This window comes from Vipera ursinii (assembly GCF_947247035.1).
Source record: "Vipera ursinii genome assembly, chromosome: Z".
Classification (NCBI taxonomy): domain Eukaryota; kingdom Metazoa; phylum Chordata; class Lepidosauria; order Squamata; family Viperidae; genus Vipera; species Vipera ursinii.
Genome location: NC_139517.1, coordinates 24,549,136 through 24,693,314, shown reverse-complemented (window position 1 = coordinate 24,693,314; position 144,179 = coordinate 24,549,136). Strand labels below are relative to the sequence as shown.

General features: G+C 37.4%; 12 protein-coding genes and 1 pseudogene across 13 annotated transcripts; 6 read left to right on the top strand and 7 right to left on the bottom strand.

Moving 5' to 3' along the window:
• Positions 1–1,484: 1,484 nt before the first annotated feature.
• LOC310650089 (olfactory receptor 5V1-like) lies at positions 1,485–9,498 on the top strand (the record flags this gene model as incomplete). Its single annotated transcript, XM_083378923.1, has 3 exons — positions 1,485–2,372; positions 6,424–6,496; positions 8,915–9,498. 3 exons carry the CDS (start codon positions 1,485–1,487, stop codon positions 9,496–9,498), a joined length of 1,545 nt encoding a protein of 514 aa, XP_083235049.1.
• A 10,816-nt stretch (positions 9,499–20,314) lies between these two features.
• On the top strand, positions 20,315–21,238 carry LOC310650088 (olfactory receptor 5V1-like; the record flags this gene model as incomplete). The annotated part of the gene is made up of 1 exon (XM_083378922.1): positions 20,315–21,238. One exon carries the CDS (start codon positions 20,315–20,317, stop codon positions 21,236–21,238), a length of 924 nt encoding a protein of 307 aa, XP_083235048.1.
• Positions 21,239–30,823: 9,585 nt separating this feature from the next.
• LOC310650087 (olfactory receptor 5V1-like) lies at positions 30,824–31,780 on the bottom strand (the record flags this gene model as incomplete). The annotated part of the gene is made up of 1 exon (XM_083378921.1): positions 30,824–31,780. The coding sequence occupies one exon, from the start codon at positions 31,778–31,780 to the stop codon at positions 30,824–30,826; it is 957 nt and encodes a 318-aa protein (XP_083235047.1).
• Positions 31,781–39,444: 7,664 nt separating this feature from the next.
• On the bottom strand, positions 39,445–40,398 carry LOC310650086 (olfactory receptor 5V1-like; the record flags this gene model as incomplete). Its single annotated transcript, XM_083378920.1, has 1 exon — positions 39,445–40,398. One exon carries the CDS (start codon positions 40,396–40,398, stop codon positions 39,445–39,447), a length of 954 nt encoding a protein of 317 aa, XP_083235046.1.
• Positions 40,399–46,016: 5,618 nt separating this feature from the next.
• Positions 46,017–46,955, bottom strand: LOC310650085 (olfactory receptor 5AS1-like; the record flags this gene model as incomplete). Its single annotated transcript, XM_083378919.1, has 1 exon — positions 46,017–46,955. The coding sequence occupies one exon, from the start codon at positions 46,953–46,955 to the stop codon at positions 46,017–46,019; it is 939 nt and encodes a 312-aa protein (XP_083235045.1).
• Positions 46,956–52,887: 5,932 nt separating this feature from the next.
• Positions 52,888–78,750, bottom strand: LOC310650084 (olfactory receptor 5BS1-like; the record flags this gene model as incomplete). The annotated part of the gene is made up of 4 exons (XM_083378918.1): positions 52,888–53,336; positions 60,640–61,147; positions 76,317–76,333; positions 78,729–78,750. The coding sequence occupies 4 exons, from the start codon at positions 78,748–78,750 to the stop codon at positions 52,888–52,890; spliced, it is 996 nt and encodes a 331-aa protein (XP_083235044.1).
• Positions 78,751–87,567: 8,817 nt separating this feature from the next.
• On the bottom strand, positions 87,568–88,482 carry LOC310650083 (olfactory receptor 5BS1-like; the record flags this gene model as incomplete). The annotated part of the gene is made up of 1 exon (XM_083378917.1): positions 87,568–88,482. One exon carries the CDS (start codon positions 88,480–88,482, stop codon positions 87,568–87,570), a length of 915 nt encoding a protein of 304 aa, XP_083235043.1.
• A 6,911-nt stretch (positions 88,483–95,393) lies between these two features.
• On the top strand, positions 95,394–96,377 carry LOC310650082 (olfactory receptor 6B2-like; annotated as a pseudogene). The gene has a single exon. The product of its transcript is annotated as an olfactory receptor 6B2-like (transcript).
• Positions 96,378–101,052: 4,675 nt separating this feature from the next.
• Positions 101,053–101,973, top strand: LOC310650081 (olfactory receptor 5A2-like; the record flags this gene model as incomplete). The annotated part of the gene is made up of 1 exon (XM_083378916.1): positions 101,053–101,973. One exon carries the CDS (start codon positions 101,053–101,055, stop codon positions 101,971–101,973), a length of 921 nt encoding a protein of 306 aa, XP_083235042.1.
• Positions 101,974–111,053: 9,080 nt separating this feature from the next.
• LOC310650340 (olfactory receptor 5AR1-like) lies at positions 111,054–111,974 on the bottom strand (the record flags this gene model as incomplete). The annotated part of the gene is made up of 1 exon (XM_083379246.1): positions 111,054–111,974. The coding sequence occupies one exon, from the start codon at positions 111,972–111,974 to the stop codon at positions 111,054–111,056; it is 921 nt and encodes a 306-aa protein (XP_083235372.1).
• A 7,539-nt stretch (positions 111,975–119,513) lies between these two features.
• Positions 119,514–120,434, bottom strand: LOC310650338 (olfactory receptor 5G9-like; the record flags this gene model as incomplete). The annotated part of the gene is made up of 1 exon (XM_083379244.1): positions 119,514–120,434. One exon carries the CDS (start codon positions 120,432–120,434, stop codon positions 119,514–119,516), a length of 921 nt encoding a protein of 306 aa, XP_083235370.1.
• Positions 120,435–125,293: 4,859 nt separating this feature from the next.
• LOC310650080 (olfactory receptor 8S1-like) lies at positions 125,294–126,232 on the top strand (the record flags this gene model as incomplete). Its single annotated transcript, XM_083378915.1, has 1 exon — positions 125,294–126,232. One exon carries the CDS (start codon positions 125,294–125,296, stop codon positions 126,230–126,232), a length of 939 nt encoding a protein of 312 aa, XP_083235041.1.
• Positions 126,233–141,607: 15,375 nt separating this feature from the next.
• LOC310650079 (olfactory receptor 5J3-like) lies at positions 141,608–143,659 on the top strand (the record flags this gene model as incomplete). Its single annotated transcript, XM_083378914.1, has 1 exon — positions 141,608–143,659. The coding sequence occupies exon 1, from the start codon at positions 142,706–142,708 to the stop codon at positions 143,657–143,659; it is 954 nt and encodes a 317-aa protein (XP_083235040.1). The 5' UTR covers positions 141,608–142,705.
• Between the last annotated feature and the right edge of the window lie 520 nt (positions 143,660–144,179).

Below are 144,179 nucleotides of genomic sequence, written 5' to 3'. Positions count from 1 at the left end.
TTTCTATGCAATTTATTATGATGGTTTTGATTCGCTAAAAACTTTACAATACATCTGGGAGTAACTCAATTCTTCCTGTTTAGGAACTCTTAGAATAGAAATTCAGAAGTACATTCTGTTAGGTTTGGAAAAACTAAATGCAGAAGAGCATGCAGCAGTTGGGAGGAAAAGAATGAAACTTTTTTTTTTGCAGGTAACAAAGAGATCATTTTAGGAAGCTCATATTGAAGAAATAGTTTAGATCACATAGCAAAACTCTCTTTGATTCAATGTAAGTAAACCAGGAATTATTTAAAACTTATATGAATTTGTAACATAATATAATATGAGCTTATTGTACATATAAGGTGATTGAGATTTCTGAAGAACTCAGGATTATTGGTTATCTTATTAACAGGTATTAAGTCAATCTTTAGTGATTCCATGTAAACTCCATAAAATCTGCATTCTATAATTACAAATCTGGGAATATTTCCCATTACACTATGTTTGCAGTCCCAAGTATTTTGAATAACAATGCATTTTTATATCATGAATATTTAATTGTTTATAAAACATATTTGTATTATAATCAAGTGGTTAAAAGATTAATATCTAGTAATATGTTGTTTCTGATAATGTTAGTGTTAACATTAGATAGGCATTAATCTAAGAGAATACTAAAAAAAATCCAAATTCATAAGGAAGTGCAAAGGGCCCACTCTAAAAAAAACCTATTTTTTCACTTCTGATATTTGATTCATCTGTATGACAAATATCATTTGCACTATGACACAAATTATTCTTTGTCCTGAAATATATTCCATATGTATGTCATTATTTAATTATGAAAGAATCCAAGTCATAGGTTTAAAAGAAATGTGAATTATTTACCAATGTTGTTATATTTAATTCCCCAAAATGAAGCCTAGTTAATGTTTCAAAAGGAGGCTTAGAGGTGATCCACTCTCCATATAATAAACGGCTTGAGCCACCATATAGTGCTTTTGTTAGGAGAAAAAAGAAGGAAGGAAGGAAGGAAGGAAGGAAGGAAGGAAGGAAGGAAGGAAGGAAGGAAGGAAGGAAGGAAGGAAGGAAAACACTCCATATCACTTTCAAGGAAATTTCATGGCTATGATTGAGAAGTTAAAAAGTTCAAGCTCATCTTGAAATTAAATGCATAGATTCAGGATTCAGCATGTAAAACATAGGTAATATGTCACTCTCTTTAAACAATGGTAGACATGAATTCCATAACAACAAAATTCCAAACCATCCAAATCAATATACTAGTCTGAGAAGTTACATAAATTTTTAAAATATGTTTTTGTTTTGTTTGAAATCTACATAAATATATTTGGACATTAATAGCTGGATCTGATACAGGATGGATTTTTTACCTTATGTTCAAATGTTTACAATTTGTATAGAATTTACTTTGATTTTTTCCCCTTTAAGCTATCCCACAACCACAAAAACAAGGAGTACCTTATTTGGAAGGAGAAATGAAAATACAAAACCAAACTACGCTTTCAGAGTTCATCATCCTTGGCTTTCAAAACCTGCAGGAACTACAGTACTTGCTCTTCAGTGTATTCCTGACTATCTATTTATTCACAATGCTGTGGAATACCTCTATTATCACTATAGCAATTTTTGATCAGAAGCTCAGAACCCCCATGTATTTTTTTTTGGGAAACCTGTCTTTCCTTGACATCTGCTACACTAGCACCACAATTCCACAGATGCTGGACCTTATTCTCAAAGACAGAAGCAGCATTTCTTACATGGCCTGTGTTCTTCAACTGTACTTTTTTTTCTCCTTTGTAGGGACAGAATGCCTTCTTCTGGCAGTAATGGCTTTGGATCGCTATGTTGCTATTTGCAATCCTTTGCACTACTCATTATTTATGAGAAGATGGGTTTGCCTCCAACTAGCTATAACTTGCTGGGTTGGAGGTTTTCTTAACTCTGCAATTCATACTTATTTTGCCCTTCGGTTACCTTTTTGTGGAGACAATCGCTTAGATGCATTCTACTGTGATATTCCTCCACTGCTAAAGTTGTCATGTGGAGATGTCTCCCTCAACCAAAAGCTCTTGCTATCTATTGGATTACTCATAGCATGGACACCTCTTGTTTGCATCCTTCTCTCATATGCATCAATCATTTTCACAGTCCTTAAGATGCAGTCTGCAGAAAGAAGACAAAAAGCTTTTTCCACCTGCTCCTCTCATCTTACAGTGGTTCTACTTTATTATGGCAGTTGTATTTTCACCTACTTGAGACCTGTCCCTTCCCAGTCTTCTGTTAATACCAAGCTAACCCCACTAATGTACAGCATCTTGACTCCATTACTAAATCCTGTTATATATACTTTGCGTAACAAAGATGTAAGGAATGCTTGGAGAAGTATAATGAGAAAGATTTAAATATTGTAACATTCAGATATAAGCATATAGGAATAAAGAGTTCACTCCTTTTTTTAGATAATGTGTTGTAAGCTAGGAAGGGCTTTAGAGATATCATATGATTCAAATTGAATGGAATTTCTTATGTATGTACATATTTTTAATGAATAAATGGTACAGAGTACTCTGATATTACTACTCTAAAAATAAATAGATAAATCATAGATCCTTGAATACATTGCCCTAGTTGCTGTTGTGTTGCTTTGAAATTTTACCTGATAAATATTAATCTGTTTTAATCTGATAAGGCAGAGTTTCCACCAATTCGAACTATTTCTTCCATCCGTTTAATGAATACATGAAACCACTGGAGAGATCATCCATCATAATGGAGTAAGGTATCATCAATATGCTGATGATACTCAGCTATAAATCTCAGTCCATGGTGAGCTAAATGATGTTGTGACCACCCTCTCTTGGTGTCTGAAGGCTTTTGAGGTTTGGATGGGGATGAATAGGCTAAAACAGAGAGGCTCTGTTTGCCAAGACAGAGAGGCTCTGGTCCTTGGTTCTTGGAAAATTACCATCTTTGATCATGGATGGAGTTGCACTGCCCCAGACTTTACTGTGGCATAACAAGGGGTTCTCCTGGGCTTGAGAAACAAGTAGCAGTTGCACAACTTGATATTGTATGATATTGATATTGTACACCAGTTTTCTGGTCTGTGACCATAATAAAGATTGATTGACTGACTGACTGATTGATTGATAGTTACATGCATTCCTAGGCCAACGTGCCCTTCTCACACCCTGTTCTCCTCCTACTTAGACTATTATAGTGTGCTCTGGTAATTAAGGTGAAAATGTTTCATAAGAAATTTCTTCATAGTAGTCTTCTTTTTCTAGAGAAATGAAAAATGCTAGAAATATTTTCAGGAAAAGAAAGAGGAATAAGGTAACATAGAATTTAGTATATTACTGAGATAAAGATTTCATAAATGCTCTACAGATCTTCCCCATAGAGTAAATTTGTAATGACGGGGCGAGAGAGGAAAAATGCTTTCTTCCCATCACTGCACATCTTCCTAATTCCACATCTGATCTTTGCAATTAAAGTTGAAAGTCTGCGGTAAACACAAATTGCATTTGATAACTGCAGTCCTTATAAAAGCTTTAAAATAGTACAATGAAACAGATACGACTATGGTATATTTCTGTGAGAGAATCAGTTTAAAGTAATATGAAGATAGAAACCAGGAGGGCCATGAGTTCTAGTTCCACCTTAAGTACAAAGTCAGCTTAGCGACTTCTGGTCAATCATTCTCTTTCAGCCCTTAGAAGGAACAAAGGACAAACAACTTCTGAAATCTTGCCAAGAAAACTGTATGGACTTTTCCAGGCAACCACTAAGAGTCATCTCTGACTCAAAGGCACAATGTATATAGTTCAGATGTATATGAATCTTATACTTTCCTAAATACCATTTTAAACAAAATCTCTCTACGTAGAGTAGCTTTATTTCAGCACAGGGTTACTTTTTCAGACTAACTTTATATTTCTTTTATGCTGGTAGTTAGGATTCAGGTTTTTATTATAAATCTCTGAAGCCAGCTTCCTTTGTTGCATCCTACTGGACTTGTGGTGGGACATAATGAAAAATAAAATGAAATAACCATTTAAAAATATACTTTATTTTTCACCAATCAATGGAGTATAGTATATGTTGATCTTTGGGAAACAAGGTGTATTATAGGTAGAAAATCCCTAGAGATCTTGTTAATATGAATGTCTGTATAAATAATATATATTACTTTGTAAACCATACCCCAAAAGAACACAGTCAGTGTGAGATTTTATACTTTGTAATAGACATAACTTACTTAGATAATACTAATTATTATATTTGCTATAGAAAGTTTGGTTTTAATGATCTTATTATTAAGTGAATTAATGAATTATGTACTGTTGAAAATGTAAAGAGGGTTATTTTATGTGCAGCGCATGTCATTATACCTCATGTTTTCAGGAAAAAAAGGGGAAACCATCAGCTCCAATTATTCTATGTCTGAAATCTTTATTATTAATGCTTCTTCTGCTCTGGATCACTATGCTGAATGAACTTGTTGAAGAATTTTGTTAGTTTGTGGCTATGATTACCCCTTCATTCAACCACATGTAGTTCCAAGTCCCACTTATCTTTTGTTCTAATCATTTATAATGATAACTGCAGCTGCACATCTTTTCTATCTTTCTATCTATCTATCTATCTATCTATCTATCTATCTATCTATCTATCTATCTATCTATGAACAACAGAACTGAAATAATTTGACAACTCTGCATCTTAATCAGCTTCTGGAAGTGAAATATGTTTCAGAGAAATTATTAGATTAAAATGAAAAAAACTAATAAGGAGAAACTCTTACTTTCTCTGAAGTATTTAAACAATTTCCCTTGAGATTTTCCAAGCCTATTAACTTTTTCATTCCTGAGGGTTACCTAAAGAACAATTAATTTGAATCTCTAGGTTAAACAAACTAGAAGATTTTGTGCAACTACGCCAAAAAAGGAATTTATTTCTAAACCTTTGAGTGTTGACAATAGTAGTGGTCAGTGAGAAAGCTACTTATAGTGAGGAATATCTGCTTTAGCAACCATTTAGACATCACAGCATTGATTATTAGCAAAGAAATTTGTCTCCAACTGGCTACAGCCTTCTGGGCTGATATACTGCTTCTTATAATGAAGATAGAATAGAAATGGTATCTTGCAAGATTGCCTGCAGTCCATTCCCTCCATCTCATATCAGGAGGAATAAGGGAGAGAGATAGTTCGACTCTGTTTTATATACTCTTCTGTCCAGCTGAAGTTAATTCATGCTTCTTCTTCAACAGCTTCTGTCTTCTTTCTTCAAGGTCATCTCCATGGCTCCCTATTCTTTAAGTAACTAGAAATCTTGTGTTGAATCTCAGAATGAACTCTGGGAAAAATGGAAATATGGACTTTCCTTGAACACCTTCAGGTTTAAATGGTTATCAAAGCATCATCAGGTGATACCCAGTGTTTGTAGTCAAGAATTCACATTCAGCCTTCCCTCACCAAATTAAAAATACACAAACCACATCTAAAGCTGGAGGTACTCTTTGGTTATCATGAGTTGCCTTCATATCTTCCATGAATTTCTTAAATGACTTTAAGAATCAACTAAATATAGTGTTAAGCTGCTTTGTATTTTATAGGCTACTTTTTTCAAATATAAATTCCACTATACTGTATATGCTGATAATGATTAATTCAACAAGATCACAAGGAATGATATGTGATCATATAACCAAGAATAAAACTTTAAAATGTCAATCTTTGAAAATGTGTCTTGCTTCATTATTAATTTTGCAAGGAAGTCCTCAATTTATGCTGATGGAGAGCCTATTCTATGCTAGGATTAATAGATTATTTATTTCAAATTTATTAATAATTGATGGCACATTGTGATCAATTTACAGTGTATGATTTACAGTATATTTAAAATGCAGTAAAGGAGATACTGAAAATATTTTCAATGAATGAATTTTTATAGATACAGTCAGTGGTGGGATTCAAATATGTGAACAACCAGTTCTCTGTGTGGATGCTGCTTCCAGAAGTCCATTCTGGTCTTGGGCAATAAAAAATTAGCTACTGGTTCTGCTGAAATTGTGTGAACTGGCTGAATCCCACCACTGGATACAGTACTTTACAAAAAACAAAATAAAAAAGATAAAACCAACCCCACCTTTAAGACTTATGGTAAAATTCTGAACCTATAATTTTCTCCCATAAAACAATCTGAAGCAAATACTTATTTGGGCTACAGCAAGTCTCAGGAGAAACTGCTGTGATGTCTAAAGCAGATGTTCCTCACTATAAGTAGCTTTCTCACTGACCACTACTATTGTCACAACTCAAAGGTTTAGAAATAAATTCCTTTTTTGGCATAGTTACACAAAATCTTCTAGTTTGTTTAACCTAGAGATTCAAATTAATTGTTCTTTAGGTAACCCTCAGGAATGAAAAAGTTAATAGGCTTGGAAAATCTCAAGGGAAATTGTTTGAATACTTCAGAGAAAGTAAGAGTTTCTCCTTATTAGTTTTTTTTCATTTTAATCTAGTTATTTCTCTGAAACATATTTCATTTCCAGAAGCTGATTAAGATGCAGAGTTGTCAAATTATTTCAGTTCTGTTGTTAATAGATAGATAGATAGATAGATAGATAGATAGATAGATAGATAGATAGATAGATAGAGATAGATAGATAGATAGATAGATAGATAGATAGATAGATAGATAGATAGATAGATAGATAGATAGAAAAGATGTAGAGCTGCAGTTATCACTATAAATGATTAGAACAAAAGGTAAGTGGGACTTGGAACTACATGTGGTTGAATGAAGGGGCAATCATAGCCACAAATTAACAAAGAAATATAAATAAACTAATGTAATAAGTAAGAACAACAAAAATAGATAAATCATAAATGTTGATTGATTTATGCCATGCAATTTTACTTTGCTAAAGAACGTTGAGAGCTTTGAATGATGAATTTTTACCAAATCCTTAAATATGGGAAAACATTTTCAAAGAAATCTTATAGTTTACATTACTAAGCCGAAATGGATATTAAGTCATTGTAAAGCATTGTGCCATATTAAAATGTTAGCCAAAAAAGTTTTATTTTTTAAGACAGTTCACAAATATTGCATTAAAGAATTCCTTTAAAAATGTACAGAGTTTTGTTTTTTCCATGAAGCATCATGTTGCAAGAGCGGCTGAGTTTTGAGTAGAGTAAAGTGTATGGAACAATAGGCTACAAGTCTAAAATCCGCTGATACTTCCAAGAGTTTTCTTCAGCTTTATGATGATTCAGCTTAAAGATCAGAAGGATTTTTTTTAATTAATCATTTTATTTTCATTTATAAGCACTAAAAATAGTCTTTGAAAAGTATATATATATATCTGTTTTTCATCAAACATATTTATTTGCCTCAGAGAAGTAATGCCTAAGGAATTTCCTAAAAGAATGCTGAACTAATACAATTACTTTAAATATTTTTATTATTTTTTCTTTGGAAGTCTAAGGGGAAAAATATTAGTAAACATTCATACTTTCAAGATTCTGGAGAAAAGAAATGAAGTTAACAGAATAAGTTAGTAGAAGGCATGTTTATTGCCATATTTCTCTTGAAATTGTAACTAATGTAATGACTAGAAACAGCAATAACCCTATGACCCACACTGCAACTAGCTTTTCCTTAACTTGAGAAATTAAATTAATAATCTAAAGCATCATATATCATCATCAAGAAAAGGTCTTATTGCAAAGTTTTAAATTAATTCAGCTGAGAATCCAAATTGAATATGTGGAACTTCTTTACATGTATTGTATAATACCCAGGGCTTTTTTTCTCATAGAACGCTCAGAATGGAGTTCCGGCACCTTTTTTGGATGGAACCTTGTGGGGTAGGCAAGGCGGGTTGTATGACATGTGTCAGTTCCGGCACCTTTTTCTTTTACAAAAAAAGCACTGATAATACCCATCACTAGCTATAAACTGAATGGGAAGGAAGCATACATATTAAACATCTTTCACAGATCACCCATCAGGTAGCTGATCTATAAAAACTTTAAATTGCTTAGCCATATTTTGTTTTTTTTATTGATTGCCAATGGGAAGATGCTACCTATTGTATAATGCTTAAAATTCCTTTAATAATATAAAATCATAGAAAATGCATGCATTTATACAGAAAATAATCCATAAAAGGTATAAAACTTTCATTTTTGTACAAAAGAGAGAAACCCTTCTGTGAAGAATTTAGATTCTAAATTTAGAATTTAGATTCTGTCAGGCATGATTGGTAAATAGTATTCTTGTTGACATAGTGAAATTTTCATTAAAAATGTACAAAATCTATATGAGATAATGTATTCTGCAATAAGATTCATAAATATTGAGCTCAGTTTTCGTATTAAAGATGCTGATTAGTTTTAGGTCTCTGTTTACATACCAGAACAAAACTACAGAATCCACAGTACAATGAAAAATAAGAATGGAAAATAATATTTCTTTATCAGCTCAAGTATTGAACAAACCTCATTTTTCTTATAATTATCATATAGGTAAAGTTTGGTGAGTGAAATGTGGACTCAGAATGAGACTGCAGTGAATGGATTCATTCTTCTAGGCTTTACCAATTATCCCATATTGCGGCCATTCCTTTTAGTGATATTTTTCACTATGTCTCTTATTACTGTTCTTGGAAACAGCCTGATCATCTTTTTGGTCTGGATCAACTCCCGTCTCCATACAGCAATGTATTTTTTCATTGGTAACCTATCTTTGTTGGATATATTCTTCACACTCACCACTACCCCTCAAATGCTAGTCCACATGGCTTCTGAAACTAAGGTGATCTCTTACAACAGATGCATGGCCCAAATGAACTTAACCCTATCCTGTGGGATAACGGAATGTTTTATCTTAGCTCTTATGGCATATGATCGTTATGTAGCCATATGCTGGCCACTGCGATATCCCGTCATCATGAGAATGCCAGTGTGCATACAGATGGCTGGGATTTTCTGGTTTGGAGGTTTCTTTAATGCTGCAGCACTAACAGTGTGCACAGTAAATTTTCCCTTCTGTGGACCTAATAAAATCAACCACTTCTTTTGTGAAGCACCAGCTGTGCTTCAACTAGCATGCATGGACACCTATTTGATGAAGGTGTTCATCTTTGCTCTGAGTGTAATTGTCCTCATACTGCCTCTTGGCTTTATAGTGGTCTCCTACCTCCACATTGCGAGGGTGATCTTCAATATGCATTCACCTGAAGGGCAACAACGGGCTTTCTCTACTTGTGCCACACATCTCATCATTGTTGTGTTGTTCTACAGCACTATCAGCTTCACATACTTGCAGCCCCAGTCTGAGCTCTCTGCAGATCAAGAGAAGAAAGCTGCAGTCTTCTATTCTGTGGTCTCTCCTATGTTGAACCCTGTCATCTACAGCCTGAGGAACAAAGATGTTAAAGAGGCCTTAGCTAAAGTAATGGGGAAAGTGAATTAAACCTTCTCTTTGGGAATATGAAAATGCATGCTTGGTGTATAAATGCACTTAATTATATATTTGTGAAACTTATCCTTTTCTGACTCTGTGCTCTTGCTAATAAATTGCTAATAAATTGTTACCTTCCGAGGTAGGTAAAATGAGGACCCAGATTGTTGGGGGCAATTAAGCTGACTTTGTAATAATGCCGCTTGGGGTGTGTGTGAAAGCCCTAATAAGCAGGCATATACATAGAATGAAGGCTACTGCTAAGCTGGTAAGCCGCCCTGAGTCTTCGGAGAAGGGCGGGATATAAATGTAATTAAAATAAATAAAATAAAATAAATAAAAATAAATTTAAAAAGGTTGTTCTATACATTGTTCTAGAATTATGTAAGTAATGTACAAAATCTGTTGAGGCATATATTGTTCACTTTTTAAAGCTCTATATGACTAAGTAACTGACTTATTTGGTACACAAGTGGCTGCCTTCTAAATTACTATAGTACTTCTATGTATTAAAACAATGTAAATATTGAAGAAATTTTTACTTTTTAGTATTTTTGATATCAATTTAACATTATTTTTAAAATGGGAATATTTTTAAAAATATTGCCAGTTTTTAAGGAACACTATAAAGAGTGGATTAATTTTCTTTTGTGCTTGTCACTGCAAGTGAACTCTTACAGTAGATTCAGAATTGGGCATCAGAAATGGATTTATTCTTCTAGGCTTCATCGGTCATTCTACAGTATATTTCATCATCTGCTAGTATTGTGAATAGTTTTGCTTCTATAGTAAAAACCTATCACTAGATGATATTGATTGACCTCAAAAAAACAGAACAGCTCCAGATTCAGTTAGTATTATGCTGGGACATCATCAAAACTTTTGAAAGTTTTAGGCTAGAAATGAATCAACAATCCACCACTTCCTTGAAACTAAGTTTGATTCAAGGGAATTCTTGTTTTTACCTTACTTTTAACTACAGCACGGGTAGGCAACCTTGGCTCTTTTATGACTCATAGACTTCAACTCTCAGAATTCTGGGGTGGGATGGGATGGGATGGGATGGGATAGGAGAGGAGAGGAGAGGAGAGGAGAGGAGAAGAGGAGAGGAGAGGAGAGGAGAGGAGAGGAGAGGAGAGGAGAGGAGAGGAGAGGAGAGGAGAGGAGAAGAGAAGAGAAGAGAAGAGAAGAGAAGAGAAGAGAAGAGAAGAGAAGAGAAGAGAAGAGAAGAGAAGAGAAGAGAAGAGAAGAGAAGAGAAGAGAAGAGAAGAGAAGAGAAGAGAAGAGAAGAGAGTTAGAAGGGGCTTGGAGTTTTCTAGTCCAATCCCCTGCTTAGCCGGGAAACCCTATACGATTTCAGACAAATCATTGTCCAGTCTCTTCTTAAAAATGTCCAGTGTTGGAGCATTCACAACTTCTGGAGGCAGGTTATTCCACTGATTAATTGTTCTAACTGTCAGGAAATTTCTTCTTAGTTCTAGATTGCTTCTCTTATTGATTAGTTTCCATCCATTGCTTTTTGTCCTGCTCTCAGGTGCTTTGAAGAACAATTTGACTCTCTCATCTTTGTGGCAATCCCTGAGATATTGAAACACTATTATCATGTAACCCCTCATCCTTCTTTTCATTAAACTAGACATATCCAATTTCAGCAACCATTCTTTGTATGTTTTAACCTCCAGTCTCATGATCATTATTCTTGATCTTCTCTGCACTCTTTCTAGAGTCTCAACATACTTTTTTTTTTACATCATAGTGACCAAAACTGGATGTAGTATTCCAAACGTGGTCCTATCAAGGCATTATAAAGTGGTATTAACACATCAAATGATCTTGATTCTGTCCCTCCATTAATGCAGCCTAGCACTGTGTTGGCTTTTTTTTTGGCACTTGCAGCACCTCTCTCATTTACTACTATTGAGCAAGGTACCATCTATACTGTATCTGTTCATTTTTTTCTTGTTTGTTTCTTTTTTCTTGTTTCACCACCCCGAGTCCTTGGAGAGGGGCAGTATATAAATCTAATAAAAATAAAAATAAAATAAATAAAACCTTACTTTTTTCACCATTGTCTTTCATTTTGTTAGATAGTGCCCAATGTTCAAGTCTGTCAAGATCGTTCTTTAACTTAAGCCTATCTTTTGGAGTCTTCGCTATTCCTGCCAGCTTGGTGTCATCTGCAAATCTGATGAGTTCCCCATCTATCCCCTCTTTCAAACCATTGATGAAGATGTTGAAGAGTACTGGGCCTAAAACACAACCTTAGGGTACTCTACTATACATTTCCCTCCATGTAGATGCAGTTCCATCAAGCATCACATGCTGAGTACCACCGGTCAGCCAGCTAAGAATCCATCTGGTGGTGATGCTGTCTAACCCACATTTTTTTTTTATCTTATCAAGTAGTAAGTTGTTGTCTACTTTACCAAATGCCTTACTAAAGTCCAAGTAAATTATATCCACAGCATTCCTCTGGTCCACTAATTTTGTCACCTTGTCAAAGAATGTAATAAGATTTGTTAAGATTTAGAGTATATTATAGTAACCATAGGCAGATAATCAATCCAATAATATCAATGAAAATAGTATAAAAAGGTTCCGGTGGCGGCGCGGCGCCGAAGACAGCCTCCCCTGGCTGCCCGCGGCTCAGCTGTTTGTTTTTTCACCCGAAACAGCGCCGATCAGCTGTTCGGGCGAAATTGAAGCCCCCTCCTCGGGAGAAGAGGAGGGGGTGAGGCCCCAGGTAGGGGTAGAGTTCTCCGAGGCCGCCTGAGCTTGGAGCTTGGGCGGCTGAAGGATCGAACTCCCCCGAAGCCTGGGTTGCTCCCAGCTGGCCGTCGTCTCTGCTCCGAACTTCCTGGAGCAGAGCCAGGCGTCTGCGAACCATCCCTGCCTGAAGAAAGGACTATGATTTAAAGGAGCAGGCAGAGCGGTACAAGAGGAAAAGGTGAAGAGGACTATTTTACTATACTCTCGAACTTGTTGGACTTTTTAAACTTTAATTGAAAGTGCGTCATAATTGAGGATTAAAAGATGGCGGCTAAACCTCCCTCTAAAACTCTTCGGAGTGGAGGATCCTCGCCGGTGCAACAATCATCACTACAGGCATTGCACCCTCCTGAAGTGCTGACATCGAAGGATTTGCGAGATGCCCTGGATAAACATGCCCAGGTACTTTTGGAATCAATTAATCAATCAATTGCTGATAAATTTGCACAGATGGAGGAGAAATTGGAGAAATTTGAGGAAAGAATGGAAGAGAGGATGGAACAGAAGTACAGCATGATGAAGGTAGACATTTTGACTTCAGTGCATAAAGTGGCGGAATGTGTGGAAGATTTAGATGAAAAAGTGGATGATTTGGCTCAAAGGAATGCTATACTAGAAGTAAAAGCACGGGAGAATGAAATTGTAAGAGGCAAGTTGGAAAGGGAGTTAAGCCTTGCCCAATATTACCAGATGCAGTTTGCTGTCAGAATTAGAGGCTTAAAAGAGAATGTTAAAGAAGATTTGAAGCAGCTGATCTCTGAGGCTCTCGAAGGGGTATTGAACCAGCCAGCATCTGAAATAAGAGCAGCTATGGACAAAGTGTTTCGGGTGAATTCATGGATTGCCAGACAGAGAAAGTTGCCTAGAGATGTGGTGGTTTATTTTGCAAAAAGAGAAATTAGAGATCAAGTTATACAAGCTGCCTATGATGCTAAGGTTGTGATTGCTGAACAAGAAGTCTTGGTTTTAAAAGAAATTCCTCCAAGGATTTTAAGGGGAAGAAAGGACTATACATTTCTTGTGCAAGAGCTCAAGCAAAGAGATATAAGGTTCAGATGGGAGATTCCAGATGGGCTGATGGTGATGTATGAAGGTAAAAGGTATAGGCTGATTACTGTGAAACAAGCACGTGATTTCTACAATAATGTCTTAAAAGCAACCCCATTAACGCTCTTGGAAGCTGGAAAGGGATCTGGAGAAGAAGAACAACAAGAGGAGGAAACAGAGGAAAATGGTGCTGGAGGAGATCAAGCTACAATCTCTTTGGATGATCCTAGAGAGCAAAGAGTGACGCGTGCTGCTTTAAAACGAGCAAAGAAAATAAAAGAACAAGATCAGCAAAAGTCTTCAGATTCTTCACAACGCATTCATAGCCAAGCTGTGGGAGGAGCACGGCCTAAAGTAACCAGTCCTATCAAAGCTGTGGTCCAAGAGCTTTTCGGGGAATATACATGGCAACTAAATTTTTAACCTGGAATGTTAATGGACTAAACTCACCGCAGAAGAGGAAGAAAGTTTTTCAATATTTAAAACAATTTAAGATAGATGTTATATGCCTGCAAGAAACGCATATTAGAGTTTTGGATCAAAAGTACTTATTGAACTCGAGGCTGGGTACGCAATTTGTTGCTTCTGCAGAGAATAAGAAAAATGGAGTGGTTGTTTATGTTAAAAGTGCCTTAACAGCGGACCTAATTGAAGCAGATAAGCATGGAAGATATGTTATGATCGAGCTGTTGTTTGAAGGTAAAAAGACGCTTTTAGTTGGATTATATGCACCAAATCAACAACAAGCTGACTTTTTTAGTTTACTTCATACAAAGCTTACCCAGTTGGATTATAAATCCTTTATTTTTATGGGGGACTGGAATGGAGTTATGGATGTACAGTTGGATAAGGCTGGAGCCTTTAAGCGCATTCCAAGTCACGCTAGACTGCCTAAATCTTTTTTTGAAATGAAGGATGACCTGGAATTGCGAGATATTTGGCGTGAGAGACATTTGCAGGAGAAGGATTATACATTTTATTCTGATAGACACCAATCTTTTTCGAGGATTGATTTTATTTTGTTGACTAATGATTTTCTTTTGAGAACTAAAAAGGTGAAAATCTGCGCAAGAACTATCTCTGATCACAGTCCAGTGTGGTTGGAGATTGATAAGGAAAGAGGAGATAGACGCTCATGGCGCGTAAATGAGAATTTGTTTAGAAATCAGAGAAATGTGGAAGAATGCAAACAGCGGATGAAGGATTTTTTTGAGATGAATATGAATAAGGGTACCTCTATGGATATGGTTTGGGATGCTAGCAAGGCCTATATGAGAGGGGTGTTGATATATATGAATAATAGACATAGACGTGCAGTGGAAACTAGAAGGAAAGAACTGGAGAATGAAATAAAGGAAAAAGAAAAGGCTTTGATTTTGAACCCAGAGGAGGTGAAGATCAAGGAGGCTATTAGACTGTTAAGAGGACAATTTGATAAATTAATGGCTGATCAAGTGGCGACCAATCTGCGGTTTGCTAGGCATAATACTTTTTGCAATGCTAATAAACCAGGCAGATGGTTAGCTTATAGACTGAGGAAAAAACAAAGGGCATCTAATATAGATAAGATTGAGTATAAAGGAAGGGTTGTGTATCAACAGAATCTTATTAAGGATGCCTTTGTGGATTTTTACTCGAAATTATATACTAAAGAGGACATTAATGCAAAAGATATTGATACGTATTTGGAGAAGGCTAGCATCCCGGTTCTTACGCAAGTACAAAAAGAGGGGATTAACCAACTGATTACAGAAGAAGAAATTTTTACAGCTATTAAGGAACTGAAGGTGGATAAAGCACCAGGCACTGATGGCTTGACTGCGGCCTATTATAAAAACTTACAATTAGAGATGATAAAACCGTTAAAGGAACTGTTCCAGACAATCCAGAGGGGGGGAAAGGTGCCCCCGTCTTGGAGAACAGCTTTTATCTCTTTGATTCCAAAGGAAGACCAGGATGCTACTTTAGTTAAAAATTACAGACCGATATCGCTTTTAAATACAGATTATAAGATATTTGCTAAGGTTTTGGCTAATAGACTGATGAGGGTTCTGCAACAGGTGATTCATGGGGACCAAACGGGGTTTATTAGTGGAAGACAAATGAAAACTAATGTGAGACATATAGTTGATGTGTTAGAGTTTTTGGAAAGGCACAACCAGATCTCTGCTGTGCTAATCTTTTTAGATGCTGAAAAGGCTTTTGATCAATTGAACTGGCAATTTTTGTTGAAAGTTCTAGACAAAATGGATTTTGGGGAAAATTTTTTACAACCGATTAGGGCATTATACCAAAAACAAACTGCCCGAATTATAGTTAACAGTAGTTTGACAACAGTATGTAATATTGAGAAGGGCACAAGGCAAGGGTGTCCGCTATCGCCCTTGTTATTTGTGTTAACATTAGAGATATTATTGGTTAAGATTCGGAATTCGGAAAAAATTAAGGGGATACAAGTTGGAGATCAGGATTACAGATTGAGAGCATTTGCAGATGATCTGGTTGTTACAGTGACCCAGCCAGAGAACTCTGTTGTGGACCTGATGGAGATAATAACACAATATGGGAAGGTTTCTGGATTTAAAGTAAATATACAGAAAACTAAAATTTTGGCTAGAAATATGACAGTTTCGCAGAAGGCTCTCCTAGAAGGATTAACTGGATTTGAGATTGTTAAAAGGGTTAAATATTTGGGGGTGATTTTGTCGCCCTCTAATACAAAGCTATATAAAAATAATTATGAAAAGTTATGGGGGAAAATTCAAAAAGAACTGGAGAGTTGGGAAAAATTGCAATTGTCTTTGTTGGGACGGATTGCAGCAGTGAAAATGAATGTCCTGCCCAAATTTTTATTCTTATTTCAAATGATACCGATTCTTAAGAAAGACTCTAACTTGGAGGAATGGCAGCGTGGTATCAATAAATTTGTGTGGGCAGGGAAAAAGCCACGAGTTAAACTTAAGATTATGCAGGATATTCGTGAGAGAGGTGGCCTTAAAATGCCTAATTTTAAATTATATTATGAAGCTGCTGCACTAGTAGGAATAAGTGATTGGATTAATTTGACACAATCGAGGTTATTAAATCTTGAGGGCCATGATTTGTTGTTTGGCTGGCATGCATATTTGTTGTATGATAAGAAGGTAGATACTGTGTTTAGGATGCATATTTTAAGACAGGCACTGCTGAGAGTCTGGAAGAAGTATAGACATAAGTTAAGCAGCAAGATACCATTGTGGGCAATCCCAAAACACGCAATAGAAAATATACATGCTGGTTTCAAACATGATGAGACTACTTACAAGGAAATTTTAAGTTTGGAAAGGAATATTTGGTGCTTGAAATCATATAGCTTCTTGCGAGAAGAGAAGGTTGTTCAGACTTGGTTTCAATATATTCAGTTACAGGCCAGGTGGAAAGAAGACCAAAAAAATGGATTTGCAACGACTGATGAAAATTTGATAAAGCAAATTAGAAATCAAGGACCAGCACATATTAAACGGATATATCTTGCATTGATAGAGATCGATTCAGAAACAGAGCTTGTTAAGGATTGTATGATAAAATGGGCCCAAAACATTCAGGAAGTTATTACAATGGACACGTGGGAAAAGATCTGGGTGAGGAATGTAAAATTCACTCAAGCTCAAAGTCTAAGAGAGAACTTTTATAAAATGTTTTATAGATGGCATCTAGATCCTAAAAAGCTTGCAAGTATGTATCCGAATTATCAGCCTAAATGTTGGAGGTGTGGTGATGAAGAGGCAACATATTTTCACATATGGTGGACATGTAAAAAGGTCAAGGCTTTTTGGATAAAAGTCTGGTGGAATATGCAGAAGATTTTTAAACGGAGGATAAAGTTTTGTCCGCAATTTTTTTTGTTGGGAATAATTGTTGACGCTACAGTTGTGGACTCTAAGTTGATGTTGAATTTAGTTACGGCAGCAAGACTTTTGATAGGTCAATATTGGAAGAAAGAGGAACTGCCGACTATACAAGAGTGGATTTTAAAGGTTTCCGACTTGGCAGAGATGGCGAAGATTTCGGCCTATTTGAAAGATTACTCGCAAGAACATTATATTATGGAATGGAGAAAATGGATTGAGTTTATCCAGAACAAGTATAGGGTTAAGAAGTTTTATCTAGCATTTGAATAAGTCTTCTTTCGTTTTCTTTTTTCTTTTTCTATTTTGTCTTCTATATATATTTAATAATGCTAAGTTTTGTTTGATCCTATATAAGTTAGAGAGTGATGGATTTTAGAATTTATAGTTGTTAGTATATGGTTGTTTATGATTGCTTTTTTATATATATATACCTTGTATTTAGCTCTGGGAAGTCCGGGGGGGAGGGGGGTTGGGGGGAGGTGGGGGGGGAGGAGGGAGGGAGGGAGGGGGGGGGAAGGGGGGAGGTAGGGAGGGGAGGAGGGAGGGGGAAGGGGTTTTTTTAAAGGAAAACTGTATTTTTAAAACTTTTCAATAAAAAAATAGTATAAAAAGGATACAGTTACATTTTAATATCTATATTAATTCCCTTACTATAATGGTATGTGAGAATGACCTTGGATGACAGACCAAAGAGATGCTGAGTAGGGAATGACCGATAAGACAAACATACCCCATATCTGTGTAGTAGGTAGAAAAGAGGCTCAGAAAGGATTCTACCTAAGTTATTGGGCTATAAAAAGTGATGGTGGGAGATTTGTACAGGTAGTCGTCAATTTATGATTACAGTTGTGACCAGAATGTCTGGAGACTATTAAATGAGTAGCCCACAATTTTATGACCTTTTTTGCCATATTTGTTAAGCAAATCTCTTTAGTTAAGTAAATCATGTAATCCATAAATGAATTCGGCTTCCCACATTGACTTAGTATCATGGAAACATAGAATAATAGAGTTGGAAGGGACTTAAGAGGTCTGTTTCATACTCTTTCAACCTTTTCCTCCCATCTCACTGTGGTCCTTTTATATTATGGAAGTGGTATTTTCACCTTATTTGAGTTCAAATAACAGGCATTCCTCAAATCAAGCTAAGCTTATTGTAGTAATATACTGTATAGTATTTTAATCCCACTTTTAAACCCTACTACATATACCTTACACAATGAAGATATAATGGATGCCTGGAGAAGCACAATTTAAAAAGGTGAAACATTTATTTCTTAATGCTAATTGTTTTCTAGATTATTTTCATAATTGGAATTAATATTCTAGTAATTAAAACTATGGTGAATATACAGATTCTAATGTAATATAAATTGCAGGACACTAGTCTTTGCAGTATTTACTGCAGTGTAAAAAATCATTTTTATAATTATCCCAATTTGTAACTTGCTGGTTCTTCATTGCAAAGAATTAAACTTCATGTGATAAAAATGCATACAGCCAATTCCTCCACAGCTAGTTTATTCAAAAAGTTTCTAATATGTATTTAAATAGATTGTTTATGCCATGATTTGGCTATATCTTGAGAATAAAAGAGCAGTCTTGCAAAATAAGACTAATTTTAACTAATTGATAGTTCTGTCTTTCAAATGTCTGTGGAAGTACCTAAAGAGTGCAGGAGAATTCTGACTTCTTCAGTGACTGGTTCTTAGAAATACTGTATGTAGAGTTTGATTCTGAGAGTAGTATATACAGTAGAGCATCATGATAAGCATCCTTTCAAAGTCTTAATTTCCAAAGTTATATTGCTTGAATGTAATTGTGATCCCTCCCAAACATCATGTGTCCTATCTATCTCTTTGCTGCTATTTTTTGGGAATAAAAACAAATCTCAGGGGAAAAAAATTCTCTGATCTCTAAGTAGTTTTTAAAACTGTCAGATTGTAATGGAAAGTAGTCTGGATTCCCAGGAGGGAGAGGCAGAATTACAGAGGTGGAAGAGAAGGTGAATATTAAATAATTTCTTTGAGAGGAAAATGGTCAAAGGGTTCTCAGAGTGTATCTTTAGAGGTACAAATAGTTGCTTTAATTTGGCAAGATTGCGCTCTATAGGTGAAGAGCAATAAAGGAAACTACTTTGAAGTAATGTTGCATTCTTTCTTGACATTTGAAACCTGACCCAAATGTTCTCTACTGAATGTGTCTCCTTCATTGATATCATTGCTATAAGACCCAAGAATTAACAGAAATTCTGTTTGGCATAATTTGTTTAACCTAGTAGTTCCTCTTAATTGTTCTTTAATGGTAGGTATCTCTAAGGAATGAGAAAAGCTAATATATTGGAAAAACCTCAAGGGATTTAGTTTGTTTCAGCACTTTAGAGAAAATAAGTGTTTATCCTTATTAAAAGAGATTTGCATTTTAATAAAAGTTGTTTCCATATATAATACTACAAAAGGCTGCAATTGTCTACTTTTATTTAGAGATAGGTGGTGATAAGTAGATGATAAATAGTTAGGTAACAGGTACTTTTGAAATATTTAAAACAAATGTAAGTACACTAGCTTCTTTTCCAATATGAAACATACTTTTTCCTGTATAAAGATTTATTTCTGTTCACAAAGGAACAAAACAATTATGGAAAACACCATGCTTATACAGGAGAATGCAATACAACATCTATGGACTTTTGTAGTTGATTTTAGAGGATTTGGAATAGTTGAATATTTTATTTGTTTTATTTTTAGTGTTTTAAAGATCCTGTACTCTATTTCTTATTGCCATATTGTTGAAAATGCCTCACAGACTTAGGATAGAGAGGTAGATAATCAATATAAGAAATGAAAACTGCTTCAAATTTTATGCAGGGGATAATCCAGTTTTAGAAACTTACTTGATTGAATTAATGACGTAAGGAATACAAATTAAAAATACATAACTCAAATTCTTTGTGTGTTTTATGCAAAATAATGCTCATTTCTCTTGAAAAGATTACACTGAAAGCACATCTATGTCATATTTCATCATTTATACTGCTTTTAATTTCATGTATATAATATTTAGCCTTACCAAAAATGGATGTTCTTATTCTCTATAGGAATAGGTCTTATTTTCATTGAGACATGGTGGTACAAAATGAAACTGAACTGACTGAGTTTATCATACTTGGCTTTAGAAACCTGCAGAAGATCCATCTTTTGCTTTTCACTGGGTTCTTCATCATTTATCTCTTCACGGTGGTGTGGAATACCTTCATTATCCTAATGACATTAATTGACCAGAAACTACAAACTCCTATGTATTTCTTCCTTGGGAACCTCTCCTTTCTGGATATTTGCTATACAAGCACCACTATCCCTCAGATGCTGGCCCATTTACTCTCAGAGAAAAATAGCATTTCCTATATAGGTTGTGCACTTCAGGCATATTTCTTTTTTTCTTTTGTGGGCATTGAATGCCTGCTGCTTGCAGTAATGGCTTTTGATCGCTATGTTGCCATTTGCAATCCTCTACGCTACTCATTGATTATTAGCAAAGAAATTTGTCTCCAACTGGCTACATCCTGCTGGGCTGGGGGTTTACTCAACTCAATAGTACATACCACCTTTGCCTTCCAGTTACCATTTTGTGGCAATAACCACCTGGATGCTTTTTATTGTGATATTGCTCCACTACTGAGATTATCATGTGGAGACACTTCTCTTAACCAAGTTCTTTTGCTCTCCATTGGCTTTTTCATAGCTTGGACTCCTTTGGTATGCATCCTTCTATCATATAGTTATATCATTTCAACTATCTTAAGTATACACTCTTCAGAAGGCAGGGAAAAAGCCTTTTCCACCTGTTCCTCCCATCTCACAGTGGTCCTTTTATATTATGGAAGTGCCCTTTTCACTTACTCAAGGTCAAATAACAATCATTCTTCAAATCAAGCTAAACTTATTCCAGTAATATATAGTATTTTAACCCCACTTTTAAATCCCATCATATATACCTTGCGCAATAAAGATGTAATGAATGCCTGGAGAAATGCAATTAAAAAATGATGAAACATTTTTTCTTAAAACCTAATTATTTTCAAGATTGTCTTTCCAATTGAAATGAATATTTAATTAATATTATTGTAAAATATGCAGATTCTGTTGTACATATGTGTTTCAATGTACACTGGTTTTCCCAACATTTACAGCAATGTGTTTATTTATTGTGTAACTTGATGGCTCATCTTAAATAATGACACTTTAGTTCATAAAAACTTTTGCACAGCTAGCCTTCTCTGTGGGTGCTCCGGCGTTATGGAATCAACTGCCGGTCGAGCTCCGGATGGCATCAGACCTCCGATCCTTCCGTCGCGGGTTGAAGACCCATTTATTTGAACTAGCGGGTCTGGCCTGATGGGGGTACTTGGGTTTTTTATTGGTTTGTTTTAGTATTCTGGTTTTAACTTGGGCATTAATTTAATTATTTTTTAATGTTTGTATTGGTGTTTATATTTATGCCCTGTGAACCGCCCTGAGTCCCTTTGGGAGAAGGGCGGTATAAAAATCTCAATAAATTAAATTAAATTAATTCAAACTTTTTTGCTTTTCCTCACACATATGACTCACACCCTGGACGGTATCTCTTTACTCTCCTACCATCCGGTAGGAGATATAGGAATATAGCCAGCCGTACCAACAGGCTGAAAAATAGCTTTTATCCGTGGGCTGTTAGGCTTTTAAATGGGACATAATCTTATGCAGAATTGACTTGGGAGGCCGGTGTGTGGTGTAGTTGGTTCACATGGTGTGGTGGGATGGAGGGTTTGTTGTCACTGTGTGTTGGGGGGAGAGAGCATGGGGGAGGCTCAGCTAATCTCAATGTACACATGTTGTACTTTGACAATAAAGGTTTATTATTATTATTTATTATTATTATATTTGTAATAGATTGTTTATGCCATGACTTGACTAGGCCTATGAGAAGAGCACATACAGAATATACAGAGAAATAAAAGTTATCAATAAGGGGAAATATTTGTAGCTCAGGATTGAAATGATGGATTCTTGGTGCTCTCTGAGCTTGTTTGTTTTCTTGCAGATGTTTCATTACCAAACTAGATAAGATGATCAGTAGCGTTAGCACTACCAGTGTACATAATTTGGATAATGAAACATCTGCAAGAAAACAACCAAGCTCAGAGAACACCAAGGACCTTTAATAAAAGTTATTTCTATATTTCAATTCTACATTTTTATATACTATAATACTACAAAAGGCTGCAATCACCTACTTTTATTCAAAGATAGATAGGAGATAAATAGAGAATTAATACATTCTAAATATTTAGTCAAATGTAAGTATACTAAGTCAGTATACTTATACAATATGAAACATACATTTTTATATGAAGATGGAGTTCTGTTCGCAAATGAATAAAAAAAAATAGTTGAAATCACTATGCATATAATATAGGCATGCTGCTACAGCAATGTTCTTATGTGTTTGATTTTAGAGATTCTGAACTATTGAAAATTTTATTTGTTTTATTTTCAGTATTTTAAAAGTTTTGTATTCCATCTTGTATGGCTATATTTTAGAGAATGCCTTTAGCATTCAAAGTGTAGTAGAGTAGATAACCAATGTAATAAATGAAAGGTGCTTCAAAATCAATACAGAGGATAATCTTGCCTTTAAAAATTTGATTGAACTGATGGAAGAAACAGTAAGAATAAAAATAGATAACTTCAAATTGTATTTATGTGTTTTATGGCATATAATCTTAATTTTAATGAAGGGTTCCTAACTTTAACTATTTAGTAGATTCTTACTAACCCTTAACTATAGGAAAACATTTCAAAAAAAGTATCAGAAACAAAATTAGTTTCATCTCAGTGAACCAAAGAGAGTATTCATTAATTTCATAGCATTATAGAATATTAAACATGTAACCAAAAATTCTTACTGGTGCTGTTATGTTTTGATTCAGTGACAGTTCACAAACAATTGAATTCAATGATTTATGGACTAATAGATTATTTCATTTTTAGCAAGTCTGGCTGATCTTTCTTCAAGAAACACATTATGAAATATATTTCTTTATGGTACATTGTCATCTGAGTAACCTTAGTCCAATCATTTTCTCTCAGTTCTAGGAAGGAGCCAATGGCAAACCATTTCTGAAATACTTTGCAAAGAAAACTGCAAGGACTTAGCCAGGCATCTCCGAAAATTGAAAAGGGAAAAAAATGACATCAATTTACGTCCTCAATTTACAGTCCTCAATTTACAGTCACAAGGGATTATGGAATTTTGGACATAAATCATTGCATAAGTCACATCCATATGACTGCCGCACCGACTGACCACAAACCTGGCTCCCTCAGTTGCAGGGATTAAGCAATCATGCAGGTTATAAAGTGGAGCATTGGAATGTCTCAGAGGATATGAGAGACTATGAACAAGCTCTATTCCTTGGAAGCTGTGATGGAATATAGTGAGGAGGTAGATCGCAGCCCTGCAGTGTGGCACTTGGCAGTAGAGCCAGATGTGATATGTGAGAGAAAGAGGGTAAAGACAGCTGCTCCTTAATAGTTAAAAGTATATTCTAGATGCAGATAGTAGTCCTCAAGATTTTGTCCGTAGGTGTAAAAGAATAAAGAACTCAGCTTGGAAGAATTACTAAATGTCATTCTTGGTTTTGGGCCTGAAAGAAAACTTCAGAAAGCCATGTAGCTTCAGAAGTCTCCAGAGCTCTGAACCACTTTGGAATAATAATAATAATAATAATGATGATGATGATGATGATAATAATAATAATAATAATAATAATAATAATAATAATAATAATAATAATAATAATAATATCATCATCATCATCATCATCATCATCATCATCATCACAAACTAATGCCATGAAAGCGAAGATACAAAAATCTACTGACAATCTAAATTGCTGACTTTGTAACGACAAAGTTGAAACTGTTTCACATTTAATATGTGAGTGCAGCAAAATCACAGAAACTGATTACAAAGCTAGACATGACCATATTGCTAAACTAATCCACTGGCCTTTGTGTAAAAAATACGACTTGCCTGTGTCCAAAAACTTGTGGGAACATAGAGTGGAAAAAGTTGTTGAGAATGAGAGGGTGAAGATCTTGTGGGACTTCTGAATACAGACAGATTGCCATTTGGAAGACAACACGCCAGATATCGCTGTCATAGAGAACCGAAGCGTGCAGTTGATTGATATCACTGTACCAGGAGATGCCATAGTTGAAGAAAAAGAACTGGAAAAAATTATGAAATACCGCAACCTGGCCATAGAAACTGCACGTTTATGGATGAAACATGTAACAGTGATACCCATTGTCATTGGGGCACTGGGAACTATGTCCAAAACTCTGCAAAATACATCAAGAAATTGCAGCTTCCTGCAATAACTCCAGCAAAGCTACAAAAAACTGTGCTACTCGGAACATCTTACAATTTAAGGAGATAACTGGTTGATACCTAGGATGCTGGCAGCAACCCGTGTCAACCATTAGTGCCAGTCAATTTGAGTGTTCAGTTGACTGAGTTTCATGTTTTATGAATAAAAGTTTTATATAATAATAATAATAATAATAATAATAATAATAATAATAATAATAATAATAATGATGATGATGATAATAATAATAATAATAATAATAATAATAATAATAATAATAATAATAATAATAATAATAATACAGCAGCAACAACAATAATTGCCTAATTTCAAGATGGCGGACGTGCAGGCGGATCTGTTAGGGTGAGCTCTGCTAGTCTCAGAAAACAGGCGTCCTAGGAGCCCCCCAGGGGTGTTTATACCCTCTGGGTTGGGGGGATAGTGAGGGCAACGATTTGGCAGTTGAATGGTGTTGGACTGCTGGTCTGCTGCCGGTTCTGCTTCTTTCCCGGACTGGATGTTTGCGGCGCCTCCCCGCGCCTCCCCGCTGCCTCGGGCGTTCTCCGGGCCGTTTTTGCTGTACCTGGCGGTTTCGGCGGCCGGCGGTTTCGGCGGCGGCGTTTTCGGCGGTGGCGGAGCCGCCGTCCTCGTATGGTCCCTGGCTGCTAGCGGTCTCGGCGGAGGCGCTTCGGGCCATTTCGGGCCGCTTCTGTGGTCGGCTTGGTCTGTCTTGGCTGTGGCGGCAGCGGCGTTCTCGGCTCGTTCCGATGGCGACGGCGACGGTGGCGGCGTTGCTCCCGGGCTGCTCTAGGCCTTCCTTATCATTGATTGCTTGCTTGGTCGTCTGCCTGACCGTTTGCCCGCTCCCGCCTGAGACTTTTTGGCCCGTTTTCCATCGGCGGCGGGAAGGGCTGGATCATTCTTGGTTCCATCGGCATCCTGGCGGCGGTAGCAATGGCGGCGGCGTCTGCAGCAGCGCTCCGGTGGTGGCAGCGGCCCTGGCGGCTCAGCGGCGACGCTGCACTCAACTTGTCTCTTCCTCTGTTTGCTTTGCTCTTTCCAGATGGCCTGGTACCCTCACTGCTGTTGGTGGCCTCGAAGGTTCTTGGGCTAGCCGGTTAACCCCGGTGGATCCCAGTGGAGCCCAGCGGTCCCTTGAAAGATCTATGCTTTCCGTGGCACCAGTTGTGACTTTGGTTGGTGCAATTGGATTTTTGGACCTAAAAGAATTAGATTTGGCTGATTATAATCTGGAAGGCCCCAATGACTGCAGAACTGGCCATGATCAATCTTCTGGAAAGGCAGAGCAACGGAGGACTCGGCTATTTAGTAGTGCAGACTTTGATGGTGTAATACGATGGATTATGATATTATCACATCTCTGCCTTCGGACTGTTGCTTATTGTCATCCACATATCGTCCCCAAAGGTTTCAGAGTTCCCTGGGTACTAGCCACCGTGAGAGGGTGGCTTGAACTTACATCTGCTGCCCCTAGAGGTGAGAGCTCTAGGGGACATGCTGTACCCAGGATGGATGTTTCGGACCATTCACCCAGGAATAGGCTTTCCGACTGTCGTGAGAGGACGGTGGTTGGCCTGTCCTGGGGTGGCACCAAGCTGAGTGGCAATGGCTGGGTGGAAGCCCGGGACACCTATTTGTTCTCTGTTTGGACCCTCCTTAATTAATTGACTATGGACTGCCTGTATCTGGACTGCTCTTATGCCTTGTTTTAGGTACTCCTCTACGGACTTGCTCGCCCTCAGGGGTGCTCCCCCTTCCTGGAGGCGGCCCGCCTTTCCAGCCGAGTACAATCTCGAGGAAGGGCCCATTTATTGGGATCCTGAGAGATGGCTGGGCACGGGTATGGGCCTCCGACGTAAACCTAACAAGAGGTCCCTGGTTTGTTTTTTGCCGAAATTTTTTTGGGGGCTAGGGAGAAGGGAGGGTTCTTCTTTTGGTTGTTTGGACGAGGGGGGCAGTCCAACAACCTCTGTTCAGGCCAGTGCCGAGGCGGATCGTGGGGGGGAGGAGCGGGGGTCGGTCGCTTCTGGGGCTCCAGGGCCAGTCGTGGGACTACCCATTCCCACGACGATAGGGAATGGCAGCAGGTGTAGGAACAGAGGGCTGTATCGATCTCAGGGAAGGCCTCTCCGCTGCTTACAAGCGGTGAGGCACTCCGACCCTCTGGTTCCGCCCCGAGGTCCCGGGAGTGAGGATGTGCAGCCTCCTGATCTCCGGCTGGTGTACTTGAATGCCAGGTCGGTCGTTAACAAGGCTCCTCTCGTCCGTGACTTGGTCGAGGGTGAGCAGGCGGACCTGGCTTGCATCACGGAAACTTGGTTGGGCCCAGAGGGTGGCATTCCTCTGGTTGATCTTTGCCCACCAGGTTTCCAGGTGCTGCACCGGCCTCGGGCTCAGGGTAGGGGTGGGGGAGTGGCTGTTGTTATAAGGGAGACCTTGTGTCCACGGGAGGCCACCGTTCCCCAGATAGTCGGGTGTGAGTCTCTCTTTTTGAGATGCGGCCCTGGTGCGCAGTTGGGCTTGCTGCTGGTGTACCTTTTGCCTAGTCACGCAGCAGCAGCTCTGCCTGAGCTTCTCGATGTCCTCTCTGGGTTGGTGATTAAGTTCCCGAAACTTATAGTTTTGGGGGACTTCAATCTACCATCTCTGGGAGGATCATCCGAGTTGGCTCGGGAGTTCATGGCTTCCATGACGGCCATGGACCTGACGCAAGTAATTTTGGGACCGACTCATGAGGGAGGCCACACCCTTGACTTAGTTTTTTTTATCTGGACGATGGTTAGATGATCTTGGTGTGGACTCCCCAATTGTTATGCCCCTGTCATGGACCGATCATCATCTCCTGCGGCTGGTCTTCCGTTTTGCCACCCCCCGCCGTGGGTGTGTGGAACCTATCAAATGGTACCGCCCCAGACGCTTAATGGATCCCCAGAGGTTCCAGGCGGCGCTGGGGTCCCCACCTGCCTCCCTTGCTCACAGCTCGGCAGATACCTTAGTGGAAGCCTGGGAAAGGGCAGCCACTGAGGCTCTTGACCGAGTTGTACCCCTGCGGCCCCTGACCCGGTGCAGATCCCGTCGAGCCCCATGGTTTTCCGTGGAGCTCCAGGAGATGAAGCGTCGGAGACGGGGCCTAGAGAGCGGTTGGAGGTCCAGCCGATCCGAACCCGATCGATTGCGACTAAGAACCTATATTAGGTCTTATCTCGCTGCGATAAGGGAGGCGAGGTCTAACCACTTCGCCGCCCTTATCGCGTCCGCAGATAATCGCCCGGCCGCCCTGTTTAGGGTGACTCGCTCCCTCCTGAATCAGGAGGTGAGGGAGGATCCCTTACAGGGTCATGCCGAGGAGTTTAACCAGCATCTGTCGGACAAAATCGCTCGGATTCGGACCGGTCTGGACTCTGACTGGGCAGAGTCTGTCGAGCAGGACACGGGTGGTCTTGTCGATATCACCTGGGAGGAGTTTGATTCTGTGACTCCGGAGGAAGTGGACAGGATCATGGGGAGGCTGAGCACCACCACATGTTTATTGGACCCGTGCCCTTCCTGGCTGGTTTATGCAGCCCGGGAGAGGACACGTAGCTGGTTCCAGGCAGTTATATCGGCCTCTTTGAGTGAGGGTTGCTTCCCCGCCATCTTGAAAGAGGCGGTGGTGAGGCCTCTCCTCAAGAAGCCTGCCTTGGACCCAGCTATATTGAACAACTTTCGTCCTGTCTCCAACCTTCGCTTTCTTGCGAAGGTTGTTGAGAGTGTGGTGGCACATCAGCTCCCTCTGGTCCTGGATGAAGCGGATTATCTAGACCCGTGCCAATCGGGTTTCAGGCCTGGGTACAGCACGGAGACGGCATTGGTCGCGCTGGTGAATGATCTATGGAGGGCTCGGGACAGGGGGCATTCCTCTGTTCTGGTCCTATTAGACCTCTCAGCGGCTTTCGATACCATCGACCATGGTATCTTGCTGCGGCGTCTCCGGGGGTTGGGAGTGGGAGGCACGGTTTTGCAGTGGTTCTCCTCCTATCTCCGGGGACGCTCGCAGTCGGTGTTGGCAGGAGGGCAGAGGTCGACCGTGAGGTCTCTCATTTGTGGAGTTCCTCAGGGGTCGGTCCTCTCGCCTCTCCTGTTCAACATCTATATGAAACCACTGGGTGAGATCATTCGTGGCTTTGGAGTTGGTTATCATCAGTATGCTGATGATACCCAGCTTTTCTTTTCGACCCCAAACCACCCCAGTGATGCCCTCGCCGTGATGTCCCGTTGCCTGGAGGCGGTTCGGGTTTGGATGGGGAGGAACAGACTTCAACTCAACCCCGACAAGACCGAGTGGCTTTGCATACCTTCATCCCGGGTTTATTCGGACATTCCACCTCTCGTTATGGGGGGCGAATTATTACCCCCCATAGATAGGGCTCGCAACTTGGGAGTCCTCCTAGATTCACGGCTCACTCTGGAAGACCATATAGGAGCTGTGACTAGGGGGGCTTTCGCCCAGGTTCGCCTGGTGCGCCAGTTGCGGCCCTATCTAAGCCAGGATGATCTATGCATGGTCACTCACGCGCTCGTGACCTCACGACTAGACTACTGCAATGCTCTCTACATGGTGCTGCCCTTGAGGACCACCCGGAAGCTCCAACTGGCACAGAATGCAGCCGCGAGAGTTGTGTTGGGAGTTTCCCGATACTCCCATGTCACACCTCTGCTCCGTGAGCTGCATTGGCTGCCAGTTGTCTTCCGGGTGAGATTCAAGGTACTAGTTATGGTATTTAAAGCCCTACATGGCGGGGGGCCGGAATACCTTAGGGAACACCTGCTGCCGGCGTCAACTTCCCTTCGCCCTGTGCATTCCCACAGAGAGGGACTCCTCAGGGTGCCACCGGTCAGAGAATGTAGACTGGTGGCCCCCAGGGGGAGATCTTTCTCTGTGGGCGCTCCGGAGCTTTGGAACCAGCTACCGGTTGAGCTCCGGACGGCGCCGGATCTTCGCTCCTTTCGCCGCGATCTGAAAACATACCTGTTCGAACAAGCCGGCCTGGCCTGAGGGTGGGATTGCAGGGGTTTTTATTATCATTTTATTGGGGGGTTTATTAATGTATTTATTGTTTTTTATGGGCATGTATTTAATAACTTTTTAATTTTTGTAACTTTATGTTTTATTCTTGCCCTGTACACCGCCCTGAGTCCTTCGGGAGAAGGGCGGTGTAGAAATATTAATAAACTATTAATAAATAATAATACAACAACAACAACAACAACAATAATAATAATAATAAGTTGGAAGGGACCTTCATATCCTTGAGAATGCTGGGTAGCAGGGGCAACTGAGCTATGCCCCAAGACTTGCATGCATGGAGACTGGTACAAGGTAGTATTTCTGAGGGGCAATAGAAGCAGGTTCTTAATATAAAATTGAACCAAATATTAAGCCCAAGTCACTCATCTAAAAATCATTGTATGCTAAAAATGTTAAAGTAATGTGTAGTATAGCTTCAAAACTAAAACATGTTTAGCAAATGTCTTACCACATTTTCATCATATCTGTTTTACTGCATTTTAAAATATTTTAAAAAGATATCTGTTCTAATCATTCCTCTTTTTCAAAAGTAGTTTTGGATACAGCAGATGCAAGGCATATTGCTAATATTAATATTACAAGAAGGCAATACTTTGTTATAATCAAAATCTGCTGTAATGTCAACACTAATAGATATTACAATAAAAGCTTACTACAGTGTGTGAGTGTGTTACTTTATTATTAATGCAACTTTCTTGTTAAGCAATCACACAAGTCATTAAGTGGGCTTCATGGTGCCTTAGGTGTGGGGAAGGCCTTCGGAGGCCTAGAGCAGGCCCTGGCCTTCAGTCCAACATATATATGGAAATGAAGTCAAGATAAATAATAGAATTCACATAAAAAAAGAAAAGAAAAGAAAAGAAAAAGCAAGCTAAGGAGAAAGAAATAAAGATTTTAAAACATAACAGAGATATGGGGAAATTGTGAATTATTAGATAACAGCTATAAGTAAACTCTCATTAGCAAATTATTTACAATAAAGCAAAATACTAAAGGTATTTTCAGTATTGTTCTTACTACATTTTTATTGTTACGCAATGATCAGCAATTTATTTCTGCAGAAATTTTGTAACAATATGCTATATGAAACTGGCCACAGGATTTCACCTGTTACCTAAACATGACACTTCATTTAAAGATAGTACAACACATTTTCTCACCTATCAGTTTCCTCACTGACATTTTCACTTCCTTGTTCCGTAGGCTGTAGATGATTGGGTTGAGAGTTGGTGTTAAGATACTGTATAAAATTCCCACAAGCTGGTCTTTTTCCATTGAATAGCTGGAAACAGGACGAACATATGTAAAGATGCTAGAACCATAGAAGAGAATCACGATGGTGAGGTGTGATGCACAAGTAGAAATGGTTTTGTGAAGGTGTCTTTTCTGTTGGTTGCTCAAAATGGCATGAAGGATGAAAGCATAAGAAACTAATGTAAAGAAGAAAGGACTTAGGCCTATGAAAACACCCAAAGTATATAGTGCAAGTTCATTGACTGATGTGTCAGAACATGAGATACTTAGCAACGGAGGAATGTCACAGAAAAAGTGACTAATTCCATTTGACCCGTGGAAGGACAGTCGGAATGTGAGTACAGTATGAAGACAAGCATTAAAAAAACCACAAGCCCAGGAAATCCCAGCTAGCTGCAGACAGATATGTTTATTCATGAATCTAGTATATCCTAATGGACAACATATAGCAAAATAACGATCCAGAGCCATGGAGGCTAAGAGGAATCCCTCAGTGCCTACCAACGCTATGAGAAAATATAATTGTACAGCACAGCCCATCAAGGAAATGCGTGGAGATTCCACCCAGAGATCTGCTAACATTTTGGGCACGGTCACAGAGATATAGCAGACATCTAACAATGAGAGATTGCCAAGAAAGAAATACATGGGACTGTGGAGGGATTGATTTAGCACAACTACAATGATCATGAGTGAGTTTCCCACAAAACAAATAATATACATAATAAGAAAAAGGAAGAAGAGGAAACTCTTCCCTTGTTTAATATTCATACATCCCAACAGTATAAACTCCATAACAAATGTTTGATTTTCAGCACATGTTGAAATCATGATCTATAAACAGACTACCATGAATAAAAGTGATATTAAAAACTACATGCTGTGCAGTTTTTATGCTTGATCCAATAATTGTCTTTTGTCCCAATTGTTCCCACACACATAAAGTAAGTGTTTTTGTTTTAATTTCAGGAGGATTCCAGCATCTAATATTCAATTAGCAAAATTTCATTGCCTTGATTACCATTATATTTTTTCCTTCGTGCCTTTCAATCCTGTTTTGATCTCCTAATTTAGATAAAAGAAAAAAAAAGTCATACAGAGCTGTTTCGTGAAGGTTCCAATTTATGATTTGTGATCACACCTTAAAAACTACTTATTTTTATCATGATTTGGAGAATATAGCTTAATGGCCAAGCTGCATTTTAATTAAATGAAAGAGTGCAAATAACATCTGTCTAGAGTCGTATTATGGCAATATATAGATCAGGTGTGCAAGGTGCATATGCAGTAGGTTAATATGTATAGTAGCAGCTTTTCCCCTGCAGGTAATAGTAAATTGAGAAAGTCCTCTCAACTCTGGTATAAAAGAAAGGAATAATCTTGTTTCTGTATGTTGCAGTCCTGATAACTTTTCCCAGAGTTTCTATCTCTAAAAAAGCAAAGCAAAACAAACAAACAAACAAGTCAGTATTTCATGCATATTAAATAAGAATAAGCATTTAATATAATACATACTATGACACATGTATCACTCAGTCCCCAAATTTTCAAATATTCTGTGAAAGTTATCCACACTTGATTCATCAGAGGGGAGTGATTCAAGTTCCATAATAATTTATGTCACTGAATAGGAAATATAGCTCATTCCTAAAATAAATTAAGAATAGTATTTTTATATCTGCTAGTTATTTAAATCATCCAAATCTGTTTACAGATTTGTATCAATTGCAGTGATAGCATTTAGAGAGAAATGCATTTTTTATCAAGGAAGCTGTTCTGCCTATTAAAATTTTGAAACAGAAAAAAATAACGTATTTCATATCAGTTTTATATATCTCTCTTCCTACTCTGAAACCAACATTTCATCTGCTTACCTTCTGCAAGGCATAACCTTGGATTTGTTTTCCACACTATATCTAATCATGGTGACTCTAAAGCTATTGAATCATGGGAATATTATTGATGGACTGGATTGTTTAATCAGATTGAGGATTCATTCTAGATGATCAAGGCAGATAAATTCATAAAAAATGAACATGGACAAAAGCCTTGAAAAATATCAAATTGACTGAGACCTATCCAATCTTGTTAGATAATTTGTTTATAGAACATCAGAAGCTTCATCTGATATTTATAGATATAGAGCTAAAATTGTCTTGAATTCATTCAATTCTCAGAATCTGGTGATCAGCACTTTACGATATCTTAAAATAAATGTCTCATAGATACCAAATGCCTAGTAACAAATTCTTATTTCTACAGATGGCTAACCATTATTGGATGTTACAGTCATAGTTTCCACTCAAATCTGGAATGGCATTGAATTATTTAATGAGTCATGTTTTACATTTATACTTAAGAGTTATTCACTACAAGAGTAATAACTTTTTTCCTTAGGAATTGTTTCATTCCCAGATGATTGTTAATTTAGGAATGCATTTCTCCCCAGAGACAATCTTGTGAATATGGAAAATAATAACAGTTAAACAAAAAAATTACCTATAAAGGGCCATATGACCACAATTACTTTTTCCCAATAGAAAATGATGTAATCTTATTTTAAATACAGCTTGAATAAAATTTGCAAGAATTATTAAATCAGAATTGTCCTTTAAAATATCCATCAAAAACAAAAATAAACCAGAATACTTGCAATACCAGAGATTCTCATCAAACTATTTATGGTTTCTGTGCTATACCTAGACCTGAAAACACTGGTCATAATCTTCTGCTTCTAGCCTATTTTAAGTAGTATCTTATCTACCTTTTCAATAAGATTTTCTTAAATGAGAAAATTGGAGGAGGAATGGAGCATCACGTAATCTGTTAGCAGAAAATTTCATAAGCTCCTGGAATCCAGTTTTTATTTATTTTTAAATTGCAATATGTACTGTTATATTTTAATAGCTGTAAATTGCTGAGAAAAAGAAAAAGAAGAAAACAATCAAGGAAGAGTGGAGGAAGGATTATAACCTCTTTGAGTAATCTGTCTGAGTAGGGTGGGCAAAAGGAAACACGATCAATGGAGGCATCCTTGGACAACAACCCTCTTCCAAGTCCACCGAAATGGAGGGATTTCTGTTATCCAGGGAAGCTGCAAGTAAACCAGTTCTTATTTTAAGCTGTATTTCTGCCTCCAATAGATTTGAGATCTTGAATGCAGTCGTCAAATAGAAATAATGCAACAGCTGTTGGAAATGCAGAGAGGCCAGGGCAAATCTTAGAAAAGGCATTAGGATGGTGAAACAGCAATATAAACATAAGGTGGAGAACCACTTAGCAGACAACAATCCGAGGCAAGTGTGGCAGGGACTGCAGCAATTAACCAACTAGAAGGGCAGTACAAGGGTTTCCTGCCTTAGCAGGGGGTTGGACTAGATGACCTCCAAGGTCCCTTCCAAATTATTATTATTGTTATTGTTATTGTTAACCCTACCTATACTCTTTGTACACATATGACTGTGTATCATCCAACCCATCTACTGCGATAATTAAGTTCATAGATGATACAACCGTGGTGGGTCTTATTACAGATGGGGATGAGACAGCATACAGGGTGGAGCTACAAAAACTATCCATATGGTGTTGTAACAACAACTTGCACCTGAACGTCGGCAAGACGAAAGAGATGGTGCTAGACTTCTGGAGGAAAAAGGAGGAACCTGCCCCACTTTACATTGGGGAGGACTGTGTGGAGAGAGTTTCCTCCTTTAAATTTCTGGGAGTCTACCTCTGCGAAGATCTGACCTGTAAAGTTAATACAACCCAGGTGGCCAGAAAGGCCCAACAGAGGCTTCACTTTCTCAGGATCTTGTGGAAGAACAGGGTAGAACAACAGCTTATGACCCTCTTTTACTGGTCTACTATAGAAAGTGTCCTCTCGTACGGTATTGTGGTTTGGTATGCTGGTCTGACAGCCGCGGATAGGGCACCACTGACACCACTGGATGACATCACCAGGGTTTGCTGCCTTGGAAGAGTGAGGAAAAGTCTCAGGGATGACTCACACCCTGGACGGTATCTCTTTACTCTCCTATCATCGGGTAGGAGATATAGGAGTATAGCCAGCCGCACCAACAGGCTGAAAAACAGCTTTTATCCTTGGGCTGGTAGGCTTTTGAATGGGAAATAATTTTTATAAACTTTATGCATAATTGACTTGCGAGGCCGGTGCGTTGTGCAATTAGTTCACATCGTGTAATAAGATGGAGGGTTTGTGTCACTGTAAGCTGGGGAGGTGGGGGCATGAAAGGAGACTGAGGCAATCTCAATGTATATACATGGTTGTACTTTGCCAATAAAGGTTCATTCATTAACATAAAGTATGACCTTTTTGAGTGGCCTAATCACCCCCATTCCTAGCTTCTTTATCTTCTCTCCAACCTCTCTTCCTTAATTCAACTTTACGAAAAAGAAAACAAGGCTATGCAGAAACAGGAAATGAAGAGGCTGTTTTCACAGAGTTGTTCAAATAATACTATGGACTAGAGATACCTTTTTTGCAATTGGCTTATATGAATAAATATTAGACTTGGACTGATTATTTAAATTTAATTACCTATTCTTTAATTTGGTTCATAATGACTGTGTGCTGTAATGGATGACATATAGCTATATATTGACCATATGACATGGCTGCCAGGAGATACTATTCTGTAAATCTCAGGATGGTGAAAACATACATTTCAACACCCAGTTTTGGAAATACTGTTGTTCTTAATAGACAAATGCATCAGCTTCCTGGTGGCATAACAAATTTCCAATAATAACAAGATCACCAGAAAGAAATGCATCAGAGTATTTCTGGAGGGAGAGGGAGAGTTTCACAACCAAATAATGAGCATATTCCTTATTAAAGTGACAGTGTATGCTATGAGAAAGAAAACAAACAATATTTGAAGCTCATCTAAGTGTAAAAAATCTACCAGGATGAACTTATTAAAATTGGTCTGAGTCCCACCTACTTTTTTTTCCTATTGCATGGGTAACCTTTATTAATGAAGGAAGAAAGTGATACTTAGAATTACTCAGATTTTGGTATTTTCATTCTCTGGCTGTACAGAATGAAATCTATAAGAAAACATATAAAAAAATTCTCCATATTGTATTTTGGATTTTCTATAAAACTCTTTCTCTTAAAATAAAATTTAAGGCACTTAATAAAATTGCTCTGAAATAGAGGAAAGACTTACTGTATGGGAATTTTATTGGAAAGAATGTTTCACATCCCTCTCTCCTTTTAATCTTGCCACAAATAATCAGATTGCCAGAAATAAGTTTCTGCCCACATCCTTAATTTGTAATGTGGAGAACTATTATTAATTTGAAAAGATTGATTCCCCAAAACCTCAGAATCTCTGCCAAAGATCTCTCTCTCCCTCTTTCCTTCTCCTCACCTCTCTTTCAATAAATTGATTTTTTTTCTATAATAAAACTAAGCAAGTCAATTAATAATGCTTCCAAAAATATCATTATAATTTTTATTTTAAGAAAAACATTACATATATTTTATTTACATATATGCATTTTTTATTTTTTATAATACACAGCACATAATTTGTGTTGATTGATATTTGAATGATTATAAATAAGTGTAGATATGAACCCAAATATATCTCAACATTATTAATATATGAGCCAAATAACATTTCCAGAAAACATCAATAACAACATCTAACTCCCCCTCTCTGTATCCTGAATTTCCTACCATCTCTTTTATTTACCATTTGTGGAGTCAATCAACACAATATTTGGAAATAAGGGAATTAGAGAGACAAATGGGAATGAGGGAAAAATCAAACATGAGAATCAGAACAAAAACACTTTTATTTTATTTCATTCTGCATTATTTTCACTATAAGAATAGAATCCTGTCTCTAAACCATGTATGGCTCTGGACCTCAATTCAGCAATGAGATTTGAACCAAAACAAACCATCAGCATCATTGCCATCTGCATCACCATTAATATCATGATCATCAACACATGGGAATGAATAACATCATAGATAAGAAGGGATGAACAAAGTCTGCTAATGTCTTTTATTCATCTCCCCATTCCATGAATTTCAGAAAGAACCATATATTTTGGCATATATGTCTAAAGGAAAATGAATATTTGATACAAGTATATAATAAAATTGTACATTTATTTTTGAAAGCATATGATTATGTATAGTATAATAACATTTTATCACATCAAATTTTAGATAAATAAACTTTACTATAGTCACAGAACAGTGACACAGATTCCCTCCTTGAAATAGTAATATAGTTAGTCTTCCACTTGCATCCATAATTAGGCCCAGAATGTTGGTTGTTGTGTAAAGTGGTCAAGTGAGATGACCCAGTTGTGGTCATTAAATGAAGAATTTATTAGAAAGAGTAAATTGGTTTAACTTCACTACAGCAATTTCAATATATTAAGACAAAATTCTCAGATCATTCAAAAGGAAAATGAGAAAATGTTAGTATCAAGTCCCATTGGCCAAATAAAGAATTTAGAGAACTGAATAACTCTAGAAATTAAGAACATGTGATAGTGTTTTTTTCTGAGTTTACTTGCTTTTAATAATGAAACTTATTAATATATCTTACTTCTGTTTTAAATAAAACTATGTTTACTTTCTCTTTTCATAGTTTGCCATAAGCAGAACTCTCTCCTTTAAGAATTCCAATGAAAGTTGTTAATTAACTTAAGGACTCAAATCATCTTCCTTTTTAAAAAGAGATCCTGTCATTAGCCATTTAGGTGGCAATAATACTTATTATGTTTGTGAAAGATACATTTAACTCTTTTCTTATTTTAATAATTATCTACTAACTACTGACTTCAGCTGTGTAAAATGCATGATACAAAACTATATTCTGCAATCTGAGTCCAGCAAAATGTTTTGGTTACAAAAATCCAAATGATGGGATTTGATGGGAATTTTAATATATGTAATAAAAATATTTGATTCCCATTTGCCCTTGTACAATATCTGTGGTTGTTATTTATAGAGGATTCCAACATGATAAAAACATCATTCTGATCTGCTAGATTTTAGAAATGTTTAGAGAACTTGCCAAAAAGGATATGTTGATCAGCATGTAACACAACTTGAACATCTTTAATATTGTCTTGCTAAAATTAATTGTACATTTATCAAAATAAATTGCTGGTAGATTTGAAAGCTTAGAATCACCCTACTTGTCTGTTGATCATCTTTTTAGAATGGTAGGAATAATACAGATGGATAAGCAATATTGATTATTTCTCAAATTTGATGTTTGGATTGGGAATTTCAATTTGTATTTATAAAGGTATAAATTTATAATGTGCAGCAGTTCCTTCTGCACATTTAAGATAAAAGTTGTTATAACTTACATTGTTGCAATATAAAATTGTAGATACCTAGGATATTGCTCCTTTTTTTACCTTTTCCTTCTTTCTCAAAGTGTTTGTTTCTTAAAACCTGAACTGTCTTAAATTTTTATATAGAGATCTTTACTTCTATTAACTGTTCAATCTATATAATTCCCATCTTTATATTTTCAGAAACCAAATTCAACAATTTTGTTTAAATTCTTCAAAATTAAGTATAATAATGCCCAAATGACATATGATGAGACTCAGTAACATTAATACCTTTTATTTAGGAATTTGTCTAGGAATGAACAATGGGAAATGATGTAACAAAGTAAAATGGCTTGGAACAAATACAATAAGAGCTTTCTATATTTTCAAAGCTTTTATCCTCAATTCATTGTGTTCTGTGTAACAACTCTTCATAAATTTTATTTGAGCTGATTTTATTATATAGTTGCAAGAGAGGAGTATCACAAACAATATTAAAATAGCAAGTATTCAATATCTATGGTTATTAAATTTTACAATGCATTTTCTTCAAATAGAACAAAAAAAATGAAATAGCTGATACATTAAAATTAATTAATGACAGTAATATCAAACAATATAATATGAACATTTAAGAATATGTATGCAATCAACTTGTTCCCTAAATTACAATTTTGGATAATCAGGTAATGAACAAATAGGACAAACGTCAAAATAATTGGAAAGATTCACCATGCTTCTCAAACACAACCATTCTTCCTAGCATTTATACAACAACTTTATTGATTAGCCCTTGGGCCATATCAAAGTACAAAGTTCCAGCAACAAACTGTCACCGAAACTAGATAAAAACAATCCAAAATGGAATTTGACCTAGCATTTATACAATTTAGGAGCTATTGAATGAATTGAATCATATATAACTTTCTTTTGGCAACTATCAGAGTATGTTATAAAACAGAAGATTGTATCTGAAAATCAATTAAAGGCTTTGGATGAATACAGAACTGAAAGAAAGAAAGAGGACTTGCATCATGACTCATCTCATGTGCCACGTGTTAGTTGATCACATATTTTGTACAAAACTTCTTTTGTTCATCTTCTTCCCTATACTGTACCAGTTGAATAAACCTGATTTAAATCACCTGAATTGGATCCTAACTGCCATGGACCAGTTTCCTCAGATGCATCAATTTCTTCAGAGCCAGTTTCACTTCCTTATTCCGTAAACTGTAGATTATGGGATTGAGTGTGGGGGTTAAAATATTATATAAAACTCCTACAATCTGATATTTTTCAAATGAATTGGTAGATGTGGGTTTGAAATATGTGAAGATAGCAGAACCATAAAACAGAATCACAACTAGAATGTGAGATGCACAAGTAGAAATAGCTTTGTGATGCCGCCCTTTGTGATCATTGCTCATAATAGCATGAAGGATGAATGCATAAGAGACCAATGTGAAAAAGAAAGGGCTAAGACCTATAAATATGCCTATTGTGAAAATGGCAATTTTATTAAATAATACATCAGAGCATGAGATGCTCAATAAAGGAGGGATGTCACAGAAAAAGTGACTAATCCTATTAGACTGGCAGAAAGACAAATGGAATGTAAGTGTTGTATGGAGAGAAGAATTTAGAAAACCACAAACCCAAGATATGGTAGCTAGCTGGAGACATGTGTATTTATTCATGAGCTTGGTATAGACCAAAGGGCGGCATATAGCAAAGTAGCGGTCAAGAGCCATGAAGGCAAGTAGGAATCCTTCAGTGCCCATTAAGGCAATAAGGAAATAAAGCTGTGCTACACAATCTGCCAAAGAAATGATGGGACACTGCAGCCAAAGACTTGCTAACATTTTTGGTACAGTCACAGAGATATAACAAATATCCAAGAAAGAAAGATTGCCAAGGAAAAAGTACATTGGTGTGTGGAGAGATCGATTTAACATAGTGACAGTAATTATGAATGAATTCCCTGAAATGCAGATAATATACATAGTAAGAAAAAGGATGGCGAAGAAGTTCCTTCCATGTGTAATATTTAAAATTCCCAGCAGTATGAATTCTGTAACAGACGTTTGATTCCCAGTTTTGGATAAGAACATGATGTTTACACTGGATATGGAGGGAGAAAAAAACAGTTATTATCTTATCACATATGTGTTTAATCATGGCTTCGACTCCATGCTCACTGTGAAAACTCTTCTCTCTATGTATTACCATTATACCCAATTATTTTGGATCCTCAGTTTGTCAGACTAAATACTACATTTTTTTAGTATTTCAACACTCTCTTTAAGTTTCATTCATTCAACCCTACTACTTTCATGCCCAGAGTTTTTAAGCTGCATTTCCCATTTCCCATTAATAACAGGAGAGTTTTGCCTAACTTTGAATCAGAATATTTCAGATTTAATTAAATTATTTCAAATTAAAATCTTACCTTTTCATTATCATTTTCAGATTCAGTCATTATCAGAATCAAGTCATTATTGGATTCAGCTTCACAATATTCTTTAATATTATTTGCACAATGTATATAATTTGGCCTAGAAACTCACTTTTTTTAGTTAAGAAATGCAGAAGAGACTATTGCTTTATATAAATATAGAGTTATGCTACACTCTAGGCAGCATTTTACCTATATAATTAAAAAGAAATCTGTTAAGGGAACTTTTGGATCATTCCTATGAGAAGATTAACTTTTTTTATCATTAATAACTTTGCTCCTAATGTAAGTCCACTTTCTTTTATCAACAAATACATTGTGACATGTGTTTTTCATCAGCTTTTTTTAAAACTTAATTTACCATAAGACATTTCTGAGAGAATTTATAAATCTCTGTTTAGAATATTCTTGTAGAAGAAATTTTCAGTGGACCACAATTTGTTTATCCTCACATACAAAATGTGTATAAAAATTGTGTATGTGAGGATAAACAAATTATGGTCTACTGAAGATGTTACAGAAACTTAAAGTTGCAAATGACCTTAGAAGTCATTCAGTTCCTTGCTCAATGCAGGATCCATTATACATCTCCGATATATGACATCTCATTGACAAATCTTTGTACAGTCAGGAAGCTTTTCCTGAAGTTCACTCTGAACTTCCTATTTAAGATATTTCAGCAAGTGGAAGGTTTTGCTTAATAAACTTCACATTACTAAAATGTGAAGAAATGCTGGTGGGGATAATGGAGTATAAAAGAGAAAAGACCAGAAGACTATTTAGTGAGGTGGCTACAATAAAATAAAATCTCTGACAAAAAAAAAAACAAACTTAAAACAAACTTGCCTCAACATTCATTTGATTTGGATATTGCTTATAATAGTATTCATCTGATTTCTCTAAGTTTTTTTTTCTTCTCTAATTCTCAGAACTATGCACTGTATTTCTTTCATTTTATTGTGAAATAAGTTAGACATCTAATATTATTCTGTTTAAAATATCAAACGTAGACATAATAAACATGTTTCACTTCTAGTAAGTGCTTACATTGCAGAAGAAACATTACTCTTTCTTCTTTTGAAGCAATATGCTATGATAAAGCAAAGCAAAAAAAAAAATATTTATGCCAATGGATGCTCGAGGAGATCTAATTGATAAGGGGTAAAATTAATCAGGGATAAAACAATAATGCATTACTGAAACAATATAATGAAAGAAAAATACATCTATAGATGACAAGTAGAACTAATTTGTAGCAAAAAAAGCTTTTACCATTTACACTCAAACCTGTCAGTAGATGAGATGCTTGCTTGCCTCACAAAATCTTGAGAAGGAAGTATAACAGAATAACAGTGTGAGAAAGTTGTGTTTGGTCTAATAGAACATAGTACTGGTAAAGTAATATATTAGCTATTGAAATGACTCTATGGCATTTAAAATACAGGTTTCTCCCACAGGTTTGAATTCCACAGACCTACTGCTCCCCAGTGGGCTTTGTGTTTTTCTTCTCTCAGGAATCCAGATCTCCATGAGACACATTCTGGATTTTGGTTGTGGTTTGTTCTCCAAGCTTTTTAAATGTAATTTCGTTACTAAACTAGGTAACATCAGCAGCAGGATTTTATTGCCCTATTCTCCTTATCTCATAAGCGTCTTGTGTGCTGGTGTGGTTAGTTGGTTGTGCAGTTGTTTGTTCGTTAGGAGCTATATTTGAATTCTGAGCAGCTTATTGGTTCCCTTGTTGATTGGCACTTTGAATGGTCTGGTTTCTTACATATTGATATGTTGGGTCTAGATCAATATGCTTGTTAATTGCTCCTTTGCTGGAATATTTCTAGATATATCTAGATCCAACATATGAATATGTAAGAAACCAGACCATTCAAAGTGCCAATAAACAAAAGAACCAATCAGCTGCTCAGAATTCAAATATAGCTCCTAACAAACAACTCCATAACCACATCGGCACACAAGACATTTATGAGCTAAGGAGAATAGGACAAGAAAATCCTGCTACTGATGTTACCTAATTTGGTAATGAAACATTCAGAAATTATATTAAAACAACCTTGGAGAACAAACCACAGACAAAATCTAACACCCAAGCTATGAGTATCTTCTATTATTTCAAACACATTCTGAATACTTTGTCACTTGAAGATTCTGCATTATTTTTCTTTTGTAAAAGCTCGTCTTCTTGCTCAACATCAAATGAGTATTCTCATAAGCCATAATTTCTAGGTTTGAACTCTTACTTAGCAATTTTATCACAGGAAACTATGGATGAAGATCTTCCCATAATACTATGCTAGTGTTTAATAACCATGCAAAATATCATATTAGGTTACATTTTTCATTAGAAAAGAATCAGGATTTTTTCATCTAGTTCAGGGGTGTCAAACTGCCAGCCCACTGGCCAGATGTATCATAACAAAACTGCACCCACCCCATTGCCACCAATGGCAAAAAAGGTGTGATACATTGCAACACGTCCCGTGACATTGCAACCCCTGATCTAGTTGAATTTTTTTATTAGTGAAGATATTTTCTTGGATGAACTTGTTGTATAGCATCAAGACTATATTTGAATATATGGCTCACAATTTAGCACACACACACACACACACACACATACACACACACACACACACACACACACATACATATAATGTTTTAACATTTCATGTGCATGCTTAAAAATGACACATGTTGAGACAAATTTCATTTACACCCTATTTTTAACAACTGCTGTTATATTTACACCCTTTTTTTCTATCACTGTTACATTTCAGGTGAAAATTGAATGCATATATGACTTGCCTCTAGGTAAAAAAATGTAAAATACATGCTATAAAGGGTTTAATTCATTGAAATATTGCATATTGATGTTTCCTAGATTTTGGGAACAAAGGTTATTGTTGTTGTTGTTAATTGCATTTTTCTTGTTTTGGTACTTTTGAGCTGCCCAGGATCATTAGAAGTTGAAAATTACATAAATTTGATAAATGAATAATTCTTTCACATTCCTATTCTAAGGATATGAAGATAAATACAAATGTTCAGGTCCAGAATTAACCATTTGAATTATTGAGATGTACTGTAACCCTGTTAGCTTCCTTCCATTGGAGAGTACTGTGATAGAAGTAACAAAGGAATGTTAGTTTATCTCCTTGCGGCGTGCTTTAACAGAAGTAGACTCAATGGTAATTATGTTGCTTCCTCTTATGGAGAGATATTAGAGTTATGAAGCACAATGAGGTACTATTCCTTGTGTAACTTGAAATCATATTGGTTATAAAAATATTTGATAGAGCTGGATAAATTGGCTAGTTTAATTTTTATTTTTCTTTCTGTAAAGCCAAAGCATACCGACCTCAAGCTATTGTTTTGCTCAAAGCTACATTTTAAGTATTTTTTTTAGTAAAAAATCTTAAACATGACCTAGACAAAATTGTTATTAATTATTAGGCTATTGACAATGTAAACGTTCACTTTTTCTAAAAAAAGAAAGAAATTATCACTGTCTGTCTTTCATACCCCACTCTTCCAACCACCCATTCTGGATAGTAATTTATGTAAGTGACAAACTCCACATCACATAATCAATCAATATGCAGCAGATATAGTGAAACAACACTGTGTGATGAGCCAGCATGTTCATAAGATAATTGATGTTATACTGAAAATGTAAATGAAGAGACTTGGCAAAGAAACAATATCATTGTTTTTTTCTTCTTCCTATGCCATCATCCATCCTGTATATATATTTGCTTTGTGCTTTGTCTTTCACCAAGCTAATTATACTCTTCTAAGTTACCCTTCACTAAGGAAAATGATATTGTTAGGGGCCATGTTATCTATGGATACATTTGCATCCCATTACATTAGACCAGGGGTGTCAAACTCAATTTCATGGAGGGCCGCATCAGCATTGTGGTTACCCTCAGGGGGCCGGGGTGGGTGTGGCCTACTGGGTGGGCGTGGCTAGAGCGCGTATGGCCTACTGGGTGGGCATTGCCAGCTCTACATCGTTGGCATCAAGGGTGCCTATGGGGGCCTGGGCAGGAGTGGGACAGATCTGAGGGTCTCTGGCAGAAGGAGGGTCTCTGGGCCAGGGCCAAGGCAGTGGGGGCCGTTCCCTCACTGTTTCCAGGATGGCTTCGCGGGCCACATGAAACCACTTTGCGGGCCGGATCCGGCCCCCGGGCCTTGTGTTTGACATGTCTGCATTAGACCATGTCAGCTGTGAGGCAGGGATGGTGTATTGTGGACCCTATGAGAATTCTGACTAGAAAGCTTCCTCTGCCGTTGCCTCCACCCTGTGGAACATTCGCTCACCAGAGGTGAGGCAGGCAGCAATTTTGGAAAGATGTAAAAATATGCTTGGAACCCACAGAAGAGCCAGCAGCTATTGATTAGCACCCAGAAACCTCTTCCTCCCGTGTTTTTACTACTATTGAATATTACTTCATAATCTATCCTTGCTTTTTAAAATTGTAAATTTTAAAACATATTTCATGTTTTAATATATATTTTTGTTCACCTCCCAGAGTCCCCTGGTAAGGGAGATGGACAGTTTCAAAAAAATTGATAAATAAATAAAATAAAAAGAAATTTAAAGATGGCTGTCAGCATTTATTATTCACTGCAAAACAGAACGCTAATGTATCATTTTATTTGTATACAAGATAAATATGCAGAGTAGCATGAAAACATATTTCTTCTTACATTTGGCAAATTGAAATTGAAACCTGCTTTTTCACTTAGAAAATGATTTCTGATATTTAAAACTGGATTCAGAAAACTACATACAGTATTTTCCTCCTCCTCCCTCCTCTTCCCTTTTTTTAATGAGAAAACTTACCCTAAATATGACTCATTAATTTTAACTTCAGTAGTCAATATGCTATGAAGTATTCACTATATTTGCTACTAAGAATACAACTGTATGTTGGTCTACTCAGAAAGAGGGCCTACAGAGTAACAACAGTTATTTCTAGATTGAGTACAAAATTGCAAATAGAACCTAGTATATATAACACCACTTTTGTTCCTTTTGTATAACTGAGAGATAGGCAACCTTGACTCTTTTATGACTCGTGGACTTTAACTCCCAGAATTCCTGAGCCAGCCATGCTGAAGCGAAATGGAGTGGTTTCCATAATGAGCCATGCTGGTTCAGGAATTCTGGGAGTTGAAGTCCATGAGTCATAAAAGAGCCAAAGTTGCCTACCCCTGGTATAACTTAATGTTTATCAGAATACTTGTTCAGGACTATAAGTCTTCCAATCTTTTACATACAACTTTTTTAAGGGCTTGTTTAACTTCCTTATTCCTTAGGCTATATATCATGGGATTCAAAAGTGGAGTGATAACACAGTAGAACATAGCTACCAACTGGTCCATGTTGAAGGAGAAATTTCGGGTGGGCCTGACATAGATGAACATCATGGTTCCATAAAAGATACCAACCACTGTTAAATGAGAGGCAAAGGTGGAAAATGCCTTTTTACGTCCATCTGAAGAACGAATATTCAGAACAGCAATCAAGATGGCAGCATAAGAAATTGCAGTTAATGTGAATGATCCAACAAGAATGAAAGAACAGATGAAAAAACTCAACATTTCATTGAGTTGAGTCTGATTACAAACTAGCCTGAGCAATGGCAATATGTCACAGAAAAAATGATCTACAATATTGCTTCCACAATAGCTGAGCTGTGATATTAGAAAAACTGGTACTAATGGTAGGACCAAACCAGTAATCCAAGACCAAATGGAGAGTTGAGTACAAACAATATTATTTATAATTCTATTATATCTCAGAGGAAAACGTATAGCTACATATCTATCATAAGCCATTGCAGCCAGAAGGAGGCACTCAATACCACCAAAAGCATGGAAAAAATATATCTGAGTAAGACAACAGTTGAAAGATACAACGTTCTTTTCTCTAATGAGGTCAGCCAATATGGTTGGGACTGTAACTGTAGTAAAACAGATCTCTAGAAAGGAAAAGTTTCTCAAGAAGAAGTACATTGGGGTGCTGAGAGAAGGCTCACAACTGGTGATGAAGACTATGACTGTGTTTCCTATTATTGTTAATGTATACATGATTAGAATGAGTACAAATAATGGAATTCTGGTCTTTTGCAGGCTGGAGAATCCTGCGATAACAAACTCAGTCACTGTAGTATAATTGGAAAGTTCCATCTTAGGAGTGCTGCTGCTTCTGTGGAAATAAGTTTTTTTTTAAAGTGTGAATTATTTTTCTTTTTTCTAATACTATGATAGTTCATAAGATATTTATACCAGAAAAAATATTATCAGAAAGCTATATAACAGTTCAGGGTTAAAATGAAACAAAAGAAATAGGCATAAATAAGCATTACATTTCCTCCTCCTCCTCCTCCTCCTCCTCCTCCTCCTCCTCCTCCTCCTCCTCCTCCTCCTCCTCCATTATGGGTATCCATTTCTGGTAGTAGCTAATATACCAGCAGATGGACCAGGCTCTGTGTCTCTCCACATTCACATAGCATGTTGTTATCTGTTAAGAGCCTTCACTAGAGCATATTGGTTTTGGTCTTAACCTATTTATATAACCTATACATCATTGCTTATATATCTCATTTAAAATATTTAAAGAAAAAAATCAAGGAGCAAGCATAAAACATTGCTATATTTTATTCTATGAATTCATAGCAGACATCAAATCAGACCAAAGCTATGCAAACAGAAAATGGTGGATAATAATTGGGATCTGATCTAATAAAAAAGTAAAACAAAAATCAGATGCTGAACATCAGTTTAGATTACCATTTTAAATTATAGGGAGAAAAACTCATATAGTTATGAATTACTATAAGTGTTAGAACATTCATGTATGAATGAGAAAAAGCATAATGTCTTTCAGAAAGTTACTCTTTTTCTTAGTATTTACTCTTTCACTTACAATAGTTATTTATTTTACATTATTTTATATAGAACAACAATCAAACAATCAAAGGGTCTAAGTTACAAATAGTTTGGCAAATCTACCTTTTAACTTTAAATTAAACCTAAATTTTATTCAAAAAAGAAAATATGTAATCTTGCTGACTTCAGTGAAAAAATACTCATCATGACTAATGTGTCAACAGTGTGATTACAGTTCTAGGGAACAGTTTAGAAATATGAGAACCGTTTACAGAAGTCCAAGAATACAAAGTAACAAATGAACCTGCTCAGTAGAACTTTTGTCTGAAAAGAAGGAAAGAAAAATCGGGTGAAAAGCCCATAATCAGGATACAACAGATTTATTTTGACAAATATATGTATATTAAAATAATTCTCAGTATTATGCATTCACTTTAAAGCAGTAAATCGGAAAGAAGATGGTAACGGAGAAGAGAATCTGAATGCAAGCATCCTGGTTTTTGTCTGTCTGTCTGTCTGTCATCTATCATCTATCATCATTTATCATCTATCAATCTATATCACTCAGTTGTATGGACTGCAATTCTGCAATCTATTTCTCTTCTTCCTCTATTGATTTCAGTGAGCATTGATTAGGATGTTAGCACTTAATATACTTGGGCTTGCAGAAGGACGAATAAATATACATGGTGGGTGTTTTTAAGCTCCTCTTTCAACCTCGTTTTTATTTCAGTATGGCAAAAATGGGACATATCTTACTTGCATATTACTTCGTCTAGATTTTTAGATTAAATTATATTATGTTTTAAAATTGTACTTCACACTATATTTTTGTTTAGAAAATTTCTGAACAGAAAAAAAGATGTTCAGCTCTGTTAGATGTAATTGTTCTAATTCTATTTTAGTGGCAATATTTGGCTAACCATTTTAATATTATATATAACATACAGGGTCTTGGGGAGCCAAGAAACAAGCAAATAAATCATAGAATTAATCAATCTCGTATTCCCCACCAAACTAAAATATAATATTTTTGACACATGATAAGACTGAGCTTCATTGAAAAATTCAAATTGTTGGGGAAAATGGAAATATAAGACAACTAGCAGCAAGGTAGATGGACTCAACTTCAGCAATGAAGGCTGGACCATTGGAAGATCTGAAGGACCAAGTTAGGGACAGATAATTTTAGAAAGGTAATATTACTGCATGGCAATAATAATAACTTTTCTCAAGTCATAGCAATGAATACTTTCAACTTAAGTTTTGCTATTTAAAGAAAAAGAAAAAGGCATGTATTACTTTATTTCATTAAAAAAGAAAGACTTCATAAAATAGCCTCTGTATAAAAATATTATGTACATATCTTGATACTTTAAAAAAGGGGAATCACTGGAATAAATTCAACCAACTTTACAATTTGTACTAAAATGAAATTACTCCGTGCAGTAATTCAGATGTATGATTATACTTGCCTTGATGAAGTCCATGCATCTGAAACTAACTTACTCTTCAAGAGGCAATCGGAAGTACAGTATGAGTGGAAAAGCATAGGAAACAGGGCATATAAAAATGGAAATACATCAGAAGTAGTATGCTTATTGAAATAATAGCCAAACTGCATATAAGTTATCAATTTTATGCATAACCACTGTATTTTATACCCCATAAATAGGGCATAAAAATAAATTCATTTCATCAACATATAATATACAAACCCAGGGGAACTAGATCTCTAAAGGACCAAACTCCAAAGCTTAAAATTAACAAATAAGGATCCCCTTTTATCAAGTCTTATTATAAATAGCATCTTGCTTTCTAACAGTAAGTGGAAAAATCAGTATCAATAAGGTCAATTTAGGATCACAACCGAACCCAAAATTTCTTCTTCTAAGCAAGGAAAATGTTAAGCAATTACAGCCCCATTTTATGACCTTTTCTTGCTGTTGTTGTTAAGAAAATCACTACAATTGTTAAGTAAATTATGCATTTGTTAAGTGGATCTGGCTTCTCTGACTTTGCTTGTCAGAAGCTCCCTAGAAAGCTTGCAAATGACAATCCCAGGACTTTGGGGCAATACAATCATTATAAATGCATGGAGGCTGACAAACACCTGAAGTCTGATCATATGACTGCAGAGATTCTGCAATGGTCACAAGTGAGACAACTGACCATATGTCATTTTTTCCAATGCCACTGTAACTTTGAATGGTCATTAAATGAATGGTTATAAGTCAAGGACTACCTAAAGGCAGAGAGACTATTAGAAAATGAAGAAGGTAAATTGCTGTTTAACCTAATAACAATAACAATGATAATAGAGTTGGAAGGGATCTTGGAGGTCTTCTAGTCTAACCCCATGCTTAGGCAGGAAACCCTATACCATTTCAGACAAATCTCTTCTTAAAAACTTCCAGTGTTGGAACATTTACAAGTTCTGGAGCCAGGTTGTTCCATGATTAATTGTTCTAACTGTCAGGACATTTCTTCTTAGATTGCTTCTCTCAATTAGTTTCCATCCATTGCTTCTTGTCCTGCTCTCAGGTGCTTTGAAGAATACTTTAACTCCCTCTTCTTTGTGGCAACCCCTGACATATTGGAACACTGCTATCATGTCCTAGTCCTTCTCTTCATTAAACTAGACATACCCAATTCCAGCAACCATTCTTTATATGTTTTAGCCTCCAATCCCCTAATCATTTTTGTTGACCCCTAATCATTTTTGTGTACTCTTTCTAGAGTCTCAACATCTTTTTTACATCGTGGCGACCAAAACAGGATGCAGTATTCAAACTGTGGCCTTATCAAGGAATTGTAAAGTGATATTAACACTTCACATGATCTTGATTTTATCCCTCTGTTAACACAGCCTAGCACTGTGTTGACTTTTGGCAGTTGCAGCACACTGCTGGTTCATATTTAAGTGATTGTCCACAAGGAGATTCATTCAACTTAATTTTATAATGTGATTACTAACTTTAGGAAGGCTAAGGAGTTTCTTGATTCAAGGAATTATTTGGTGAACAACATAGACTCCTAGGGGTAAGGTAGCTGTTGAAATGGAATGCAGTTAAGTACATCAATCTACAAACGAATTGTTTATGTCTCCATTTATATTAAGATACTACTAAAACTCTTGTGTCTATAATTTTCAATTGGGTGAAACATAGGGCTACAATTTTTGAACTAGATAGCTCAAATGGGTAAGCTTGCAGAATATATCCATAGTCCAGGATCCATGAGTTCTGTGGGATTGAAATTTGGCAAAATTGTAACTTCAGTACAGCCTGGAGATCGGGGAACCCTGACATAAACTGATCCCACTTTAGCCATGCAGAGGCCTGGTAGATCAATTCCCCCCCCCTCCATCAGCCCTTGGAGGGCAGGCAGAGATGGTCAAGTGAACAAGAAGGCACAGGTTTCTCCTACTTCCACTGCTTTGTTTTGCCCCTGATCATTTAGTTTTTATGTTTAGATAAGGAAATATCTCTGAAATGGTGACCTATTATAGGGTTGCACAGATAATAGTAAAATGGCAGCCTGCAAATTAATCAAAAATGGAAAAAAGTTCAAAAGATAGCAGTTATCCAGATACTCTACAAAGACAGTTTGATTTGTGTATCCCAAATACAGAATATATAAATTAATGATAAAACATACTTGTTTATATGTATATGCAGTGCTTTTTTTTGTAAAAGAAAAAGGTGCCGGAACTCACACATGTCATACAACCTGCCTTGCCTACCCTACAAGGTTCCATCCAAAAAGGTGCCGGAACTCCGTTCTGAGCTTTCTATGAGAAAAAAAAAGCCCTGTGCATATGTATGTGTATCATTCATTCATTCATTCATTCATTCATTCATTCGTTCAATCAGTCAATTTCTATAGACACCCACTCAACCAAATGAGTCTGGGGGGCTTACAATTCTATATTTCTAAAATAGTTAAAATAACTTAAGAGACATTAAAACAATAAAAACATACACAAAATAAATAAGTATAAACAGTACCCAGGATGATTAATCAACTAATAGTGAACCCAAGTAACAGGCCATTTATACATTCTGAGGCCTAGGCCCAGGTAGATAGCCAGGTTTTTAAAGGTTTGTGAAAAGTAAACAGGGTTAGAACCATTCTGAGGAGAGAATATTCCATAAGGCAGGGACTGCCACAGAAGAAGACCTTTTTCTAGTTCCTGGCAGCTGGCACTCTTTGGCTGATGGGAACTGCAGCATGCTCAATCTGTTGAATCTGATCAGATGGGTATCAACTGTTGATAAAAGACAGTCCAAGCCATGTAGATGCCCCCTCTGCATGTGACCTCCTATGGACCAAGAGATCTGCCAGGATCTGCCCAAATAGAGGCATGTCCTCAGAGTCAGGAAGAAAATGCAGCACCAATTTCATCACATTACTTATTTGCTGCTAAAAATAATGTCCACATTTTTATCAGCCATTGCGCGACAGATGCTATTACTCAGGAGAAGTAGACACCTTCTGGACCCACACAAAATGTTGGAAAACCCAGCTTTCCATCTACATGCCCCTTAAAAGCAGTTGAACTTAGCAGGGTATAAACAGGTGATGCCTGCCACAGTAAAAAAAAGCAAAATAATCCTTGTTCTGTCATCAAAGTTCAGTAGGCTTCCCTAGGTTTTACTGTATGCTTTAGCAGCATGTTTCATAACAGCAGTGTTGGATTAATGGAATGAAGAAGAGATGAAGAAACACAATATGAGTGCAGGTAACTTTTATTTAAAGTTTCATTGCAATATATGTTCACTATTTATTAGGTTCCATAGAAACTTCCCACACAAAAGTCTGCACACAAATACAAAAGGTTTTGTTCTCCTACCAGTTATCATGATTATCCTCATCAATATCACTATTCTTATGAATGGACACACAAATTCATTTGTTACTTTAGGATGTCATGCAATCACAGATTCTGAGAATCCTGTTGTATACTACTTATGAATATGCTTCATAAGTAGATATAGGAACAAGGTTTTAGGGGGGAAAATATATTTCAATACATATTGTCTGACTTAATATTTTTCACTAAGTGTAAGCCTACTAAACTTTACAAATTAATTTCCCTTGATTTGAATTCAACCAATGTATTCCACATATGCCAAAATAGATGTCTTTAAATATATTTCCAAAATAATACATTTGTTTCTCAATTAAATTCTCATGGAATGGTCAATTAATCCAACATTAAACCAGTTTACAAAGAAGAAGGAATCAAGGGTTTGTAGCCCATTAGTTTTTTTATTATTTCCTTCACTTCTCTATTTTTCAGGCTGTAGATAAAGGGGTTCAGCATGGGTGTTGAAATCTTGTATTGAATAGAAAATAATTCATCCACAATAATGGAGGAGGCTGAGCTGGGCCTCATGTTTCTAAAGCAGGCAGTGCCATAATACAAAACCACAACAATAAGGTGAGAACTACAGGTAGAGAAAGTTTTCCTTTTTGCTTCTGCTGAATTCAACTTGAGAATAGTTGAGATGATATGGATGTAGGAGACTAGGATGATAATCAATGAAAAACTTGCAACAAGACTAGCAGATATCAGAAATGCCATCCAACTGGAGGATGTTTCTGTGCAGGATAATGCAAGTACAGATGGAAATTCACAGCTGAAATCCTTGATAAAATTTGGTCCACAGAAATCTAGCTTCAAAATAGGTAATATATTTACAAAAGCACATAAGAAACCAACTGCCCATGCTCCACCCACCAACCACTTACAAAAAGATTTATTCATAATTTGTATATAATGGAGGGGCTTGCAAATGGCAGCATATCGGTCATAAGCCATTGCAGCAAGGACACAATCTTCAGTGCCTCCTGTAAGAAAGACAATGAATATCTGAATAAGGCAGTCAGAATATGAAATATTCTTTTTTGCCCAGAAAATTACCAGCAGCTTGGGTACAGTAACAGAAGATAAACACATGTCAAGAAAAGCCAGATGAGCTAGAAAAAAATACATGGGGCTGGAGAGATAACTTGTTACTACCATAATCATAACATTTCCCAATAAAGTCAAAGCATACATCAGGAAAAATGCCAAGAAAAGGAAAATATTGACTGGATAAATGTATGAAAATCCCAAAAGGACAAAAAATGTGACTGTGGTGTTCTGATTTTCCATTTCCTTTTCAGACACTGTAGAAACTTCAAAACAAGAAGAGAAAATAATATTTCCATTACATAATACAATGCATTGTACAATTAGATGGTGGGGAGAAAATATCAGGGGAAAAATATGAGAGAAACTTTAACACAGTATATGAAGACCAACACATTCTCTATTTTCAAACTTATACAAAAGGGAGAGAGAAAAATACTCATTTATCCTTTAGATTTTTTTTGAAGTTGTATTACTTTCAAAATATGTATTATTTGTGATCTGCAAGACAAAAAGTAGAGAAGTATTCATCAATAATAATTGGGGAGGCTGATATATGGAGACTAGGGAGTGCCATAACACAAATCTACAATTATAAGGTGAGAACTGCAGATAGGGAAAATTTTCCTCTTTGTATCTGCTGAGTTCAACTTCAGGATAGCTGAACTGAAATGGAAGTAGCAGACTAGGATAATAATCAATGTAGAACTTGCATCAAAACTACCAGATATTAGGAATATAATCCAATGAGGAATGTTTATGTGCAGGATAAGGCAAGTGGAGATTGGAATTCAGAGCTGAAAATATTTGATAAAAGTTTGCCAAAGCTGATGAATCATTTGAACATGATTTCAGAATTTAAGCAGCAAAATGGCACATGAAATCGCAACATATACAGATTTTTGGATATGTTTTCAGCAATGCAGTTTCAAAATTTATTTATTTTGACCACAATACCACAACAATACAATGTTATTGGAGGAAAGATTTTAGGGTTGTCGGTCACTTTTTCCATGTATGGTCAGGAAATTGTTCCTTGTAATGATAATATGGATATTAAACATGAGAGAGAGAGAGAGAGAGAGAGAGAGAGAGAGAGAGAGAGAGAGAGAGAGAGAGAGAGAGAGAGAGAGAGAGAGAGAGAGAGAAAGAGAGAGAGAGAGAGAAACTGAAATACATCAGTAATTTTAATAAACTTAGCTCTACAACCAGAACATATTTGTGTATTTTTGCTCTCCACCATTAATGCAACATATAAGCCATAGGTAATAATGAAAATACATTCTACCATTAACTTTATTTGGCACAAAAATTCTGTATTTCATTCCCAAGGAATTTATGACAGAATAAACACTAACAAAATCTTAGTCAGCTAATTTCAATGTGTAGCAAAATAAACTACAAAAGAAGTCAAATAAAATAATAATAATAATAATAATAATAATAATAATAATAATAATAATAATAATAATAATAATAATAATAAATCCTATTTCAAAATTCCCTATACTATATCCCCAACAGGCTTCCTTCACAAAAGCTCCCACAATTTGATGAAGAATTAAGAGAATTTTCAATAAAACCTATTTAGAAGGCATTGTATTGTGAAAAACTGTTATATAATTATAACTCTGTAGAGTATTTAACAAAGTCTTTATCCTTTGCTATCTGAACAACGCTCTGAAAATTACACAGAATAAATTAGAAGGGATTCTGTTTTGACCAATTTCAGAGGAGTAAAGACGAACAGCAATCAATTTATTTTAATACAACACTTTGTTGGGTTTTCTTTCTTTTTAGGAAAGAAACTTGCTTCCTTTTCTTAGAAAACTTACCTATTCATGCCTTTCTTCTAGAAGCTCCCGGCAAGCAATCTACACTGAAGTCAAATTGATTATTAATCTGTAAAGATTTTGTAATTTTAAACTGTTGCATCTCTTCTTGACTGCTGAAGATCTGTGACTGCTCATTTGATATGCATATATATCTTTGGTGTCTTTAACATCAAGTTTCCTCTGGGACAAATGGTGCCATATGCCATAAAGATCACAGAATTAAAATACGTACGGGAGTAACATACAAATGTATTTCCTTTCCTTGTTATGTTTCCATGTAGAGCATCCAGGCTGATAAATTCCTAATAGTTTCCAGAGCTTTTGACTTTCCTATGCACATTAAGGGTGCATACACTGTTGAGATCACAACTCCAGTTCTTTTTGTGGGATTACTGGAAAGTCTGGTTTTGCCAAGTCTTTATTTATTTATTTATTTATAACATTTCCTATTTTAGTTCTCAAATAAATGAGGCCAGGATGTCTCTCCATTAGTTTTATCAGCAATCATACGGATTTTGATTGATTGATTGATGATTGATCAATCGATCAATTGATTCATTCATTCATTTTATATAGCTGCCCAATTCAACCAAGGGACTTTGAGTTGCTTACTATTCTAAAACTGTAAGTCGATTGACAGACCTTCCCTTTCAGATAAATACATGTCAGTGGAATACAGTTTTGATGACAATACATTTAAGGAGGCTGTCAGTCAAAGGGATTCCATTGGATTCTCCAGAAAGTGTATTAAGATATAGCAGGACATTTTGTTCTCACACAAATGGAAGAGTAAATTAGACACTTTTCAAAATGAATTCCAAACAGAAGATATCAGCAAAAAGATTGTTATTGCATTTCTTAATCTCTATTGTTTAAGCAAAGTGCTGGAACCTCTCAGGTGTTATTTGTTGTAAACTTGTGGATGGTCCAGGAATCTCTCTGCTATTTAAAAGAACTGTAAACATTTTTTTGGGATAATAATTGATATTTTTGAAGAAGTGAGTTTGACTATAAAACAGGAGCTCGGGAAAGGGTGGTATATAAATCTAATAAAATAAAAAAATAAAAAAATAAATGATTCTCTTCAAATCCATTCCTCAACATCCCCCCAAAGAACCTCAACATGATTAAAATTTAACATGACCTTTATATATGTCAATGTTCTTGACTCTGCCTACTATTTTTTAAATCAAACACAGATTTACTTATAGATTGTCCATCTTGTTGCTTTTTGCTTGTCTCATTTTTATTTTTATTTTTAAAATCATTTTTAGAATTGTCAGGAGCTAGTGTTTCTAGGAGTGTAAGGTTAGGGAGTTCTTATGCATGACAATTACAATAATATGACAATTACAGTGATAAGATTACTCTATCTCAGGGGTGTCAAACTCAATTTCATTGAGGGCCGCATCAGCATTGCGGTTGCCCTCAGGGGGCCGGGTGGGTATGGCCAGGGTGGGCGTGGCCTACTGGGTGGGCGTGGCTAGAGTGCATATGGCCTACTGGGTGGGTGTGGCCAGCTCTACATGTTCGCATCAAGGGTGCCTATGGGGGCCTGGGCAGGAGTGGGACAGATCTGAGGGTCTCTGGCAGAAGGAGGGTCTCTGGGCCAGGGCCAAGGCAGTGGGGGCCGTTCCCTCACTGTTTCCAGGATGGCTTCACGGGCCGCATGAAACCACTTCGCGGGCCGGATCTGGCCCCCGGGCCTTGTGTTTGACATGTCTGCTCTATCTCTATCTCTATCTCTATCTCTATCTCTATCTCTATCTCTATCTCTATCTCTACCTCTACCTATACCTATACCTATCTATATCTATATCTATATCTATATCTATATCTATATCTATATCTATATCTATATCTATATCTATATCTATCTATATCTATATCTATATCTATATCTATATCTATATCTATATCTATATCTATATCTATATCTATCTATATCTATCTATCTATCTATCTATCTATCTATCTATCTATCTATTATCTATCTATCTATCTATCTATCTATCTATCTATCTATCTATCTATCTATCTATCTATCCAGGAAGTAAATGCTAGTGGTGTTTGTAATCTTATCACTGTAATTGTCATATTATGTAATTGTCATGCATAAGAACATGTGTATAATGGCTAAGCAATTAGTTCATACTTGTGCAGTCTCATATACTCAGTGGTGGGATTCAAATATGCGAACAACTGGTTCTCTGTGTGGATGTTGTTTCCAGAAGTCCATTCTGGACCTGGGCAACAAAAAATTAGCTACCGGTTCTGCCCACGTGGTACGAACTGGCTGAATCCCATCACTGGTTGAAGCCATCTGTTGGGTGAATTTCCTTACTCTGGGGTTGCTCACATACATGTGCTGTTCACATACAGAGCAGCATTAGCCTCTCCCAATTCACTCCTATTTCTTCTTTCCCACAGTCTGCCCAATTTTTTATAATTCAGCTCTTGCTCCTTGGAAGTGACTCCCCCATGTCTCTCCTACATTTAGAATCTGAATAGTGAACAGTTGAAAAGGACTTTTTCCTCCCAAGACTTTTAAAGAAATTGGAAGAACCTTTCTTTTGAAGGGAAAAATTCCAAACCAATTTAAATTTTGGTAGTTCTTGTATTCAGTGCTTTTTTTGTAAAAGAAAAAGGTGCCAGAACTCACACATGTCATACAACCCACTTTGCCTACCCTACAAGGTTCCATCCAAAAAAGGTGCTGGAACTCCGTTCTGGGCGTTCTATGAGAAAAAAAGCCCTGCTTGTATTAGATAATTGATTTAAATGGATCACACATGTCTCTCTCTCTCTCTCTCTCTCTCTCTCTCTCTCTCTCTCTCTCTCTCTCTTCTCTCTCTCTCTCTCTCTCTCTCTCTCTCTCTCTCTCTCTCTCTCTCTCTCTCTCTCTCTCTCTCTCTCTCTCTCTCTCTCTCCCTATCCCTATCCCTATCTCATTTCTATATCTATCTGCATCTATATCCCTCCCTTTCTCTCTTCTATATCTATATTTTACTGTTAGTTTCTTGATGGTGGTTTGCACTGAATTTTGGCTAGGTTTAAGTTGTTTATTGCATAAAACATTATTACTAAAAGGACAGTAAGTTGCATTCATGCTCATAAGCTATGTTAAGCGAACAAATAAATTGAAAAAAAATGTTGGCATGTCATACAATGGTATCAACTTTTCACTTCAGCCTCTGAATAAGGTAGGAATGAAAGACAGGCAGGCAGGGAATTCAAATTCTGCACAGTTTGGGGAAGGCAAGTGGGAAGAAGCTCATTCTTTATATGGCCTATGCTGATGAGGAAGAAAAACACACATCCTAGGTAAGCCAGGTCATCTCCTGAGAGCCAGTCTGAAAGTTAGCAAGCCCAATCTTCCAGCTTCTTAAAATAATTTTGGTTCAGTAGGTTATCAGCAAGTAAAGCTCCTCAGAAAGAAATGTTCCCCATCTGTAATGATATATGGTAAAGATCTCAGGAGATGGGGAAAGAATAGCTATGAAAAGGACAGTCAGAGAATAGCCAGCAGCTGGGTAGTGAATAGAATAAGAGGCTCAGAATTGCTCTCTCTAGCTTCTTGGGAGTAGGGAGCATTACATTTTCAGACTTAGTATGGTGGTTTGAGAGTCTGAATACAACAGAATAGGATAAATAACCATTAGATCATGTGACCTTAACCTGGTGTTAATGGACTGCTTGGTGCTCTATGAATATATTCCAGTGATCTATGAATTTAGATATGAAAAGCAGCAACAATTTTCTTTTTGCATATAGTACATCTTACAGTTTTTAAATTTTATTTCATTTTTTTAAAACTATTTTTATAGTTGTAGTTAATCATAATTGGGGTCCTTAGATTTCATCATGCTCTCAAAGGGGCTCAAGCACAAAAAGGTTAAGAACTCCTGCTTTATAGGGAAAACAATGTTACCTTATTTTAATGTGAGATTGATCAACTTCATGATAGATCATGACAAACCAAACAAATGTATGGATAAATAAATGTTTCATCAAAATAAATATTCACTGTTCATCATTTTGTGTGTGTGTGCATGTGCACATATATTTTTGCAGAAAGAATTATATACAGTATCTCTATCTCTATCATCTGTCATCTATCTATCTATCTATCTATCTATCTATCTATCTATCTATCTATCTATCATCTATCATCTATTTATCGAAATTCTTCATGCAAAAATACTTATGCTAATAGAGAAAATTTCATTCCATTAGCAATTCTCATCATTGTCACAATCAATATCATAAATCAATATGACCAATATCTTGAGCTTGTTTGGAGGTTCTAGCAGGGGAGCGCAGCTATCGTATACCCTTGACCGAAGATCGGTACACTCCTTCTATCTGGGATGGTCGTCCTCTTCCACCGAGTGCGCAGCTTCAGGAGGGACGCACATGGAGCGGTGAGGGAGGAAGGGGACACCCGCCTAGCCAGCCAGATCAGCCGAATCAACCCTGGCGATCAATGGGGTGACAGATGTCGCAGCCAGATCGCCCTCACATCCGCCCAATATCATAAATGATGGTAACACACATTCACTTATTATTTTAGGTTGTCATATAATCACAAATTTTGAGAATCTCTGAATGAGACATCAGTAGAATCTCTTTGGACAATACTTCCAAAAATATCAGGCTTTAAAAGACATTATCCAAATGATGATTGATCACAAAAAGAAGTCTACTAAACTAATCCACTAATTTTAATATATGTTAATATATATATATATAAAACCAGCAACAAGCTTTGTAGCCATAATAGACAGTACAAAAAATCAAGGTTTGTAGCCTATTAGCTTTTTGATGGCTTCCATCACTTCCTTGTTTTTTAGGCTATAGATAAGTGGGTTCAGCAGGGGTGTGGAAATACTATACTGAATGGACAAGAGTTCATCCACAATAATTGAAGAGGCTGAGCTGGGCCTCATATACCTAAAGCATCCAGTGCAATAATACAAAGTCACAACAATAAGATGAGCAGCACAAGTAGAGAAAGTTTTCCTTTTTGCTTCTGGAGAGTTCAACTTCAGGATAGTGGAGATGATATGAATGTAGGAAAACAGAATTACAGTGAATGAAGATATGGCAACTGCACTACCAGTGATGAGGAACAGTGTCAAATTGGAGAATGTGTCTGTACAAGATAAGGCAAGTAGAGATGGAAATTCACAACTGAAATGCTGGATAAGATTTGATCTGCAGAAACCCAGCTTCAAAGCAGGTAATATATTTGTCATGGCAAAGAAGAAACCAACTGCCCAGGCACTACCCACCAACCACCAACAAAATGCTTTGTTCATGATTTGTACATAATGGAGGGGTTTGCAAATGGCAGCATATCGGTCATAGGCCATTGCTGCAAGAATGCATGTTTCATTAGTTGCTGTTAAAAGAATAAAGAACATTTGAGCAAAGCAAGCAACATATGAAATAGTCTTCTTTTCAATACAAATTTCTAACAGCTTAGGCATGGTGACAGAAGAAAAACAAATATCAAGGAAAGCCAGATGAGCTAAGAAAAAGTACATGGGACTTGAGAGATATCTTGTAACAACCATAATCACTATATTTCCCAGAAATGTTAAGGCGTAAATGAAGAGAAATATAAAAAAGAGGAAGAGATTCACTGGCAAATTATTCAAGAATCCTGAAAGGACAAAGAAGGTTTTTGTTGTACTTCGATTTTCTGTTTCCATTTTCATATGTTGTAGAAACTTGAAGAAAAGGAGAGAAAATAAACAATTTAGGGAATATGGTGCACAACTAAGGGTGGGGATTGATTAGCAGAGAAAAAAATGGAATTGAGAAAACTGTCATTCTCATTTATGATGGAACAGTGTGTTCTATACTTCCAAAACAATAAATGGAGGAAGGGGGGTTTCTTCTTTTTTTGAGTCTGCAATTGCTTTCAAAATGTCCAGGGCTTTAGATCAATATAGTTGGACTGATGGGCAGATCATCATGTTGACTCTTAGCAATCACATTTTCTCAATGATTATCTTATCACACATTCTTCATTATGATTTGACCACATTTTCTCCATGATGAATTTAACAACCACATTTTGTCCAAAATGATCTGTCTCCAACTTGATCCTTCAGCTGTAAACATTCAATACAAATAAATAAAATCAGGAAACAATTCCACTATCCCAGGAAACAAATAGCTATTTAAAACCAAGCAGAGGCTATCTGTGTTTGTTCTGAGGCACCTTTTTGCACTAGAATCTGAAGCTCCCCCCCCCAACTCTTTGGTACATATTAAGAAAAGTGTGTAGAAAGATTCACATAACAATGAAATACTTTAGATAAAGAAAAATAAACTTTTCTTGATCAATATACTGTAAAATTTTCCCCAGCTTACACAACCTCTAACACATACTGCAACTACACAGAATCCTCTTCTAAAGCTTCTGTTAAGCTATTTCAATTAATCTGATTATTAGACTTTCTGAATAAAACGTATAGTGAAGTTTTGATGAACCAGGTTAGAATTGCTGATTCTAAGCAACTTTGCACAACCTCAGCAAAGAGACAACATAAAGTAGTAGTAAAACAACTTTTAATATAACAAAATAATAATGAAAGAAAAAATATTTATTTACTTATTTATTTTAAGATATACTACAATGAGTCAGAATTCCATTATTTCAAGCTCCATATTTCTATCACAGTTGCATCAATCAAATCTCCTCAAAATATAGTTCTTACCATTTTCAGCTAACATATTCTCTGAGAATTAAAATATGGAAATCTGCTTTAAATTGCTGGTGTCACCTCTATTTTAACTAAAAGTTTGAAAGGAGAAACATGGGATTTTCTATAGTATAGTTTAAAAATTGTAGGAAATGTCACATTTCCCTAATGTTATAGAAATATTTATTTTGCATGAGAATGATATAGAAAATTAAATGCTTTTAGGCTGCTGGATTTCTTTCTATGGAAATTTTATAGAGGATATTTTGCATTTTTTTATTTGTTTGAGCTTCATCTCTCACTAAATTTCAAATTCCTTCCTTTCAAAAGGAAAACTGAAATTTGTTTCAGATTATATAAAATTTAGTATTAGGAGATGCCTATGTTACTGGAACATGGTGATCCAATAATGCTATACCAAGAAAAAAGAAAAATAGAAATGGCATAAAATAGAAATAACAGAGGGACATGAATTATTCAGAATGTCACATACTTGTCCAAAAAAAAAACAGTAATTCCCCTCCATCAGGAAGGAAAGAAGGAAGGAAGGAAGGAAGGAAGGAAGGAAGGAAGGAAGGAAGGAAGGAAGGAAGGAAGGAAGGAAAAATTTAAGGACATTTTTAAGGATATTTATAGTGCTACTATCCAAGAATACAAGATACAGTATTACATTATTTAATTTAAAAAAATATTTTACTGCTGAATTATTCATAATTAGCCCACAATGTTTTATTAGGAGTAATAATGAAGAATTGGGAGATGATAAAAACAATTTAAAAAGTTTGCTTTTCTTAAAAACCTTACTAATTCACTTTTTACTTATAGAATGAAATTTACCTGATGTTCTTTGCTGATTTCTTTAGGCTGAGAAATGCTATATCTGTTATTGGTTGCTAAAAACTTATAAATGGTCACTTGCCACATTCACATGAGTTTGGTATTAGACATAGCCAATAGTTTCCCTTGGGGCAAGCGTACAGACCTCCATAGTAATTAGAAATATTGTACCTGAAAGAATCAGTTTGGAGTCTTGTTCCTTTCTGTGTTATATCTTTCTCTCTCTCAAAAAAAAAAAAACAAAAAAAACCAAAACAAAACAAAACACCTGTTGTGAGGTTTTCAGTCTCACAGATTTCCTAATAACTCTCATGAACCTCTGGAGTTCCCCATAAGAAAAGAGCATGGTCAGAATGAATATTCCTTTACTGGTTGAACCACCATTAGAAGGTCTAGCTTTGCAATCTTCCATCTTGGGGGTAGAAGAAGAACTGAATCTTCTAGCTGCATAATGACACAACAGATTTTTTTTCTTCTTCTAAAAATGTTTTTGGAGGATTCTAGATGAGATGAAAATAAGTAATGATGGCAGTAATGACCATGCTGCTAATTGCAGTGAAAGAGATAGGATCGTATTATGAGAGCCCAGAAATCCTGGGGAAGAATTTGAAATCTCCAACTCCTGTGCTCTGAGACAGTTTTGCTACATGGTGCTATATAGAGCAAGTGGCGGGATCAAGTGGGTACTAAAGGGCAAAACATAGCAGAAATTGATTTTCTTGTCAATCAGTTACTTATTTTATTCAATTTCTATACACTACGTAACAATCCAATTGACTCTGTAAAATATTGTAACCCTCCCCCCTGCACTTCCAAGACATATATCATCTGACATGGATACATGGGAGTCAATATAGCAATAGAAGCCATACAATTATGCAATTTGAATAGACCATGGCCTAACTACCTGACCAAATTTTCCTAATGGTTTCAAATGAGAAAGACACTGGGAGTTATGGTTTAAATGCTTGTGCATACAGATTTTACACTAATGGATAAATATTTAATGGGTGCTATGACTGCCAAAGGTACAGACCTGAGATGCCCCATGTACCAGTACTCAAGTGGGAAGAGACACATACTCCATGGTCCAGAGTGCACATCGATTACACAGGCCCTTTCCAGGAACAGTTGTTCTTGGTGGTGGTAGACAGCCAAGTGGTTAGAAGTGATACCAGTCACTAGTATGACCTCGGCCAAAACCATCCAAGTACTCAGTGGGCTCTTTGCCACACACGGCCTGCCAGAAGTATTAGTCTCAGATAATGGGGCCTCAATTCACCTCTGCTGAATTCCAGGCATTCACCAGGGCCAACTTAGTTAGGCATGTTTCAACGGCACCCTTCCACCCGTTGACTAATGGATTAGCAGAACGCATGGTAAGAACAACCAAAGACGTATTGCGGTGCATCATCAATGGCGACTGGCATCAATGTTTGGTACAGTTCCTGTTAGCTCAACACACCACACCCTGCACTGCCACAGAAGAATCCAGCGGAACTTCATTGGGGCCAGAGGCTCATCACCAAATTGGACAGGCTGCACCCTGACAGAGTGGCTGCTGAGCCTGAGCATCCCAGAGTCTCTAGAGAATTTCTCAATAACGACTTGGTTTGGGCAAGAAACTATGGGCCAGGTCATTTTTGGATTCCGGGGGTGGTAGTTGACAGAACTGGGCCATTGTCCTACATTGTTGGGGTGGAGGGGAATCGTCAGATCAGGCGTCATGTACATCAAATCAGGAAGTGGGTTCCTGAAGGGTCTCAGGGTGACCAATCACAACAAAAAACATTTGAATAAAATAAAGAAGCCCAGGGACTGGGTCAAACAGAACATTGGGACCAGGGCTCAACCATGACCGATGATGATTTGGAAGACCAGCAAGGACTGAGACGGTCTATCAGAACTCACAGACCACCGACATATCTTGAAGATTATGTGCAAACTTTTTTTTATTGAAAAGTTTTACAGTACATTTTATCTTTAACAATCCCCCCTCCCTCCACCCACCCCTACCTAACCCTCCCTATCCCTCCCCCCATTCCCCCCTCCCCCCCGACTTCCCAGAGCTAAGTACAAGGTATAAAAACAAAGAACAATCATAAATATCCATATGCTAACAACAATAAACTATTAATTCTATCGCACTCTAGCTCATATGAAATGACTACAAGCAATACTAATATTACATATAAAAAGAAAAAAAAGAAAAGAAAAGAAAACTTATTCAAATGCTAAATGAAACTTTTTAGTCCCATATTTGTTCTGGATATAATCAATCCACTTTTTCCACTCCATAATATAACGTTCTTTCGAATGATCTTTCAAGTAAGCCGAAATCTTTGCCATTTCCGCCAGGTCAAGATTATGTGCAATCTTGAACAGGCCCAGAGCCATTCACAGTATATGATTGATTTCTGTTGTAATGTATTATGCATGCCAATTGTATTTTATATGTTTTTTTTTTCTTTTAAGGGGGAAGGGGTGTTATGTATGGGGTACGAGCAGCAGCTCTGCAGGTACCACCAGGTGGCCTGTGCTGTGGCTGGATTGGCTGAAGGATTTTCGGTGGGAGATAAGGATGGATGGATTGGCCAGAGTGATACCTGGCTAGGTATACAAGGGGTCCAGGTAACCCCCTTTGTCCAGTACGCGCCTATTACCAATATTTATTTATTAGATTTATATACCTCCCTTCTCCCGAGGCACTCAGGGCGGTGACAATAAAGAGCTGACATGCGGTACTCATCTGTTTCTTCCTTGCCATGCAGTCCAGAACCCACTACACAATAAACGGTGCATTGGAATACCTGCACAAAATACTCTTTGCCTGCAAGCAAGAATTGGTAACACCACAAAATTGACAAAGTATTCAATTGAAAATGATGAAGCTAAATTGCTTTGGGACTTTGGAATTCAAACAGACAAACATCTGTCACATTTCCCAGACTTACATGTTACATTGGCGCCCTTCTACACGTCATCTAATGGATTAACAGAACACATGGTAAGAACAACCAAGGATGCATTGCTGCGCATTATCAATAGCGACTGGCATCAATGGTTGGCACAGTTCCTGTTAGCACAACACACCACACCCTGCACGGCCACAGAAGAGTCCAGCGGAACTTCAGTGGGGCCAGATGCTCATCACCAAATTGGACAGACTGCACCCTGACAGAGTGGCTGCTCAGACTGAGAGTCCCAGAGTTCCTAGAGAATTTCTCAATAACGACTTGGTTTGGGCAAGGAACTATGGGCCAGGTGATTTGTGGATTCCAGGGGTGGTGGTTGACAGAACTGGGCCATTGGCCTACATTATAGGGGTGGAGGGGAATCGCCAGATCAGGCGTCATATAGATCAAATCAGGAAGCGGGTTCCTGAAGGGTCTCAGGGGGACCAATCACAACAAGAGACATTTGAACTGAATAGGGGAAACCACGAACAAGGTCAAGCAGAATTGTGGGACCAGGACTCAACCCTGACCGATGATGATGTGGGAGACCAGCAAGGGCCAAGACGGTCTACCAGGACCCATAGACCACCAACATACCTTGCTAATTTTGAACAATCCTGAACAGGCCAGAGCAGGTCACTGTTGTGTTGTAATGAATTATGCATGCCAATTGGTTTTTTTTTTAATGTATGTATGTGTCATCTTTTAAGGGGGAAGGGGTGTTATGTATGGGTATGAGCAGCAGCTCTGCAGTTACCACCAGGGGGCGCTATGCTGTGGCCAGATTGGCTGAAAGGGTTTTGGCGGGAGATATGGATGGATGGATTGGCCAGAGCATCACCTTGCTAAGTATATAAGGGGTTCAGGTAACCCCCTTTGTTCAGCATGCACCTACCACTAATAAAGAGCTGACATGGGGTACTCAGCTGCCTCCTCATTGCCATGAGGTCCACAACCCACAACACAATAGAAGGGGCTTGCGTAATTCAATGAAGCTATGAGCTATGCCATGCAGGGCCACCCAAGATGGAAAGGTCATAGCAGAGAATTCTGACAAAACGTAATCCACTGGAGAAGAAAATGGCAACCCACTCCAGTATCTTTGCCATGAAAACCCTATGGACAGTACCAAAAGGCAAAATGATATGACGCTGGAAGATGAGCCCCTCAGGTCGGAAGGCATCCAATATGCTACTGGGGAAGAGCAGAGGGCTAGTACTAGTAGTGCCAGAAAGAATGAAGCGACTGGGCCAAAGCCAAAAGGACGCTCAGCTGTGGATGTGTCTGGTGGTGAAAGGAAAGTCCAATGCTGTAAAGATTTTTTCTCCATAGGAACCTGGAATGTAAGATCCATGAATCAAGGAAAGCTGGACGTGGTCAAACAAGAGATGACAAGACTGAACATCAACATCTTAAGAATCAGCGAACTAAAATGGACAGGAATGGGTGCATTTAATTCAGATGACCATCAGGTATACTACTGCGGGCAAGAATCCCTCAGAAGAAATGGAATAGCCTTCATAGTCAATAATGACTAGGAAAAGCAATACTGGGATACAATCCCCAAAATGACAGGATGATCTCAGTTCGAATACAAGGCAAACCATTCAATATCACAGTACTCCAAGTCTATGCCCCAACCACCGGTGCTGAAGAGGATGAAATTGTCCGGTTCCATGAAGCCCTACAGCAACTTATAGAACTAACACCAAAAATTATGTCCTTATCATCATGGGGGATTGGAATACTAAAGTAGGAAGCCAAAAGATAACAGGCAAGTTTGGCCTTGGAGTACAAAATGAAGCAGGGCACAGGCTGATAGAATTTTGTCAAGAGAATACGAAGGTCATAGTAAACACTCTTTTCCAACAACCCAAGAGACGGCTCTACACATGGACATCACCAGACGGTCAACACAGAAAGCAGATTGACTATGTGCGCTGCAGCCAAAGATGGAGAAGCTCTATACAGCCAGTAAAAACAAGACCAGGAGCTGACTGTGGCTCAGACCATGAGCTTCTCATTTCAAAGTTTAGGCTTAAACTGAAGAAAGTAGGAAAAAGCGCTAGGCCACTCAGGTATGAATTAAATCATATCCCTGTTGAATATACAGTAGAGGTGACAAATAGATTTAACTAGGGGAGAAGAAATAAGACTCAGACCCAAATAGAAAAATGGAAATCTATTCACTCCTGACTGTTCCTTATAGGTATCTAAGCTCAATAGAATGCAGTCAGGTTAATCAATTTTTTTTAATGTAAAGATTCTGTGCAATGGGGGAAGGGGTGTAGTGTATGCTGCTAGCATACACAGGAAATGCCAGCGCAGCAGGGGGCTGGTCAGCTCCAGGCGATAACCGCTGAGGCGGGAAAAGCCGGACGGAGCAAGTTTGACAGCCCCCGGCATGGTCAGCTCTGGCGGGAAGCCAGGGTTTAAACCTATTGGCCACATGCGCTGGCGGGAAGCCCAGGTTCAATTCTATTGGCCATCATTCACCTGGGCAGGTATAAGAAACACCAGGTAAACCCCTTTGTCCCAGATTCATTCCTGATCCGAATAAAAGAAGTACTACCCAGCTCAAGTGTCCGTCTCTCTGTGCGACCACGCGACTTTGCACTGGCGACGAGGGTGGGATCCTGCATCGGACAATGCTAGCCACGGACGGAATCCAATCAGCAGCCCCGGATCCAGACGCAGGACAACCGAGATGACAAGATGACACAACTGGGTCAGTATCCCCTTTTCAATAGCAGCCGCCCCGAGGAGTGGGAAGCCTTTGTGGGGCAGATAGAATGCTACCTGAGGGTGAACGGGGTGAAGGAGGACCGGCAGAGAGCGGCGGTACTGCTCTGCAGCTGCGGCACAGAAACCTACCAGCTGGCGGTCGGTCTCTGCGCACCCGATGACATCCACTCCATCGGCTACAACGAATTGCTGGCGAAGCTGTCTGAACATTTCAAGCCCGAGACGTCCGAGATCTCCTGGCGGTATCGTTTTGAAAAACGGGATCAGCGACCAGGTGAGTCTGCCAAACAGTATATGGCAGCTCTGAGGCTGGCAGCTCGCCTCTGCAATTTGAAAATCTAGAAATTAGGCTGCGGAATCGGCTCGTTTGTGGGGTGAGGGACAGGAAGCTGCGCCAGAAACTTTTTGCTAAGCAGAAACTGACCCTGAGGGATGTCCAAGATGAACTCCTAGCCTGGGATGCAGCCGAGGAGCCCGAGACGAGGGAAGGCGGATCCATCCACCAGGTGAGAAGAGGCACCGACGCAGACGGGGCAAAGCTGGAGGTGGATGCCATCAACTGACCTCAGCGATCCTTCAACCCTGACCGAGACAACATAAAAGAACCGAGACCAACCACGGCAGGCGAGAGAGACCAGGAGTGCAGATGCGGAGCGAGCGGACCCCGGTCTACCCAGCCTCACGGTCACAGCGCGAATCGCCCTCGGTCTACCCAGCATTGCGGCTGCAACTCCCGGTCTACCCAGAACAGCGGTTACGGACAGCCCCGGTCTACCCAGTGCTCCGGCTGCGGCGCGAGCGGCTCCCGGTCTACCCGCTGTGCAAGCTGCGGAGGACAGCATCCCCGGTCTACCTGCTGTTTCAAGTCGGCGAAGTGTTGGTCGTGCGGAAAAATGGGGCACATCACGGCGGTCTGCAGAAGCAAGCAGCGGGACAGCCTACACGAGGTGGAAGCTGAGTTCCAGTATGCCACAGGTACTGGGAAGCGGTCGCTGGGTCTGACTGTGAGTCACATGTCAGGACGGCCGGGTGTTTTCAAAACAGGGGCTCCTGCGGCGCTAGCCCGAAAAATAAAACTGAGGGTGAGGCTGCAAGGGGTCCCCTGCTTGATGGAGCTGGACTCAGGGTCAGCCGTATCCATCATCTCCGCCAGAACGTTTTTAGACATTTGCAAGCGGAGCAGCCAACGGGTTCCCTTGAGGACATCCAGACTGACCCTCTCTGACTTTCTAAATTCACCGATCAAAATACGGGGGGAGGCGTTGTTGTGGGTGCAGTACAAGGGATTCAAGGGTAAATTAAGTGTGTTGGTCGTCGAGGGCCAGCGGACTAGCCTTGTGGGGTTAGGGTTGTTTAACGCCTTGGGCATCAAAATCACAGGGATTAATCAGACACAGAGCCATTTGTCCCTAGAAGCAGTCTGCGAGGAATTCGCGGACGTGTTCAATGGACAGTTGGGAAAGTACACGGGTCCCCCAATCTCATTTAGACTAGATCCCCAGGTGCAACCCATAAGGATGAAGGCGAGGCGTGTTCCATTCGCGTTAAAGCAAAAGATAGAGCGGGAATTGGATAAGCTGGTAGACCAGGGGGTGTTAACACCAGTTGATGGAGCAGATTGGGAAACTCCCATCGTAACACCAATTAAAGCAAATGGGGAAATTTGTATCTGCGCTGATTATAAAGGGACTATAAACCGAGCTTTAAGTGCCCATTCCTATCCAGTCCCTGCAGTCAGCAGCATCTTAGCGTCCCTACAAGGTGGGTCGGTGTTCGCTAAATTGGACCTCACCCAAGCTTATCAGCAATTGCTGGTAGACCCAGGGGCTGCTAGAGCACAAACGATCATCACTCACAAGGGAGCGTTCCGGGTAGACCGGTTGCAGTTTGGGGTTAGCGTAGCACCGGGAATCTTTCAGGAGGTGATGGAAAGGACGCATAAGGGAATACCAGGGGTTTGCCCTTATTTTGATGACGTCCTGATCGCAGCCAGCTCCCCGGACGTGCTGGCGACCCATTTAAGGACGGTCCTTGAGAGGTTCAGGGGGGCAGGTCTCAAACTCAAAAGGGAGAAGTGCAGGATTGGGGTCCCAGAGACAGAATTCCTGGGGTTCAGGATAGATGCTCAAGGCATCCACCCATCTGCATCAAAGGTGAGGGCAATCAAAGAAGCCCCTGCTCCCAAAAACAGGCCTGAATTGCAGGCGTTCTTGGGGCTCCTCAATTTCTACCACACATTCCTGCCTCACAAAGCCTCAATTGCAGAACCCCTACATAGGCTACTTGACAAGCAAGCGCCTTGGGAATGGACTGACAAACATGCAAAAGCATTCCAAACACTAAAAAACATGTTAGCAAGCGATGCCACTGTCACCCATTTCAGGGAAGATCAGCCAATCTGTCTTGCGTGCGATGCATCCCCTTATGGGATTGGAGCAGTGCTCAGCCATCTCAAGGAGGATGGAACTCAGGCTCCCATCGCCTACTACTCCAGAACCCTGTCAGCTGCAGAGCGGAACTACGCCCAGATAGACAAGGAGGCACTGGCAGTGGTTGCTGGAGTAAAGAAATTTCATGATTACCTGTATGGCAGAGATTTCATAATCTTCACAGACCATAAACCTTTATTAGGACTATTCACAACAGAGAGACAAACACCACAGATTTTGTCACCTAGAATGCTAAGATGGTCAATATTTCTCTCTGCATATTCTTGTAAATTGATACACAGACCAGGGAAGGAGATGGGGCATGCTGATGGTCTCAGCAGACTGCCCCTAATGGACAGGGAGCCGGACCCAGCACCGGCTGCCCAAATCCTGGCAATCCAAGAACTGCCAGAATGCCCCCTCAACGCGAAGGACATAGCCACAGAGACACCAAAAGACAAGGTTCTGAGCAGGGTTCATTCGTGGGTGAGTAGTGGGTGGCAAGACAAATCACCAGGGCAAGAGTTCACTGCTTACTTCTCAAGAAGGTTTGAACTGTCCACACACAAAGGGTGCCTTTTGTGGGGAAACAGAGTCATAATTCCCACAAGGCTCAGGGAAAGAGTTCTCCAATCACTACATGAAGGACACCCAGGGATAGTAAGAATGAAGGCTCTAGCAAGGAGTTACCTGTGGTGGCCAGGGTTGGACAAGGAGATAGAAGCACAGGTAGCGGGGTGTTACACATGCCAGAGGACACGGCCAGAACAACCACATGCACCAGTCCATAAGTGGGAGGAAACACACTCACCCTGGTCCAGGGTGCACATAGACTATGCTGGCCCATTCCAAGGTCACACATTTCTGGTAGTTGTGGATAGTCATTCAAAATGGCTTGAGGTGGTACCTGTAAGCAGCATGACATCAGCAGGGACCATCCAAGCATTGAGGGGAATATTAGCTACACATGGGTTGCCTGATGTAATCGTGTCAGATAATGGAACACAATTTACTTCCTCGGATTTCCAGGTGTTCCTGAGGACCTTAGGGATTAGACACGTCACCTCGGCCCCCTTCCACCCTGCCAGTAACGGATTGGCAGAACGATTCGTGAGAACAACAAAAGATGCACTCAAGCGCATAGTACAGGGAGATTGGAAGCAAAGACTAGCCACATTCCTCCTTCACCAACACGCAACACCTTGCACTGCCACAGGCAAAAGCCCAGCAGAACTCAGATGGGGGAGACGCCTCATTTCAACCTTAGACAGGCTCCATCCAGACAGAGTAGCCGCAGACACGGGGAACCCCAACATCAAGACACATTTTACCTTAGGGGACCTCATTTGGGCCAGGAACTACAGTACGGGTTATCCATGGGTGCCAGGGGAAATTATAGAGCAAACAGGGCCCCTTTCCTACAGAGTAAGGGTGGACGGGGACTCCTGTGGAAAAGGCATCTGGATCAACTGAGGAAAAGGACACCTGAAAGGGGGGCAGAGGACACACTGGGGGGTGAGGAGGAAGATCCAACACAAAAGCCAATACAAACACATTCACCAAGGAGGATGGTTGGGGGGGAGCAATGGCAACCCCTGTACAGGCAGGAGTCTGATAGAGAAACCAGGCAGTCACCAGGAATCAGCAAATCACACACAGAGACACACAGCAACCTTCCTCAACAGGAGCTTCACGAAGGAATGAATAGCCACGCCACCATACCTCCGGAAGATCATGTACCAAGAACGTCAAGTAGGCCACACAAAGCGCCAAGCTACCTCACTGACTATGTACGTTCATAAGGGGGCAACAGATCAACAAGTGTATCCATTGTAACCATGTTTTGTAAATATGTGTATATAGTTGGAGATGGTATGACAGAGGAAAAATCCTCACTATGGGGGAAGGGGTGTAGTGTATGCTGCTAGCATACACAGGAAATGCCAGGGCAGCAGGGGGCTGGTCAGCTCCAGGCGATAACCGCTGAGGCGGGAAAAGCCGGACGGAGCAAGTTTGACAGCCCCCGGCATGGTCAGCTCTGGCGGGAAGCCAGGGTTTAAACCTATTGGCCACATGCGCTGGCGGGAAGCCCAGGTTCAATTCTATTGGCCATCATTCACCTGGGCAGGTATAAGAAACACCAGGTAAACCCCTTTGTCCCAGATTCATTCCTGATCTGAATAAAAGAAGTACTACCCAGCTCAAGTGTCCGTCTCTCTGTGCGACCACGCGACTTTGCAGTAAGCAAACCCAAGATCAGGCTTCCACAGAAGCTTTGCAGCTGAATGCTTACTTTCATACAGAGAGAGAGAGAGAGAGAGAGAGAGAGAGAGAGAGAGAGAGAGAGAGAGAGAGAGAGAGAGAGAGAGAGATTCCATCATGCTCAGCCACTTAATTGGCAATGAGTTTGGATGTCTTGAGCTTCTAGAATACAGCACACAGTGACAATTGTGCTAAAAAGGAAGTCCCATTGTTTCAGACAAGAGGGGAAAAAATAAAGAAATGAATTTAGTTAAATACATGAACAATGCATACTATTTGTCAAAGCAAAAAAACCCATGGAAATTGTTGAGATTTATTTTAATTCTAGTAGCAGTTATAATTCTGGAAATCACCATCATAATCACATGATTTATGGGGGTTGGGGAGTCATACAGTTTACACAGCATCCAAATATATTTCCAAAAAAATTGCATTGATCACTGAGCAGTTTGAGATTAAATACAAAGAGAGAGGGGAGGGGGAGATAGAGACACAGAGACACAGAAAGACAGAAAGAGAGAGAAACACCCCCCCCAGAGAGAGACAGAAAGAAAGAACAGAGAGAATGTGTTTGTATGTACACACACAGAGGGAGATAAATACATAAATGTGACCACATATATAAACAATGTCCTCGGACAAGCGCTGGCTCTTCGGCTTTGAAACGGAGATGAGCACTGGCCCCTAGAGTCAGAAATGACTAGCACGCATGTGAGGGGGAACCTTTACCTTTACCTTTATGTGTGCATACATTTTATAGTATAAGAAATCAATGATTTGTAGCCCAAATAAAGACAAAATATTTTGGCATATTTCTTGGTGTTTGGGGATGAGTGAATTTTATATAAAAACCAGATTTGCGGAAGTTACATGCAAAATTCTTCATGCAAAAAGTTCTACATAAATGGAGAAAGATTCATTCCATGAGGGTCGCATCATTATCATCATCATCACCACCACCACCACCACCATCATCACCATTAATATCATAATTATTGTGGAGGGTCACAGAAATTTATTTATTATTTTTTTTTATTTAAAGAGTTTTACAATACATTTTGACTTTAATCCCCCCCTCCCCCACCCCTATCCCTCTCCTCCACTCCCCCCCCCCCGACTTCCCAGAGCTAAATACAGGGCATAAAATCAAAAAACAAACATTAACACCCCTATATTATCAACAATAAACTATAAATTCTATCTCTCTCTAGCTCATATAAAATGAGTACAAACAATATTAATATTACAAATAAAGTAGAAAAAAAGAGGAAAACAGAAAAAGATCTTTACTCAAAATAAATTAAGAAAAGAAAAAAAACAACTTTCACCTGCTATTTGCATTCTCCCACCTTTTTCTAATTTCCAAACAAATTCTCAGTTACGCACTATTATTAACAATAGTTCTTAAATTATCTATTGTTATCAGCTTTTATCTCAATGATGATTGATCATAATATACAGATACACAAATGAAATCCAATTATTCTGATCCACCATGTCTGTTAATTTATATGAAACAAACTTACAAAAAAAATTGGAATATCTTTCCAATACAACATATTCATTTCTCAGATCATTGTCTTCCTAATATTTAATTTGCCTTCTATCAAGTACCAGAAATTAAGCATGTCTAGCCCATTAGCTTTTTGATGGCTTCCTTCACTTCCCTGTTTTTCAGGCTATAGATAAGAGGGTTCAGCATGGGTGTGGAAATACTATACTGAATGGAGAAAAGCCCATCCACAATAATTGAAGAGGTTGAACTGGGCCTCATATACCTAAAACATCCAGTGATATAATACAAAGCCACAACAATAAAGTGAGCACTACAGGTAGAGAAAGTTTTTCTTTTTGCTTCTGGAGATTTCAACTTCAAGATTGTGGAGATGATGCGAATGTAGGAAAATAGAATCACAGTGAATGAAGATATAGCAATGATACCACTAGTTATGAGTAATAGTGTCAAATTGGAGACTGTGTCTGTACAAGATAAGGCGAGTAGAGATGTAAATTCACAACTGAAATGCTTAATAAAGCATTTTCCACAGAAATCCAACTTCAAAGCAGGAAATGTATTTATTGAAGCATATGAAAAAGCCACTGCCAAGGCACCACCTACCAGCCATCTACAGCATGATTTGTTCATAATTTGAAGATAATGGAGCGGTTTGCAGATAGCAGCAAATCGGTCATAGGCCATTGCTGTAAGAATGCAAGTTTCATTGCTCCCCATTAGAAGGATAAAGAACATTTGGGCGAAACAGGCAGAATATGAAATTGTCTGCCTTTCATTAAAAATTTCTAAGAGCTTAGGCACAGTGACAGAAGACAAACAGATATCAAGAAAAGCTAGATGAGCCAGGAAAAAGTACATGGGGCTTGGGAGATGACTTGTAACTATCATTATCATTATATTTGCCAGTAATGTTAGCACATAAATAAAGAAGAATACAAAAAAGAGGAAGAGATTCACTGGTAAATTATTTGAGAATCCGGAAAGGACAAAGGAAGTGATCACGGTACTTTGATTTTCTGTTTCCATTTTCAGACAAGAAAGAAGTGCTAAGAAAAGGATAAAAAAGTCAACATGTGAATGAATTAGGATATAATGAATTGCCATATCTAACTCTCTGGTATTTATTAAGAAAAAAAGTCTGCAGAAAAATTCACATAATAGTGAAATAGCAAAATATTATACTATTGTGTTATATGTTATATGTTATATTGTGTTATATGTGTTATACTAACACGTATACACACATACACAGAGACACATATCACAGTCCATCTTGAACACATAACAGAGAAATATGTTTAGTATTAATTTAAAATATGTTTTACTATTGAATTATTCAATATTAATCAACAAAATTTTATTAGAAGTAATATAGAAGAATGAGGAGATAGAATTTAAAAAAAAACATTTAAAAAGCTTGTTTCTTTTCTTAAGAAACTTACCAATTCCTTTCTTCGTTCTAGAAAATCAAATAAAAAACAGTGTAGAATTTTACCCGATTTCTCTTTGTTTGCAAAGACTGAAAAAAGCTGCAACTGTTACTGACTGCTAAAAATGTATAAATGTACATTCCATATATTCTCATGAGCTGTCTTAGTGAACTGTTTCCCTTGGGACAAGCTTACAGATGTTCATAATAATTAGAAATACTGTACCTGCAATAATCACCTTGGTGTTTAACTTTCTTTCTATTCTGTGTTATTGAACTTCCTGTTTGACTGTTTTTTGGGAGATCGAAATAAAATAAACATTGAAGCAGAATTAAGGATCTTAAAACTTGAATATTAAAATTTCAGAGACTGAATTTGTTTTCCCCCCCTATGAAATGTGTACTTCTCTTCAGGGTGGAAGAAAGATTGAACTTATGAGCTGCATGGGTACTCTACTGAAAGTTGTTTCTTTTTGTTTTGCCATTTTTAGAGGATACTTGGTTTTGATAACAGTAATGACCAAGCTGCCATTTGAAATGCAAAAGATCATGTTTTGGGAAACCAGAATTCCTTGAGATCTCTAAGAATCTGTCCTGTCTGATCTCTCTGAGTCAGTTTGCTACATGCTGCTTTGTGGTGCCCTTGGTGGAATCAAGTGCATACTCAAGGGCAGCATATAACAGAAATATATTGGATTTGTTATTTATCTATTATTTTATTTGTTCAACTTCTACAGCCAAATATTTTAATCCAATTAACTCTATAAAACACTGTAAACCCACGTCTCATCACTCTCTACACAAATAACACCTGACATCAATACATGGAAGTCAAGACAGCTCAAGGAATCATGAATTTATGCAATTTGAAGAGTCCATGGCTCAATTACCTGACTAGGTTTTCCTAATTTTCCCCAAAGAGAAAGTCAGTTGGAGTTATGGATTAAATGCTTATGGAATCCATAATTCACACTGGTGATAAAAATTTATACTTACCCAGGTTACCAGAATGGGAGAAATTACTGCAACCAATTTGTGGCAGTTAACTTGCAAGGGCAACTTGCCATGGGACAACTGGCAAGTGGACAATTCAACCACTCATTTTAATTACATAAAATATTTTTTAAATTTTATTTTTTATTTTTTTTGTAATTCACATTTCATTTTGTTCCTCCTTTTGCAACATTTCTTTATTGATTCTATTGCACCATTTCTTTGCTATTAATGTAACTCTTGTCCCATGGACACTTCTCCCATGGTGAGTTGGCTGTGTCAAGTTGAACATGGCAAGTTAGCTGTGGCAAGTTTATTTATTTAATTCGATTTATATACCGCCCTTTTCCTAAAGGACTCAGGGCGGTTTACAGGGCAGATTAAAACAATACAATATATACAAGTAAAAATAAAAAAATAATTAGATATCCCCAAAAAATAAAAAATAAAACCTTAAAAACCTTAAAAACCCTCAGTCCAGGCCAGCAAGCTTGAATAGCCAAGTCTTTAGGTCCCGGTGAAATGAGTGAAGGTCGGGGGCCATCCTGATTTCCACTGGCAGCTGATACCAAAGGGCAGGCGCGCCCACCGAGAATGCTCTCCCCTGGGTGCCGTCAGCCAGCACTCCCTGACTGGTGGCACCCTGAGGAGACCCTCCCTGTGGGAGCACACAGGACAATGGGAAATTGATGCTGGCTGCAGGAGCTCCCGAAGATAGTCCGGACCCATGCCATTTAGGGCTTTTTAGGTCATCACTAGCACCTTGAATCTCACCTGGAGGGCAACCAGAAGCCAATGCAGCTCGTAGAGAAGAGGTGTTACATGGGTGTATTGAGAAACCCCCATCACAACTTGTGCGGCCGCATTCTGCACCAGCTGAAGCCTCCGAGTGGTCCACAAGGGCAGCCCCATGTAGAGAGCGTTACAGTAGCCTATCCGGGAGGTCACAAGTGCATGAGTGACTGTACATAGGGCATCTCAGTCCAGGTAGGGCTGTAACTGGTGCACCAGGCGAACCTGGGCAAAAGCCCCCCTGGCCACGGCTCCTATATGATCTTCCAAACTGAGCCATGAGTTGTGGTCTTAAGTTGTAAAGGAGCCCAATTAGTGAGAGTTAATGCTGAGATTCACAGTGGTTAACATTACTTGAACCTTGCCAAGCTCTATTCAGATTTATGACCAATCAGTTCCCAAATGTTTTAAATGTGAATTTGTAGGTCAGCTCAAGGAAGGTTATTGCAAAATGAAATCCAAATAAACCAGGTTGAGAAATATCCTAGTAAATACTGCAATAAGAATTTTTTTTGTACCTGTGAATTTGGATGTAATAAAAGATGGTTCCAGTTTCCATCCTCTAATGAATACTATGTATATTTCATAGTGTCCTCAAAATTTAGTGCACAACAACATCCATTACATATACCTTACTTACCAGTGACCAACTTTAGGCCCATGGCACCATAAGTGTAACTCTTGTCGACAAAGGATCCTCGCAAAGCCACTGATGAATCTGCAGGAGGTTTTAGACAAGGTGATGGCTTACAAGGCAGCCAATGACTCTGACAAACACACACACCACAATAGCAGTAGCTCAGGAGCGACCATACATCATGAGTGTGCTTCGAGCAGCAGAATCAGCGACCTGGACAGAGAGGCAGAGGCAGATGTGGTACAGCACAGACCCAGGAAGCATCCACCAAGGTGGGACAATGACAGGGGCCAGCGGAGACAATCATCAGCCACTAAGAGCACAGCGTGCAGATGCAGATGCAAGGAACCGAGGGGAGCCAACGCATCCAACCAGAAATGTGCCAGCTGTGGAGGAAACCATCTGCGTCCGACTTGCCAGTTCAGATCCGTAAAGTGTCGTTCCTGTGGCAAGATGGGGCACATTGCAGACGTCTGCTGGAATTGGAGCAGAGACAGCCTGAAAGAATTACAAGCTATGGCATCAGAGCTTGAAGGTACTGTTTTCCCTCGGCACAAACCCCAGCAGGATCCCTCAGTCCCTGGAAAGAGCAGATGGACCGTGTCTCACACGGAAGTCCATCAGCTGCTCAAACCAAAAATAACAATACAGGTCCATCTGCAAGGGGTACCTTGCATGATGGAGCTGGACTCCAGCTTTGCAGTCTCAATAACCTCCTATGAGACATTTAAAAGAATTTGCAATTGGAGTAAGCAGAGGGTTCCCTTGAAGTCCACCAGTTTACAGCTGTCAGATTTTCAGCACACCACTATTAAAATCAGGGGAAAGGCCACTGCGTCTGTGGGGTTTAAGGACTTCCAAGGTCCCTTAGATATTTTGGTGACCAATGGGCGGAGAACTAGCTTAGTAGGGCTGGATTGGTTTGATGCCCTGGGCATTTGGTTGGGGGGAGTGAATAGTATCCAGCACAAACGTCTTGAATCTGTTTGTAATGAATTTACAGACGTATTCAATGACAGCCTGGGGAAGTACACGGGCCCTCCCATTAAGTTTAAACTAAACCCGAATGTCCCACCGGTTTGTATCAAGCCCCGAAGAGTTCCATTTGCCCTCAAACATAAGATTGAGAGTGAACTGGACAAACTGGTGGAACAGGGAGTGTCAGAACTGGTGGACTGGGGAGACTGGGAAACTCCAATTGTGACTCTGTTGAAGGCAAATGGAGAAATTAGAATATGTGCTGATTATAAGGCTATGGTAAACAGAGCCTTAAATCCGCATGCTTACCCGGTTCCGTCGGTCCGGCAAGTTCTCGCCACTGTCCAAGGTGGTGCGCTGTTTGCAAAACTTGATTTGGCACAAGCGTATCAGCAGCTGTCAGTGAATAAGGAAGCAGCTGACACTCAAACAATAGTGACACATAGAGGAGTTTTCCGAGTTAACCGGTTACAGTTTGGTATCTCAGTAGCTCCTGGGATTTTTCAGGAAGTGATGGAGAGGACTCTGAAGGGCATTCCTGGTGTATATCCTTATTTTGACGATGTCCGCATCGCTGGGGAATCTGAGGAGATCTTGGCTGACAGGCTGCAAGCTGTCTTAAGCAGATTTCGCTCTGCTGGGCTTAAACTTAAAAAAAGTAAGTGCAGCATTGGTGTGGCATCCACTGAGTTCTTAGGGTTCAGGATTGATGCCAAGGGTATTCACCCCACTGACTCTAAGGTGAAAGCAATTAAGTTGGCTCCAACTCCAGCAAATAAGGCTGAATAGCAAGCTTTTCTGGGGTTATTTAATTTCTATCACACATTTTTACCCCACAAAGCAGCAATTGCAGAACCTTTACACAGGCTGTTAGATAAGAAAACTCCATGGATCTGGACCAAGGTCCACAAACAGAGTTTTACAAATCTTAAACAACTGTTATCTAGTGATTCTACCATCACACATTTTTTTAGAAAATAAGCCTATCTGCATCACATGTGATGCATCCCCTTATGGGGTGGGTGCTGTATCAAGTCATATAGAGGGAAATGGGGAGCAAAGGTCTATTGCATATTACTCCCGAACTCTGTCCAAAGCAGAAAGGAATTATGCACAAATTGACAAGGAAGCACTGGCAATTGTGTCAGGAGTAAAAAAAAATCCATGATTACCTGTATTTATTTATTTATTTATTTATTTATTTATTTATTTATTTATTTTAATTCCATTTATATCCTGCCCTTCTCCGAAGACTGAGGGCGGCTTACAAGCTTAGCAGGCAGGGAGTTCACCATTTTTACTGATCACAAACCATTGTTGGGGTTGTTCACAACTGACAAACAAACACCACAAATTCTTTCCCCAAGAATGCTGAGGTGGTCCATTTTCCTATCTGCTTACACTTGCAAACTAGTCCATAAACGGGGAAAGGACATGGGCCATGCAGATGCATTGAACAGGTTGCCAATGATGAGCAATGACCCAGATCCAGCACCGGCGGAGCAGATCCTACTCATCCAAGATCTTCCAGATTGCTCTCTACAGGTGAAGGGTATTGCTGCTGGCACCACAGCAGACAAGGTAATGAGCAGGCTCAGCTCATGGGTAGCATCTGGGTGGCAGGACAAGAGCCAGGGGCCAGAATTCCAGGCATATTTTATGAGGAGACACGAGTTGCCTTCTCATAAAGGATGTTTGCTGTGGGGTAGTAGAGATATTATTCCAGAGAAATTGTGGGAAAGGGTCTTACAATCATTACACGAGGGGCATCCTGGCATAGTAAGGACAAAGGCACTAGCTAGGAGCTACTTATGGTGGCCTGGTCTTGACAAAGCCATAGCAGGTAGCGGGGTGCTACACATGCCAGAGATCAAGGCCAGAACAGCCACAGGCTCCCATTCACAAATGGGAATCAACTCACACCCCATGGCCTAGGATACACATCGATTACACTGGGCCTTTTCAGGGGCAATCGTTCCTGGTAGTGGTTGACAGTCACTCTAAATGGCTAGAAGTAGTCCCAGTCTCTAGCATGATCACTGCAAAGACAATTCAAGTGCTGCGGGGACTATTTGCCACTCATGGGTTGCCTGATGAGGCATATCATCAGTGGAGATTGGTATCACCGGTTAGGTCAGTTTCTTTTGGCACAACATACCACTCCATGTACGGCTACAGGCAAGAGCCTGCTGAGTTGCATTGGGGATGTTGACTCATTACTATGTTTGACAGACTACACCCAGACAGAGTATCAGCTCAACAGGAGCAACCAGACACCACCCGAGAATTGTACATTGGTGAAATGGTTTGGGCCTGGAACTATGATCTAGGGCCTACCTGGATCCAGGGGGTGGTAGTGGGCAAAATGGGGCCTGTATCTTACATTGTAGAGGTGGAGGAAGGTCGTGAGGTGAGGAGACACATTGACCAGTTGAGGAAGAGACAACCTGAAAAGCCTCAAAATATGTCTCCAGAGCAACATCTGACCAGTAATCAGGACCCTGACAGCATCCCAAGGGATGACTACATTGCAGACTCAGTTGCCCTTGCTGATCCAGGCAACCAGAATGCTGGGCAAGCAGTGAAACGCTCAGCAAGGATCCATAGGCCACTGGCTATGTAAGGTCTTGAGGCTAGGGTAATATAAACAAAATCAAGATCAACACTGCAGGTTATATTCTATTAGTTGTTTATTGTTCCCATTATTATTTGTGTTTTTTTTTTGTTTGGGGGAAGGGGTGTTATGTATATATGTATATATGAGATGTTCACAGAGATAGCCACTGACACCACCAGGTGGCAGGGTGCCCTGTCAGGATTGGCAGGGCAGTCTTTGGCGGGAAATCTGGACAATGGGATTAGTTCCAAGTATACCTGGCTAGGTTTATAAGAGGGGCAGTTGCCCCTTTGTTTACCAAGTCTGTGCTACATCAGTAAAGGAAGTTATGCTGAACCCTGTTGTCCTGCGTCATCCATCTTAGCCATGAGGTCCTGAGCCCACAATCTAACAATATTGCCCCCAACAATCAGGGTCCTCAATTTACTGGCATCTACTTATGTCAAACTTTGATGAGCAACAGCATCCATTACATATACAGTACCTCACTCATTAGTAACCAACTTTGGGCCCATGGCACCATTAGTTTAATTTCTATTTACCAAAGAGGTAATTAACCTGAAATGATATAGGGTTTCCTGCCTGAGCAGGGGGTTGGACTAGATGACCTCCAAGGTCCCTTCCAACTTCTTCTTCTTCTTCTTCTTCTTCTTCTTCTTCTTCTTCTTCTTCTTCTTCTTCTTCTTCTTCTTCTTCTTCTTCTTCTTCTTCTCCTCCTCCTCCTCCTCCTCCTCCTCCTCCTCCTTCTCCTCCTCCTTCTCATTATTATTATTATTATTATTATTATTATTATTATTATTATTATTATTATTATTATTATTATTATTATTATTATTATTATTATTATTATTATTATTATTAATCTATCAATTCAGTGAAATGATGGGAAAAGTAACCAGGAAGTTGAGGTGACAGAGAGTTGTCTTTGGGTCAGCCAATTTGAAGATTACTAGAAGAAATTTGCAATATTGTCTCTCATTCATCAGAATGTTTTAATATGCAGAGTGGCTTGCAGGCTATATTCACAACAATAAGCAAAGATACTCAATTATACTTGATGATTTTCTTTGAAAACATTTTATTTCTTATCCAAGAAACCTCTTCAGTTCCAACATTCCTCAATTCAAACAATTCCATTTCATTCTACTGACCATTATTATTTTGAACAGCATCATCACCACCAGCATCATCAATGCTATGATTCATATGGGAGGAATCACACAAGTTTACATGGCATTCAAATACCTTTCCAAAACAACACATTGATAACTTATCAGTTTGAGATTAAACAGACCAGGCCCACTGGCTGAGGAATTCTGGGGGTTTAATGTCCACAAGTCATAAAATGGCCAAGTTTGAGGACCCCTGATATAGACAAACTCAGAGAGATAGAAAGAGACAGTGAGGTACATTGTTTGTGTGCTTATGTATATAGAGACAGAGGGAGATAAACACATACATGTGCGTACACTTATATATGTGTGCATGTGTGCAGATGAATTTTACAAAGATTTGTAGCCCATTAATTCTTTGATGGCTTCTTTCACTTCTCTGTTTTTCAGGCTGTAGATAAGGGGGTTCAGCATGGGTGCTGAAATGTATTGAATAGAGAAGAGTTCATCAACAATAATTGAGGAAGCTGAGTTGGGCCTCATATTTCTAAAGCAGGCAGTGCCATAATACAAAACCACAACAATAATGTGAGAACTGCAGGTAGAGAAAGTTTTCGTAATTGCACTATTGTGTGGATGACTGGTTAAGCATTAGTGATAAGGCTTGCTTGCCAATTCCTTCTTTATTTTACTGTTTATTTATAATGTTTTCTCTGTTAGTTTCCTTGGAAGTTCAAGGCAAAGTATTGGTGGGGGTGTCCCCTCATTTTTATCAACTAGCATAGGAATGAATTAAGATGAAATCAATTTGCTCCCTTAAGTGTAATTTGATTGATTGTAATTATTTGAATTAAGAATTCAACATTTTATTGATTACAGATAGATGAGATTTGAATGGCAACTGTCTCTTTTTACATTCTTGTTACAGAGTATTCTCTTTACATATTTAAGACTAAGTATAATTCTAAAATAAAATCCTATACGATTCTTCGATTAGCAGATTCATTTGTTAATCAATTTATATTTTATCATTCAGTCTATAGTCAATCTTTTGCAGGGTTAATATGATTAGGATGTTGTACTGTATCCTGACCACTTTCATATAGATATAAATTATTGACTTAGAAGTCAGTCTTTATTTCACCAAAATCTATTTGTTCCACACTATGGAATTTCAAAAGTGATAGTTATTTCTGAAACAAATAAGCCAAATTTTAAATAGCTGAGTTGATAGAAATTCCAAGAAACATTTGAAATAATAGAAAATACTTGTAGCCTGGGTTTTAGATTTTGACAGTGGTTTGCTCTCCAAGTTTGTTTTAGTTTAGTTTCTGAATGTTTAATTACTGGACCTGATAACATCATCAGCAGGATTTTCTTGTCCTATTCCTCTTTCACTTATATATAACTTGTGTGCCAGTGCGGTCATTTATTCATTGGGAGCTATATAGAAATTCTGATCAGTTGTTTGTGCTGTTTGAAATTGTTCTGCTGGCAGTACGATCTGACTGCTGGCACAGTGATGGATTTGATTGCAAATCAGAGTTGTTTCCAAAGGAGGCAGAGGAGGAGAGGTCCTGGGGCTTATGGAACAAGGGAACTGGATGAGACTGTCGGCAGGCCCAGAGGAAGGGAGAGAGGCTTTTGGAGGAGTTTGAGGCAGTGGCTGCATGTTCCAGGGGCAAAAAGGAGTAAGGCCTCTTTAAGGAAAAGGTGAAAGAAACAGCATAGGATATATGCTGAATTAATGGGATGATGGCTATGAGAAAAATATAAGCTGAAAAAAAATGTTACATAGAGAGATTATTATTATTATTATTTGTATAAATATAAAAATGCCTGTATCTAATCATTTATATGTTGAAAATATTAAGAATTATATTTTGGCTAAGGTTGAAGGAGAATACAAATGGGAGAAAGGAAGACAAAAAATATACCATTAATTAATATATTAATTATGGAATTATCAAATTAAATTATTATTGATTGTTAATTAATTATTTTTGTCCTTTTTTCTTGTTAAAATATAAGCCAAAACAACACGCTCTACACCAGGGACTGGAGATTGTTATAGTTAAAAACTAATAAAATGTCTATAAAAAGGGAAGTATAATTAATAAGCAGTGTATGTATATATTACACAATCACAACAACTTATACCATAAAGACACACCAAAACATATTTATTTGTTAAATATAGCAACACATTAGCTCTGTTTCATTTCTCCTTCTCTCGGAGATCAGTGTGAAATTAGAAGGCCCAGTGGGAAAAGAATGGGATTTTAGAACAATGGGAACTGAGAAAATATTTGTCCTTCTTAAGTCCTCAGAATCAGAATACATACTAGTATTTCACTGTGAGTAAATAACTTGCTATCTGCCATTTTTTCCACTGCACATTTCCATTTATGGTGGAAGAATTGTCCATATACTCTTGACACATCTGAAAGATGCACTCTATTAACCAATTTTGAGTAAAGATATCAAAAAATAAATTTTCAGTTTTTTAGTGAAGCAATTATTCCCCTTTCTGTTTCAAAGAGATTTCATGAAAGGACTCATGAAATATATTTCATGAATATATTTCAGTGAAAAAATAATTTGACATATTTAATATTGGGAGACTTTTTCCCTCAATGGGTAGTCAGAACTTTTATTTTAGCTTCTGCCTCTTTCCAAAATAAAGAGTATGATGTATTCAAATAGCACCAACTCTGTTCTAAAAAGTATTATATAGTTACAGGATGAAAGATTCAAGCAAGAGCAGCATACATTCAACAATACAACCAAGTGGGTGGCATTATGCACATGGACATTTCCACTGTGTAGGGATTAGACCAAACATGTCAACCCGTGACGTCATGTGACATCCCACAACATATCGGGATGGTTTTGCCAGTGCCGGCAATGGGGTGGGAGCGGCTTTTGGATGACATGTCTGGCCCATGGGCTGGCAGTTTGATAACCCTGGACTAGACCAAGGGTTAGGCAACCATGGTTCTTTTATGACTTGTGGATTTCAACTCCCAGAATTCCTGAGCCAGCATGGCAGGCAGGCAGGTACTGATCAATCAAGTAGACATCATGGTAGCAGACAAGGGCCAAAAGACATTGGTGGTGATAGATGTAGAGATGCCAAGTGAGAGCAACATAAGGGAAAAGGAATATGAAAAGCTTGAAAAGTTATGTGGTCTGAAAGTGGAACTAGAGAGGATGTGTAATGTTAAAGACAAAATGGTCCCAGTGATGGCAGGAACACTCAGGGCTGCAACTCAACTGAAAGAGTGGCTCCAACAGATCTCAGGAACAACATTAGAGCTCTCTGTCCAGAAGAGTGAATTGCTATGAACAACAAAGATATTGCCAGAACCCTCAAAATCCCAGGCCTCTGGTGGAGGACCTAAGTTTAGGAAGATATAGACCACCCAAAGGGCTGAGAATGGAATATATACATGCTTGTCTCTGTGTTCTCATGTACTTCACTTTCTAATAGATTAATAGACAGACCAGTTATTCTGCATAGATCCACGTATAGTTTCAGATGCAAATATATAGAGAGATATAAGTGCATGTTTCTGAATCTGAAATAAATAAATGAATTTTGTCCAAGGGACAAATGTTGTTGAGTCTAAATCATGAAGCCCATTAATCCAGTTTTTATCTTATGCTAAAATAATAATAAAATAAAATATTGAGGAGACCCAGGGTAGCCATAATGTTTGAAAAGAAGTAGATGTCAACAATTTTGTTTTAATTCCCCATCCAGTCAGAGAGAAATGTTTGCATTGCAACTCAAAGAAGAAAAAACACAGAATGGATTTAGCTGCTCCCTCCAAGGACAATGAAAATAGTTTGGTGCCATTTTTAACTAGTCACTGATCAAACTGATAGAATAGCTTGGCCAAAAATTCTATATGATGAGGCAGAATACTCTGAGCCCATCTTGGAAAATAAAAACCCTGGTTGAGGATGTGTATATATCAATGAATTTAAACCAATATTCAATTGTATCTATTTGCCTACACCAAACAACAAGATTTGGGGAAAGTTCCAATATGTTTCATTTATTTTTTCTGCTCAGTAAAAACAGAATGGTCAACATATTAAACAACAAAACAGTTTAGATTTTAGGTAACTATAATTTGTAGCCCAATAGCTTTTTGATGGCTACCTTCACTTCTCTGTTTTTCAGGCTGTAGATAAGGGGGTTTATCATGGGTGTTGAAATGCCATATTGAATGGAGAAGAGTTCATCCACAATAATTGAAGAGGCTGAGTTAGGCCTCATATACCTAAAACATCCAGTGCTATAATACAAAGCCACAACAATAAGGTGAGCACTACAGGTAGAGAAGGTTTTTCTTTTTGCTTCTGTGGAGTTCAGCTTCAGGATAGTTGAGATTATATGGATGTATGAAAGTAGAATAATAATCAATGAACAACCTGCAAAGGCACTTCCTGTTGTGAAGAATGCCAGTTTATTGAGAAAAGTTTCTGAGCAGGAAAGTGCAAGAAGATTTGGAAACTCACAACTGAAATGCCTGATAATATTAGGTCCACAGAAACTTAACCTCAAAATAGGTAACACATTTATTGAGGAACATAAGAAACTAGTTGCCCATGCACCACCCACCAGCACCCTACAAAATGCTTTGTTCATAATTTGCACATAATGGAGGGGCTTGCAAATGGCAGCATATCGGTCATAAGCCATTGCTGCAAGGATGTAATGTTCAGTGGTCCCCATTAGAAAGACAAAGAACATTTGACTAAAGCAAGCAGAATATGAAATAGTCTGGCCTGCATAGAACATAACTAGCAACTTTGGAACAGTAGCAGAAGAAAAACAAATATCAAGGAAAGCCAGATGTGCTAGAAAAAAATACATGGGGCTTGGAAGATAAGTTGTAACCACCATAATCATCATATTTCCCACCAAAGTTGTTATGTATATAAGGAAAAATACAAGGAAGAGGAAAATATTGACTGACAGGTTGTATGAAAATCCCAAAAGGATAAAGGAAGTCACTGTGGTCGTCTGATTTTCCATTTCCAGACTGTGTAGGAATTTCAAAAGAGAGAGACAGAGAGATCAAATAAACAAATGTATACTTTATAAGGTTATAACATGTGGCTGATGGCCTTTTTTAAGAAAAAGAAATTAACATAAAAAAACAAAAATAGAACTATATATTAAAGATAATGCTAACAAATTTGAAAGATTGTCACCAAAATTTAGGCAGACATTTTTAATTTAAATTAATAAGAGCCAGTATGGTTTAGTGGATAAATCACTGGGCCAGAAACTAGGAGACTGTGAGTTCCAATCCTACATTAGGCATGAAACCTGGCTGGGTTATTTTAAGCAGTCTCTCTCAGCCCACAACATCAGATCTGAGTGACAAGCAGTTTGGTCAATTCTTGCCACAACAAATGGATTGTCTCTAGGTTGATCTAAACTTGCAGGAAAACACTAGGAAGAAAAAAATAGTTAAACTACTTAAGGACAAGTACACATCATACATAAAGATGAAAATTAAACCTGCCATAGTTCCAATTTTTCATTTCTAGTTCCATTATAGGATAATCATTTAACAAAATGAAGCCTAACTATACAGTCATTAAAAATATAAAGAAAATAAGGGGGAGGGGAAGTCTTGAATGTTTGAAAATGAATGTGAAGACTAAATTTCACTTGCTAGTCAATACTATTCCAGAGATTTGGCATACCTATCACAGTATACATGTCTTAATTTCCTCAACTAGCTCCCCAGTCTTATAGAAAGACTTCCCACCATTCCAAGTAGCATATTGACTAAAATTAAGAAAAGTTGCACATTAAACAGATAATACAGTTTAAATTTCAATACATTTTGAAGACTCAATTTTACAAGCATAGTTTTCCATATTTTGTTTACAATACCTCTGTCTAGGATCAAACTGAAAGGACTTTTTTCCAGAGGAGAGGAGAAAAAATATGTTATGTTTTCTTAAGAAATTTACCTAATTCTCCCTTGCTTCTCATTTCATAGAAAGCAGTGTAGAATAAATTCTAACTAATGTTCTCTCTATATTTTTAGTTTCAAATTGTTGTACATGTTCTTAGTTGTGAAACATGTATAGGTACACAATTTATATATTAATGTGTATTTAGTATCTGTTATTGTATTGCATTCTTTGGGATATGATGATCCAATCATACATATCTTCTCAGGAGACAGATAACATCCATGTGCAGGACTTACATTTGAATTTTATCTTCTCTTTTCTCTTTCCTGTTGCCCAAGGTGTAGAGTTTGAAAGTTGAGAATTTCTTAATTGGTCTCCTGAGTTTATTAATTACCCCATGAGAAGTTACAACATTTGCACTGTGGAAATAATGATGGTGTTTTTACTTGTCTAGATTCCATTGTAAAATCTGGCCTTGCCAATTTCTTATTTATTTATTGCTTTTCTGTGAGAATTTGAAGGAAACCTATATCATTGGGGTCTTTTCTCCCTTTTCAATAACTTAATGAATAGATTGAAGGAAAATGATTCCCGTTATTTGTGGTGCAGATATCTGCAATTTTCATGACCCTGGCTGTATCAAAGCAAACCACCCATTTTTGTGATGCTTTGTTTTGGGTATTTGGTTATGCATTTAGTTCCACTTTAAGACATGAATATATATTTATGGCATAGAGAATATTCATCCACAGCAACTAAAGAAGCTGAGCTGGACATAGACATGTAAACAGGCAGTGTTGCAGAACAAAAACACAATAAATGATAGAAAAATAAGGGAAGTTTTCTTGTTTTCCTTTGAGGTTATCTTGAGATACCATACATTATGGGGCTTTGGACAAAGAGTTAATAAATAATGTAAAAACAACAACAAGAGTTAACAAATAATGTAAAAAGACAACAGAACTGCTTAGCATTAATGGAAATTGGTACACTATTCAGGTTAATTTTTGTACAAGATAAGGCAAGAATAAATGAAAATTCAGAAATATGTAATTTAATCCACAGAAAATTAGATTTATAACAGGTAATGCATTGACCAAGATAACGCAAAATTAACAGGATATAGGGAACTGTATATGGCAGCATAATTATTTATAAGTCAATGCTGCAAGAAAGTTGTCTTAATTTATAAAAGCATTAAAAATATGGGGAGAGAAAGAGTAAAACAAACTCATTTCTTCTTAGGAAATCTATACAGCATATTTATCTTATTTCACTTTGCTAAAAGCCATCATATTAGGTAAAGACATAACTGAAATTCTCTGTAGATTAATTTTCAGTGTAATTTCTAGCAAAGACTCTCTCAATGCTCATTTAAACTATGGGGTGATTTTTTTTGCATTTGAAATAACTTGTTGCTTTCTTTGGAAAATGATGTAAAGCCTAATGATATAATGTTATCTGATGAAACTTATTTTTTCCCCAAAATTAACTTTTCCTGTACTCATTATCAAGGAGATAATTAGACATTTGTGATCACTGATTGAAGCTTATTATTATTCAGTATAGGTTCATTAAAATATTGTTTCCTTCAACAATCTTTATGGTGACAGGAGACTAACCAAGAGTTTAGAATTCATCTTCCATTGTTCCCAGAAAGATATAATGAATGAAGGGGGAATTCTGAGCTAACCAATATAAAGACCTGTAATCAGTTTCTTATTAATAATCCTTTTGATGCTTAACTAGTTTTCTAGATATGAGAAAGCTGTTGCATCCCTCTTGGAATGATTGAAAAAAGTCATTACTCATAAGCAAGTGATTTTGAATGCCTTCCATCAATGTCTACAATGGTTTTATTTCTCTAACAACTTTTTGTACAAATAATGTGGAAATAAATATTCAGGTGGAATTTCGGTCCTTTTAGAACTCAAGTCAGATAAGTCTTATATTAAATAATATTTCTATGATGGTTGAAATACAATATAATAGTATCTAGGAGAAACAGGTTTACACTAATGTATGCTTGAAATACACTTTGGTGTAATGATTAAAGGCACTGGGACAGAAACCAGGAGACATGAGCCTTAGACATAAGATTTGTTGCCTTAGGCACAAATCCAGCTTGAGGGCCAATCACTCTCTCTCAGTCCTAGGAAAAAAGAAGTGCCAAACTATTTCTGAAATAGGCTGGCAAGAAAATTGTATGGATGTCAATGGAGTTGAAAGGCCATGCTTAACTCTTAATAAATTATATGATTGTAATTGATGAAGCAAATAAATCACAACTTAGCAATAGCAATAGCACTTACATTTATATACCATTTCATAGTCCTTTACAGCACTCTCTAAACAGTTTACAGAGTCAGCACATTGCCTCCAACAATTTGGGTCATCATTTCACTGACCATGGAGGGATGGAAGGCTGAGTCAATGTTGAGTTGGTCAGGATCATACTGCTGGCAATTGGCAGTGTTAGGCTGTAATACTGCATTCTAATCACTGTGCCACCATGACTCTTGGTCTTACTGATTTTAGATCTTACTCTCATCAATCAATCAGTCAAGGCTATTTGGAGCCTATCCATTGAAGATTTATTTTCCCTTTTTTCAACTTTTCAATGAAATTTTTAATTCATTTTGATATCACAGTGAAATCTGAACACTGCACTATTGTTAAGAACAAAACAATGGTGTGCTAGCAAGAATTACAAAGATTGTGAAGCCATATGTACTTGCTTAGATAAAAATTCACTAAACAACTATGTCAATGAAAAGCATTCAGTACCACAATACATTAGCCATTACTATGAGGGGGGGGGGAAGTCATTCACTAAAATCTTGCCTTAATATTGAATTTGGTGAGTGTTTTTGCAATTGTTAATCATCTAGCTTCATGTCCCATCCATAATCAGGTCAAATCTCCCAAAATAAAATAAAATGCCTCCCTACTGAGATGAGATGAAGCTATAACATTGTCTTTGTTTGAAAGTTAAATGATACAAAGGTAGTAATGTTGATAATCACAATAAAATTTGACACTAATTTATGTCTTTTCCCCTTTAATGCTGAATCACTTCCTACTTCCTACCAATGGTGGGAAATTTTACATCATATTTCTTCCTTACTCCTTCAACTGCAAGGAATTATTTATATCTCCAAGGTAAGTAGTTATAAAGTAAATCATTGAATTAAACAAAAATCAGCACATCATATTTTTGGAGAAGATCTGAATCAAAATTCTTATTCTTATTTAAGTGTGACATTCCCCCTTCCCCTTATTATACTGTTAGATTTATAAAATCAAATGCTATTACACACACATGGACACAAACCCAAGTACTTATACACATGCACAGAAACATATTTTTTAAGCAGAAAGTATTTATCCACAGGAAATTCATAAATACTTCCTAACATTAAAAATAAATAAATAATTTAGTTTACTTCCAGGTAGCTCAGCCCCCTGGTATAAAGAAAGGTTATAAGCTTCAATTAAGCATGTTGCACAGAATCTTCTTTTTGAGATACAAATGAGAAACTATAATTTATTAATATAAATATATTAATAAACACACATACACAAAAAGAGATATAAAATAATTATATTTTAATGTCTCAAAATATCCTTCAGAATATGAAAATGTCATAACTTTACTTTACTTCCTTTTCTGACAATAATGAAACTAATAAAACTTGCAAAAGATCTTAACTCTAGTAGGTTCCCCAAACATCATCTAGATTTTTATGTCTTATTTTCAATCATTATAGTCTTTTCCAAGCTGGAAAATCTCCTTCAAGTATAGCATTTTCTTTCATTAGAATATTCTGCTGCAGTTGACAAATGACATCTCATTCTTGTCACAATTATATGCCTGGTTAAGCTGGATCAGCCCAGCACAAATATCTGCATAAAAATGTGTCTTATCTGAGTTTTGCCTTACTGACAAAAAAAGAGGATGTCACTGTGTTTTTAGTTTTGTCAGTAAGCTTCTTGCAGTTTGTACTTTGCAAGCTGTCTTGTTATCTTATCATTGTAACCATAGTGAGTGTCACATGTTCAGCGAGTTTACTATTGTGTGGGCATGCCTAAAGCAAAAGTTACTTTTTCCCCCCTCTTCTTTGTGGTCTCTGGGATAAAGACAGTGACATCCTCTTTTTTTGTCAATGAGGCAAAACTCAGTTAAGACACATTTTTAATGCATATATTTGTGCTGGGCTGATCCAGCTTAACCAGGCACATAATTGTGACAAGAATGAGACGTCATTTGTCAACTGCAGCAGAATATTCTAATAAAATAAAATGCTTTTTACAAGTTTCTTTGTAATTAAAAGGTTAAATCGTAGAATATATGCTTCGGGTTTTCTTCGTTTATCATGCATCAAAAAGAACCATGATTCATCCCCTCTGATAGAGTTTTGATTACTCTTCTGACAGGATTAATATAGAGTGCTAAAGCTTTTGATAAGGTAATGTTTTAATTGATAAATATTTAATTTAATAGACAAATTGGATAAGTGGTACTGATTAGACAGAAATGTCTGCTATGTGGCAAATTGCATTGTATGACCGTATAAATTATATGATGCATAAAAATGTAAATTTTATTTTTTTCTATTAATTATTTTAATATGTAGACATTAAACCAGGGACCCAGGCACCACACAACACAATTAAACATAGGTACAAAACAATCACATTTCTTCTTTTTCTCTATTGTTCTTTGGGTATCTCTTTAACTGCTTCAGTTTTAGAGGTCCTTGAAAAAAACAGACACTTAACTAGAATTTATGACTCAAAAGATAATTTCATCTAGACCATAATTGTATATGAATTATATAGATTGTAGAATTGCATAATTGCATTTTTTTCTGCCACTTGTAAAATGACAGAAGAATAGAAGACAGAATCCAATGCTCAAATTTTAGATATCATTCTACTTACAGAACTGAGAAAACAATTTTGTCCTCATCTAGTAGATCTTTAAAATTTGCTCTTCAAGATTGTGTTGTTGTTAATTGCAAAGTCATGTCCGACCCATAACGACCCTATGGACAACGTTCCTCCAGGCCTTCCCATCCTCTACCATCTTCTGGAGTCCATGTGGGCTCACGCCTACTGCTTCAGTGACTCCATCCAGCCACCTCATTCTCTGTCGTCCCCTTCTTCTCTTGCCCTCAACCTTTCCCAGCATTAGGCTCTTCTCCAGTGAGTCCTTCCTTCTCATTAGGTGGCCAAAGTATTTGAGTTTCAACTTCAGGATCTGGCCTTCTAAAGAGCAGTCAGGGTTGATCTCCTCTACGACTGACCAGTTTGAACACCTTGCAGTCCAAGGGACTCACAGGAGTGTTCTCCAGCACCATACTTCAAACGCCTCAATTCTTTGGTGCTCAGCCTTTCTTATGGTCCAGCTTTCACTGCCATACATTGCAACTGGGAAGACCATAGCCTTGACTATACACACTTTTGTTGACAGGGTGATGTCTCTGCTTTTTAGTGTGCTGTCTAGATTTGCCATTGCTTTCCTCCCCAGGAGCAAGCATCTTTTAATTTCTTGGCTGCTGTCTGTTGGGATCTTGGAGCCCAGGAAAATAAAATCAAGATTTTAAGACTCTTGAAATCCAGAATTCTGTTGGGTAGTCTACAGCAAAAAAGTAATTCAAAATCCAATCATGTAAGTGGGCATCTGATCACCAATAATAATAACGATGATTATAATGATAATCTATGTACTTTCTCTCTCTTAAAAAAGCTGCTTTATACTTTATCCCTCATTCTTGCTGCTGACTCATTATTCCTCTCCTCTCTAACATTTCAGCAATTTGTTTGAAAGTAAATGACTCTGTTTAAACTATAAACACAATACTTGATCACTTCAGTCACAAAGTGACCAAAATTTAATGACAAAGAGATATTGGCATTGTTGGATTTTGATTTGTAGATATTATATTATCTTATTTTGTTTTTTATAGTTTTCTTTTACTTCTGCTTTTTCTTCCATAGGTCAAAAATATGATAATTAGCAATAAAACCATAGTAACTCATTTCATCATTTTGGGCTTTCCTAGTCTGAAGGACTTTCAGTTTCTCCTCTTCTTTGTTGGGTTGCTCATTTATGTCTTGACTTTGAGTGGACACCTCATCATTATCAGCATAGTCTACATTGACCGACATCTTCATACCCCCATGTACTTTTTCCTCAGCAACTTCTCCTTCTTAGAGATATGGTACACTTCCAATATTATCCTCAAAATGCTAGATGTTTTTCTAACAAAAAACAAATATATCACATATACTAGCTGCATTGCCCAACTCTACTTTTTCATTTCATTTGGTGCAGCTGAATGTTTTATTTTGGCAATCATGGCATTTGATCACTATTTAGCCATATGTAATCCTCTACGATATCAAAATCTCATGAATAACAAAAATTGTCATCAAATGGCAGCTTGTTCTTGGATTGGTGCCTTTATAATTAACATACCTCCACTTGTGGCCCTCTGTAAGATACCATTTTAAGGACCAAATGAGATCAACCATTTCTACTGTGATGTATCACCTTTACTGAAACTATCTTGTGTAGATCCAGATGAAGCTGAATTGTTCAACTTCCTTGTGGCTACTAGTGTCATTGTTAGTTCATTTTCCCTAATTTTGGTCTCTTACATCCTTATAATTGTCACTGTTCTGAAAATCCCCTCAACTACAGGCCAGCAAAAGGCTTTTTCTACTTGTGGCTCCCATCTGGCTGTAGTCACTATTTTTTATGGCACACTGATGTTCACGTATATCTGTCCAACCTCAAAAACTTTCAACAGTTCAGTGAACTTCAACAAGACTGTATCTGTGTTTTACACAGTGGTCACTCCCATACTGAACCCTATTGTTTACTGCCTGAGAAACAAAGAAGTCAAAGATGCCTTAAGGAAAGCTATTAGTGGGAAGCATGGAATCACAATGAAATCAACCTGCATTAAAAAAAGAATAATCAATTGATACTCCCTCCCCAAAATGTACATTATAAAATTTATTGCTGGTAATGTCTGTTACTTTTAGTTTGTAGGTTTTGGTTTTTAACCATAAAACCCACTAAAATCATCATCATCATCATCATTTTTGTCATCATGATCATCAGAGAAAGATTATGAATAAATATTTTATTTTGAAAATGTTTCATTTTCATTTTCTTTAATATTACATTGAAAATCTTCATTAATGATTTGGATGAGGGGACAGATGGGGAACTCATCAAATTTGCAGACGACACCAAGCTGGCAGGAATAGCCAATACTCCAGAAGATAGGCTTAAGATACAGGAGGATCTGGACAGACTCGAACACTGGGCGCTATCTAACAAAATGAAATTCAATGGTGAAAAAAGTAAGGTTCTACATTTAGGCAGGAAAAATCAAATGCATAGGTATAGTATAGGTGGTACCTTGCTCAATAGTAGTAACTGTGAGAGGGATCTCGGAGTCTTAGTAGACAATCACTTCAATATGAGCCAGCAGTGTGCTGCAGCTGCCAAAAAAGCCAACACAGTGCTAGGCTGCATTAACAGAGGGATAGAATCAAGATCAAGTGAAGTACTAATACCACTTTACAATGCTTTGGTAAGGCCAAACCTGGAATATTGCATCCAGTTTTGGTCACCACGATGTAAAAAAGATGTTGAGACTCTAGAAAGGGTACAGAGAAGAGCAACAAAGATGATTAGGGGGATGGAGGCTAAAACATATAGGGAACGGTTGCTGGAATTGGGTATGTGTAGTTTAATGAAGAGAAGGGTGAGGGGTGACATGATAGCAGTGTTCCAATATCTCAGGGGCTACCACAAAGAAGAGGGAGTCAAGCTATTCTCCAAAGCACCTGAAAGCAGGACAAGAAGCAATGGATGGAAACTAGTCAAGGAGAGAAGCAACCTAGAACTAAGGAGAAACTTCCTTTCAGTTAGAACAATTAACCAGTGGAACAACTTTCCTCCAGAGGTGGTGAATGCTCCAACACTGGAAGTTTTTAAGAGACTGGACAGCCATTTGCCTGAAATGGTATAAGGTTTCCTGCCTGAGCAGGGGGTTGGACTAGAAGACCTCCAAGGTCCCTTCCAACTTTATTATTATTATTATTATTATTATTATTATTATTATTATTATTATTATTATTATTATTATTATTATCATCATCACCACCATCATCATCATCAACATTTTGTATCTTACTAGTTTTTTGATAGCTGTATTCATTTCCTGCTTCTTTAGATTTAAAGCAAAGGATTGAAATGTAGAGGTTCAAATCCTCTGACATTTAAAACAATGTGCCTGCAGCATACATAATTGAAAAATCTGAAGAAAATATTTTCTTTCTAATATGGGGATGGGAAGGACTAAAACAAACTTATTTTTTTCTAGAAAACATACCTGCAAATTGGTCTTATTTCACAATATTAGCAGATAACATTTCATTTAAAGACCTAACTAGAATTCTCTATAGATTGGTTTTCAGTGTAATTTCTGGTCTTTCTCTAAATGCTGACTTAAAACATGTTGTGATTTTCTGTATTTGAAATACCTAATTGCTTCTTTTGTAAAATAAAGTCTAGCAATCTAATGTTATCTTAGGGAGCATATATTTTTAAGGTTAACTTTTCTTGTACTCATTAGAATATGTGTTGTCAACAAGATAACCATACATTTGTAATCACTTACTGAAGCTTATTCAGTATAGTTTCATTAAAATATTGTTTCCTTCAACAACTTTTATGGTAACAAAAGAAAGAAATCTTACATTCCTCCCAGAAATATTTAATGGACCAAGAGGAAATTGTAAATTAACTACTATAAAGACTTGTAATCATTTCTTATTAACAATTCCCTTGATTAAAAATTAGTTCACCAGCTATGTGGAAGCTGTTACGTGCCACTCAAAAAACAGTTTTAAGGGGAAAAAATATCAGTTCCTATCATGCCTAGCTATACTATTATATAAAGTAGCTAGTGGTGAGAAATATTTCCAACACCAATTACGGATAGCTGATGTCAGTACAAAAATGGACAATGTTAAATACATTTACTTGTAATAAAGTAGTTTTCTGGAAAAATGTCAAATGATTTTATCAGTATACGAAGCAGAATATTGCTATGCTTGATTCATAGTATATGACTCATTTTCTCCATAAATAAATATGTCCAAATAAATCTGAAATATTTTTTAAATTAATTCTATAGAATCATTGCCATGGAGAAAATTGACTTGTTTTCATATTTTTTCTAAGACATAAAAAATTAAACAGTTGCAACTTGCAATTTATATTGAAGATGCAAAATATTATAATATTCCACTATTATAATATTGGAAATATTGAAGGATACTTTGGGGGGAAAAAAATGGAACCAGAAGTTAATATCAGCAATGGCAATAGTGAAATTTGCTTCTATGGACAGACTTTGTCTGAAAGATGTTTCAGAAAAACTGGCAGAAGAGGAATAAGTCTTATTTAACAAGATAAAGAATCTGATCTTGAAAATAGACCAACAAATGTTAGACTACAAGAATGACATGAAAAAAGAAATGTTATTGAATATTCAAAAAATATTGATTGATGCTTTAAAAATCAAAAGGGAATTACAATTAATAAAGCAATAAGAGTGACGATAATTCTTTTATATTGGAGTTACAAAAAGAGTTTTGTTAAAGGTTGGTTAAATCTTGTGTAAGGATAAAAAAAAGAAGTATAAAGAAATCAAGTTCTACAACATTGCTTGAATAGAGTAACCATTAAACATTTAGTAAAATGATGGAATATAAATTTGGTTTATTTGATCAAGGCTGAAATAATTATGGTGTTATTTCTGGTGACCCTTAATGGTCTTTTAACACCAATTTTGAAATGATGGGTTTTTTATGGATTTGTTTATAGATAAGCAATGAGACATGGGATGGTGAAATAATTGATTATAAATTAAAAGGAATTAAGTTACTGAAATTATTTGAATTTGATGTGATGAAGTTTTTTAATAACTTCTTTATATATTTACTTTCTTTTTTCTCTTTTCTTACTTTTTTCTTTCTATTCCCTCCTTTTTCTGCATGTTTTACTTTTTCTTTCTATTCTTCATTTTTTTTCTTTTGTAGTTTGTATTCATTTTTACAATTATAAGCTTAAATTGCACTAAAATGAATTTGGAAATCCACAAATCTGGGTTTATTATCAGTCCTTCTGGGTAAACCAGGTAGGAAATAAGACTAGATGAACTAATTCTACTTTATATTAAGGCTACAGTAGCAGAAACATACAGGTCTGAAAGTAAAAACTTCCCATTGCCACTTTTAACTGCTTGATCCATTAGGGTAAATCCTCCCTCAGTTCCTTTCTCTGACCATTAAGCTGGGGGGGAGGGGTCCTTCCTCTCTTGCTCCTAGGCAGCATCTCTTCTCCTTGATCTTGACTCAGCCTTCCATCCTTCCGAGGTAGGTAAAATGAGGACCCAGATTGTTGGGGGCAATTAAGCTGACTTTGTAATAATGCCGCTTGGGGGTGTGTGAAAGCTCTAATAAGCAGGCATATACATAGAATGAAGGCTACTGCTAAAGTTTGTAAGCCGCCCTGAGTCTTCGGAGAAGGGCGGGATATAAATGGAATTAAAATAAAAATAAAATAAATAAATCTCCAAGGTCATACAATTACATCATCCTCTTCTTCAGAATATTCCTCTCCTCACAAGTTCCCAAAGAAAACAAATTATGAGTTACGAGAATTAAATGTAGTGGTATTGTTTCCCTCTTCTCCTGACAACTCCCTGTGACCACACAAGAAATCTCATAAACCATTTGCTCCTTTGGGAATCTACTGATCTTGTATGCCTTGTATGCCTGATATGAAAGGAGCCGATTCATTGTCCCCTACGCAATGTCTTAGTATACTCAAAACTCCCTTCATCCCAGAAAAGAGCTCCTCCTCTTTGTTTGTCATATTTTACTCCTGACACACAGGTAGCTTCTCATGATAGGGTTTGTTGGGGTATTGCTAGAGAAGTAGGTGTATTACTAACTTGTGATAATTATTGGCAAGAAGTTTCAAGTGGCAGTATTTTCCCTTCTGGGAAAAAAAAAATCTTTTTTTAGGTGATAGAATATCACCTTTATATAAAAAAAGTAATATTATCCTCAGAATACTTTCCACCTGGGCATTTTTACAAAAAAGAACTAAGGATTTGTTTTGATTAACTAAACACTCATCTAAATGAGTGAGCTTTAACTTTGGGGTGTATTTGCTCCCTTCATACTGAAAAGTTCATTTTAAAAGGTAAGTGCATTTTTTTTCTACCTCCTTTCCTTCAACCTTCCTCTATCTTCAAGAATCTTCACAATGACAAGCAGGTTTCTGAAACAGTTATCAATTCTTAAACCACCTGAATGCTCCTCTTTATTTACAAGTAGACTGATCAATAGAGAAATATCCATCAGATACTAATAGGGTGCCAGTGTATGGCAACTTTCATGCATTCCGGTTTGAACTCTCTCTTTTCCACATTAACTCATTAACATATCAGACTCACAAGATTAGAATTCGTGACCTCCCAATTTCTAGCCTGGTGCCATTAACCGGTATACTACACTGGTTCCATATCTTTACTTTCATGTTTATTCTTGTTTTACAGATGAATAAGCAGAAATGGAGAACCAAACTGATTTTATTTTGCTTGGACTTTCCAGTGATCCTCAACTACAGAACTGGTTCTTCTTGATCTTTTCAATCATTTTTCTCATCACACTGTCAGGAAACATCACAATCATTCTGATAATCAGAATAGACCCTTCTCTCTCTGTACCCATGTATTATTTTTTATCTCATTTGTCCTTTGTTGATATGTGTTATTCAACTAATATTGTTCCTAAAATGTTAATGAATTTTCTTATGAAACAAAAGACTATTTCCTTCACTTCCTGCATTTTACAAATGTTTTGCACCCTTCTACTAGGTGTTACAGAGATTTTCCTACTGTCAGCAATGGCATATGATAGATATGCTGCAGTATGTCACCCACTTCATTACATAATGATCATGAATAAAACAATATGCACTTACTTGGTTTTAGGAGCATGGCTAATAGGCTTGCTATCTGCAACAATAAACACAGTGCCCATTTTTAAGTTACACTTCTGTGGCCTCCGTGAAATTAATCACTTCAGCTGTGAGCTTCCTCCATTATTGAAAGCATCCTGTTCTGACACTTTTCTAAGTAATGTGATCCTTTTGTCTTTTGCTGCTATGTGTGGCCTTGGTTCCTTCTCACCAACATTGGTCTCTTATGTTCATATTATCTCCACCATCATGAAGATCCATTCTGCAGAGAGCAGAAGTAAAGTTTTTTCTACATGCAGTTCCCATCTCATTGTGGTAGGCTTACAGTATATGACAGGAATGTCCCAGTACATGAAACCCAGCAATGTTTCTTCTATTACATTGGATAAGATTATCTCTATTCAGTATAACATTTTGACCCCAATGCTGAATCCAATTATCTATAGTTTGAAAAATAAGGAAGTGAAGAGAGCACTTAAAGGAATGTTTAAGCAAAAAATAAATACTTGATCTAACTTATTGTACTTATTAGTTACATATGGATACTTATGTATCCATAAGATGAGTCTGCTTATTTTTGTGTTTGTATATGTAAAGAGGTGAAAAGAGGGTAAGAAAAGAGAATGTGGTTTTACCGCTTATAAAGTTCATTAACATTTGGAAAGCTTCAATTTATTTTAGCAGTAGTTTGCTGTCCAAGCTTGTTTCATACAGTTTCTGAAGGTTTTGTTATCAAACTAGGTAATATCAGCAGCAGGATTTTCTTGTCCTATTTCTCTTATCTTATAAATGTCTTGTGTACCAGTGTGGTCAGATGGTTGTGTGATTGGTTGTTCGTTTGGAGCTATATTTAAATTCTGAGCAGCTGATTGGTTCTCTTGTTGATTGGTAGTTCAAATGGTCTGGTTTCTTAAATTTATATCCACAAGATATAAGTATGCAATGCAGATGACTGCAATCTGATAAATTACAATTCTTTTAGGACTCCCTATGTCCATTTTATTTACCCAACTTGATTCTTTTGCAGGCTTCTTCTCCAAACTGTATTAATCTGGTTAAAGTCTAGGGGATTCCAAAATCATGGTTTAATGCTAATGAAGGCAAATATATGTGTCCCAGTATAATGTTGCAGGATCTAATCTGAGTCAGTCACCAGAACAAGAGACTTGTTCTTCCAAGCTTTCATACCCATGCTGGAACTCATTCTCAGGGAACTTCTCAATCTCCAGGATGTGTGGAAATATCCTGGAGATTGAGAAGTTCCCTGAAGATGGGCTCCAGAACAATTTGAAGGCTTGGAAAAATAACTTGTGGTCCCAATGATTGGTTTTATGTTGTTTCAGTTATAACTGTCCTTTTTTGTAAATTTTACCTGTTTTCTATTTCAATTTTAAGTATATTCTGCCAATATTACTTTTTTTTACAAGATTATTTTTTGGGTGACACCATTAATGCATTAATCAGCATGGTTTTATATATTTTCCTTTTGAACAACTCCTTTTCTGAACATCAGCATCATTTATTAGCTAGTACTTGAATAGGAGACCAAAAAGCTCCATGGTTGGAAAAATGGGGGAGGGGGAAAAGAGAGATTCTGAAATCTAGTAAAATATTACTGTGTTATTGCTAAATGTATTTATGCATTTAGTTACTAGAAAATCAGAATAACACAATGATGTCCTTGCCAGTAAAGGCAGGAAATGGTACTTATTGACTAAATTAGTAGCAAATATAGAAATTTTTAGAAGGAAATAAGTGCTGTCACACTTATAATAATGAATAGCACAACAGTTCATAAACTCAGTTTGCATCTTCCAAACATAGCTGCACTTACATCATGGCTGTTCTCAGAAAAAGTTTAATTCATATGCAACATAGGAAGTTTATTTTAAATATGACATGACTTTTCTTTGTATGCAGTATACTACAAACATGCAATAAATTTATTTCCCCCCCTCCTCCTCCATCACTGGAGGTTTTTAAGAAGAGATTAGACAATTATTTGTCTGAAATAGTTTAGGGTCTCTTGATTGACCAGGGGGTTGGGCTAGAAGACCTCCAAGTACCTTCCAATACTGTTAATTTTATATCCTGTTTCACCCTACATTTTCTTTCTGTTTATGTTTCAAGTTCTTTAACAGATAGTGCTTATCTCCTCCCCTAGTTATGCACTTAGGATAAAAAATACAGTAGGAAAGATTTATTTTGAGATGTCAGTGTTTTTCAACTTAATATGAAATGGAATCTCAGATTTTATTTCAGGTTGATTATAAAGCTTCAGGAAAATAAAATGTTTTATCCTATGTCATTCATTCACTAATTGTTTAAAATGGAATTTGGTTACTGTTTGACACCTGCAAGACTTTAAATGGTTCACAGAATTTATAGTGTAAAACTGTAGATTTCAGAAAATAAAATAGAAAAATTCCATAATCATATTTGCAATTTAAGTATTCAAAATCATTATTAAATTTTAACATTTAGTGTGACACTAAGCTTCTTAATGTTTTCACCTGCTTCCAGATGGTCATGAGTGGAGCCATTCTTTGTGGATTAACTATTTCCAGAAAGGGGAGCTTCTACATGGAACACCCACTGTCAGGGCATGTCAAACTCACAACCTCACATGAAGTCATACGATGTCTCATGACCTTTTCCCCATTGCCAGCAATGGGGTGGGCATGGTTTTTTCATGACCCATCTGACCCGGGGGCTGGCAGTTTAACATGCCTGCTCTATGCCTTGTGGTAGGAGGTGACTCTTACCATGTACTCCATAATTGTTCAAATAGATTGTACTCGAACAATTGGTAAAAAATGATCTTTAAGATATTTAGGCTCTAGGATATAAAGGGCTTTAGTTTAGTTTAGGCAGCTCCTTTAGTTGATGAAACAGTATAACATGAGAATGTGTGCAGCTAGGTCTCATGGCATCGGACTCCATTTCAAATACATTGTGGGGCTTGAAATATGTTTCTGAAAATTTTGGACTGCACACACTTTCTAAAAGAGTAAAGTATGGCTCCAATTGGTTTCTTTACAAAAGCTGTGCCTGCACTGTAGTTAAAAATATGAGTGAAAGACATATAGTAGTTCTTTTGAAAAAAAGATAGAAATAGAGGCAGAGGTTGCTATACATGGGGAGACAGAATGATAGATAGATAGAGAGGGAAGATAGAGAGAGGGATAGGGAGAGGAAAATCTGAAAATATTTTTATTATTTTATATTTGGAAGTTTGGAAGATCATATAGGAGCCGTCACCAGGGGGGCTTTTGCCCAGGTTCGCCTGGTGCGCCATTGCGACCCTATTTGGACTGAGATGCCCTATGCACAGTCACTCATGCACTCGTGATCTCCCGGTTAGACTACTGCAACGCTCTCTACATGGGGCTGCCCTTGAGGACCACTCAGAGGCTTCAGCTGGTGCAGAATGCAGCCACGTGAGTTGTGATGGGAGTCTCCCAATACTTCTGTGTAACACCTCTTCTCCACGAACTGCATTGGCTTCCAGTTGCCCTCCGGGTGAGATTCAAGGTGCTGGTGATGACCTATAAAGCCCTAAATGGCTTGGGTCCGGACTATCTAAGGGAACACCTGCTGCCGGCATCAACTTCCCATTGTCCTGTGCGCTCCCATAGGGAGGGCCTCCTTAGGGTGCCGCCGGTCAGGGAGTGCCAGCTGGCGGCACCCAGGGGGAGGGCATTCTCTGTGGGCGTGCCTGCCCTTTGGAAAGATTTACCTGTGGAACTCCAGACTGCCCCCAACCTGCGCTCATTTCACCGGGACCTGAAAATCTGGCTTTTCGATCTATCTGGCCTGGACTGAGGGGGTTTTTAGTTTTAAGTTTTAACATTGTTTTATTTTTGGGCTATTATTAATTTAATTCTTTTTAATTCTATTTGTATCTTAATTTATACTGTTTTTTAAATTGTTGTTGTTAGCTGCGAAGTCGTGTCCGACTCATCGCGACCCTATGGACAACATTCCTCCAGGCCTTCCTGTCTTCTACCATCTTCTGGATTCCATTTAAGCTCACGCCTACTGCTTCAGTGACTCCATCCAGCCACCTTATTCTCTGTCGTCCCCTTCTTCTATTGCCCTCGATCTTTCCCAGCATTAGGCTCTTCTCCAGTGAGTCCTTCCTTCTCATTAGGTGGCCAAAGTATTTGAGTTTTAGCTTCAGGATCTGGCCTTCTAAAGAGCAGTCAGGATTGATCTCCTCTAGGACTGACCAGTTTGATCGCCTTGCAGTCCAAGGGACTCACAGGAGTCTTCTCCAGCACCAGAGTTCAAAGGCCTCAATTCTTTGGCGCTCAGCCTTTCTTATGGTCCAACTTTCACTGCCATACATTGCAACTGGGAAGACCATAGCCTTGACTATACGCACTTTTGTTGACAGGGTGATGTCTCTGCTTTTTAGTGTGCTGTCTAGATTTGCCATGGCTTTCCTCCCAAGGAGCAAGCGTCTTTTAATTTCTTGGCTACAGTCCCCATCTGCAGTGATCTTGGAGCCCCGGAAAACAAAATCTGTCACTACCTCCATTTCTTCCCCATCTATTTGCCAGGAATTGAGAGGGCCAGATGCCATGATCTTGGTTTTCTTAATGTTAAGTTTCAACTCAGGTTTTGCACTCTCCTTCTTCACCCGCAACAAGAGGCTCTTTAGTTCTTCTTCATTTTCTGCCATTAGAGTGGTATCATCTGCATATCTTAGGTTGTTGATATTTCTTCCAGCAATCTTAATTCCAACTTTTGATTCATCTAGCCCTGCCTTTCTCATGATGTGCTCTGCATATAAGTTAAATAGGCAAGGCGACAGTATACAGCCCTGCCGGACTCCTTTCCCAATTTTGAACCAATCAGTGGTTCCGTGTCCAGTTCTCACTGTTGCTTCTTGACCCGCATATAGGTTTCTCAAGAGACAAATAAGATGGTCTGGTACTCCCATCTCTTTAAGAACTTGCCACAGTTTGTTATGATCCACACAATCAAAGGCTTTAGCATAGTCAATGAAGCAGAAGTAGATGTTTTTCTGGAACTCCCTAGCTTTCTCCATGATCCAGCGTATGTTGGCAATTTGATCTCTAGTTCCTTTGCCTCTTCGAAATCCTGCCTGTACTTCTGGTAGTTCTCGATCCACATACTGCTGAAGTCTAGCTTGTAGGATTTTAAGCATGACTTTACTAGCATGAGAAATGAGTGCAATGGTGCGATAGTTTGAACATTCTTTGGCACTGCCTTTCTTTGGAATTGGAATGTAAACTGATCTTTTCCAATCCTGTGGCCACTGTTGAGTTTTCCAAATTTGCTGGCAAATTGAGTGTAGCACTTTTACTGCACTGTCTTTTAAGATTTCGAATAGCTCAGCTGGAATACTGTCACCTCCACTAGCTTTGTTGTTGCTCAGCTTTTCTAAGGCCCACTTCACTTCACGTTCTAGGATGTCTGGCTCGAGGTCAGTGACCACCTCATTGTGATTATCTGGGACGTTAAGCTCATTCCTGTATAGTTCTTCTGTGTAATTTTGCCACCTCTTCTTAATCTCTTCTGCCTCTGTTAGGTCCCTGCCATTTTGGTCCTTTATCATGCCCATTTTTGCATGGAATGTTCCCTTCATCTCTCCAATTTTCTTGAAAAGATCTCTGGTCCTCCCTATTCTATTGTTTTCTTCTATTTCTTTGCACTGTTCATTTAAGAAAGCATTCTTATCTCTTCTAGCTATTCTCTGGAATTCTTCATTCAATTGGGCATATCTATGTTTTTCTCCCTTGCCTTTCGCTTCCCTCCTTTCCTCAGCTATTTGCAAAGCTTCCTCAGACAGCCATTTTGCTTTCTTGCATTTCTTTTTCTTTGGGATGGTTTTGGTTGCTACCTGTTGTACAATGTCGCGAACCTTTTTTAAATATTTTTTAAATATTGCCCTGTAAACTGCCCTGAGACCTTCAGGAATAGGGCAGTATAGAAACCTAATTAATTAATTAAATAAATAAATATTAAATATAATAAATTATGGTGTAAATCTTTCAGCATATCTGTAGCCATTCTTTGAGAGATGATGAACATGCCTTTTTAAGCATTTAATCATCAGGTAACTATTACTACATCATCATCATCACTACCAGCATAATCACTGATAAGGAATCATGTGGGAAAAATGCTGTCAAAAACATTTAAACATTGATTAAGTCTTCAGCATGGTCATAAAATGGGCAGAGGATTTCCTTTAAGAATCAAGTCTCAGATTATCAATATACAGATTTAATGAAGGACATGCATACAGCAGTAGCAATAGATTTTATTTTGAGACTACTGGTTTTGCATCATAGTGACACAGCTGAGGGATTGCAGGACTTTGCACCCCATGGCTGATTTTGGCCTTCCAGGGGACCCTAAGTGGGTCTAAAGTCGGCCTGGAGAGGCGTCAAAGAAGGATGGCCCTCCCATTGATCATGGAAAGATGGAGGTCAATCCATTTGATCTGGGAGAAGCCTTTCAAACTGACAGGAGAAAGGCTAGATGTACCTCAGTGGCTAGCCCAAGCTACTGGCAGCTGAAGTCCAAAAGCACCAACTAGAATAGACTGTGAACAGCGTATTTGAAACTAGGTGAGAATATAAATATTTTCTCTTCTATCTTGCAACTGATTTCCTGGAAAAGATCCCCAAGAAGCAAAAGTCCTCTGAAAGTGAGAAGGAAGGGGATCACCCCACCCTTCCATGGAATTTAATATAAATCTATAGTCTGGATAAACCTGAAAATTGTGGAAATTGTTAAGATCTTCTCTTTGAAAGAGGATTGATGGAACTACAAGAAAATAATTTTCTGTTTTAAAAGTTGGAAAATAAATAGCTACTGACATCTAGTGTTCGACTAGAGTACAAAATTATAGCTGTTTTGGCTCACAAACTGGCAAGATACCCAGAAACAGATAACAACCTGTCCCTTTGATGTGACTCTCAGCTAAACAGAGAACAGCTGCAGAGAAGAGAAAACACACTGGGCTATCTGCTACAGAGTGAGAACTACAATTGTATTCAAAATCATTATTAAAATTTAACATTTAGTATGACACTAAGCTTCTTAATGTTTTCACCTACTTCCAGATGGTCATGAGTGGAGCCATCCTTTAATTATTTCCAAATAGGGGAGGTTCTATATGGAACACCCACTGTCAGGGCCCCTCCCTCTATGCCTTGTGAGAATGAGTACTGGGCCACAGCATGCCAGGAACCAGTCAGCACAAACAAGGAAAGCCCCAGGCAGCAAATAAAACCATGCCCCCATTATTTATTTATTTATTACCTCTCTCCATGTAACCAGTCATTGGTGCTGAAAAGGTTGGGGACCTCTGTACTAGGGGACTGGGTAAAGCATTGCATACTTTGTAAATTGAAAAAATGGGGATAATTTATATTCAAATAATATTTCCAAAGCAAAGAGGCAGTACAGTCCTTGGGAAGTTTTAGAAGCAGCCTACTTTTTGGACTTCAGAATAAAAAATAAAATAAAATAACCAACCATGTTTTGAATTTTCACTGTTTCATACAATAAATTATTTTAAAAGCAAGGGAAAATTCCATATTTTATCTTGAACTCGGGGGGAAAAACTATATTACTAGATGTTTTGTTATCAGTTTGAACATTTCAAAGTCTATGTCACAAAATGTCATTGATGTCACTAAATGTCACTAAATATAAATATAAAATATAAATATAATATATAAATATATAAAATATATAAAATATAAATATAAAATAAAAATATAATATAAAAATAAAATAAAATAACCTACCATGTTTTGAATTCTCACTGTTCCATACAATAAATTATTTTAAAAGCAAGGGAAAATTCCATATTTTATCTTGAACTCGGGGGGAAAAACTATATTACTAGATGTTTTGTTATCAGTTTGAACATTTGAAAGTCTATGTCACAAAATGTCAATGATGTCACTAAATGTCACTAAATATATGCCTAATGAATCAAAAGCAATGGCATATCTATGAATCAAATCAGCAGTTAATTAAAAAATACGGTGAAGATGGCAAGGAACTGACAATGTATAGTGGGGTAGATGAAATAAAATGATCGGGGCAAAAGAATATAATAGTTCTTTTGAAAGTATTACTATACAGTACCCATATGGAAATATTCTTATTCTATATTTATTCAATCTAGTGAATTCTGATGAAAGTATTTCAGCATATATATAGCCATTCTTTTAGGGATAATTAATATTTATTTATTTAACATTAATAGCTCGCAGAATATACGAGAAAGGGAAAAAATGGCTAGAATAGTCCCCAAAATAGAGAATTATCACTAGGGAAACATCATCACACTCTGAGTTTGCAATTCACTAATCTTCACTAACTTAAATACTTATTGGAGGGGGGGGGAAACCTGATAAAAAGACCCAGGCAATATACATTTGAATTTGCTAAAGAATTAGGTCATAAATTATCACTTGATAGGCTTCCCTATTATGCACTTTATATATTTATGGTATAAATTGGGACTTTTCAAGTTTTAATCAAGAGATAAAAGCATGCATTGAGTGGAAGCAGGATATCCTTTGAAACATAGATGGCCATCAAAACACAGAAGCCCAATGGACAAACACTTAAATCTATGCACACATACTGTAGAATGGGCAGTGATAATGAAATTGTTCAAATGAAATAATAATAAGTTTAACATGTAAGCCCTAAACTCAGTAAAGTAGAATAACAATGCTTAGGTTTCTCATGAGCAACTCAAAACCTTTTTGAAACAATGACCATACAGCAACATAATTTGCAGCAATTCTAACATGAACTCAATAAAAATGTCTACAAAATAAAGCGACACTGGCACAAAACAATTCTAGCATTCTACTTTTTTGTAAATATTCTTTTAAGTGCCCTCTTCACTTCCTTTTTTTTCTGACTATAGTTAATTGGGTTCAGCATGGGGGTCAAAATGTTGTACTGAATAGAGAAAAGCTCATCCAGTGTAACTAATGCATGAGGAACTCTTAACCTTTAATTTGTTCTCTAAAAGCTGTCCTGACTTCTGTTCAAGCAGTACAATATTTTCACAGCAATAATACACTAGAAACATTTCTGAATACTTCTACAGCTCTCATACTATATTGAATTTTATCGATTCTCAGTCACTGGTGGGGAACATAACTTCTCAATATCAAAGTTTAATTTAAAGTCATTCATGGTCTATATTCTCAAAAACAGATTGTCTAGGCACCCTTTCTATAGTAAATGTCATAACAAATTTTGTTGATAACAGCAAGATGAGTATCTTGAGTTATTATATTCTAGTGATTTTGAGTTATTAATTACTGTGGTTAAAAACTGAAATTTGCTATTATTTCAATAATTTGTATTGTATAAAATATACAAGTTAAATAAAGTACAATATACTAACAAATAGAAATTAAGAAAGGACAACATTTTTTCAATATGATAGAGTTCCTATGAAAAGAGGGGAAATTTGTTGTTTGTTCAGGAGAAGAATGGAGCAGAAAAAGAGCCAGAGAAAGAGAAAGAGAAATTCACTTTTTGAGCTATGGACTTTAAGGTTCATATAGCATTTACTTTTTTGTAAATATTCTTCTAAGTGCCTTCTTCACTTCCTCATTTTTCAGACTATAGATAATTGGGTTCAGCATGGGGGTCAAAATGCTGTATTGAATAGAGAAAAGCTCATCCAGTATAATGGAAGATACACTGCTAGGTTTCATGTACTGAGACATTCCTGTCATGTATAGCATACCCACAACAATGAGATGAGAGCTGCAGGTGGAGAAAGTTTTTCTTCTGCCCTCTGCAGAATGGATCTTCATGATGCTGATGATAATGTGAATATAGGAGATCAAAGTTGGTAAGAAGGAACCAAGTCCAAAAGCCAATACAGAAAATAAAAGAATCCAATTATTAAGAAAAGTATCAGAACAAGATGCTTTCAATAATGGTGGAAGTTCACAGCTGAAGTGTTTAATTTCAGAAAAGCCACAGAACTGTATACCAAATATGGGAACTGTGTTTATGATTGCAAACGACAAGCCCATTAGCCATGCACCTATAACCAAATAAGTACATAATGCTTTATTCATGATCATTGTGTAATGAAGTGGGTAACAAACAGCAGTATATCTATCATATGCCATTGCTGAGAGTATAAAAACTTCTGTAACACTTAATAGAAGACTGAAAAACATTTGCGTAACACAGTTGGTGAAGCAAATTTTCTTATGTTTCATAAGAAAGTCCATTAACATCTTAGGAACAATATCTGCAGAGTAACAGACATCAACAAAGGACAAATGAGACAAGAAATAATACATGGGTGTGGAGAGGGAAGGATCCATTCTAATGATCAAAATTATTGTGATGTTTCCTGACAGCGTAAGTAGAAAAATGATTGAAAAGATCAGGAAAAGGAAGTACTGTAGTTGAGGATCACTGGAAAATCCAACAAAAAGGAAGACCAATGAATCAGTTTGGTTCTCCATTTTTGTTTATTCATCTGTAAAACAAGAATAAGCATGTAAGAAGAGATACAGGACAACGTAAAACTCAGCTTAGGTGATACTAAATCTTTTGCTTTCAATTCTTTCTCACATTCACTCAGGTTCATACTGAGCAATATATATATATATATATATTATGTTGATGCATCAGCTTAATGGAATTTGTTGAGAGCTAAAAACAAATATATAAAATATAAATATATAACTAACTTCTATATATAACTAACTTCTATTATTATTAACTTTGCATATCAGGACTTCTGGGTATAGTTTAAAGTTAACAATTATTAAATATATATTAGATTGCATCCAATTAAACTTTTGAATGAAGTGTATTTTACACACACTGGATCCATCAACTTTTGAGAGTAACAGCTTTTCTGAAGCATTAGAATTTTTCTGTTAGTTCATTGTAGCCAAAAAATAACGTGGAAATGTAGTTAGATTTAGAATTGCTCACAGTTCAAGCTATGTGCACAGTATCATGAAGGTTTTTCAAGGTAGAAGAATTTATTATACTTTCAAAAAATGAGCAAAAGGGTTACATTTATCTTACCTTTCAAAATAAACATGAAGATATGGACTGCATGATACCCTATACTTAAAGTCCATTTATTTATCCTTCAATTGCAATGTTGGTTTCCAAAACAACATATTGGCAGAATTTACTCCTGACATATTATTATCCATTCTGTATACGTGATGCATTCCTCAATCTTGCAAAAATGGTATCTCCAAAGAGGCATGAAAACACCTTGCCAATAATTATCAGAGGCTTATAGTTATTCCTCCAGTGGTTGTTTGTACAAGAAAGAGCTCATTAATTCTTTGTATTTAAAATAAAAAAAGAAAAAAATGATAAAAACTATTTTTTTAAAAAAAGGAAAAAAGAAATTAAATGGAAACAACACCTTCCCCAAATAATAATAATAAAACCCACAGGACAGGTACAATGGAAGAGAAAGCACACTTCCATCATACAGACACATATCCCAGAGGAAGGAAGAAACCTCCCATTGGATTATATACTATTATGAAAGGTACTGAAACTCATTGAGAGATCAAGGAGGACAACGGTGAATATATCGTCCCAATCCTGAACCCAATCAAGTTCATCCCCATGTCTCAGTACTATATCCAGAAAATATGACTGCAATTGATATCAGTCATCCATTTCCACCACAGCCCTTTAGAGCTGCAGACCTAATGTCTTCTCTACAAGAGAACAACATAATATGGATAAATGTGCCTGTGAACAATACAGCATTCTTATCCACTTGAAATAAGAAATTTATTTTCTTAAAAGATAGTGCATATAAAATATTTTTAAATTACTACATGTGAAATTTTCCAAATGATGGGGGGAAAAAAATCACTAGAACTTAGTTCCTTTATTCAATATCAAAGAAATATTCAGAGGAAATAGTTCAGAGCATTATTCAAAAAATATAAACATGATAATGAAAATTTCCTTCTTTTGGCAGAAACAACAACATTGATACAAGAATCATAAAACTAATTTTGAGCCTCAATGAAAAATTGGAGAGCCCTGAAACATATGTACAAAAAATCTATTTCAAAATATCTTTGGGAAAAAAAACAAAATGAGGATGTTTAACAAGATTTTATTACCAAAGAAATTGCAGAATCTTTTCATATTGACATGAAATTATCTAAAATGGAAAATAGCAGAAAAAACAGGAAGAAGGCTTCTTTTTTTACTACAAACTTCATTTCTGATCTAAAACTAAATTCCAGCATTACTTTCTTTTATTTTATTAAATTTATATACCGCCCTTTCCCGAAGGACTCAGGGCGGTTTACAGGGCATTTAAAACAAGCAGTACAAAAGTTAAAAAACAAATTAAAAAAAGATTAAATCATCCCTAAAATTAAAAACCCCAGTTAAAAATTTTCAGCCTGGGCCTTTGTCTATATATTAGATACAACAGCACCATCCTTAAAATAAAGTTTATGATATTATATCAATATTATAGCCTTTTCAGTATCCTAGATCATATGGAAATGAAGAATCACAGTGGAAGCAGATTACTGCACCTATGTAAAAATTTACAATTGAGATTGACAGAAATTTAGCAAAGAATGAGATGTTGATGGTACACAAATGTATGAGGAACATTAAACTTTATTTCTAAAAGCTGGAATGATTTCTGTTCAAGCAGTGCAATATTGTTGCAAGCAGTAATACACTAAACATGTTTTTGAATACTTCAGTCGTTTAAAGGATATATTTAATTTTGTCAGTTATCAGTCACCAATGAGTAACATAACTTCTCAGTTGAAGGTATACATTAGAATAGAATAGAGCTGGGAGGGACCTTGGAGGTCTTCTAGTGCAGCTCCTGCTCAAGCAGAAGAAAAATATATAAATATATTTCTGTATGTGAACATTTTGTGGGACATTGTCTAGTAGAAAACGCAACCAGATTAAGATTACACGTTTTAGTGTACTGTTTGCAAAAAATGAATGTTTACAAAATAATTTGAGAAACTAGGGATATGATAATGCTACAAACAAAGACTAGTATCAGGCTAGAAATTGGGAGACTGTGAATTATAGTTTTTTTCCTTAGGCATGAAGCCTGCAAGTTACTCTTTTTCTCTCAACTCCACCCATTTAGCTTTTGTTATTGGAGGGAAAATAGGAGGCATGTTGAGTTGATCAAAATTAAAGATATAATTAAAAAAATCAATCAAATAAATAAATATAGAAAGTATAGCAAATTGAAACAGGATAAAAATTGATAAAAAATTCTAAGGCAGAGTGAATTACTATTCTATGCATTATTTAAATTTGGTAGTGAATGATGCAGAAAAATAACTTTTGGCACCACAAAATTCTTTTATATTATACAAAAATCATAAAATGAGTTTTTAGGCTCAATAAAAATTGTTGTTGTTAGCTGTGAAGTTGTGTCCAACCCATCGCGACCCTATGGACAATGTTCTTCCAGGCCTTCCTGTCCTCTACCATCTTCTGGAGTCCATTTAAGCTCACGCCTACTGCTTCAGTGACTCCAGCCAGCCACCTCATTCTCTGTCGTCCCCTTCTTCTATTGCCCTCAATCTTTCCCAGCATTAGAATCTTCTCCAGTGAGTCCTTCCTTCTCATTAGGTGGCCAAAGTATTTAAGTTTTAGCTTCAGGATCTGGCCTTCTAAAGAGCAGTCAGGGTTGATCTCCTTTACGACTGACTGGATTGATCGCCTTGCAGTCCAAGGGATTTGCAGGAGTCTTTTCCAGCACCATAGTTCAAAGGCCTCAATTCTTTGATGCTCAGCCTTTTTTATGGTCCAGCTTTCACTGCCATACATTGCAACTGGGAAGACCATAGCTTTGACTATACACACTTTTGTTGACAGTTAGATAGGCAGGGCAACAGTATACAGCCTTGCCAGACACCTTTCCCAATTTTGAACCAATCAGTGGTTCCATGTCCAGTTCTCACTGTTACTTCTTGGCCCACATATAGGTTTCTCAAGATACAAATAATATGGTCTAGTACGCCCATCTCTTTAAGAACTTGCCACAGTTTGTTATGATCCACACAATCAAAGGCTTTAGCATAGTCAATGAAGCAGAAGTAGATGTTTTTTCTGCAGTGGCGTAGCGTGGGTTGTCAGCACCCGGGGCAGGGCAAGGCAACCGGAAGCGGAAATAGAGGGGCGGGCGGGCGGTGACGTCACGGCACTGCTGAAAAGACGCGCCCCGCAGCGGCGTAGACTTTCCAAGAAGAGTTGCGCGCATGCGGGATGCTTCCGGGTCCCTCTCGAGGGCGGCTGGGCGGGGCTCCGACCTGCAAGAGCCGCTGCATTCAAGCTCGCACGTGAGCCCCGCTAAATAAAGCCACGCATACGCACGAAGCTAGGCCGGCCGGCCAGCGGGTCCGTCTTCGCTCGGCCAAACCTGCCAGGGCGCCTGCGGGGCGCTTGCGGTTGGCCTGAGCCTGGGCGGAGAGTTGGCCACTTCTATTTATTTTATTCAGTTTATGTGGCCGCCCATCTCACCTGCCAGACTCATTTCACTTTGCAAGAAAGAGCAGCTCGAGAGCGGAGCCAAGCCAACTCTGTGCAGCCCTTGGGGCTCCCTGAGCAGCTCAGTGCGAGCGCGCCCCCCCAGATGTTGCGCCCAGTGCAGCCGGCCCCCCCTACACCCCCCACGCTACGCCACTGTTTTTCTGGAACTCTCTAGCTTTCTCCATGATCCGGCATATGTTGGCAATTTGATCTCTAGTTCCTCTGCCTCTTTGAAATCCTGCCTGTACTTCTGGTAGTTCTTGATCCACAAACTGCTGGAGTCTAGCTTGTAGGATTTTAAGCATAACTTTACTAGCATGAGAAATGAGTGCAATGGTGCGATAGTTTGAACATTCTTTGGCACTGCCTTTCTTTGGAATGGGAATGTAAACTGATATTTTCCAATCCTGTGGCCACTGTTGAGTTTTCCAAATTTGCTGGCAAATTGACTGAAGCACTTTTACTGCATCGTCTTTTAAGATTTTGAATAGCTCAGCTGGAATACTGTCACCTCCACTAGCTTTGTTGCTGCTCAGCTTTTCTAAGGCCCACTTCACTTCACATTCTAGGATATCTGGCTTGAGGTCAGTGGCCACCTCATTGTGATTATCAGGGATGTTAAGTTCATTCTTGTATAGTTCTTCTGTGTAATTTTGCCACCTCTTCTTAATCTCTTCTGCCTCTGTTAGGTCCCTGCCATTTTGGTCCTTTATTATGCCCATTTTTGCATTAAACATTCCCTTCATCTCTCCAATTTTCTTGAAAAGATCTCTGGTCCTCCCTATTCTATTGTTTTCTTCTATTTCTCTGCACTGTTCATTTAAGAAAGCATTCTTATGTCTTCTAGCTATTCTCTGGAATTCTGCATTCAATTGAGCATATCTTTCTTTTTCTCCCTTGCTTTTCACTTCCCTCCTTTCCTCAGCTATTTGCAAAGCTTCCTCAGACAGCCATTTTGCTTTCTTGCATTTCTTTTTCTTTGGGATGGTTTTGGTTGCTACCTGTCGTACAATGTTGCGAACCTCTGTCCATAGTTCTTCAGGCACTCTGTCTATCAGATCTAATTCCTTAAATCTATTTATTACCTCTACTGTATATTCAACAGGGATATGATTTAATTCATACCTGAGTAGCCTAGCGCTGTTCCCTACTTTCTTCAGTTTAAGCCTAAACAAGAAGCTTGTGGTCTGAGCCACAATCAGCTACTGGTCTTGTTTTTACTGACTGTATAGAGCTTTTCCATCTTTGGCTGCAGAGCACATAGTCAATTTGATTTCTGTGTTGACCGTCTGGTGATGTCCATGTGTAGAGCCATCTCTTGGGTTGTTGAAAAAGAGTGTTTGCTATCACCATCATATTCTCTTGACAAAATTCTATCAGCCTGTGCCCTGCTTCATTTTGTACTCCAAGGCCAAACTTGCCTGTTATTCTGGTTATCTTTTGGCTTCCTACTTTAGCATTCCAATCCCCCATGATGATAAGGACATCATTTTTTGCTGTTAGTTTTATAAGGTGCCGTAGGGCTTCATAGAACTGGTCAATTTCATCCTCTTCAGCACCGGTGGTTGGGGCATAGACTTGGACTACTGTGATATTGAATGGTTTGCCTTGGATTCGAACTGAGATCATTCTGTCATTTTGAGGATTGTATCCCAGTATTGCTTTTCCTACTCTTTTATTGACTATGAAGTCTACTCCATTTCTTCTGAGGCATTCTTTCCTGCAGTAGTATACCTGATGGTCATCTGAATTAAATTCACCCATTCCTGTCTATTTAAGCTCCCTGATGCCTAAGATGTCAATGTTCAGTCTTGTCATCTCTTGTTTGACCACGTCCAGCTTTCCTTGATTCATGGATCTTACATTCCAGGTTCCTATGGAGAAAAAATCTTTACAGCATCGGACTTTCCTTTCACCACCAGACACATCCACAGCTGAGCGTTCTTCTGGCTTTGGCCCAGTCACTTCATTCTTTCTGGCGCTACTAGTACTAGCCCTCTGCTCTTCCCCAGTAGCATATTGGACGCCTTCTGACCTGAGGGGCTCATCTTCCAGCGTCATATCCTTTTGCCTTTTGGAACTGTCCATAGGGATTTTGTGGCAAAGATACTGAAGTGGGTTGCCATTTCCTTCTCCAGTGGATCACGTTTTGTCAGAGCTCTCTGCTATGACCTTTCTGTCTTGGCCCTGCACGGTATAGCTTATAGCTTCATTGAATTATGCAAGCCCCTTCGCCATGACAAGGCAGTAATCCATGAAGGGGCAATAAAAGTTAGAGATCATTTAAACACATTTATCAAAAATATGTTTTGAACTATGAAACATATTTTTGAAGAAAAAGAAAAAAGTTTATAAAGATCATATTACCAAAGAAATTGCAGACTCTTTTCTCATTGACACCAAATTCTCACAATAGAAAGCAGCAGAAAAAGCAGGAAGAAAATTTATTTTGACTACAAATCTCTTCTGTGATCTAAAAACAAATTTCAAAATAACTTTGTCTATATTAGATACAACAGCACTATCCTTAAAATAAAGGTTTATGACAGAGGTCCCCAACCTTTTGGGCACCAGGGACTGGTTCTGTGGAAAGAGGTTTTTCCCCAGACCAGAAGGTGCATGGTTTTGTCTGCTGCCTGCATCTTGCGGATGGGGCTTTGTTTGTGCGGACTGATTGCTGTCATGCTGGTCCTCGGACAGAGGGTTGGGGACCCCTGGTTTATGATATTATATTTATATTTATATTATAGCTTTTTCAGTATTATAGATCACATGGAATATTTAGAATTGGAATGAATGTGAATTACTGCAGATATGTAAACATTTACAATTGAAATTGACAGGAACTTCACAAGGAATGTGATGTTGATGGTACACTAATGCATGAGGAACTCTAAGCTTTAATTTGTTCTCTAAAAGCTGTCCTGACTTCTGTTCAAGCAGTACAATATTTTCACAGCAATAACACACTAGACACATTTCTGAATACTTCTACAGCTCTCATACTGTATTGATTTTTATCAATTCTCAGTAACTGTTGAGGAACATAACTTCTCAATATCAAAGTTTAATTTAAAGTCATTCAAGGTCTATATTCAAGGTCTATATTCTCAAAAACTGATTGCCTAGGCACCCTTTGTATAGTAAATGTCATAACAAATTTTGTTTATAACAGCAAGATGAGTATTTGTTTCAATCCGAGTTATTATATCCTAGTCATTTTGAGTTATTAATTACTGTGGTTAAAAACTGAATTTTGCTATTATTTTAATAATTTGTATTGTATAATATATACAAGTTAAATAAAGTACAATATACTAACACATATAAATTAAGAAAGGACAACATTTTTCAATATGATAGAGTCCCCAATGAAAGAGAGGAAATTTCAGGGTTGCTTGTTCAGGAGAAGAATGAAGCAGAAAAAGAGCCAGAGAAAGAGAAATTCACTTTCTGAACTATACACTTTAAGGATCATTTAGCATTTACTTTTTTGTAAATATTCTTCTAAGTGCCTTCTTCACTTCCTCATTTTTCAGACTATAGATAATTGGGTTCAGCATGGGGGTCAAAATGCTGTATTGAATAGAGAAAAGCTCATCCAGTGTAATGGAAGATACACTGCTAGGTTTCATGTACTGAGACATTCCTGTCATGTATAGCAAACCCAGCACAGTGAGATGAGAGCTGCAGGTGGAGAAAGTTTTTCTTCTGCCCTCTGCAGAATGGATCTTCATGATGCTGATGATAATGTGAATATAGGAGATCAAAGTTGGTAAGAAGGAACCAAGTCCAAAAATTAATACAGAAAATAAAAGAATCCTATTATTAAGAAAAGTATCAGAACAAGATACTTTCAATAGTGATGGAAGTTCACATCTGAAGTGATTAATTTCTCGAAGGCCACAAAACTGTAAGCCAAATATGGGAACTGTGTTTATGGTTGCAGCCAATAAACCCATTATCCACGCTCCTGTAACCAGGTAAGTACATATTGCTTTATTCATGATCATTATGTAATGAAGTGGGTGACAAACAGCTATGTATCTGTCATATGCCATTGCTGAAAGTAGAAAAACATCTGTAACACTTAGTAGAAAACTGAAAAACATTTGGATAACACAACCGGTGAAGGAAATTGACTTTTGTTTCATAAGAAAGTTCATTAACATCTTAGGGACAATGTCTGAAGAGTAACAGATATCAACAAAGGACAAATGGGTGAGGAAATAATACATGGGTGCAGAGAGAGAAGGATCCATTCTTATGATCAAAATTATTGTGATGTTTCCTGATAGTGTAATTAGAAAAATTATTGAAAAGATCAAGAAAAGGAAAATCTGTAGTTGAGGATCATGGGAAAGTCCAAGGAAAAGGAAGATGAATGAATCAGTTTGATTCTCCATTTTTGTTTACTCATCTATAAAACAAATAAATATATACAAATATATATAAAGTTATAAGGCAAAGTATAGCTCAGTTTAGATGATATTAAACATTTCTACTTTCAATTCTCATTGCATTGAATTAAGGTTCTGATTCCTTTTGACTTGCTTTTACATGCACACACACATGCACACACACACACACAATCATGAGTAATTTGTAGGCAGATGTCTTAAGATGCAAAGTTAAAACTAAGAAAATTTGAGAACATGTTGACCTTAAGCTCTAAGTCAAGCAGGAAAATGAAGAGTCTACTTAGTGTAGTCTATTCCTGAGGCAGTTATCAAGCTGCATTCTTGGAAAACTTGGAATTTTCATAAAGCTCATTGAGGTTCCTAAAATTAAAAAAAGGAATAAATTCTCTGACTGTTACTTTAGCTATCATTGCTTAGAATTATTTCCAAAGTGTCCAAAGTTCAGTTGATCAGCTGAATTGGAACATGCCCTAGAAAGTTCTGTAAAGTTTTGGGAGCCTGTACTAGTCTCATCCAATGAATCAATATAAAAGTTGCTATATGAATATAGAACATTTTTATTTCAAAAAGAGACATACATTGGCATTCCATTAACATTTGAGAGGTACAGATTTTCTGAATCATTAGCATTTTCCTATTAATCAATTGTAGCCATCAATAAAATGGAAATGTGCTTAGGTTTAGAATTGCTCACTGTTCAAGCAATAATCAGGAATATTTTTCAAGGCAGAAGAATTTACTTGAATGTTCTTACAGAAAGTGACCAGAAGGATTGCACTTACCTTACCTTTCAAAATAAACATTAAGGTAGGGACTGAATAATATCCCCAACTCTAAGTCCATATATTTATATTTATGTTAAGTGAACAAAATCAAGTCCAGTGTTCTTTTCCAAAACAGCATATTGGCTGATTTATCCTTGACATATTATTATCCATTCTATACAAAGGTATCATATATTCCACAGTCTAAAAAAATGGTATCTCAGATGGGACAATATTCCCACATGAAAATTCCTTGCTAACAATTAACACAGTTTATAGTTATAATCATTTCTCCTATGAGCTTCTTCTTACGAGCCGTGGTGGAACAGTTGTTAGAATGCAGTACTGCAGGCTACTTCTGCTGATTGTGGGCTGCCAGCAGTTTGGCCATTCGAGAGTCTCACCAGCTCAAGGTTTATTCATCCTTTCATCCTTCTGAGGTCCGTAAAATGAGGACCCAGAATGTTGGGGTCAATATGTTGACTCTGTAAACTATTTAGAGATTAGGCTGTAAAGCACTGTGAAGCAATATATATGTTTAAGTGCTATGACTGAACAATGAAAAGCACATAAGTTCTTCATATTTTAAAGAAAGGATGAAAAAGAAAGAAAAAAAACTTGACAGGAAGCACTATTTTAAAAAATGGGAAAATAAAACAAAACAAAAATAATAAAAAACACAATGCCTTAAAGAACATCTATTTAATTCCTAAACACCTATTCCTTATCATAGATAGTGATCATTATATTGATTGGCAATATAATGAGCCTTGGTGGAGCAGTGGGCTAATGCCTCCTTAAGTAACACCAGCTGCCTGCAATTAGTGCAGGTTTGCATCCCACCAGGCTCAAGGTTCACTCAGCCTTCCATCCTTCCGAGGTAGGTAAAATGAGGACCCAGATTGTTGGGGGCAATTAAGCTGACTTTGTAATAATGCCGCTTGGGGTGTGTGTGAAAGCCCTAATAAGCAGGCATATACATAGAATGAAGGCTACTGCTAAGCTTGTAAGCCGCCCTGAGTCTTCGGAGAAGGGCGGGATATAAATGGAATTAAAAAAAAAATTTGGAAAAAAATCCCAGGCAGAATCTAATCTATGTTTTGCATAATGAACCCAAAGCTAAAGGTTCCTGATTTTTAAATATCCCTAGACACACTCAAATGAAGTAATCATACAATATAACAATTTAATGATGAAAAATAAGGTTCCACATTTACATAAGAAAAAACAAATGCACAGGTACAGTATAGGTGGTATCTTGCTCAATAGTAGTAACTGTGAGAGGAATCTTGGAGTCCTAGTAGACAATCACTTCAATATGAGCCAGCAGTGTGCTGCAGCTGCCAAAAAAGCCAAGACAGTGCTAGGCTGCATTAACAGAGGGATAGAATCAAGATCACGTGAAGTACTAATACCACTTTACAATGCCTTGGTAAGGCCACACCTGGAATACTGCATCCAGTTTTCGTCACCATGATGTAAAAAAGATGTTGAGACTCTAGAAAGGGTACAGAGAAGAGCAACAAAGATGATTGGGGGACTGGAGGCTCAAACATATAGGGAACGGTTGCTGGAATTGGGTATGCCAAGTTTAATGAAAAGAAGGACGAGGGGTGAGATTATAGCAGACTTCCAATATCTCAGGGGCTGCCCCAAAGAAGAGGGAGTCAAGCTATTCTCCAAAGCACCTGAAAGCAGGACAAGAAGCAACGGATGGAAACTAGTCAAGGAGAGAAGCAACCGAGAACTAAGGAGAAACTTCCTGACAGTTAGAACAATTAATCAGTGGAACAACCTGCCTCCAGAAGTGGTGAATGTTCCAACACTGGAAATTTTTAAGAAAAGACTGGCCAGCCATTTGCCTGAAATGGTATAGGGTATAGCAGGGGGTTGGACTAGATGACCTCCAAGATCCCTTCCAACTTATTATTATTATTCTATTCTATTCTATTCTATTCTATTCTATTCTATTCTATTCTATTCTGTTCTGTTCTGTTCTGTTCTGTTCTGTTCTGTTCTGTTCTATTCTGTTCTGTTCCGTTTCATTCCGTTTCGCTCCGTTCCATTCTATTCTGAATGTCTGACTATATATATTTAATAAATTCGTATTCAAAAATATACATATTAATAAATGGCAAATATATTATTAAAATTTAATTCATAATACTTATAAAGTACTTATGCTACTTTGTGGAGAAGAAATTCTCAATTGGCTTGGATTGCAAATGCATTCCCAAAAGAAATTAGATAGAATGAAGAGATATAAGTACAAGACTTGTAGTAGAAATGACTTCATCTTTTAACTTAAAAAAAGAACTCAAAAAAAAAAGAAAAAAGATCCTGTATTCTTATAAAGAGTACATCATTTAAAAGAAGATGCAGCCATATTTGTACCTTTGAAACAAAATATATCAAGATTGAAATATGAGTGAGTTTCATCCCTTTATATTTTCACATTTTAATGATTTCCCCCCTAGAACCCATTAGAAAAATTACTCTAAAACTACTGTTCTATTTGAAATATTTCTCCAATCAATTCTCAGTTAGATGGTTCTTTGTTTGTGTTATTTTAAGCTCCTTTGTATAGTTAGTTGTTTCATATTTTGTGAAACTGTTACAAATTGCACCACTTGTCTTTTGGCTGATGTGCCTCATCCTATTGATTGATATTCAGTATATTTTGTGTTCATTTGTCTTTCATGTGCATGGAAAGGATAAGTGAGAATATAAGATTTCTATCTAGGTAGATGCAAATATACTGTAGATTAAAAATATAGAAGTAAATATAGATACTCTTTAAAAAGGAGCCAAAATGTATTTCTGCAGTTTTCTCCAAGTTTTCCCAGCTTCCAAATGGTTTTGAAAGGATTTGGTCAGATAGAAATATTTTAAAAAAAATGTTTTTTTTACTTAAGGCAAAATTCTTCAGTGACCTAAAGATGCTCAAATCTATCTTGCTCTAAAGAATGCACATTATATTCAAACTTCTCTTTTTACTGTTTCTCTCCAAATCATGAAGTAGTTGGTCCAGATATGAATAGTTGGTCCACAGAAATGGTTATTAGATTACAAAATATTTCCTACAGCTTTTTCCCTGTGAGAAAAAGATGCAGTTTTGAAAATGGAAATTAATATTAATTGTGATACCATAAACTTTGGGGATGAACTGACTTTATTTCTACCTATTAAATGACACGACAACAGCATTCTACATTACTGGACAAACATAAAAAAATCATTTTGGAAAATAATCTTCAGTAAGTGTTTTTATGACAGAATCAGGGCTTTTTTTGTCATAGAACGCTCAGAATGGAGTTCCGGTACCTTTTTTGGATGGAAACAAAGCGGGTTGTATGACATGTGTGAGTTCCGGCACCTTTTTCTTTTACAAAAAAAGCACTGGACCGAATCAATGATCTAAGTCTATTACATTAAAAATAAACTCATTCTGAAATTGTACAATTCTCCTATAATTGTAATTCTTGTAGTAAGGTCAGGATTTGCATTTATCCTGATTTATTATTTTATTTACATTTTTAAATACTTTAGTAGTGTAAAGCCTATAGTATTGGTGTAAGGTGTTTCCTTAGTTGGCTGTTACTGAGATAATGATCATATATTCTGGATTCTGAATTATTTGCAGCCTTTGAGTGATTTTTAAACCAAATAAAATATATTACAAAGAAGATTATCCATCAATATTTGGAATGTTTCTAAAATGTAGTTTCCCAGAATACATTAATTCCTTAATTATTTTTCATCTCAATTAAATATACTAATAGGAGAATTGAAAACTGTGAAAAATCAGTTAAAACACATATAAAAAGAATCCAGTAAACTATCACTTTGATAATGTTAAGTGGTTTCATTCTATTTTGTTTCTTAAACAAACAAACAAACAAACAAACAAACTCATTTGTAATCTATTCTTCATTGTGCCCAGGAATATTCCTTTATCTCTTAAAGACATAGGTTTTTACATTTATTATTATCATTTGCAGTGATTATGTGCATCCTATATTAAACAATTTCCATTCGATTTTCTTTTGGACAGATCTTATTTTTCTGGAATAATCTGAGATGGAAAATCAAACTGAAATAAAAGAGTTCATACTCTTGGGACTCTCAAAAGATCCTCATCTACAAGATTTTCTTTTTATCTTGTTTCTAATCATCTTTTTAATGACATTATTAGGCAACATGGTGATTATACTGGTGACCAGGATTGAGTTTACCCTGCAGATTCCCATGTTCTTTTTTCTCAGACATTTAGCTTTTGTTGACATCTGCTATTCATCAGTTACTGTCCCAAAATTGTTAGGAAACCTCATAACAAAGAAGAAGACAATTTCTTGGGAAGGATGCATTGCACAGAATTTCTTCCTTTTCCAAACTGTTTGTGCAGAAGTGTTCATCCTCTCAGCAATGGCTTATGACCGATATGTTGCTATATGTGACCCACTACATTATACCATAAACATGACAAAAGAAACCTGTAGACAGTTAGTGGGTGCATCCTGGGGAATGGGTTTGTTGTATGGTATGGCAAATGCACTGCCTTTGTTAAATCTGCATTTTTGTAGTGACAATACCGTCAGACATTATAGCTGTGAACTTCCTTCACTTTTGGCCTTGTCTTGTAAGAACAACCTCATCAATTATATTGTTCTTCTTATCTCTGTCTTTATATTTGGTTTGAGTTCATTTCTTTTCACCCTGGTGTCTTACATTTACATCATTTCAGCCATCCTGAAAATTAATTCAGCAGAAGGCAGGCAAAAAGCTTTTTCCACCTGCAGTTCCCACCTCATTGTGGTGGGCTTATTTTACACTACAGGTTTTATCCGGTATACGAAGCCAAGTTTAGAATCACTCGTGGATTTTGACAAAGTGATCTCTATTCAGTATAGCATCTTAACACCAATGTTGAATCCCATTATATACAGTCTCAAGAACAAAGAGATCAAATCTGCTTTGGTGAAACTGTTTGGAAAGTATAACCCCATTTTTAACCCATGAAAAATCATCTGTAGCACTTTACTCTGAACACCATAGCCATTCTAGCTCTAACCAGGAGGAAAATATCCAGAATGATTTCTATATCTCTTCAAAGTCCGCACTAACTAAGATGGGAGGATAATTATACTTGCAATGTGAGAATCCATTTATCCTGGCTGGTGTAAAGCCATAGATCTCCACCAAAACATATAAGGTTGCTATATTTTAATATAGATGCAGATACACAGCTATATAACTCAGGGATTTAAATTAGTTTAATTTGTTTCTTCTTTAAATATGTATGTGATTACCCAACAAGTCATTCTTTGTGCAATTATCTATAATACATTTTACACTGATTCATTTTTAGGTATAAGAATTCAGTTGCAAATTTAACAAATTGAAATATGTTGTTTTTAGAGTGTTCGTAATTATGTTATAGGCGGGTTAAAGTGTATTATGTATTTGGTTATTTACATAGTTGATCAATGTTAGTTAGATTATGATTATTATAGTGGGGGAGGGGGAGGGGGTTTAAGGGTGGGTTGGGGATGGGATAATATTGTAACTTTTATAAAACTCTTCAATAAAAAAATAAATATGTTGTTATTATCTTTTGAGTAAGGCTTGAGATTTGTCATTTCACATTATTGTACATAGTTCACAATTGTTGAAATTGTAATGGAAAGACACTCACACAGGTGGTTGTACCACCATGTAGAGAAATTTATGTATTAGAGATACAATGAAATTATATGCTTAATAATAAAGACTAAGATAGCATTTTATATGGTTGATAATTTAATACCTGTTTACATTTTTATACTTAGTTAATTTTAATGGGTAAATCAATAACACAAATCTTTCTTCACTGCCCTTTTATTTAAAAGTACATCATCACTTTCTTCTTTCTATAATTTATTCTGTGGAATCATTAAGACTATAAAATATAAGTTCATTTAATTTTTGGTTTACACAAAAAGTTTGCAAGGGCTTTCTAGTTCAGCAATAAATGTAGACATTGGTGTTTGTTTGTTTTTTCCTGGCTATCTCTTGTTGGGTAATCACATGCATCATCTTCACCAAACATTCCTCCACTGAAAGTATTGCAGAATCTTTCCATCAATCTTTCCATCCCAAAAGAAAGATTTCTGGTATAGCAGACTTTAAAATACTTTGAGTCACTGGATGCATTTGAATTCAAAATTTTTCAGCTTGTTAATAAGTCCGTCAAACATAATAAATGTCTCTTCTTGTTGTTCACATTTGTAACATAAATTTGAAGTGTTACAGGAGAAGGCAGTCCTTCAAATAACCGTCTGTGCCATGTAGGGCTTCAAAGGTGATAACCAGCACCTTCAATTGCACCCAGAAAGAACCTGGGAGGCAGTCCAGGTCATGTAATATAGGTGAGCAAGGCTGTGAACACTTAATGTGTTACTGGTTATAACTTCTGAATGGTGTTCAAGAGTAGCCCCGTGCAATAGGGCATGAAATGTAGAAAGTAATATCTACAGGAGCAATCTACATGATAAGACAAAAAATAACTATTGTTACAAAGATTTCTTTCTTTTTTATGTTCTATATTATTTTACTTGACCAAATAACTTTGATTGTTTTCATTAATTATAGTTTATATTACTACTGGGGAAAAAGAAATGGAAAATCAGACCAGAGGGACTTCTTTCATTATTTTGGGATTTCTAGGCGAAACATCAGTTCAGATTTCCGTCTTCTACCTATTTGCTTTGATCTATGCAATCACTTTGATTGGAAATATGATGATTATTATGTTAATCAATGTAAATCATCTCCACAATCCTATGTACTTCTTTCTAAATCACCTGTCTTTTCTTGATATCTGTCTTTCTTCCACCATTGTGTCTAAGATGCTAATTAATTTCATGATCAGCCAACAATTTCATATAAAAGCTGTGTCACTCAAATGTTTTTAATTCTTCTGACAGCATGCACTGAAGTTTTCCTTTTTGCAGCAATAGCTTATGACTGATATACTGCTGTTTGCAAGCCATTGCATTCTTTTCATAACAAATTAACTTTTCATGTAGACTTTTAATATTATTTGAAATGTTGCTGTTTTAAGAAAAACAAACAAACTCAGTGGTGGGATTAAAACAATGTGAACAACCAGTTCTCTGTGTGGATGCTGCTTCCAGAAGTCCATTCTGGGCCTGGGCAACAAAAGATTAGCTACGGGTTCTGCCAAACTGGTGTGAACAGGCTGAATCCCACCACTGAAGAAACCCCTTTGGATATATCTAAGCTGTACATAACATTAGTTGGGGAGGATGTATTCCGTATTGTTTTCCATTCTTCTGAATTCCAGAAGGAATTGCAGCATTGACTCACTGCTTTTCTTATTATCTTCCTCCCCAGGAAGATTTCCCCAGACTTAAATGTCAACTGTAAAGATGCTGAGCATTTCATAGCTGTAATGCAACTACATCCTAGAAGGTAACTGGTTATCTCCTGTGTTTTGTGGTAAGAGCAATTTTTTTTATTATAATAAAATCTTTTCATATTTTAGTCCTAAAATCTCTTTACAGAATTACTGTAATGATTGGGGAAAAACAGCTTTTTTCAATAAAATGTATTAGCAGCAATTGGGTTGGGTTACCAAAAATTCATCATGGGCATAGACTATTGACTTCTGCTTCACAACATAGAAACATGTACAGAGTTCCTTCACTTCAATGTCAGTTGCTTCAATTATAGCAATAACTCAGAGTAAATCTATAGGGCGCAAAGTGGGTTTCTTGCTGAAAAATGTGTTAATCTTATCAAAGTTGCCAGACAACCATTCACTTGAAAAACTGGAGCTCTTGCACATAACTTTTCCATTCAGCTATTTTTCCAAACCTTTCAAATACTATTTGAATCTTTCTTTCTCCAGTTTCTCATAGCAAATATCATGATCTAGCCATTCCTAACTACTCTTAAAAAACAACAGCATCATGTACTTACTACTTGGACAGAATGTCAAAAAAGTGCATGGCTGCAAAGATGAGGTGGAGGGTGAGAAAGATTTGCAGAGAAAGATAGTAGCAAAACAATTCTATACTGTTGCTAAATCTATGCATATATCTAGTAACCAAAAAATCTGAATAATTCAATGATGTGTTTATTAGTAAAAGGCAGGAAAGAGTTCTCATTAACTACATGAATAGGAAATTAAGGAATTCTTAGAGATAACTAAGCAAGTGTGTTCACATTAAAAATAATGGATAGCACAACAGTTGATAAACTGACATTTCATCTTCCAAACATATCTGTATTTTCAGCATGGCTATCCTTAGAAACTGTTTCTCCTAATATAATGTCTGACTTTAATTCATATACAATAAGCAGAGAGTATATCTCATGTATACTATCACTTTCATTCCTGTGCAATATTTATTTATTTATTTATTGATGGGATTTATATCCCGCCCTATCTCCCGAAGGACTCAGGGCGGCTAACAACAAAACATATAATAAGTACAGAAATCAAGATAAAAATAAAATTGAAAACATCTGTGCAATAAATTAAAATTAAAGAATTTAAAAATAAATTAAAAATTCTAAATATAAATTAATTAAAATGCCTGTCAGTCCAGGTCAGCCTGGTGGAACAGGAGTGTTTTGAGGCCGCGGCGAAAGGATTGGCGGTTTTGGGCCATCTGAAGCTCAGGGGGGAGCTGATTCCATAGGGCTGGCGCTCCCACAGAGAAGGCCCTCCCCCTGGGGGTCGCCAGCCGACATTGCCTAGCTGACGGTACCCTGAGGAGGCCTTCTCTGTGTGAGCATACTGGACGATGGGAATTTGTTCCCGGCAGCAGATGGTCCTGCAAGTATCCCGGACCTAAGCCATGTAGGGCTTTAAAGGTAAGTACCAGCACCTTAAATCTCACCCGGAGGGCAACTGGTAGCCAATGCAGCTCACGCAAGAGGGGTGTAATATGGGAGTATCGGGGTGCTCCCATCACAACCCGTGCAGCTGCATTCTGCACCAGCTGAAGCCTCCGGGTGGTCTTCAAGGGCAGCCCCATGTAGAGAGCATTACAGTAATCAATACGGGAGGTAACGAGTGCGTGGGTGACTGTACGTAGGGCATCCAGGTCCAAAAAGGGGCGCAATTGGTATATAAGACGAATCTGTGCAAATGCCCCCCTAGCCACGGCTCCAATATGATCTTCAAAACTGAGTTGTGAATCTAGGAGGACGCCCAGATTGTGTGCTCTATCAATGGGAGGTAACATCTCTCCTCCTATAGTCAGAGATGGAACCTCTTGGACTGCAAATATACTTTTTATCTTCTTTTTCTTCTCCCTAGTGTTTTTGTACAAGATCAGAGTTCAAGTTTTGGATCAACAAAGTGTTAATCCATTTGGTTTTGCCAGGAATTGACTCAGCCCTGACATCGTGGGCTGGGAGAGGGTGACTGGCATAAAGTTTCTCTGTCAAATTTCATGCCGAATGATTCTTGAATTATCTGAGCTGGAAAATCAAACTGTAATAACAGAGTTTATTCTGTTGGGACTCTCCAATGATCCAAGGATACAAGATTTTCTCCTTTTCTTGTTTATGATCATTTTTTTAGTCACCATTCTGGCTAATATGGTAATTATATTGGTGATAAGGTCTGAGCTTCATTTTTGCACCCCCATGTTCTTCTTTCTCAGCAATTTAGCTTTTGTTGACATTTGCTATTCCTCAGTCATCATTCCCAAAATGCTGGCAAACTTTATCCAAAAGCAGAGGACTATTTCCTGGGAAGGATGCATTGCGCAGATTGCCTTCTTTTTTCAAATTGCTGGTGCAGAAGTGTTCATCCTTTCAGCAATGGGTTATGATTGATATGTGGCTATATGTCACCCTCTGCACTACAGCAGATACTTGACAAAAGAGGTATGCAATAAGATGGTGAGTGGTGCTTGGCTCCTGGGTTTCTTTCATTCTATAGCCAATGCCCTTCCTTTGCTAAATCTCAATTTTTGCAACAACAATGTCATTAAACACTATACTTGTGACCTTCCTCCACTCTTGGCTTTGTCTTGTTCAAAGATTCTCACTAATTACATTATTCTTCTAATATTTGTGTTTGCATTAGGTTTTAGCTCATTTCTTTTTACCCTAGTCTCTTACATTCGCATCATTTCAACCATCCTGAAAATTAAATCAGCAAAAGGCAGGCAAAAAGCTTTCTCCACATGCAGCTCCCATCTTATTGTTGTGGGTTTATTTTACCTTACATCTTTTTTTCACTATATGAAGCCAAGTTCAGAATCATTCATGGATCTGGACAAAGTGATCTCTATTCAATATAGTATTTTAACTCCAATGTTAAATCCTATCATATACAACATAAAAAACAAAGAGATCAAATCTATTCTATTGAAAATGTTTGGAAAATGGAGGCCCTTTCTTCATCCCATGAAATTTCATCCCATGAAATAATACATTTAGTTCCTTACAAATACACAGCTGCAATCCTAGTATCAGCAACATAAAAGGCTTAACAATACAGCATGGTGTAAGGGTAGCCTCCCTCTCTTTCTATGACAACTTCTTATTTGGGGACTGATATAATGTTAAATAATATTGAATAAGAGAACCAAGATACAGTAGGCTAAAATGTATAATAATATATTCAATAATATATTTAAAAACTGCTGAAAAAGAAATATATGTATATGGATAGAAAGATAAAAATAGATACCTCCTATTTCATCAGTAACTATTTTAAAATGAAAGCATGCATCCCCATTTAAAATGTATTTTTTTTTAAAAAATGGTTCCATAATTTTGTGTATATATATATATATATATATATATATATATATATATATATATATGTGTGTGTGTGTGTGTGTGTGTGTGTGTGTGTGTGTGTGTGTGTGTATTCCAAAGAAACACGATTACCAACTTAATCCGAAGAGAGACACCCCTTTGAGAGCTGTATGCAATGAAATTTCATTTTTGATGTATGCCAATTGGTATACATTCAAAGTGACAAAGTTGTTATTATTATTATTATAAAACTTTTATTCATAAAACATGAAACTCAGTCAACTGAACATTCAAATTGACTGGCACTAATGGTTGACATGGGTTGCTGCCATCATCCTAGGTATCAACCAGGTATCTCCTTAAAATGTAACATGTTCTGAGTAGCACAGTTTTTTGTAGCTTTGCTGTAGTTATTGCAGGAAGCTGCAATTTCTTGATGTATTTTGAAAAGATTTTGGACAGTTCCCAGTGCTCTGATGGCAATGGGTATCACTGTTATATATTTCATCCATAATCGGACAGCTTTGTTGGCCAGGTCACGGTATTTCATAATTTTTTTCAGTTCTTTTTCTTTGACTCTGGCATCTCCTGGTACAGCAATATCAATCAACTGTATGCTTCAGTTCTCTATGACTGCGATATCTGGCGTGTTGTGTTCCAAATGGCAATCTGTCTGTATTTGGAAGTCCCACAAGATCTTCACCCTCTCATTCTCAACAACGTTTTCCACCCTATGTTCCCACGACTTTTCAGACACAGGCAAGTTGTATTTTTTACACAATGTCCAGTGGATTAGTTTAGCAACTTGGTCATGTCTAGTTTTGTAATCAATTTGTGCGAATAATAATAATAATAATAATAATAATAATAATAATAATAATAATAATAATAATAATTGTTATTATTATTATTATTATTATTATTATTATTATTATTATTATTATTATTATTATTATTATTATTATTATTATTATTATTATTGGAGTGAGCAATATGGTGACCAACAAGGAAATGATTAAATGCATACTTTTCAAACATTTTTAGCCTTCTAGAGCAGAGTTCCCCAACCTTTTTGACTTTGCAGATTGGTGGGGGAAGGGGATGGTTCTGCATGAGCACTGGGCAAGCGCACACATTCACACAAATGGAGCCTGCATACACACACTCCCTTGCTGCTCACAGAAGTGGAGATGTGCACACTCATATTTGCCCACCACTTCCACTTTCATTTCGTTGGTTCTAAATGGCACAAGGCCTGGTAGTGGGCTGCAGCCCAGGGGTTGGGGACCCCTGTTCTGGAGATCTCTGAAGATCTAGATTCCCCCAGGCATTGGACTAGAATGGCAGGTTGCACTATAAGGATGTTTGATCTGGCCCCCAAGGAAAAGAACATATTTTATCCAAATTTTATGGATTGTTTTGAGCCAGCTAGAGTATGAGTTACATAACCATATATGTCCTGTAAATAAATAAATTAATACTTGAAATAAATATAACATTATCTCTTTCCCTTGCTATAGCACTTGCAATAAAAATACTAAATTGTCCAACAGCTTTTATGCACAAAAAGTGGTTATTAAGTGAATTCCTTTGAAAACATGAGTGTGTTTGACTACATTTTTTTTTAAAAAAACCTAATTACCTTCAGCTTATATTCAGTTTCCAATAACATCTGTTTTCTGAACTATACTGACCAAAATTATAAGGTTGTTTTTGAAAGGAAGAAAAAGCCAAGTGCTTTCACAAATATCTCTTCTACTAGAATCAATGGTAAAATTATTTTAATTCCTACTCCAAGCATGCTGCATTAGAGAGCTTTCAAAACTAATCCAGGTTGGTTGTCTTCTAGTGACCATTAAAAATTCTTATCTAGCCATTCCATGTTTTGTGTCTGAGAAATTTTAACAAGCCTGGACCTAGCTATCATGTTAAGCCAAATGAAATTGGAAGCTTCAACTGTACTATTGAAACATTGTTAAGGACCTCGAGAGTCTGATTTGTTTTTCACTACTCCCACCATAATGGATTTATTACTATCACAAAGGATTAGAACATCTTTTGACCTGCTATCTTGGTGATCTCATAACATTCAACAATTATTGAATGAATGAATGTAACTTGAGGAGTAGTGATAAACTATAAGTGAAAAACCTGGAACATCAGTATAATTTGGATGGGGAGAAACAGGCTACGACTCAATCCTGCCAAGACTGAGTGGCTGTGCGTACAGGCATCTCGAGTGAATCATTCTATTCCACATTTAATGATGGGGGGTGAGGTGTTACCCCCTGTTGATAGGGCTCGCAACTTGGGTGTCCTCCTGGATTCGCAGCTCAGTTTTGAAGATCATATAGGAGCCGTGACCAGGGGGGCTTTTGCCCAGGTTCGCCTGGTGCGCCAGTTGCGGCCCTATCTGGACCGAGATGCCTTGCACACAGTCACTCATGTGCTCTTGACCTCCCAGTTAGACTACTGTAACGCTCTCTACATGGGGCTGCCATTGAGGACCACTCAGAGGCTTCAAGTGGTGCAGAATGCGGTCGCGTGAGTTGTGATGGGGGCTCCCCGATACTCCCATGTAACACCTCTGCTCCGCGAGCTGCATTGGCTTACGGTTGCCATCCAGGTGAGATTCAAGGTGCTGGTGATGACCTATAAAGCCCTAAATGGCTTGGGTCCAGAATATCTGAGGGAACACCTGCTGTCGGCATCAAGTTCCCTTCGTCCTGTGTGCTCCCACAGGGAGGGCCTTCTCAGGGTGCCGCCGGCAAAGGATTTCTGGAGGGCGACACCCAGGGGGAGGGCCTTCTCTGTGGGCGCGCCTGCCTTTTGGAACCAGTTACCTGTAGAGCTCAGGACTGCCCCTGATCTTTGTTCATTCTGCCGGGACCTGAAGACCTGGCTCTTTGAGCTTTTGGCCAGGACTGAGAACTTTTAATTTTTAACCTATTGTAATTGGGTTTTTTAATTAGAGTTAAGGGTTTTAGATTTTAATTAAGGATAATTTAATTTATTTTAATTTGTTATTAACTTTTGTATTGTTATATTGTTTTAATCACCTTGTGAACCGCCCTGGGTCCCACGGGAGAAGGGCGGTATATAAGTTTAAATAATAAATAAATAAATAAATAAATAAATAAATAAATAAATAAATAAATAAATAAATAAATATCATCCAGTCTTCTCACTGCCAATGCACCTGTTGCAACAATATTGGCCATTAATGAAATAACCAACACTTTGTTCCTGTAACAGAAGCAAATATGTATCTAGATGAAACAGCTAGCTCTGACCATGAACTGCTCACTTAGCAAAAGAATTGGAATCAAAGTCAGATGCCAGCACATATGAGCCTTCTGTTTCCCAACACTGGGTTTCCCTTTATTCTGGTAATCCAAGGAAATTTACTCATCTTCTTCCAAATCAAATATGCATTGGAGTCTCTCTTGCAATATCAAAGACATGTAACATCATAAACCTATCAGACTTTTACTGTTAATTTACCCGTAATGTTTAGTGCTGACTACATCACTTACTTTTAGTTCTGTCATGACAAATTTGTAGAGAACAGAAGGTTATGGTATATTTTTATTCTCTTACACTTATTAGTATGTTACATAAAACTAATATCATTACATTCTAAATTTTGCCATGAATGTGGCTGGTATACATCATTTCAATTTCAATCAAAAATGCAAAAGTACAAGACATGTTATATTGGAAATGCCACTGATTGTAACCTTATTTGAATTGTCTATGCAGATGAATAAATCAAGCTTCCAATATCTGAACTATATTTGCTGTACCTGATTGGAAATTAAGTAACCTTTATAATTAGATCACATCAAAATAACTTTTACACTTTAAAAAACCCCTCAAAAAGAAGAAAGATATAGGTAGTCCTCAACTTAAAACCACAATTGAGCCCAACATTTTTGTTGTTAAGTGAAACATTTTACAACCTTTCTTGTCATAGGTTTTAAGTCAATCACTGCTGTTAAGTTAGCAACATGGTTGTTAAATGAATCTGGTTCTCCATTGATTTTGCTTGTCAGAAGGTCACAAAAGGTGACCACATGACTCCAGAACCCTGCAACCGTCATAACTATGAGTCAGTTGCTAAGCATCTGAATTTTGATCACATGGCCATGGGAATGCTGCAACTGTTATGTGTGAAAAATGGTCATAGGTCAGTTTTGTCTGTGTCATTGTAACTTTGAATGGTCACTAAATGAACTGTTGTTAGTTGAGGACTACCTGTTCTTAGACATTTGAGTTAGTTTGAAAATCTTCTTATTCAGAGTATCTGCTGAACTTTATTTAAAAATTGCTAGTGAAATATGATTCAAAAAGAGAACAAGTCAAACACTGTATGATCAGTTTGCTACAGAGTTTAGATTAGCATTAAATGTCCAACAAAGGGATTTTCAGTTAAAGAAAAATATTACATTTACATCAAATATTAGAGAAAATTGGTATATGATTTATAGTTTGTTTTCTTAAAATTGATGGAAATGCCATGAACAGACCATTCTTTTATATGTAGTAGCAATGCTGCAAATCTCAATGTTTTAGGAAAATAATTTATACAATAAATAAACCTTAAAAGTTGAATTCTCACTTTAGCCTGTGATATTTCATTATATTTTGTAAAATTACATATTTCTACAAATACACTGAATTCATTTTGTAAATTAACTTAAGTAATACCTTTTATTAAAAACAATATTTGATATAGGTAAAGGTAAAGGTTTCCCCGCACATGCGTGCTAGTCGTTTCCGACTCTAGGGGGCGGTGCTCATCTCCGTTTCAAAGCCGAAGAGCCAGTGCTTGTCCGAGGACGTCTCCGTGGTCATGTGGCCAGCATGACTAAACACCAAAGGCGCACGGAACGCTGTTACCTTCCCACCATAGTGGTCCCTATTTTTCTAATTGCATTTTTACGTGCTTTCGAACTGCTAGGTTGGCAGAAGCTGGGACGAGTAACAGGCGCTCACTCTGCTACGCGGCACTCGGGATTCGACCCGCCAAACTGCCGACCTTCCGATCGACAAGTTCAGCGTCCTAACCCACTGAGCCACCGCGTCCCTTCTATATTTGATATAGAAGAATGTTAACTAAGTTCTGGAAGTATGCTTTGATGTCTGAAATCTCAAAATAATTTATTTCAAATTGGAATCAACTCTTGGATGGCAATGTAGAAAGTGAACTTATGACAAACTGATAATTTGATTTTCTCTATGCATAAAGTTTATATTTTAATTTTATCTGACTCCTAAATTAGAAATGGACTTTGAAGAAATAGGAAGAAAGAATATTGATGCTTTTGAAATGTGATTTTGGAAAAATATTCTGAATATATTATGGATTGCCAGGGAAATGAATTTATATGTCATCAAGAAATCAACCCAGGTTTGTCATTCCAGGTATAAATATATTAGGTTCAAATACATCAGGCACATTACGTAAAAGCTAGCTGTGTGAGCAAGTCTCTAAAACTGGGAAAGGTAGAAGGAAATGGAAAAGGATAATCAGCAGCAAGGTGGATGGATTCAGTTATGGTGATGATGCATCATTAATGGAAGACATGAAATACCATTATGGGGAAAATCTATGAGGGCACTCCCAAAGGTGCTTTTTCAAAAAGCAAATGGACTTCTTTATTTTTCCTTGAAGACATTTCACTTCTCATCTAAGAAGCTTCTTCAGTTCTAACTGAATGGTGGGGAATGGAAGGATTTATATTCCTTGCCATCATCTGGTTGTTAGCACTCTCTCTGAGAGTCGTTGAGGCACTGTACATCCAGAATAGTGCAAATTGATGTGGAACTTTCTTGGAACTGCTGAAAGAGCTATGTTGTAAACAGGAGATAGGTGGTGTCATATTCCTCCACCTCTGTTAAGAGAGGGCTGTTCAGTTTTAATGTAGATGGCCTCTTTGACCCCTCTTTCAAGTTTTTTTTAAAAGTGTTTTTTTTCTAATTGGTGATTTCAAATGGTTTTTAATGGCAGCCCCATATGCAGTACATTGCAGTAGACAAGCATTGAGATGATTACATCATGAATGTCTGTTTGAACCATTGAAATGAAACAACTATCATACTTGATGGAGATGAGTGAAGACCCCCTTGATCACATCTGCCCCCTGCTCTTGGAGAAGGAACTGTGAGACTAAAAGAATCCACCAACTGTGAACCATTCTTGGGTGGAAATATATTACTCTATCCAAGAGTATGAATGGAAAGTCCTCAAAGCCGGGAGACGGGGAAGGGGGGGGGCTAATATCCACAGCTACCCAGTCAAGCTATCATGTGTGCCAGGATACTACATTAATCTGTGTCTATCTTATCCTGAGTCCAAGACCATGGTTTTTCAGAAACCATATGCATGTTACAAGCCAATTACCAGATTCTAATAAAAGTATAACAACTAGTTTGCAGAGACCTCTCCCTAGCAGCTTATTTGCTATGCAGCTGGGAACAAAGTGACTTCAGGATAAGTACTATCATTCATGTTAATCCATAATCATTCTGGGTTGTGTAACATGATTTGTTCCTCCCTTTATACTGCACCCCCAACTGACACAATTCTCATTTGTACAAACCTTTATACTCTGGTCAAACCACAGGGCTGAATAATTCTATCAGCATATACACAGCATTCATAAAATGGCTAAATTAACTTCTTTGACCAGGGATAAGACAATATTTATATTTATTTGTGACTGGAAACCTTCATTGATTTTTTTGCATAAAACAGAAAATAATTAACCTATAAGTTATGGTCTTGATGATTAGATACAACAGATTGTAGTGAGAAGAGAGTTATATAATAACCATAGTAAGTAAGAGATAAGCTTATAACCGAACTTATAACTTTTCTATTTTTCTTTCACTGTTCCCCTTTCTTTCACTTTTAGTTTTCTGTTTGATTTCTTTTTTCTTTTCTTCTTACTTCTTACTTCTTTTCTTCTTACTTCTTACTTCTTACAATCGGGTTTCAGGCCCGGATACAGCAAGGAGACGGCATTGGACGCGCTGGTGAATGATCTCTGGTGGGCTCGGGACAGGGGTTGTTCCTCTGTCCTGGTCCTATTAGATCTCTCAGCGGCTTTTGATATCATCGACCATGGTATCCTACTGCAGCGTCTTAGGGGGTTGGGAGTGGGAGGGACCATTTTACGGTGGTTCCCCTCCTATCTCCTGGGCCGTTCGCAGTCGGTATTGATGGGAAGGCAGAGATCCGCCCCGAGGCCTCTCATTTGTGGAGTTCCTCAGGGGTCGGTTCTCTTCCCCTCCTGTTCAACATCTATATGAAGCCGCTGGGTGAGATCATTCATGGTTTCGGGGTGGGGTATCATCAGTACGCTGATGATACCCAACTTTTTCTTTCCACCCCAAATCAACCCAGTGATGCCCTCGCCGTAATGTCCCGTTGCCTGGAGGCAGTCCAGGTCTGGATGGGGAGAAACAGGCTTCATCTCAATCCCGCCAAGACTGAGTGGCTGTGCATATCAGCATCTTGGGCTAACCAGACTATTCCATCTCTAACGATGGGGGGTGAGGTGTTACCCCCCGTTGATAGGGCTCGCAACTTGGGCATCCTCCTGAATTCACGACTCAATTTTGAAGACCATATAGGAGCCGTGACCAGCGGGGCTTTTGCCCAGGTTCGCCTGGTGCGCCAATTGTGACCCTATCTGGACCAAGATGCCCTACGCACAGTCACTCATGTGCTCGTGACCTCCCGTTTAGACTACTGCAACGCTCTCTACATGGGGCTGCCCTTGAGGACCACTCGGAGGCTTCAGCTGGTGCAGAATATGGCCGCGCGAGTTGTGATGGGGGTCTCCCAATACTCCCATGTAACACCTCTACTCCGCGAGCTGCATTGGCTCCCGGGTTGCCCTCCGGGTGAGATTCAAGGTGCTGGTGATGACCTATAAAGCCCTAAATGGCCTGGGTGTGGGTTATCTGAGGGAACACCTGCTGCTGGCATCAAGTTCCCTTCGTCCAGTGCGCTCCCGCAGGGAGGGTCTTCTCAGGGTGCCACCGGTAAGAGATTGCCGGTGGACAACACCCAGGGATAGGGCCTTCTCAGTGGGTGCGCCTGCCCTTTGAAACCAGCTGCCAGTGGAGCTTAGGACTGTCCCCGACCTCCGTTCATTCCACCGGGACCTGAAGACCTGGCTCTTCGAGCTCTCTGGCCCAGGCTGAGAATTTTAATTTTAATTTAATTTAAACTGGGGTTTTATTTATTCAGGGACGGATATATATTTTTTAAATTTGTTTTTAACTTTTGTATTTTTGTTTTAATCACCCTGTAAACCGCCCTGAGTCCTTCGGGAAAGGGCGGTATATAAATGTAATAAAATAAATAAATAAATAAAATGTTAGTTTATATTAGATTTTATTTTCCTTTGTAAAAAAAATGGCAATATGTGTAGGTATGCAGCACTTTATATTCCAAATAGGGTTTAAGGAAGATTGCTTCAAACAGAGAGGACCTTGAACTATTCAAACATGTTTTTAAATTCCACATGGCATTAATACTTCATTTCCATTTAATAAAATCATGTTTATCTAGACTTATGTAATCCTTATGCTTATGCATTCCTTTCATAAGGACTTCACATTTTTAAGTAGATTATTTTATTGTAAATATTTTAACTGTCAATTGTTTCAAATAAGGGAAAACAAAGAAAAGATAAACAAAAACTTTGTGGCAATTTAAATTGCTTTTATCTTAAATTGAAACAGGTTGCTCAATGAGTGTCAACTCTACAATGAGCATAACTGCAGCCATTTTTTCTTCTCATTCTAGGTTGCCACATAGAATGGAGGGAGGGGGTTGCCCAGGTCTTCGTTAGTCAAAATAATCTTCTGTCTTATGGGAACCAAGGTCATCTACTGCTCCCCAGACTAGGGACTGGTATTGCATAAAAAGCGTGCCAAATAAGTATATTGAGGAATATAGCTGCTTGCATAGTTATGTGGATAGGATATTTAACTTTGTAATTGGACAATTGTTTCTTGTATTTTCATACTCAGCTTCACTTTTGATCTTGCTGATACTTTTTTAACTAATAAACATGTTCTTCGAGGAATTTTCAAGCCTCGGAGTTCTGCTTTATTCATCTCTGTCTGTCATAACCATGACATTTGAGTTTCTACTGCTCTGAAATGACCGAGGAAGGCATCTGCTGACTCCTTCTTTAATGTCTTGCTCAGAGAAAACATCTACACATATAGATGCAGAATATGGCTTTGCTGCAACAGAACTACTTCTCACAAGGTAACTGCTATTCTTATCTTTGTGTGTGCATGGGTGTTTGTGATTAAAGGAAAGAAAGCAATTTTGTGACATAATAATAACAATAACAATAATAATAATAAAGTTGGAAGTGACCTTGGAGGTCATCTAGTCCAACCCCCTGCTCAAACAGGAAACCCTATACCATGGGTCTTCAAACTCGGCCCTTTTATGACTCATGGGCTTCAACTCCCAGAATTTCTCAGCAAGGCATGCTGGCTGAGGAATTCTGGGAGTTGAAGTCCATGAGTCATAAAAGGGCCGAGTTTGAAGACCCCTGCCCTATACCATTTCGGACAAATGGTGGCCATTAGTAAAGAGAGAGAGAGATAAAGCAATAGGTATAAATATACATATTATAGATAGAAATATAGACATAGATACAAACACAGATATGTATTTCTATCTTTCTATCTGAGCATGATTAGCTGATATGTATATGATTAAAGAATGGACTTTATATGTATATGTTTGTGTGTGTATATTTTTCAAATCAAATATGCATAATCAAAATTCAGTGTAAAAATTAGGGTCAGTTTACTGGAAAAAAAGTTATTCTTAAGCAAAAAAAGATAACCATGACGTGAGGCTGAAACTAGTTCCATCAGAACTAGGATGAAAAACCCCAAATCATAAAAACTAAAAAAAATTGAAAAGGAACAAAAAAATGAAGGGGGAAAAAAGGAGTAAAAACAATTTTAGTACTGTTGTGAAATCAAACTCCAAAATAGATGTCTCTATATAGTCTCCAGAAGGTCAGCAGGAGAATATGATTTCCCTGTCAATAAAGGTAGAGTAGGATACATACTGAATACATGAACAGCAAATTAATAAGTTGTCAGAAGGAAAGAATCTCCTTCATTGCCATAGTGGAAAGAAGGATGGTCCAGCATTTTCATACCACTTACCTCAACTTCCTAAAATGCTACTACTTTTAATATGGCATATACAGTAGACGTTTGTAATAATATTCATTAACACTGTCCTTAGAAACAGCTTCCCCTGCAGAATGTATAACTTAAGTTCATGTGGATAAATTTATATATGTAATTTCATGAACAGTACCCTTTTATTTATACATGGTAAATTCATAGAATCCCCCACTTCATTAATGCACAGAGATATAAGCCAAATGGGTGCAGAGAAGATACATGTTACCAAAATTTATGAACGAAAAACTATAACGAAAAATTAAACACATAATTAAATGAAAAAGGCAGAAATTATATTTTCCCATTAATGAAACAAATAAAAAGGGGAAAAAACAGATCATCATTCACTCCGAAGAATTTTTAAGCATTAATGTGAAGATGCTAAATTTAAATATATGTATATGATTTAATGGAAATTGTGGCTCAATGATTTCTTTTTAATTTTCTTTTCCAGATCCTATGTTTCCTGAATCCTCTGAGCTGGAAAATCTCACTATAATGACAGAGTTTATCTTGTTGGGGCTCTCCAATGATCCAGACATAGAAATTTATTTTATTTTCTTGTTCTTTCTCATTTTTTTACTCACTATCTTGGGGAATACAATAATTATACTGGTGATCAAATCTGAGCTTTACATTCAGACCCCCATGTTCTTCTTTCTCAGCCATTTAGCTTTTGTTGACATCTGCTATTCCTCAGACACTATTCCCAAGATCCTGGCAAATTTTATTACAAAGCAGAAAACCATTTCCTGGGAAGGATGCATTGCACAGATTGCCTTCTTTTTCCAAATTGCTTGTACAGAAGTGTTCATCCTCTCAGCAATGGGTTATGACCGATATGTAGCTATATGTCACCCCTTGCATTATAGTAGATACTTGACAAAAGAGAAATGCAATAAAATGGTGGTTGGATCTTGGCTGATGGGTTTCTTTTATTCTATGGTGAATGTAGTACCTTTGCAAAATCTTCATTTTTGTGGCAACAAAATAATCAGACACTATACTTGTGAGCTCCCTTCCCTCTTGGCTTTATCTTGTACAAACACATTCATGAATTACATTGTTCTTCTAATATCTGTGTTGGTTTTTGGTGTTAGTCCATTTCTTATAACCCTTGTCTCTTATATTTACATTATTTTAACTATCCTGAAAATTAAATCAGTAGAAGGCAGGAAGAAAGCTTTTTCCACGTGCAGCTCCCATCTCATTGTTGTGGGCTTATTTTACATTACAGCTTTTGTTCGCTATATGAAGCCAAGTTCAGAATCACTTCTAGAACTGGACAAAGTAATCTCTGTTCAATATAGAATTTTAACTCCATTGTTAAACCCAATGATATATAGCCTGAAAAACAAAGAGATCAGATCTGGTGCAGAGAAATTATTTAGAAAATGTAGGTCCATAAAATGATACTCAGAAATCTTGATTTAATATCCCCACAACTTCAATAGTGCGAGAGAGAAAAGAATGACATAGCAAGGATGAGTGTTACTTCCTCAAAATCCTCAATATTTTGGAGTTATCCTGTGATAGGAGTATATGAATAATTCTAATTGAGCACTGCTGTAGAAGTGTGGGGTAATTCATGTGAAAAAAAGTAAACTTGCTCCAATATTCACCTGAGTATTTTTTTTAAAGAATCAGGATGAAAGTATCCACCGATATATATTTCTTAATTGTTTCTTCGCACAATATGACACCCCCTTGCTCTATCTTACTCTGAAGCATGTAACATAAACATATTTTATCCGTTTTAAAGATCTTTTATAAAGACTACATAAGAACTGAGCTGCAAAATTAAAGGATGCAATATATTCTATCCCATGAACAATAAGCACATTTATCTTGGATGCTAGGATTTATCATTTCATATCAGAATTTATGATACTACATTATATTTAAAAATGGCTATCAGTTTTGTACTTCCTTA